The sequence below is a fragment of the Amblyraja radiata genome, chromosome 35 (genome assembly GCF_010909765.2).
Source record: "Amblyraja radiata isolate CabotCenter1 chromosome 35, sAmbRad1.1.pri, whole genome shotgun sequence".
Classification (NCBI taxonomy): Eukaryota; Metazoa; Chordata; class Chondrichthyes; order Rajiformes; family Rajidae; genus Amblyraja; species Amblyraja radiata.
Genome location: NC_045990.1, coordinates 8,346,699 through 8,490,877, shown reverse-complemented (window position 1 = coordinate 8,490,877; position 144,179 = coordinate 8,346,699). Strand labels below are relative to the sequence as shown.

General features: G+C 45.6%; 3 protein-coding genes and 1 long non-coding RNA gene across 6 annotated transcripts; 2 read left to right on the top strand and 2 right to left on the bottom strand.

The window, feature by feature from the left end:
- Positions 1-5,453: 5,453 nt before the first annotated feature.
- LOC116991974 (nuclear factor interleukin-3-regulated protein-like) lies at positions 5,454-9,916 on the bottom strand. 2 transcript variants are annotated; one of them, XM_033050990.1, is made up of 3 exons: positions 9,692-9,916; positions 5,721-6,885; positions 5,454-5,690 (listed from the first exon to the last, which is right to left on the bottom strand). In XM_033050990.1, the coding sequence occupies exons 2-3, from the start codon at positions 6,828-6,830 to the stop codon at positions 5,598-5,600; spliced, it is 1,203 nt and encodes a 400-aa protein (XP_032906881.1). In that variant the 5' UTR covers positions 6,831-6,885; positions 9,692-9,916; the 3' UTR covers positions 5,454-5,597. The 2 variants fall into 2 exon arrangements, with proteins under 2 accessions (XP_032906881.1, XP_032906880.1); XM_033050989.1 differs by having other exon boundaries at positions 5,454-6,885.
- A 53,330-nt stretch (positions 9,917-63,246) lies between these two features.
- Positions 63,247-111,218, bottom strand: cc2d1a (coiled-coil and C2 domain containing 1A). Of its 2 annotated transcripts, XM_033012251.1 has the most exons (29): positions 110,776-111,218; positions 107,003-107,132; positions 103,389-103,495; positions 101,492-101,584; positions 98,303-98,434; positions 96,874-97,213; positions 95,389-95,513; positions 94,257-94,329; positions 93,327-93,422; positions 92,204-92,334; positions 91,163-91,235; positions 89,442-89,563; positions 88,141-88,252; positions 87,055-87,227; positions 85,765-85,887; positions 85,249-85,307; positions 83,229-83,345; positions 81,706-81,779; positions 80,986-81,044; positions 79,966-80,017; positions 78,180-78,279; positions 76,476-76,566; positions 75,244-75,375; positions 74,753-74,805; positions 70,859-70,925; positions 69,994-70,120; positions 68,334-68,410; positions 67,286-67,333; positions 63,247-64,958 (listed from the first exon to the last, which is right to left on the bottom strand). In XM_033012251.1, exons 1-29 carry the CDS (start codon positions 110,833-110,835, stop codon positions 64,938-64,940), a joined length of 2,967 nt encoding a protein of 988 aa, XP_032868142.1. In that variant the 5' UTR covers positions 110,836-111,218; the 3' UTR covers positions 63,247-64,937. The 2 variants fall into 2 exon arrangements, with proteins under 2 accessions (XP_032868142.1, XP_032868143.1); XM_033012252.1 differs by lacking the exon at positions 107,003-107,132.
- Positions 111,219-111,742: 524 nt separating this feature from the next.
- LOC116991969 lies at positions 111,743-117,050 on the top strand. The gene is made up of 3 exons (XR_004416942.1): positions 111,743-111,809; positions 115,375-115,419; positions 116,846-117,050. It is a non-coding gene; the product is annotated as an uncharacterized LOC116991969 (long non-coding RNA).
- A 6,140-nt stretch (positions 117,051-123,190) lies between these two features.
- brme1 (break repair meiotic recombinase recruitment factor 1) lies at positions 123,191-134,607 on the top strand. Its single transcript, XM_033050834.1, has 5 exons — positions 123,191-125,743; positions 127,503-127,539; positions 128,127-128,256; positions 129,010-129,099; positions 133,442-134,607. The coding sequence occupies exons 1-5, from the start codon at positions 123,191-123,193 to the stop codon at positions 133,581-133,583; spliced, it is 2,952 nt and encodes a 983-aa protein (XP_032906725.1). The 3' UTR covers positions 133,584-134,607.
- The last annotated feature ends 9,572 nt before the right edge of the window (positions 134,608-144,179 follow it).

The following is a 144,179-nucleotide window of genomic DNA, read 5'->3' as shown; positions in this document are numbered from 1 at the left end:
GGTGACGTTTCAGGTCGAGACCCTTCCTCAGACTCTCGGTCTGGGACTGGGCCTGGTACCCGGACTGCTGGTGGCCGGTGGGAGAGGCGAGGATCGGCGGTGTATGTTTCTATAGTGCGTTTCAGTGAGTGGTGGCTATTACTAGTTTGATCAGAGCCTCTGTTGTTGGTGGTGCTTGAATCCACTTGCAATACAATCTGTTCTGATTCCACTGCTTTTTTGTTTAACAAAAATAATTTGAATCAATCATTTACATAAATGATATGTACAATACAAAATAATACATACAAACCCACCACCACAGTGCAAAGTAAAACGTTATTCATCTTAAATACCTGAAGAAGGGTTTCGGCCCGAAACGTTGCCTCTTTCCTTCGCTCCATAGATGCTGCTGAACCCGCTGAGTTTCTCCAGCACTTTTGTCTACCTTCGGTTCTCCAGCATCTGCAGTTCCTTCTTGAAAATCTAAATACCTAACTATTTCAGAATTCCTTATTAAAGATACTGGTTCCACTCCTTTAACAGCTGATATAATGTAGGGTGGACTAGTGTCAGTAGGGCATGAGTTAAATCCACATCAGCTCTGCTCAATCCGCCTCTGTTTAGTTTAAATTAGTTTAGTTTAGTTTATAGATACAGCACCAAGTCCGTGCCGACCAGCGATCCCTGCACGCTAACACTATCCCACAGACTCCAGGGACAATTTACAATTCACCACCCTTTGGCTAAAGAATTATTTTAGTGCCACCCCTCTGAGGAAGGATGTGCTGGTTCTGGAGAGGGTCCAGAGGAGGTTTACGTGAATGATCCCAGGAATGAGCGGGTTAATATATGAAGAGCGTTTGACTGCACTGGGCCTGTACTCGCTGGAGTTTAGAAGAATGAGGGGGGGACCTCATTGAAACACACAGAATAGTGAAAGGCTTGGATAGAGTGGATGTGGAGAGGATGTTTCCACTAGTGGGAGAGTCTAGAACCAGAGGCCACAGACTCTGAATAAAAGGACGTACCTTTAGGAAGGAGATGAGGAGGAATTTCTTTAGTCAGATGGTGGTGAATCTGTGGAATTCATCGCCACAGACTGCTGTGGAGTCCAAGTCAATGGATATTTTTAAGGTGGAGATTGACAGATTCTTGATTAGTACGGGTGTCAGGGGTTATGGGGAGAAGGCAGGAGAATGGGGTTGAGAGGGAGAGATAGATCAGCCATGATTGAATGGCGGAGTAGACCCTATGGGCCAAATTCTGCTCATATCTTATGACCTCCATCTCTGACAGAGTCTCTGAACTCTGTCCAACCTTAACAAACGCCCTGCACATCTCCTTTAAAGGTTGCCCCAGTTCTGAAGTGTGTTTTCAACGAAGTCATCAGTAGAATGCCCCAGGTAAATATTACAGTCCATGAAGCAAGGTTTTGTACATTTCGTAATGTTTGCTCAGCATAGAAGAAGAAAAGCAGTTTGTGCCGGAAGGAACTGCAGGTGCTGGTTTACACCGAAGATAGACACAAAATGCTGGAGTAACTCTGCGGGATAGACAGCATCTCTGGAGAGAAGCTCAGCTTTGGAAAGACTGTAGTCACTGCTGGCTGATGTGTGGGCTGTGGGCTCCCTCTTCTGGTGAAGTGAGGTACTGGCCATAGATACACTTGCTGTTGGTTGCATTGAGCTAATTCACCCTGTTCTCGCTTACTATCCAGTTATGTACAGAGAGATGTTGGGGTGCAAATCCCAGACCCATACAAGAAAGGGGGCAGGAGAATGGGCTGATCAAATGGCAGAGCAGACTAGATGGGCCGAATGGCCTAATTCTGCTCCTATATCATTGTGCATATCTCTGAAGATCTTTCCTGGTCCGAGAACACTGATGCAATTATTAAGAAAGCTCATCAGCGCCTCTACTTCCTGAGAAGATTACGGAGAGTCGGTATGTCAAGGAAGACTCTCTCTAACCTCTACAGGTGCACAGTAGAGAGCATGCTGACCGGTTGCATCGTGGCTTGGTTCGGCAACTTGAGCGCCCTGGAGCGGAAAGGCCTACAAAAGGTAGCAAACACTGCCCAGTCCATCATCGGCTCCGACCTCCCTTCCATCGAGGGGATCTATCACAGTCGCTGCCTCAAAAAGGCTGGCAGCATCATCAAGGACCCACACCATCCTGGCCACACACTCATCTCCCCGCTACCTTCAGGTAGAAGGTACAGGAGCCTGAAGACTGCAACAACCAGGTTCAGGAATAGCTACTTCCCCACAGCCATCAGGCTATTAAACTCAGCTCGGACAAAACTCTGAACATTAATAGCCCATAATCTGTTTATTTGCACTTTATCAGTTTATTTATTCATGTGTGTATATATTTATACAATGGTATATGGACACACTGATCTGTTCTGTATTCATGCCTACTATGTTCTGTTGTGCTGAAGCAAAGCAGGAATTTCATTGTCCTATCAGGGACACATGACAATAAACTCTCTTGAACTCTTAGTTGAGTTTTAGTTTAGAGATACAGCGTGGAAATGGGACCTTCGGCCCATCCAGTCCATGCCGGCCAACGATCACCTGCACACAATCTTTCCTACACACTAGGGACAACTTATAGAGGCCAGTTAACCTGCAAACCTGCATGAATTATGGAATGAATGATAAAAGTAAGAACCCCCTGAATGTGCCCACACAAGTAGATAAAGTGGACAAGAAATTGTTCGGTATCCATGTCTTCATCGGTCAGGACATTAGAGTCAGGATGTCATGATGCAGGTTTATAGGACCCGAGAAATAGACCTTATAGAATATGTGCAAATTGTGGAAAATTTAATTGGATTAAATGAATAACCCAATGATATGAACACTGAATCCCCCAATTTGAAGTATTATTATCATTGTTGGAAACATTAGTGATGCAGTGGTGCTGGTTTCCGATGGGCACGGTGACAGACTAACCACACATCTCTGTCCTCCATAGCGCTGGTACTAATCTACGACCCTCCATAGCCACCCCCTCCCTTTTCCCCACCTCTGTTCCCTATCTGGATGCACACCCATTTCTCTCACAATCCCGCCCATCATTCCCCTTCCCCCTGTTCTCTTCCACCTCTATTCCTTCCTCCAGCCTCACAATTCATCCCTCCTCCCAACTCATCTGACGGACTTTTAACTTTTCATCTCGAGCCTTTGTCCACCCATCTGTCCATCCCCCCCCCCCCCCCCACCCCCACCCCCGTATCCACCTATCGCTTGCCAGGCTTTGTCCCATCCCCACCTCTCTCCCAGCTTTTTCCCTCCTCCTATAATCTGTTTGAAGGAGGGTCTCGACCCGAAACGTCACCTATCCATGTTTTTCCGAATGTGCTGCCTATAACTCCAGCAGTTTGTATCTTGTGTCTAAGTGACTTATTCTACTCTCGGAGGTATTGGATTTTTCCAAATATAATGTTTTTGTCCTTGTAATTTTTCCTTGTGTGTTTCGATGTGAAAATGTAACTTTGTTCTGATTGCTGTTTAAAATGGCTTTAACCCTCACCTTGTTGAGCAGACCAGTGTTATATCATTGTTAACCCATGCTCTGCTAAACAGACTTTTATTTCACTTGCATCAAAGCTATGTAGATAAGAAGGGTCTTCAACTGGGTGGCACGGAGGCGCAGCGGTAGAGTTGCTGCCTTACAGCGCCTGAGACCCGGGTTCAATCCTGACTATGGGTGCTTGTCTGTACAGAGTTTGTATGTTCCCCCCCCCCCGTGACCTGAGTGGGTTTTCTCCGGGATCTCCGGATTCCTCCCACACTCCAAAGACGTACAGGTTTGTAGGTTAATTGGCTTTGGTAAAATTGTAAATTGTCCCTAGTGTGTGTAGATTAGTGTTAATGTGCGGAGATCGCTGGTCGGCACGGACTCGTTGGGCCGAAGGGCCTGTTTCCACGCTGTATCTCTTAATTAAACTAAACTAAACTAGATACAATAACACTGTTTCTCTTCCCACAGACGCCGCCCTGACCTACTGAGTGTCACCCAATGTTTTCTGGGTTTGACTTTGAATTTGAGAATCTGCAGTTTGTTTTTCGATTTTCTTGTCGTAATGGCATTACCTGTACAGTATTGAACCAGGCCCTTCAGCCCACCTTGTCCGTGCCGACCAAGTTGGCATTCTGACCTAGTCCCATTTGCCTGCATTTGGCCCATAATCCCTCTAAATCCTACCTATCCGTAGAAAACCTGCCCAAATATATCTTGGAAGTCGTAATTCAATCTGCTGTTATTTTTTCCTCTACCACTTGATCCAGATACAGACTACCCTCCGAGTGAAAAAGTTTCCCCCGAGGTCCCTCTGGGGAAAAGCCAGTGGACATTCACTTTATCCATGTTGTATGTGTATGTGACAAATAAACTTGACTTGACTTGACTGTCTATGTGGAGTTTGCACCTTCTCACTGAGACCGCGTGGGTTTTCTCCGGGTGCTCTGGTTTCCTTCCGCACTCCAAAGGCGTACAGGGTTGTAGGTTAATTGGCTTCGGTAAGTTGTTAAATTGTCCCTAGTACGTGGGAACATGTTACTGCATGGGGTGATCGCTGGTCGGTGTGGACTCGGTGGAACGAAGAACCTGTTTCCGCGATGTATCTCCAAAATCTAAAAATTCTAAAGTCTAATTTGGGTGGCACGGTGGTGCAGCGGCAGAACAGCGCCAAAGACGTGTGGAGTTTGCACGTTCTCCCTGGGACCACGTGGGTTTCCTCCGGGTGCTGGGGTTTCCTCCCACATCCCAAACACATAGAAACATAGAAAATAGATGCAGGAGTAGGCCATTCGGCCCTTCGAGCCTGCACCGCCATTCAATATGATCATGGCTGATCATCCAACTCAGTATCCTGTATCTGCCTTCTCTCCATACCCCCTGATCCCTTTAGCCACAAGGGCCACATCTAACTCCCTCTTAAATATAGCCAATGAACTGGCCTCAACTACCTTCTATGGCAGGGAATTCCACAGATTCACCACTCTCTGTGTGAAAAATGTTTTCCTCATCTCGGTCCTAAAAGGTTTCCCCCTTATCCTTAAACTGTGACCCCTAGTTCTGGACTTCCCCAACATCGGGAACAATCTTCCTGCATCTAGCCTGTCCAACCCCTTAAGAATTTTGTACGTTTCTATAAGATCCCCCCTCAATCTTCTAAATTCTAGCGAGTACAAGCCGAGTCTATCCAGTCTTTCTTCATATGAAAGTCCTGCCATCCCAGGAATCAGTCTGGTACGTGCGGGTTTGTAGGTTAATCGACCCTCTGTAAATTGCCCCCTAGTGTGTCGGGAGTGGATGAGAAAGTGGGATAACATGTAACTAGTGTGAACGGGTGATCGATGTGGATGGGCTGAAGGGCCTGTTTCCACGCTGTATCTCTAAACTAAACGTAACGAATGACTAAATGGTTCGAAAGAATTGATTACGACACCAATGAGTGATTCGAAAATAAAGTAAAAATATATTTATACACATTTGAAATCCAGTCACAATAAATATTTGCACAACCTCAGTTTTATGCGAATAATTTAACCAGTGAGCAGGGAGCCGAACACATTTACATGAGTTACAAATGTTGAAATGGATTAATTGAAACCAGTGCATCTTTGTTGGGAAAATATCTTCTTGAGTTGAGCGACTTCTGCGGAGAGTGAGGCAAGCTGGTTCCTGAGGACATTGTTTTCGGACCTGAATGAGGAGTCCACCTTTGGAGAGGTCTTTGTGTGGTCTGAGGGTGCATGGGGGATGTTGGCCTGTGCAGCTTCCTGAAGGTACCTGTTGTTGATGGGTGCTCTGCTCTCGTCTGATGGAAACCCACCATGGGGCTTCCAGGCAGGTGAGACCAAACTGGCGGCAGGGAGGTGAGGCGTGGAGGAGTTGGTGTAATAGCCTGGCCCTTGCTCCCGGCCCTGTTGCTCACAGACAGTTCTGTTGCCCACTGACGTCTGAAACATCTCCTCCACCCCGGCTCCCATCTTAAACCGCAGCTTATGGGGCAGACAGCGAACCAACTCCATCAGCTCCTGGGACCTGGTGGGCTTCTTGTTCTCTCCCCCTCTGCCCAGGTCGGCCTCTCCGTCGCTGTGGGAGGAGAGCGGGCCCTCCAGGTGGTACTCCCGGTTGGGGGAGAACTTGCCCTGGTCGCCCAGGTGGTCCTCGAAGAAGACTGGGCTTCCCACGTTGGAGCTTCCGGGGGTGGAGATGCCCGAGTCCTCGGATACAACGGCGGACTCCTGTTGCTCCACCCCAAGGCTGCTCGCCGACGGCTGGTCGTGTGCGGGGAAGACCTTGCAGCGTGTGACGTAACCCGCCTCGGGCGCGGGCACGAAGGGCGAGCGGATGTCGGTCATGCAGTAGAGGGGGGGTGCCGAGCTCTGGGTGACCATCATCTCCGTGGGGTCCTTGATGAGGCCAAACCTGAACTTGAGGGCCAGGAGTTCGGCCTTCAGCCTCCCGTTCTCCTCCAGCAGGCCGATCACTCTCTGTTCCAGGACCATGTCGTTGACTCGCCGTTTCTCCCTCGATCTCTTGGCTGCCTCGTTGTTCTTCTTGCGCTTGTCCCAGTAGCTGCTGTCCTTCTTCTCATCCGGGGTGAACTCACGCTTCCTGCGGTTGGCGGCGGCGATGGCGTCCGTGGGTTTGGCCGGCATGGTGCCCAGCAGGGACCTGGCCAGCAGGCTGTTGGTGGTGAGTAGGGACACTGCTTCCTCCGTGAAGGACATCCCTACCTCCAGTGGGCGAGGAGAGGGGGCACCATCCTCCCTCCGTCCTCCTCCTCTTCCCCCCTCCAGGCACGGCTTAGTGGCTGAAATGTCCATCCCAACTGGCCAAACCTCTTGCCTTCGCTACAGGGCTCAACCGGGAACAGACGACCTGTTGCAACAACAAATGGGAAAATCATTTATTACAACATTGATTGTGGATGTAGCCCAGTGCACCACACAGACCAGACTCCCCACCATTGATCAGTCTGAAGAAGGGTTTCGGCCCGAAACGTTACCTATCTCCTTCGCTCCATAGATGCTGCTGCACCCGCTGAGTTTCTCCAGCATTTTTGTGTACCCACCATTGACTCCATCTACACTTCACGCTGCCTCGGTAAAGCAGCCAACATAATCAAGGACTTGTCCCGCCCCAGTCATTCCTTCTGCTCCCCGCTCCCGTCTGGTAGAAGATACAGAAGCTTGAAAGTGGACTCCACCACAGCTTCGAAGGTAGACAAAAGTGCAGGAGAAACTCAGCGGGTGCAGCAGCATCTATGGAGCGAAGGAAATAGGCAACGTTTCGGGCAAAACAGCTTCTTCCCCTCTGTTATTAGGCTTCTTCCATAAGCTAGGGGCACTGTCTGATTCACCTCTACCCCATTGCAGACATTGGACTTTGTTTCTGGAACTGATGCGCTACAATGCTGAGAACTATATTCTGCACTCTGTGCCTTCCCCTTTGCTCTGCCTGTTGTACTTGAGTTCGACTTGTTTGTATAGATGTATAGTGTTATTTGGTTTGATTGGATAACATGCACATCAAAGATTTTCACAGTTCATCGGTACACAAGACAATAATAAAATCTGAAGAAGGGTCCCAACCCAAAACATAGGTGCAGGAGGAGGCCAGTTGGCCCTTCGAGCTAGCACCACCATTCATTGTGATCATCCACAATCAGTAACCCGTGCCTGCCTTCTCCCCATACCCCTTGATTCTGCTAGCCCCAAGAGCTCTATCTAACTCTATTTTACATTCATCCAGTGAATTGGCCTCCACTGCCCTCTGTGGCAGAGAATTCCACAAATTCACAACTCTGAGTGAAAAAGTTTTTTCTCATCTCAGTTTTAAATGACCTCCCCTTTATTCTTAGACTGTGGCCCCTGGTTCTGGACTCTCCCAACATTGGGAACATTTTTCCTGCATCTAGCTTGTCCAGTCCTTTTATAATTTGATAAGTTTCTATAAGATTGCCTCTCATCCTTCTAAATTGCAGTGAATACAAGCCCAGTCTTTACAATATTTCCTCACATGACAGTCCCACCATCCTGAGGATTAACCTTGTGAACCTACGCTGCACTGCCTCAATAGCAAGGATGTTCTTTCTCAAATTAGGAGACCAAAACGCACACAATAGTCCAGATGTGGTCTCACCAGGGCAGAAGAACCTCTTTCTCCTAAACTCAAATCCTCTCATTATGAAGGCCAACATGCCATTAGCTTTCTTCACTGCCTGCTGTACCTGCATGTTTACTTTCAGTGACTGGTGTACAAGGACACCCAGGTCTCGTTGCACTTCCCCGTTTCCAAATTGACACAATTGAGATAATAATCTCCCTCCTTGTTCTTGCTGCCAAAGAGGATAACCTCACATTTATCTACATTATATTGCATCTGCCATGCATCTGCACACTCACCCAACCTGTCCAAATCACCCTGCAACCTCCTAGCATCCTCTTCGCAGTTCACACTGCCACCCAGCTCTGTTTCATCTGCAAATTTGCTAGTGTTCCTTTTAATTCCATCATCTCAATCATTAATATATATTGTAAATAGTTGCAGTCCCAGCACCGAGCCTTGCGGTACCCCACTTGCCACTGCCTGCCATTCTGAAAGGGGCCCGTTTATTCCTACTCTTTGTTTCCTGTTACACTCAGCGAGACAGGCAGCATCTCTGGAGAGAAGGAATAGGTGACGTTCCGTGTCGAGACCCTTGTTCAGACCACAGAATATCGTTACAGCTACAGAGAAATTGCAAGTAAAAAAAGTGCAAGCACGGCATCAAGGTAGATTGGAAGATTGAGAATACATCCTCAGAAAATAAAAAGTTTTTTTTAGCAGGAAAAGCTGTTCTTAAATCTAATGATAGGTGCTTTCAAACTTCTGGGGGGAAAACTGCCTGATTTGCAGTGTTTCCAGCACTTCCTGTTTTTATAATTATTAAAAATGATAAATATACACCAGGCGCAACTAATGTCGCAGCGAATGAGACTAAAAGATAATTAACAAGGGTTAGCGTGAAAGATCGTCCAAGATTAAAATTAAGATGAAGAATTTAAAAATAAATTAAGATTAAAACTGTCTTAATGTATTTGTGTGAATTACTCTAACATTCTAATATTCACTCTAACAAATGTCCCATTACTGTATAATATCCATTAATCTACCTACCCTAATACAGTACAATATTTATATGTATGTACTATTATGTATATAACATCTGATTCTGATATTTATGTTATATTTCATTTCTGTGTCTGTTATATTTAATCTAATTTTGATTTTCATTTTGATTTTCACTCCGGATGATTGATGTAATTCCTATTTTAATTTACATTAAGAATCCCAGCAGATTCAAGTAGTTAGCTGTTGAACTACTAGGAGTGGTGTGTGTGAGCCGGTGGCAGCGCCGACTACACCGGGAGCGGGGTTCGAACCCGCGGCTACTTGTAACTGATGCTGACTGCGGCTTTTCTCCAGCCCTGACCGCCCCACCATATCCCAGCACTCAACCCGTGCTAGAACCCTCCACACGCCTTCAATCCAACTTAAAATCGCCTCCCCCCACCTAAAAATAACCCATTTAAAATCCCAAGCTTTCTCCGAGGTTAATTTCCACTTCGTTTCTCCCGGCTCCACGTTGAATCATTCTCCCAGCCCCTGATTTCAACGGCCGGACAGAGAAAAGAAAACTCACAAGAGCGCTCGCAGTCTTCCTCCACCGCTAATGGCTCTGCCCTCCCGCGAGGGAAGTATCTCCAATCTCCTCAGTTCCAAGTATAAGATGCCCCCTTCCTCGAAAGCAGATTTTGTTTGGTCAGCAGTTATCTAAACTGTTGCAATACTTTTCTTTTGCTCTCTGCCTGTTACCCAATCGTGAGAGGAACTCCTCCCACGATTGCTAGACCCGTCTCTCTCTCTCTCTCCCTCCCTCCCTCCCTGACTATTTCTCTGGTTCACTCCCACTCACTTCTCATTCTCAGCTCTTTCTGTTTACTACACTGCTCAGAAAGAGAACCTGTTCAAGCCACTCCTTCCACTCAATCTCGTTTAAAAAAACTAGTAAAAAAACACATTGGGACATTTTTATTCTCTCCCTGCACATTTATTTGGGGAATAGCCCAGCATGTTTTTAAGGCAGAGATAGATAGGCACACAAAAATGCTGGAGAAACTCAGCGGGTGCAGCAGCATCTATGGAGCGAAGGAAATAGGCAACGTTTCGTCCCGAACATTTTTGTCTACCTTCGATTTTCCAGCATCTGCAGTTCCTTCTTAAACATAGGTAGATTCATGATTAGTATGGGTGTCGGGGGTTATGGGGAGAAGGCAGGCGAATGGAGTTAGGAGGGAGAGATAGATCAGCCATGATTGAATGGTGGAGTAGACTTGATGGGCCGAATGGCCTAATTCTGCTCCTATCACTTCTTCTTTTGTGTGGCGCGCACAGCCTAAAGTTGTTGGACAACTTGTTCTATTTGATCTTCCGTTTGTCCACGTCGAGTTGATTGCATTAGTCGAAACAGGGCGGACCACGTGAAGGTTGCAATCTTCCACCCCGCTCCTATCACTTATGAACTTACAGTGCCCTCCATAATGTTTGGGACAAAGACCCATCATTTATTTATTTGCCTCTGTACTCCACAATTTGAGATTTGTAATAGAAAAAAAATCACATGTGCTTAAAGTGCACATTGTCAGATTTTATTGAAGGGTATTTTGATACATGTTGGTTTCACCATGTAGAAATTACAGCAGTGTTTATACATAGTCCCCCCCCCCCCATTTCAGGGCACCATAATGTTTGGGACACAAGGCTTCACAGGCATTTATAATTGCCCGGGTGTGTTTAAATACCTCCTTAATGCAGGTATAAAAGAGCTCTCAGCACATAGTCTTTCCTCCAGTCTTTCCATCACCTTTGGAAACTTTTATTGTTGTCGATCAACATGAGGACCAAAGTTGTGCCAATGAAAGTCATAGAAGCCATTATGAGACTGAGAAACAAGAATAAAACTGTTAGAGACATCAGCCAAACCTTGGGCTTACCAAAATCAACTGTCCCAAACATTATGGTGCCCTGTGGGACGGGTTTAGAGATTTAGGAGGATGGTGCCAGGACTCGAGGGCCTGAGCTACAGGGAGAGATTGGGCAGCCACGACTTTATTCCATTTGCAAAGATCTGAGGGGGAATTTCTTTCGTCAGAGGGTGGTGGATGTGTGGAATTCATTGCCTCGAAAGGCTGTGGAGGCCAAGTCAATGGATATTTGTAATGTGTAGATAGATAGATTCGTGATTACTACGGGTGTCAGGGGTTATGGGGAGAAAGCAAGAGGAAGGGGTAAAGAGGGAGAGATAGATAGATCAGCCATGAGTGAATGGCAGAGTAGACATGATGGGCCGAATGGCCTAATTCTGCTCCTATCACATAAACTTATGGAAGTATGTTCCCGATGTTGGGGGAGTCCAAAACCAGGGGCCACAGTTTAAGAATAAGGAGTAAGCCATTTAGAACGGAGACGAGGAAACACTTTTTCTCACAGAGAGTGGTGAGTCTGTGGAATTCTCTGCATCAGAGGGCGGTGGAGGCCGGTTCTCTGGATGCTTTCAAGAGAGAGCTGGATAGGGCTCTTAAAAATAGCGGAGTCAGGGGATATGGGGAGAAGGCAGGAGATGATCAGCCATGATCACATTGAATGGCGGTGCTGGCTCGAAGGGCCGAATGGCCTACTCCTGCACCTATTGTCTATTGTCTGTTGTGCTGTGAGATGAATAAACTGTAGTTGTTTCCTTGCTGTGTCTTTCAATCAGTCAATATAATAATAATAATAATAATAATAACTTTATTTATAAAGCACTTTAAACAACTACAGTTGCCACAAAGTGCTGTACATGAGAACTCATGAACAAAAAGCTATTACAAACAATTAAAAACCATTAAAATATTCCCTCAAACAATCGGGTTGTCCATAAAAATGTGGTGTTTGTTGCCCAGGGAAGGCCTGTACACATTTCTTTTTTAAATGTACTCAGTACTGACCCCTGGCACGCTCATCCGCACACTTCCCTTCTGTTGAAACACCAAACCTTTCAGTACGACTCAGAGTTTCCTGTAACTCTGCCGATGTTCTGTAAATGCTGCTACATCCCCTTTTAGTCCAGTTGACAAGTCGAGTGTGTTGCAATTTGCTGCACACCTCTCAGAAATCCAAACATAGAACGGTGACCACACTTCCCTCGCCACCTCATCAAAAAAAACTCCAGCAAACTAGTTCAATGAGATTTATCTTTAGCAAATCCAAATATGATTTCTATTATCAAGTCGTACTTATCCAACCGATGGTTAGCTTACCTTACAGTAGATTAGAGGTACAGCATGACTGGGTTTAAACCGAAGATTAACACAAACTGCTGGAGTAACACAGAGGGTCTCTCCAAGACAGACGTGAAGCTCACCGTTTGACCTGTTTTTACAAAATGTTAAATGATCAGCTCGACATAGATCACAAGACCTACACCAAACCCAAACCAATTAGGAGCAGACGAGGGCATTCGATCCAATTTGTGATCCCAGCTACAAAGACAGATGCGTACAGCAATTTGTTCTTCCCTCACACAATTAAAGCATGGAATAATCTCCACCCAACTATAGTTACCCAACCAGATGCAACTAAATTTAAAGTAGCACTTTCTTCCCAATAACCCTTTCTAGCTTAAGCCCTCCCTTCACCACCTCCAGTTTAAATTCCATTTGGAACATTTTTGGAGGACCAAGAAACCAAGAACCAAGGTTAGGTAGCCATCTCTGGAGAAAAAGGATGGGTGATGTTTCGAGTGGGGACCCTTCGTCAGATGGCCCTCCGACTTGGCCAACTAACTAGGCCCACCGAGTTCATGCCGACCATCGATCACCCGTTCCCACACTAGTTCTATGTTATCACATTTTCTCATCCGATCACTACTCACTAGGGGGCAATTTACAGAGGGCCAATTAACCTACAAACCCGCACGTCTTTAGGATGTGGGAGGAAACCGGAGCAACCGGAGGAAACCCACGCTGTCACAGGGAGAGCGTGCGAACTCCACATGGACTGCACCTGAGGTTAGAATTGAACGCGGGTCAATAGAGTTGTGATGGAGCAGCTCCACAGGTTGTGTCACGATGTTTGCCATTGGTCTCATGTCCTGCTCTCTCTCTCATTTCCTTTTTGAATTCTCCCTCTGTTATTTCTGTGCTCAACCTTGTGTTGATAATCTATTGTCTAATGTATCAAAGTATCTACAAGTGTACTACGCATCTACAAGTCAACTAACTATAATAATAATAATAATAATACATTTTATTTATGGGCGCCTTTCAAGAGTCTCAAGGACACCTTACAAAAATTTAGCAGGTAGAGGAAAAACATGTAAGGGGAATGAAATAAATAGTAGAGACATGACTAGTACACAAAGTAAAGACAGAATTCAATACAAAACACAATATGAGGCAATTAATGCACAGATGAAAAGGGAGGGGGACGTGGGGCTAAGGATAGGCAGAGGTGAAGAGATGGGTCTTGAGGCGGGACTGGAAGATGGTGAGGGACACGGAATTGCGGATCAGTTGGGGGAGGGAGTTCCAGAGCCTGGGAGCTGCCCTGGAGAAGGCTCTGTCCCCAAAACTGCGGAGGTTGGACTTGTGGATGGAGAGGAGACCGGCTGATGTGGATCTGAGGGACCGTGAGGGTTGATAGGGGGAGAGGAGGTCAGTGAGATATGGGGGGGCCAGATGGTGGAGGGCTTTGTAGGTGAGGATCAGGATTTTGTAGTTGATCCGGTGGGAGATGGGAAGCCAGTGAAGTTGTTTGAGGACTGGAGTGATGTGATGCCAGGATTTGGTGTGGGTGATGAGTCGGGCGGCTGCGTTCTGGACCAGTTGGAGTCGGTTGATGTAGGTGGAGCTGATGCCAAGGAGAAGTGAGTTGCAGTAGTCCAGTCGGGAGGAGATGAAGGCATGGATGAGTCTTTCAGCAGCGGGAGGTGTGAGAGAGGGTCTGAGTTTGGCGATGTTGCGTAGATGAAAGAAGGAGGTTTTAATGACATGGCGGATGTGAGGCTCAAGGGAGAGGGTGGAATCAAAGATCACGCCAAGGTTGCGGGCCTGGGGAGATGGGGAGACAGTGGTGCCGTCGATGGTGAGAGTGGGGTTATTGATTTTGCTGAGTGTAGCTTTGGAGCCTATGAGGAGGAATTCTGTCTTATCGCTGTTGAGTTTGAGGAAATTATGTTGCATCCAGGTTTTTATAGCTGACAAACAGGAGTTGATATGGGAGAGGGGGGGGGGGGGGGGGTTGTGGGGGGATTTGGTGCCGAGGTAGATCTGGGTGTCATCAGCGTAACAGTGGAAGTCCAGGTTGAAGTGGCGGAGTATCTGACCAAGGGGGAGGATATCTACATGTACTAAGCATCTACCAGTGTACCAAGTATCTACAAGTGTACCAAGTGTCTACAAGTGTACCATCTACGAGTGTACCAAGCATCTACAAGTGTACCATCCACCAGTGTACCATCTACCAGTGTACCATCTACCAGTGTACCAACCATCTACAAGTGTACCATCTACAAGTGTACCATCTGCAAGTGTACCATCTGCAAGTGTACCATCTACAAGTGTACCATCTACAAGTGTACCATCTACAAGTGTACCATCTACAAGTGTACCATCTACAAGTGTACCATCTACAAGTGTACCATCTGCAAGTGTACCATCTGCAAGTGTACCATCTACAAGTGTACCATCTACAAGTGTACCATCTACAAGTGTACAAAGCATCTACAAGCGTACAAGTGTACCATCTACAAGTGTACCATCTACAAGTGTACCATCTACAAGTGTACCATCTACAAGTGTACCATCTACAAGTGTACCATCTACAAGTGTACCATCTACAAGTGTACCATCTACAAGTGTACAAAGCATCTACAAGTGTACCATCTACAAGTGTACCATCTACCAGTGTACCATCTACCAGTGTACTAAGTATCTACAAGTGTTCTATCTACCAGTATACTATCTATAATTGTATTGAGCATGTACAAGTATACTAATTATCTACAAGTGTACCAAGTATCTCCAACTGTTCCACTGTCACCAAATATATCAAATATCACCAAGCATATCAAGCATTACCAAGCATGCTGGATATGCAACACACAAACACTGCCTCACACACAGATGATCACCAGTATTCCAGCTATGGAGACAGAGACAGTGGTCTCTGGCAATGGTCCTAATGTCCTCATGATCTTCCACTCTTGTCATCCTGGGTAAAATGTGTAGGAAAGAACTGCAGATGCTGGTTTAAATCGAAGATAGACACAAAGTGCTGGAGTAACTCAGCGGGACAGGCAGCATCTCTGGAGAGAAGGAATGGGTGACGTTTCGAATCGGGTCTCGACCTGAAACGTCACCCGTTCCTTCTCTCCAGAGATGCTGCCTGTCCCGCTGAGTTACTCCAGCATTTTGCATCTATCTTCAGTGTAAACCAGCATCTGCAGTTCCTCCCTACACACTAGCCATGATGGCCATGTCTGGCCATGATAGGTAACATGTACATTGATGTTACGATTTCTGGAACCAGTCCGCGGAGTATGGTGCATCTTGGTCATTAAAGCCTCATTATTGAATGTGTACAAGCTCGATTACATTATACTGGACCGATGATCTGAGAGTGGTGAATCCATTGACTCGACCAACTCTCTCTGCAATCTTGTTCCCAACCTTCAACAAACAAACGCAGATGAAACAATCATCTGTCATTCAGCCCAGAACAGCTTCAAAACAAGATAAATACAAGGTGAGGCCTCATTAGAGCCATGGAGTCATACAGCGTGCAAACAGGCCCTTTGGCCCAACTTGCCCACTCCGACCAACATGCACTAGCAACACTAGTCCCACCTGCCTTTGTTTAAAAGCTTTTATCATTGCATGCTATCCAGTCGGCAGAAAGACCATATATGATGAAATCCAAGCCAAATCCAAGTTGTTCCACCCTCTACACACTAGGGGCAATTTACAGAGGCTTTTTAAACCCGACAAACCTGATCGTCTTTGGGGTGTGGGAGGGAATAGGAACCTTGAGTTCTTGACTGCCACTCTCATTCTTTCCTTCTGAGCCTCCCATCCTCTCTCTGTCATAAGGCCACGTGATAGTAGCAGAATTAGGCCATTCGGCCCATTAAGTATATTCCGCCATTCAGTCATGGCTGATCTATCTCTCCCTCCTAACCCCATTCTCCTGCCTTCTCCCCATAACCCCTGACACCTGTATGAATCAAATATCTATCTCTGCCTTAAAAATATCCAATGACTTGGCCTCCACAGCCTTCTGTGGCAAAGAATTCCATTGATTCACCACCCTCTAACTTTTTCCCACTGAGAGTAGGGAAGATTCAAACAAGGGGACATGACTTGAGAATTAAGGGACTGAAGTTTAGGGGTAACATGAGGGGGAACTTCTTTACTCAGAGAGTGGTGGCTGTGTGGAATGAGCTTCCAGTGAAGGTGGTGGAGGCAGGTTCGTTTTTATCATTTAAAAATAAATTGGATAGTTATATGGATGGGAAAGGAATGGAGGGTTATGGTCTGAGCGCAGGTATATGGGACTAGGGGAGATTATGTGTTCGGCACGGACTAGAAGGGTCGAGATGGCCTGTTTCCGTGCTGTAATTGTTATATGGTTATGTGGTTATGGTTATAACTAAAGAAATTCCTCTTCATCTCCTTCCTAAAGGAGCGTCCTTTAATTCTGAGGCTGTGACCTCTAGTCCTAGACTCTCCCACTCGTGGAAACATCCTCTATCCAAGCCTTTCACTATTGTGTATGTTTCATAGAAACATAGAAACATAGAAAATAGGTGCAGGAGGAGGCCATTCGGCCCTTCGAGCCAGCACCGCCATTCGTTGTGATCATTACTGATCGTCCCCTATCAATAACTCGTGCCTGCCTTCTCCCCATATCCCTCGACTCCACTAGCCCATAGAGCCCTATCTAACTCTCAATGAGTTTCAATGAGGTTCCCCCTCATCCTTCTAAACTCCAGCGAGTACAGGCCCAGTGCTGACACACTTTCATCATAGGTTAACCCACTCATTCCTGGGATCATTCTTGTAAACCTCCTCTGGACACTCTCCAGAGCCAGCACATCCATCCTCAGATATGGGGCCCAAAATTGCTCACAATACTCCAAATGTGGCCTGACCAGCGCCTTATAGAGCCTCAACATCCCTGTTTTTTTTATTCTAGCCCTCTTGAAATAAATGCTAGCATTGCATTTGCCTTCCTTATTACTGCCCCTCATTAGATCATGCTCACTCTTGTTTTCAATCTAATGTGTTGTTTCTATTTCATTCTCCCTTTCACTTCCCTTTTCTGAGCATCGCTCTCTCTATCCTATCGTTTCCTCTCTCTCTCTCTCTCTCCCCCCCCCCCCCCCCCCTCTGTACCTTAGTATTTCCTCTCCTCCACTTCCCCTCCACATTCTCTCCTCTTCTCTTATCCTCTTTTCCATCTCTCTCATATCTCCCTCCTCCTTTCCCCCCTCTCTCTTTCTGTCCCTTCCACACAACCTCCTCTTTCCCCCTTGAAGAAGGGTTTCGGCCCAAAACGTTGCCTATTTCCTTCGCTCCATAGATGCTGCTGCACCCGCTGAGTTTCTCCAGCACTTTTTTTGTGTAGCTCCTCTTTCCCCCCTTCCTTATCTCTCTCCCTCTCTCTTCCTCTCTCTCTCTCTCCCTTTCTCTCCCTCTCTCTCCCTCCCTTTCTCTCCTTCTCTCCTTCTCTCTCTACCTCTCCCCCTCGCTCTCTCTCTCTTCCTCTCACTACCCCTCTCCCACTCTCTTCCTCTTCCTCTTTTCCTCTCCCTTTCTCTCTCTTTTCCCTCACCAGAAGCTGCTGTAGTCAACATGCTAGTGCAGGGATCTGAAGTTAGCTTTGGATGTGTTGAGGGGGGATGATTAGTGTACGGTGCCTGGACCCCTGGAACCCCGAAGAAGGTAAACTAACTGTGATGTATCAGTACCCGCAGAGCTGGGTAACACTGAGACATCAGCTCTGAGCATCCCTCACTGCCAAAAGCATCCTAGCCACCCTTTCACGCATGTTAATCTTACCAAAGCTGACCATAGCTTGCCAAGGAGAGACACAGAAAGCTGGAGTAACTCAGCGGGTCATCTGGAGAAAAGGAATAGGTGACGTTTCAGGTCAAGACCCTTCTTCAGACTCGACCCCATTCCTTCTCTCCAGAGATGTGTAGGATAGGATGTAGGATCAGTCTGAAGAAGGGTCTCGACCCAAAACATCACCCATTCCTTCTCTCCAGAGATGCTGCCTGTCCCGCTGAGTTACTCCAGTATTTACATCTATCGACGGTGTAAACCAGCACCTGCTGTTCCTCTCCACACAAAATGTGTAGGAAGGAACTGCAGATGCCGGTTTAAACCAAAGATAGACACAAAATGCTGGAGTAACTCGGCGGGGACAGGCAGCATCTCTGGAGAGAAGTTTCGGGTCGAGACCCTTCTTCAGACTGATGCTACGTCCTGCCCTACACGTAGCTTGCCCAGGTACAGATGTAGTTAACCGAAAATTAGCTGTTTCACTTAACAGGAAACACTTTTTGCAATAAAATACAGAGCAGTGTGGGGCCAGCACAGAGTTTGCACAATCCTCACCCCATGGACATTACTGATGTACAGGGTTATTATAGGGAGAAGCTCCGATATAATCATCACCCCCCCTGGAACAAAGGACATTACCCCTAAGCAGTGCACACCCACAACCTCACCACACCGCAAGCCAGTACACCAAACCCTGTAAAAAACAGCCCACACTAGTATAGCTCTCATATTCCCATTAGCCAGACCAGTACACCCCTTAGAACCTCACCATACCACACACCAGTACACCGAGGTCAGTCCCACCAGCCTACACCAGCACAGCCCACACAATCCCAACAGCCTAGACCAGGACACTCCTTACAAGCTCCCCAACCACACACCTGTACACCCTTCACAATCCCACCAGCCTACACCAGTACAAGTCTCAGTACCAACAGCCTACATCAGTACACCCTCTCAATCCTACAAGCCAGACCACTACACCAATCTCAGTACCAACAGCCTACACCAGTACAGCCGTCACATCGTGACCAGCCCAGATGGCCAGAGTGATGTCCGTGTTGTAAGGACATACAGACCTCTTTTTAAAAAACCTCAACATAGACTTTATTCAAGTAATAAATAGATACAATGCGTGAACCGTGAGAAAAATTCATCCGACAATTTCGGAGGCTATACAAATTATTCAATACAATTTTATACATTTTTCAAATTTCACAAAACTGTCCCCCACCCGTGCCCACTCATGTGGCCCCCTGGCATGGGATACCATCCCTTAATTTGAGGGGCATCTCCGCCATACCGTACCCCACATGTCCAGCAGCGGAAGAACCCTAGACTGCGGCCTTACCCCCACCGAGCCTTGGTGTCGGCTGCACTGAGCTTCAGTGAGTCCCTCAGCATTCAGGCCTCGGTCACTTACCCTGGTTGACCTCCGTGTCGGTGAGCAGTGATCCCGCGCACTCCTCTGCCTCCTATTTGTGCCGACACCTCTTTCATCCGTGGCGGGGATGGAGGTGGAGGTGGGGGGTTCCACCTGAAGCATGCTGAGCTGTCTCCGAGGATGCGCCGTCGCCATGGCAACTGCATCCCCCTTGACGACCGACACACATGTGTGCGTGGCAGCGGGCGTGTGTCAACCCCCCCCCCCCTGGATCGCCATGGCAACCCCTGCTGACGTCAAGGGGAGCCAGGAATAGCTCTGCGATTTGCAAATGTTATTGTGTCTGTGTGAGCGAAGGGCTCGTAAATCTGAACCAGAGTGGTTTGCAAATCGATGATGAGGGAGCAGGGCACCGTTTTGGCAGATCCACCCGAAACGTCACCCGTTCCTTCTCTCTGCAGATGCTGCCTGGCCCCGCTGAATGACTCCAGCATTTTGTGTCTATCTTCACTGTAAACCAGCATCTGCACTTCCTTCCGACACAGTTATAACTTTTAACTTGGGGGATTAACTCCAGAACCAGGGGCCACACAGTTTAAGAATAAGGAGTAAGCCATTTAGAACGGAGACGAGGAAACACTTCTTCTCACAGAGAGTTGTGAGTCTGTGGAATTCGCTGCCTCAGAGGGCGGTGGAGGCCGGTTCTCTGGATGCTTTCAAGAGAGAGCTAGATAGGGCTCCTAAAGATAGTGGAGTCAGGGGATATGGGGAGAAGGCAGGAACGGGGTACTGATTGTGGATGATCAGCCATGATCACATTGAATGGCTGAGCTGGCTCGAAGGGCCGAATGGCCTACTCCTGCACCTATTGTCTAGTTCTGGTATCATCACCGTATATTGTACACAAACAGAGAATTCAAATTCTAAGGCCCTCCTACTGAAGTCAGTCTGAAGAAGGGTCTCGACCCGAAACGTCATCTATTCCTTCTCTCCAGAAATGCTGCCTGTCCCGCTGAGTTACTCCAGCAATTTGCGCCTATCTTTGGCAGATCCGCTGGTCATTGTTAAACGACTCGTCGGCAGGTCAGCGGATAGCACAGAGGTCTACACGTTTAGTTTAGTTTAGAGATACAGAGCAGAAACAGGCCCTTCAGCCCACCGGGTCCGCGCCGACCAGCGATCCCCGCACACTAACACTATCCTACACACACACACCAGGAACAATTTACATTTACACCAAGCCATTTAACCCACGTTGTTGGGAGTGTGAGAGGAAACAGAAGATCTCGGAGAAAAAAATCACGGGGAGAAGGTATCCCGTGTCACGGGGAGTCAGGATCGAACCCGGGTCTCCGGCGCTGAAAGGCAGCAACTCTACCGCTGTGCCACCATGCCACCCAGGTGACATTTAAGTTGTCAACCTAAGGGAGGCTGAGTCACATCTATGTTGGTTATGTGTGTGTCTATAACTGGCACTGATCAGAGCTATAAATAGAGGAGCGACAGGGAATCCTCTGCTCCATTCCCGGGACTGGGATAGACATTCCAATTTGTCGTCTTATCAGCCTGACCCCTGTCCAGGCAGTGCCCATCCTTGCCCTCTGCATTCCACACACGTTCCCAACATCTACAGTTCCTTGTGCTTGACAACTAAACACTCTTGATTGTGCAAGAAGGAACTGCGGATGCGAACTGCGGATGGGCACAAAATGCTGGAGTAACTCAGTGGGACAGGCAGCATCTCTGGAGAGACGTTTCAGGTCAAGACCTGTCAGATGAAGGGTCTCGACCCGGAACATCACCCATTCCTTCTCTCCAGAGATACTGCTGAGTTTCCGCTGAGTTCCTCCGGGATTTTGTCTCCATCTTAGGCCTAAGGGGAAGTTGGATAAACAGGATATGGGAGGAAACCGGAGCACCCGGAGGAAACGCTAGCGGTCACAGACAGAGCGTGCAAACTCCACACACACAGACAACGGCAGAGGTCAGGATGGAACCCGGGTGCCTGGTGCTGTGAGGTAGCGGTTCTACCCGCCGCGCCACTGTGCCACTCCGCCAACCTGCAGGGAAAGGACTGGAGAGCAGAGAAGGAGGATGTACTGATGGAGGTGAGACGTTGGGACAGGTCAACAGGGAATTGGATAAACAGGAGGGAGAGAGGAGGACAGGGTGAGTGCGAGGTGAAGGAGGGTCGGTGGAGACGGGAAAGCAGCACGACACTGACCCCCTTGTCTCTGTGCTATGGATGTTTGCGTTTGAGTTTAACTTATTCTCACGTGTACAGTGAAAAGCTATAGTTGTGTGCCAACCAGCCAGCGGCAAGACAATACATGATTACAATTGTGTACAGGTGCACGATAAAGGGAATAACGTGAATTTTGTTTAGTGCAAGGTAAAGTCCAGTAACGTCTGATACAAGAGACAAGATACATTTATTTGTCACATGTATCAATTGGTACAGTGATATATGTGGTCGCCATGCAGCCATACAAATAATAAAGAGCGCAGAACACGATAATATTTAACACAGACATAGTCTTTAACACAGACATCCCCACACAGCGGGATCAAAGTTTCCCAATGTGAGGGAAGGCTCCAAAATGCAGTCATCCTCCTGTGGTCCACCCATGGTCAAGGGGCTCCCGAACCCCCTGCTGTCGCCGCTACGGGCGACCCAATGTTCAGGCCCGCTTGCCGGGGTGATGGAAGTCCGACGTCGGGACTGGAGGACATCCTCAGTGGCTTGTACATCCGAATTGGCCACCTCCTACCGGAGTCCGTGGCTCCCAAAGTCCACTGGGCGGAGATTCAACGCTGGCGGCCCTCGGCAAAGGTCCCCAGGACTCCGCGATGTTGAAATCAGCGCCGCCCGCGATGGAAGCTCCACGAACCACAGCTCCGATGTTGAAGCAACAGGCCCAACACTCTGGAGCTTCAACGGTGATCCAGGTAAGCAATCGCCCGCTCCGCGATGTATCCAGCGCTGCGCCTCCGCTGCTGAAGCTAAAAATTAACGTGGAAGATAGTAGTTTAGGATTTCAGTGGAAGAACTGGGTGCAAACTGGGATGAGAGTGGGGTGCACAGGAATGAAGGATGGGACAGGAGGGTGTGAATAGAAGTCAGAGAATTGAATGGTTATTAATCAGAAACACTCCCAGTCTGAAGAAGGGTCTTGACCCGAAACATCACCCATTCCTTCTCTCCAGAGATGCTGCCTGTCCCGCTGAGTTACTCCAGCATTTTGCATCTATATTCAGTGTAAACCAGCATCTGCAGTTCCTCCCTACACACTTACAATTTCTCTTTGAGCATAGAAGTTGGGAGGTTATGTTGCAGTTGTATAAGACGTCGGTGAGACCGCATTTAGAATATTGTGTTCAGTTCTGGGCACCATGTTATAGGAAAGATATCGTCAAGCTTGAAAGGGTTCTGAGAGGATTTCCAAGGATGTTGCCAGGACTGGAGGGTGTGAAAGGGAAAGGTTAAGTAGGCTGGGTCTCTATTCCATGGAGCGCAGGAGGATGAGATCAGTTAGATGCACAGAGTCTCTTGCCCAGAGTAGGGGAATCGAGGACAATAGTCAATAGGTGCAGGAGTAGGCTATTCGGCCCTTCGAGCCAGCACCGCCATGAGAACATGATAAATGGCAAAAACAGGAAAGCAGACTATTATCTAAATGGTGGCCGATTAGGAAAAGGGGAGATGCAACGAGACCTGGGTGTCATGGTACACCAGTCATTGAAAGTAGGCATGCAGGTGCAGCAGGCAGTGAAGAAAGCGAATGGTATGTTAGCTTTCATAGCAAAAGGATTTGAGTATAGGAGCAGGGAGGTTCTACTGCAGTTGTACAGGGTCTTGGTGAGACCACACCTGCAGTATTGCGTACAGTTTTGGTCTCCAAATCTGAGGAAGGACATCATTGCCATAGAGGGAGTGCAGAGAAGGTTCACCAGACTGATTCCTGGGATGTCAGGACTTTCATATGAAGAAAGACTGGATAGACTCGGCTTGTACTCGCTAGAATTTAGGAGATTGCGGGGGGATCTTATAGAAACTTATAAAATTCTTAAGGGGTTGGACAGGCTAGATGCAGGAAGATTGTTCCCGATGTTGGGGAAGTCCAGGACAAGGGGTCACAGCTTAAGGATAAGGGGGAAATCCTTTAAAACCGAGATGAGAAGAACATTTTTCACACAGAGAGTGGTGAGTCTCTGGATCTCTCTGCCACCGAGGGTAGTTGAGGCCAGTTCATTGGCTATATTTAAGAGGGAGTTGGATGTGGCCCTTGTGGCTAGGGGGATCAGGGGGTACGGAGAGAAGGCAGGTACGGGATACTGAGTTGGATGATCAGCCATGATCATATTGAATGGCGGTGCAGGCTCGAAGGGCCGAATGGCCTACTCCTGCACCTATTTTCTATGTATCTATGTAACATAGGTTCAAGGTGAAGGGGAAAAGATTTAATAGGAATCTGAGGGGTAACATTTTTGCACGAAGGCTGGTGGGTGTATGGAACGAGCTGCCAGAGGAGGTAGTTGAGGCTGGGACTATCCCAATGTTTAAGAAACAGTTAGACAGGTACATGGATAGGACAGGTTTGAGGGATATGGACCAAACGCAGGCAGGTGGGACTAGTGTAGCTGGGACATTGTTGGCCGGTGTGGGCAAGTTGGGCCAAGGGGCCTGTTTCCACACTGTATCTATGACTCTTTCTACAAGATACTGCCCGATCTGCTGAGGATTTGGTGCCTGGTTTCCTCAAAGGACTGTTGCTTTTCTCCTTCAGCTTCTCTTTTCTGACAATCTGTCCCCCTCAGAAGCAGGTTTCGCTCATACTTCTGGTTATTGGCTGCTGCAGGTTGAGACACTCTGCTGACGACTTCCTTATTCTGAGAACAAGACTGTGTGGGTTGGCGACTGTGGTTGGCTTGTGTATTTCTCAAGTGCATGCACCGACTCTCCTGCATGGTTCCTGCACCGATACATTGCAAGTGTGTGCACCAACTCTGCTGCATGGGCGCTGCACCGGCGTAATGCACGGTGGCTTACCCTGGACCAAAGGGGACGGGGGCTACATGCAACCCCTTTCGTTCAGTTTATTGTCACGTTTGCCGAGGTACAGTGAAAAGCTTTTGTTGTGTGCTAACCAGTCAGCGGAAAGACAATGCATGATTACAATCGAGCCATTTACAGTGTAACGATACATGATAAGGGAATAAAGGCCCTGTCTCAATTGGCGATTTTTTTCGGCGACTGTCGGCGTCAGATCAGTGTCGCCAAAAGACTTTGAACATTTCAAAATCCAGCGGCGACAAAAAAAAAATGTGGCGACACGTGAAAAAACGGCGCGCGTCAATGTGTCATCACGCTGTGTCACCGCCATGTCACGACGCATCACACCGTGAATTTTTCGGTGACCTGATACGTTAGTCAATGAGTGCCGGCAGTTGCCGAAAATATCGCCAAGTGGGACATAGAAACATAGAAAATAGATGTATCTCCAAAATCTAAAAATTCTAAAGTCTAATTTGGGTGGCACGGTGGTGCAGCGGCCAAAGACGTGTGGAGTTTGCACGTTCTCCCTGGGACCACGTGGGTTTCCTCCGGGTGCTGGGGCTTCCTCCCACATCCCAAACACATAGAAACATAGAAAATAGGTGCAGGAGTAGGCCATTCGGCCCTTCGAGCCTGCACCGCCATTCAATATGATCATGGCTGATCATCCAACTCAGTATCCTGTACCTGCCTTCTCTCCATACCCCCTGATCCCTTTAGCCACAAGGGCCACATCTAACTCCCTCTTAAATATAGCCAATGAACTGTGGCCTCAACTACCTTCTGTGGCAGAGAATTCCACAGATTCACCACTCTCTGTGTGAAAAACGTTTTTCTCATCTCGGTCCTAAAAGATTTCCCTTAACTTTCCCTTTCCTTTAAGGACAGGCCCTTAACTTTTAGTGCAAAGTAAAGTCAGTAAAGTCCAATCAAGGATAGTCAGAGGATCTCCAATGAGGTAGATAGTAGTTCAGCATTGCTCTCTGGTTGTGGTAGGATGGTTCAATTGCCTGATAACAGCTGGGAAGAAACTGTTGCTGAATCTGGAGGTGTACGTCTTCACACTTCTATCCCAACATTTAAGAAACAGTTAGACATGTACATGGATAGGACAGGTTAGGAGGGATATGGGCAGGTGGGACCAGTGTAGTTGGGACATTGTTGGCCGGTGTGGGCAAGTTGGGCAAAGGGCCTGTTTCCACACTGTATCACTCTATGACTCTCTGACTCTACACCAACGGCACCCGAGGTCTGGATCGAACTCTGGGTATCCGGTACCCGCTGCAGGCGTTATCGGGAGACGGACCTTGCCAACGCCCCTGCACGTGGCAACAGGGCAGAGGCTGGGAGCAGCTGCACAGGATGGGTGCTGACTGGCACCCTGGGGAGATGGTGATGAGGTGGGTGACAGGAAGCAAAGCTGCCAGCTGGCAGTGCTGTCCTGCCCCCTAACATTATTATCGGAGCAAGCAGCTGTCCCAGTGATAGGGATTTGCATACACTTCAACCCCAGACTGCAGCCGATCACATCTCATCTGATCTGCCCCAACCTAGGCCAGGTCCACACTCAAGGCCTCTCACCAGGGTTGGAGTTAACCTAGAACATACTTAACTCAGTACAGAAAAAACAAGAAACTGCAGATGCTGGTTTTTCAAAAAAAGATGCAAAGTGCTGGAGTAACTCAGTGGGTCAGGCTGCATCCCCAGAAAACATGGATAGGTGATACATTTATGTTCTAGGACCATTCATAAGTTCTATCTAACCGTGGCTGATCTATCTTTCCCTCTCAACCCCATTCTCCTGCCTTCGCCCCCTAACCACTGACTAACCCCAGACTCAATTTGATCAATTTTCCTCTGGGATAAAAAAAGTTCTGTCATATCATATCGTAACCCCATACTGATGAAAAATCTGTCAATCTCCAACTTAGATCTAGGTTGGGACCCTTCTTCGGACTGGAAACGCCACCTATCCACGTTCTCCAGAGATGCTGGCTGACCCGCTGAGTTACTCCGGCACTTTGTGTCCTTTTGCGTAAACCAGCACCTGCAGTTCCTTGTTTCTACATGTTCTGGCCTCAGCCTGGAATTAGTTACTCCAGCCAGCTCACTCATTTAAACCCTCTCACACCACAGGACCGCTGTACTGACCCAATCTTCTGTCTGAAGAAAGGTCCCAGCACGAAACATCACCTTATCCATGTTGTCCATATTTAGCCTGACCCGTGGAAGGCAGCGGAGCCATCTAGGCTACACCATTACATCGATGACCCCATGGACGTCCCTGGCCAGGACCTGCCCCAAAAGCAGTGGACAACCCTCAACCGCTTGAGGACAGGCGTCGGACGCTATGGAGTAGCGATGAAGAGGTGGGGCCTCGTGGACAGCGAGCGCCTCCTGTGAGTGTGGGGACCCAACACAGACAGTGGAGCACATCGTCACCAGTTGCCCCAAACACCGGTGAACGATGACACGTGGCCTGGCTCGCCTCAACGGAGCTACAGGTCTAAAGAAGAAGACAGAAGAAGAAGAAGCCTGATCCTCTGAGTTCCTCCAGCACTTTGTGTCCTTTAGTGTCAACCTGCACTTGCAGTTCCTTGTTCCTACAATCTCCTGTCCTGGCCTTTCGGCATGTTCTTTCTTTCTTGTGGCTTGTGTGGGATCCCTGGAACATTAGATGTTGCATCGGTTGTTAATATTAATTCTCAACATAAAAAATTATTGTGGTGGCACAGTGGTGCAGCTGGTAGTGCTGCTGCCTCACAGCGCCGGAGGCCCGGGTCCAATCCCGACCATGGCTATGGTCTGTGTGGAGTTTGCCCAGTGACCGTTTACTATCAGTCCAGTCCCAACCCTAAGGCAGCACGGTGGCGCAGCGGTAGAGTTGCTGCTTTACACCGTTTGCAGCGCCGCAGACCCAGGTTCGATCCCGACCACGGGTGCTGTCTGTACGGAGTTTGCACGTTCTCCCCGTGACTGCGTGGGTTTTCTTTGAGATCTTTGGTTTCCTCCAACACTCCAAAGACGTACAGGTTCGTTAGTTAATTGGCTTGGTGTGTGTAAATTGCCCCTAGTGTGTGTAGGATAGTGCTAGTGGAGGAGGAGCCATCTTGGTGAACGGCTGCTAGCCTGCAGCCGTCCGTTTTAAATTCGTTTTTTTTTTATAGTTTTCAGTGAGTCCTGTTTTTTGTTTGTAGGGGATATGGTCTTTTAATGTGGGGGGTAGGTGTAAACTTTATTTCTAGGTCCCTACCTGGTCGGTGTGGCAGCCTTTTCTCCGGGCTGCCCGTCGACCCGTCCTCGTGGCCTACCAGCGGGCTTGCAGCGCCGTTTCCTGGCGGGGACCGCCCAGCGCCTCGGCCTCGGCGGCGGCACAGCGTTGAAGCGCTGGAGTGGAGCGGAGTGGAGCGGGCGACGCCTTGCCTGGGTCGCCGCGCTGGAGCGACGCGCTGGACCGCCAAGAGCAACATCTCCGGGCTGCGGGTCTGCGGAGCGGAGAGGCGGCAGTGTGGAGAGGCGGCGCCGACTTTTTCATCGGGAGCCTGGGAGCTCCAAACCGGCGCGGCCTTGTCGGCTTCGGCAGCCGCGGGCTCCAACCAGGAAGCGGCCGTTCCAGGTGGCCCAGCCGCTGAGAGGACTCTCCCGATGCCGGGGCAAGACCACCCGGTGAGAACGGCCAGGGACATCGGGCCTCCGTAGAGGCAATTGCCTCTTTGGGGTGAACATGGGGTGGGGACTGGACATTGTGCCTTCCTCCACAGTGGTATCCATTGTGGAGGGATGATTTTTTTGTCTAATTTGTAGTCCTGTAGGCCTGTGTCCAAGATGGCTGCCGTGAAGAGTGAGTGGACGCTGGCGCGCTTTGGCTGCCGCTGCTCTCTCTTCACACTGTGTTTTTGATTTTCTGTTTTTGGATTGAATTCTGTTTTTAATTTGTGTCTCTGTGATGTCTTTATTACTTGTTACATTCCGATTATATGTTATTCCGATTACTATGTAAGGTGTCCTTGAGATGTCTGAAAGGCGACCATTAAATAAAATTTATTATTATTATTATTATTAGTGTGCGGGGATCGCTGGTCGGTGCAAACTCAGTGGGCCGAAGGGCCTTCTTCCGCGCTGTATCTCTAAACTAAACTAAAAATATGAAACCTGAAATGTTTCTTTTTGTTCGCAGCAGGTCGGGGGGTGACGCCTGTAAGGTGGTGAGTAGTCGCCCAAAGAGTCGTACCTTGTTCTGGTCGCCGCTGGATTTTCAACATGTTGAACATTTTCGTCAACCTGCTGCGACTATGACGGGTGCTGGCAAGTCTCCGAAAAAATCGCGTAAGTGGGACAGGCCCTTAACACTATCCTACGCACACAAGGGGCAATTTATATTGATACAAAGCCAATTAACTTACAAACCTGCATGCCTTTGCAGTGTGGGAGGAAGGCGAAGGTCTCAGAGAGAAGGTACAAACAGGTCACGGGGAGAAGGTACAAACTCCGTGCAGACAGCACCTGTAGTCAGGATCGAACCCGGGTCTCTGGCGCTGTAAGGCAACAACTCTACCACTGTACCAACGTGCCACCCTACAGTGAGATGTAAAACAGATGATACGACCAGACATCTCGATGCTGAATTCTTGTTGCCCGTTCGATATTGAAACATCAAGGAACTCCACATGCTGGAGTAACGCAGCGGGTCAGGCAGCATCTCTCGAGACGCTTCGTGCCGGGACCTTTGTTCAAGCTGATTGTAGAGGGGGGCGGGTGGAATAAAGGCCAGAGATTAAAACAGCAGATGTGAGACAAAAAGGATTGAAGAGTCGCAAATTGTGAAGCCAGAGGAAGGAATGTGGGCGGAGGAGGAGGGGAGGGGGAGAAATCGGTGCGAGATCGGGCATAGGGAGGGGGAAGGACAGCGGGGTGTGGGGGAGAAAGGGTTTTGCCCACCGAGTTACTCCAGCACTTTGTGACTTCACCAGCTAGAGTACGGTCCTGACTTCCCATCTACCTCATTGGAGACTCTTGAACTCTGGACGTTATTGGACTGTATCTTGTACTAAATGTGTTACCCTTTATCTGTTACCTGTGGATTGCATGATTGTTAACATGTTTAGGCTTCTATTTGACTCGAGTGGTTAGCATGCAAACAAAAAGGACTCACGGTACAAAAAGTATTCACATGACAACATGCCTCGCCAACAGTCTGTCTCATCCCTTCCTTCTTTATTGTTTTAATAGTATGTGTGAGTGGTCTTTAGTTTGTTTTATGTGGGGGGTAGGGTTGGGGGAAACTTTTTTTATCTCTTACATCGACGGAGATGCGATTTTTTTCCGTATCGCATCTCCGTCCGCACTGCGACCTAACATCGAGGAGCTGGCGGCCTCAGCAGGAGACCGACATCGGGAGCTCCAACCGCAGGAGCCTGCAGGACTGAACATCGCAGAGCTGGAGATCCCTGTCGGGGATCGACCTTGGAGCTGCAACCGTGGACTTTAACATCATGGAGTTCGCGGACCCTGGTTAGAGGCCGACTTTGGGAGCTCCAAGTGCAAGAGCCCCCCCCTGACATGGGGCTTCGATCGCCCCGACAGCGGATGGTTCGACTGCCCCGACCGCGGGAGATTAAAGAGTGAAGAAGGTTGTACTTTAGTGCCGTCCATCACAGTGAGGAATGTGGAGAATCTGCTGTGGTGGATGTTTCTGTTAACTTTTATGTAGTTGTGTGTCTTGTTGCTTTTTGTTTAGTATGGCTGTGTGGAAATCCGCATTTCACTATACGTTAATTGGTACACGTGACAATAAACTGACCTTCGAACCTTTGGACGATAAACTAAGCTAAAGTAAATTGTAATAGGAAGGAACTGCAGATGCTGGTTTGTCGCAAAGAGAGACACAAAGTGCTGGAGTAACTCAGCGAGTCAGGCAGCATCTCTGGAGAAAAAGGATGGATGGGTCGGGATTGCAGATCCCGACCGGAAACGTCACCTATCCTTTTACTGCAGAGATGCTGCCTGACCTGCTGAGTTACTCCAGCACAAACTAAACTAAACCTAGTTGCAAGACATTGATATCGGGATATGATCCCTGTCCCAGATAAACAATGAGACTTTCTTCAGAAGTATGTCCCTTACCAAACTCTCAGTTCAACTCCTTGCAGTCACATTGAAACCCCAGCTATTGCCCAATGCTGCACCCCTCTCTAACTCAATTTTTCACTCAGCCATTGTATTAATAACCAGCTGATTCATATATCGAGGACTTTGTTTGAGGTAGTGGGGTTGCTAAATGTTAAAACTCTAACTGATAGTCAACAACACCGTACTCAGAGCCTAAGCAAAACACAAAGTGCTGGAGGAACTCAGCGGGACAGGCAGCATCAGTGGAGGGAAATGGACAGGTGACGTTTCAGGTTGGGACCCTTCTTGGACTCGGGGGGGAGAAAGCTGGAAGCGAGAGCTGGGGAAGAGGGTGATAGGTGGATTCAGGTGAGGGGAGGGAGGTGGGTGGGCTACACTATCTTCATCCACCTGCTAATTACCCCTCCCCTCACCCCCCCCCCCCCCCCCCCCGCCCCAAGCACATAGGAGCATCACCGCTTGCAGGTTCCCCTCCAAGACACACATTGACCAGGCCTGTAAAGTTAACACCAACCTTCCATTGTTTCAGTTGATGAGGCTCTTTCAGTTGTGTGTTAACCAGTCAGCAGAAAGACAATACATGATTACAATCAATTTGTTTACAGTGCATAGATACATGATAAGGGCATAGCATTTAGTGCAAGGTAAAGCCAGCAAAGTCTGGTAAAGAATAGTCCGAGGGTCACCAATGAGGTGGATAGTAGTTCAGACCAAAGATCCTATAGCGAGCAAGATAGCCCACTCGACGAAAAAGACGTAGTACGGTCATGGGCAGATTCATGGGTAATTTTCGGCCCCATTTCCGTAACCGGCTTCCGTCTCCGCACCAAAGATCCCGTAGCGGAGCAAAGATACTAGTGCGGAGACGGAAGCCGGTTACGGAAACATCCTCGTAAAAATAAAAGTTCTTTGGGAAAAATCTTCTCCTCATTTTCAGAATTTTAATTTATTAACACAAACTGTTCCCCCGCAACGTTGATTACACTGCGAGTCGGGTCGGGTCGGGTTACTGAAATGGATGAAAAAAAGGCCCACGTTCCGCTCCGTTGCGTACTACACGTCAGCCCATTGCATTTAGCAGGAGTGGTCTATCTTGCTCCGCTATAGGATCTTTGTTCCGCACTGCTCTCTAGTTGTGGTAGGATGATTCTGTTGCCTGATAACAGCTGGGAAGAAACTGTCCCTGAATCTGGAGGTGTGCGTTTTCACACTTCTGTACCTTTTGCCTGATGGGAGAGGGGAGAAGAGGGAGTGGCCAGGGTGAGACTGGTCCTCGATGATGCTGCTGGCCTTGCCGGGACAGCGTGAGGTGTAGATGGAGTCAATGGAAGGGAGGTTGGTTTCATTGTTACTGGATGTAAATCCTGGATCTCCACACCCATCTCTGGAAGGGATACAGAGGATTGAGATGACACCCCATCATCACCCTCTCAAGGGCGATCAGGTTGGACAAAAATGATGGCCGTGTACGTGACGCCCAGATCCAAAACAAATAACTAACTTTTTTTAAAGTGCATAATTTTTACTTTAGTTTAGTTTAGAGATACAGCGCGGAAACAGGCCCTTCGGCCCACCGATTCCACGCCGACCAGCGATCCCCGCACACCTCCTACACACAACATGGTTATTTACAATTTTGCTGAAGTCAATTAACCTACAAACCTATACATCTTTGGAGTGTGGGATGAAACCGGAACACCTGGAGAAAACCCACACAGGTCACGGGGAGAACGTATAAACTCCGTACAGACAGCACCGGTAGTCAGGATCGAACCCGGGTCTCTGGCGCTGTGTGGCTGCAGCTCGCCCACACATTTTATCTTCAGGGTAGAAATAAATTCACGGAGGGAACTAAGAGCCTGACCATTCACATGTGGAGTATAAGGTAACCCCCCTCCATGCTGGTCTGGGTATCTGCATGGCAGGATCGCTCTGTAAGAATAAAATACAAAGTGCTGGAGGAACTCAGCGGGTCAGGCAGCACCAGTGGAGAACATGGACAGGCCATGTTTCGGGTTGGGCCCTTAAAACATTTTTTTTTTAAATTATTTATTTTTATTAGAAGCAAAAGAAAATGATCGACATAACAGTTAGACAATTTTCGTACTGCTTCAGTTTTCACATTTTATGAACTAATAACTAGATCGGAAAAAAAGAAAAAGAGAAAAAGGGAAAGAAAGAAGAAAAGAAAAAGAAAAGAAAACATTTCAGGAAAAACACGAAAAAGAAAAACAGGAAAACCCCAGAACTAACGAAGGAGTGAAAGAAGTGGAGATATATCCCACTGCCCTTCCAAACGCACGCTCACCCGACCCTAGCGTCGGTTTTGACTTTGTGTTCAACCATTATGTTGTTGAAGAAATTCAATAAAAGGAGACCATATTTTTGAAAATTGATCTGGTTTGTCAGTCAAACAAGCCTTATTTTTTCTAGATTTCTGTTGGGCCCTTCTTTAGACTGATTCAGGTAAGCTGGAAAATAGTTGGGGATGGGACAAAGCCTAGCAAGTCAAGACAAGACTCATGTCAAGAGTGTTTTATTGTCATATGTCCCAGATAGAACAATTACATTCTTATTGCAGCAGCACAACAGAATAACTGAAAGAGTGGGCTGGCAGAGCTGCTGACTTACAGCGCCAGGGACCCGGGTTCGATCCTGACTACAGGTGCTGTCTGTACGGAGTTTCTACGTTTTCCATAAAACCTGCGTGGGTTTTCTCCGGGATCTCTGGTTTCCTCCCACACTCCATAGACGTACAGGTTTGTAGGTCCCCAGCTCCATTTTCCAGAGTACCCCCCTCCCCCCCTCCCCTGGCTCCATCGGTCTGAAGAAGGGTCCCAACCTGAAACGTCACCTGTCCATTTCCCTCCACTGATGCTGCCTGACCCGCTGAGTTCCTCTAGTGTTTTGTGTTCTGCTTGGATTCTGAGTACGGTGTTGTTGACTCACTTAGAGCGTTAATATTTAGCATCCCCACTACCTCAAACAAAGTCTTCGATATATGAATCAGCCGGTTATTAATACAATAGCTGAGTGAATTGAGTTAGAAAGGGGTGCAACATTGGGCAATAGCTGGGGTTTCAATGTGACTACAAGGAAATTGTTATTTGAACTGAGAGTTTGGTAAGGGACATATTTTTGAAGAAAGTCTTATTGTTTTACTGGGACAGGGATCATACCAGACTGATTCCTGGGATGGCAGGACATTCATATGAAGAAAGACTGGATAGACTCGGCTTGTACACGCTGGAATTCAGAAGATTGAGGGGGGATCTTATAGAAACTTACAAAATTCTTAAGGGGTTGGACAGGCTAGATGCAGGAAGATTATTCCCGATGTTGGGGAAGTCCAGAACTAGAGGTCACAGTTTAAGGATAAGAGGGAAGTCTTTTAGGACCAAGATGAGAAAATCATTTTTTACACAGAGAGTGGTGAAAATAGGTGCAGGATCGAAGGGCCGAATGGCCTACTCCTGCACCTATTTTCTATGTTTCTATGTTTCTATATCCCGATCTTGCAACTAGATAATAAAAGATAGACACAAAATGTTGGAGTAACTCAGCGGGTCAGACAGGAAACATAGAAATTAGGTGCAGGAGTAGGCCATTCGGCCCTTCGAGCCTGCACCGCCATTCAATATGATCATGGCTGATCATCCAACTCAGTATCCCGTACCTGCCTTCTCTCCATACCCTCTGATCCCCTTAGCCACAAGGGCCACATCTAACTCCCTCTTAAATATAGCCAATGAACTGGCCTCGGCTACCCTCTGTGGCAGAGAGTTCCAGAGATTCACCACTCTCTGTGTGAAAAAAGTTCTTCTCATCTCGGTTTTAAAGGATTTCCCCCTTATCCTTAAGCTGTGACCCCTTGTCCTGGACTTCCCCAACATCGGGAACAATCTTCCTGCATCTAGCCTGTCCAACCCCTTAAGAATTTAATAAGTTTCTATAAGATCCCCTCTCAATCTCCTAAATTCTAGAGAGTATAAACCAAGTCTATCCAGTCTTTCTTCAGGAGACAAAGGATAGGTGACATTTCTGGTTAGGACCGTCCCGTCCCGAAATGTAATCTGTCCATTTTCTCCAGAGATGCTGCCTGACCGGCTGAATTACTCCAGCACTTTGTGCCTCTTTGCCATAAACCAGCATCTACAGTTCCTTCGTATTGCAGCTTAGCTTAGCTTAGCTTATTGTTGTTTACAGTGAATACTTTATTATATAGTTTATTGTTAGTTAAAGGGCCTGTCCCACGATGCGAGTTTACCCAAGAGCTCTCCCGAGTTTAAAAAAAATCAAACTCGTGGTAAGTACGTAGAACGTACGTAGCGGGTACGTTGGAGCTCGTGGATGGTTTACAGTGAATACGTTTTACTTGCATGCTAACCACTCGAGTCAAATAGAAGACTAAATCAAGCCATCCACAGTGCGGAGGTAACGGATAATGGGTACAACATTTAGTACAAGATACAGTCCGATAATGTCCAATTAAAGATAGTTCAAGGGTCTCCAATGAGGTTGATGGGAGGTCAGGACTGCTCTGGTTGATGAAGTCACAAAGTGCTGGAGTATCTCGGTGGGGTGGAAGTCAGGAATTAAAACCCTTTCTCCCCCACACCTCACCTTCCTCACCCTCCCTCGCTGTCCCCTACCTGGGCTCACACCTATTCCCCCCCCCCCCTCCCTCTTCACCCACATTCCTTCCTCTGGCTTCACAATTTGCAGCTCTTCGATTCTTTTGTCTCACACCTTCTGTTTTCATCTCTGGCCTTTGTTCCTCTCTCCCAGCTTTCTTCCACCCCCCCCCCCCCCCCCCCCCGATGCCCTCTACAATCAGCCTGAAGAAGGGTCCCGACCCGAAACGCCGCCTGTTCATGTTCTCCAGAGATGCTGTCTGACCCGCTGAGTTACTCCCGCGTCTGCAGTTCCTTGTTTCTGCACCTTGCTACTTGATGTCCATATCTCTAGGCTCCCTCTTGCCTGACTCTCAGATGGAAGAAGGGTCTCGACCCGAAACGTCACCCATTCCTTCTCTTCCAGAGATGCTGCCAATCCCGCTTGTGGATCGCGGGGGGGGGGGGGGGGGGGGGGGGGGGAGGGATGCAGTTGCTGGTGGGGGGGGTGAGGTAGTCTTGACCGAGACAGATGTTCCTGTGCGCCACTGCTCACAGACAAAGCACTCCTGGCCTTATAATGAGCAGTAACTTCATCATGGTCACCAAGCTTGTTTATCATTTACATGGAGAACTGTGTGCTGGTGGGTGGGTGTGCTGGTCCGTCTGGGTGCGTGAGGGAATGGAGGAATTAGAGGCGAGTGCGGAGGGAACTGAAGGCAGAGCGTAAACAGATATTGATGCAGAAGAGAAGGATGACCAAGATCTAGACCACGGCTAAAGCCGCACATGGGGGAAATGAAACAAGAGGGGCCAAGGGTGCTGGTGATGTGGCTACAGTTCCACTGCCTCACTCTACAGTGGTTGCCACACGCGGGCTGCCCCCCCGTGTCCTCGGTGCCCACTGAGAGTGCACCAGGGGTCCGCGCCGGTCGATTACCCAGCCGTCCCAACTTGAAACACGGACCAGGAAACTCTAAAGAGCCTGTTCCACTTGGGCATCATTTGCGCGTCATTTACGTGACATCATTTACGCGTCACGACACACGACGCGTGCATGCTGCGTGGTGACGTAGGCAGTGACGCGCGGCGCCCCAGGATTTTGGGAGGAGAGCTGAGCACCTGGAGAAAACCCACGTGGTCCCAGGAAGAAGATAGAAACATAGAAAATAGGTGCAGGAGTAGGCCATTCGGCCCTTCGAGCCTGCACCGCCATTCGATATGATCATGGCTGATCATCCAACTCAGTATCCTGTACCTGCCTTCTCTCCATACCCCCTGATCCCTTTAGCCACAAGGGCCACATCTAACTCCCTCTTAAATATAGCCAATGAACTGGCCTCAACTACCTTCTGTGGCAGAGAATTCCACAGATTCACCACTCTCTGTGTGAAAAACGTGCAAACTCCGTACAGACAGCACCTATAGTCTGGATCGAACCTGGGTCTCAGGCGCGGTGAGACAGCAGCTCTACCCGCTGCGCCACCGTGCCGCCCTCTGTCAATGCTGCCCACTCCATGTAGCCTGTGTGTGACAACTGTGTAAGCCAGCTTGTTAAAGTATTTAAACATTAATCGGCTACTGCCATGCTGTAGGCAATGTGGTTCGCTCCTGAGGCAGTGGGACTCTGGCTCTGTGTACACATTGTCCTGCACTCAGTGAACCCAATGCCCTCAGCCTGTGATATGCCTTGGACCCAATAACCTTCACAGGCAGGATTCAGACCTCCCTGCTCTCAAGCTACATGAACTCAGCCGAACCCAAGGCTAGGTTCACGTGAACTCCCAGCAAGGTCTCTGCCACGGCCCGCAATCATTGACCCCCCTGCTCGGTTCAATCAATAGCTAGACTGCACAGCGTTGGGGCACAGAATGCTGGTGTAACTAACAGGCAGCTTCTCTGGAGAGAAGAAATGGGAGACGCTTCCAGTCGAGACCCTTCTTCACACTGAGAGTCAGGGGAGATGGAGTCTGGAGATATCAGGTCATAACTGATAGGAGCAAAATTAGGCCATTCGGCCCATCAAGTCTCCTCCGCCATTCAATCATGGCTGATCTATCTCTCCCTCCTAACCCCATTCTCTTGCTTTCCCCCCATGACCTCTGATACCCGTACTAATCAAAAATCTATCTATCTCTGCCTTAAAAATATCCACTGACTTGGCCTCCACAGCCTTCTGTGGCAAAGAATTCCACAGATTCACCACCCTGTGAGTAAATTTCTCCTCATCTCCTTCCTAAAAGAATATCCTTTAATTCTGAGGCTATGACCTCTAGTCCTAGGTCCCCCCCATATTCTTTTAAACACCAGCGAGTACAGGCCCAGTGCCAACAAACGCTCATCATAGGTTAACCCACTCATTCCTGGGATCATTCTTGTAAACCTCCTCTGGACCCTCTCCAGAGCCAGCACATCCTTCCTCAGATACGGTGCCCAAAACTGCTCACGAGTGGACGGGTAAGGTGTGAAAATTATATCAAAGGAGACGATGTTAAGGACATGTAGATAGACACAAAAAGCTGGAGTAACTCAACCGAGAAGGAATGGGTGACGTTTCGGGTCGAGACCCTTCTTCAGATCTGAATCACCCTTCCTTCTCTCCAGAGATGCTGCCTGGCCCGCTGAGTTACAGTACTCCAGCTTTTTGTGTCTATCTTCAGTTTAAACCAGCATCTGCAGTTCCTTCCAACACATAAGGAAATATAGAATGGTTCATTGTTAGCTGAGGGCATGGACAAGGAGGCATTCAAACAGTAGAATTCATCAGGACAGTGAAACTAGTCGGAGAACTAGGGTGGGGGAGGAGCGGAGAGAGAGGGAAAGCAAGGGTTACTTGAAGTTAGAGAAATCAATATTCATACCACTGGGTTGTGAACTGCCCAAGCATAGAATTGGTCTACTTTGACCATGGGATATTTTTAACCACTCAATCAAATCCTTGCAGCAAGGAATCTCTAAAGGTTCATACACTCAAACACACTTATGCAGCTTTCAGCAGTTTATGTATTTTGCAAGGAATGGATCAATTGCTGTACCAGGCCGCGATGCAACCAGCCATGATAGTTTAGTTTAGTTTAGAGATACAGCGCAGAAACAGGCCCTTCGGCCCACCGAGTCCGCACCGACCAGCGATCCCTGCACACTAGCACTATCCTACACACTAGGGTCAATTTACAATTTTACTGAAGCCAATTAACCGACAAGCATGTATGTCTTTGGGGAGTGTGGGAGGAAACCGGAGCACCCAGAGATAACCCACGCAGGTCACAGGGAGAACATACAAACTCCGTACACAGACAGCACCTGTAGTCAGGATCGAACCCGGGTCTCTGCCTCTGTAAGGCTGCAACTCTACCGCTGCGCCACTGTGCTATGTTTTCTACAGTGCATCTGTAGACGTTTATAAGAGGATTCAGTGAAGTTAAGCACTAATTCTTTAGATATTATTCATTGCTCCTCTATGTTCATACACTTTAATGTAGTTTTGTAGATTACCAGGGTCAACTTCTGCCTCATATCTTTGAGGTTTACTTTGTTTGTCAACTATGTATTGTCAACTCGAGGGGTACCCGTGTATACTTGTTCATCAGTTCCTGGTGTACATGAGTGCATTATGAGTCACATGAGAGGGTGGCACGGTGGCACTGCTGTCTTATAGTCCTGTCCCACGGTACGAGTTCATTCCAAGAGCTCTCCCGAGTTTAAAAGAAAATCAAACTCGTGGTAAGCACGGAGAATGAGCGTAGCGGGTACGTCGGAGCTCGGGGACGTCTCTTAGCGCTAACGGCAGGTACTCGGGAAGACTCGCTAATGGCAGGTAAGCACGGGAAGACTCGTGAAGATTTTTCAACATGATGGAAAATGTCCACGAGAGCCCTGAGTACCGACGAGTGGCCATTACCGTAAATCTCTGGGTTTGAAACTCGGGAGAACTCTTGGAATGAACTCGTACCGTGGGACAGGGGGTTTACAGCGCCAGAGACCCGGGTTTTTCTCCAGGAACTCCAGTTTCCTCCCACACTCCGAAGGGGAAAGATTTAAAATGGGTTCTGAAAGAGTAATATATGGAACGAGCTGCCAGAGGAAGTAGCTGAAGCAGGTTTATAATGACATTTATAATGGTAGGTACATATGAATAGGAAAGTCTCGGGGAGATACAAGCCAAATGCTGGCTAATGGGACGTACTCAAGACACCTTGGATGGCGTGGATCTGTTGGGCTGAAGAGCCTGTTTGTGTGTCATAGAGTCATAGAATCATATAGCATGGAAACAGGCCCTTCGGCCCAACATGCCAACACCGACCAACATATACTAGTCCCACCTGCCTGTGTTTGGCCCGTATCCCTCCAAACCTGTCCTATCCATGTACCTGTCTAAATGTTTCTTAAATGTTGCCATAGTCCCAGCCTCAACTACCACCTTGTTCCATAAACCTACTGCCCTTTGTATGAAAAAGTTACCCCTCAGGTTCCTATTAATTCTTTCCCTCTTCACCTATGTCCTCTGGTTCTTGATTCCCCAACTCTGGGCAAGAGACTCACCCGATATATTGCTGTCATGATTTTGTACACCTCTATAAGATTTACCCCTCATCCTCCTGCGCTCCCAGCCTGCTCAACCTCTCCCTAGAGCTCAGACCCTCGAGTCCTGGCAACGTCCTCGTGAATCTTCTCTGCCCCTTTCCACGATGCTGAGTCTCCATGGTAACAGGGCACGTTGCCTGTAAAGGGACTTCCTTGGGAAAATCCATGTGGTCGCTGGAAAGACGTGCAAACTCCACACGGAGAGCTGCCGGAGTGAGGATCGAACCGGGGTCCCTGAAGTGTTGAGGCGGCTGCACTACCTGCTGCATCACGGAACGCGTACAGTAAAATAACCCCACTGACTGAAGTTAGACAAAAATGCTGGAGAAACTCAGTGGGTGAGGCAGCATCTATGGAGCGAAGGAATAGGTGACGTTTCAGGTCGAGACCCTTCTTCAGTGATTGAACTGAGAGCCACCCTGGATGTGCGAGACTGATTAATCCTTAAACTGAAACACTCATCCTATTTATATCAACACTCTCGCTCGCACTGCTCTTATCTGAATCCCTCACAACACATTGAAGAGCTTAAAATAGCTCACTGTATTTAAAATGCCACCGGGTCACTCAGCTATGTACAGTTACAGCAACTGCTTTTATTTATAGTCACGTCAATGACTTGTGTTTTCGGGCCATTTGCAAACACTCGCTGTCGCAGCTGCCAGACCCCCAGGATTATCGAGGACCCCTCCTCCAACACCTTCCAGATACACGGTGAATTCTTCAAAGAGATTAAGGAAGCAAATCAAGAGGTCATCATCGCTTTAAGGACATTTAAAATATGTGCGGGATAAATTTTATTTGACAACAGTGGCTGGGTTTGTGAGATGGAGGATGCAGAGGCTGAGGAGTGGTCTGATGGTGGTGAAACCACAGAGGGTGAATGTGCAGAGTATTTTACCCAGGGAAGGGGAATGAAGAATTAGTGGATATAGGTTTAAAGATAGAGGGGAAAGATTCAACATGAACTTGAGAGGCAACTTTGATATAGTATTATCTGATCCGGTTGGATAGCATGCATAGCTTTTCACTCAGTTCACAATAGACAATATGTGCAGGAGTAGGCCATTCGGCCCTTTGAGCCAGCACTGCCATTCAATGTGATCAAGGCTGATCATCCACAATTAGTACATGTGGCAATAATAAACAGATCTAAACCTAAACGCAAAGTGTTGGAGTAGTGTAGCGGGTCAGGTTGCATCTCAGGGGAACATTAATATGTGAAATGTCGGATCGGAAAGAAGGGTCTCAACCTGAAACGTTACTATCCTGAAGAAGGGTCTGAAGAGGGGTTTCGGCCCGAAACGTTGCCTATCTCCTTCGCTCCATAGATGCTGCTGCACCCGCTGAGTTTCTCCAGCATTTTTGTGTACCTCCGATTTTCCAGCATCTGCAGTTCCTTCTTAAACACGTTACTATCCATGTTCTCCAGAGATGCTGGCTAACCTGCTGAGTTACTCCAGCACTTTGTGTAGGTTTTTTTTGTAAACCGGCATCTGCAGTTCTTTGTATCTACATTGTGACTAACTGTGTCTGAAGAAGGGTCCCGACCCCAAACATCGTCTGTCCATTCCCTCCACAGATGATGCCTGAGTTCCTCCAGCACTTTGCGTTTTGCTCGAGATCCCAGCATCTGCAGTTCCTCGTGTCTCCACTGCCCATGGAGAGTTACTCTCTTTAATGAAGGGTGGTTTGTCGGTATCTCCGCCTCCGTTCCTTGTCTTTGTGAGAAGCAACACCAACAAAGACCTGTAGTCACCATGGCCAAGGGATGGCAGATGATTCATGAGTAGGAAGGAACTGCAGGTGCTGGTTTAAACCGAAGATAGACACAAAAAGCTGGAGTAACTCAGCGGGGCAGGCAGCATCTCTGGAGAGAAGGAATAGGTGGCGTTTCGGGTCGAGACCCTTCCTCAGTCTGAAGAACGTCACCCATTCCTTCTCTCCAGAGATGCTGCCTGTCCCGCTGAGTTACTCCAGCAGATGATTCATGGGTGGGTCCCTGACTTGGGACGAGCGGCTCGTTTCTCAAGAGTGATCTCAGAATTGGGAAGCTTCTCCAAGTTCTGGAGCGGTGGAATTGCTGCCTTCCAGTGCCAGAGATCCCAGTTCGATCCTGACCAGGAGTGCTCTCTGTATGGAGTTACTGGGAGTATGGGGTTGAACCATCCTACCACAACTAGGGAATGATTACGTTTATTGGCCAAGTATTCACATACAAGGAATCTGCCTTGGTGCTCCGTCCGCAAGTGACAACATGACATACAGGAGCAGTCCTGAACTACTATCTACCTCATTGGTGACCTTCAGACTATCTTTGATCGCTTTGCTGATCTTTACTGGCTTTACCTTGCACTAAAGTTAAACCCTAATACCCCTGTCCCACTTAGGAAACCTGATCGGAAACCTCTGGAGACTTTGCGCCCCACCCAAGGTTTCCGTGCGGTTCCCGGAGGTTTTTGTCAGTCTCCCTACCTGCTTCCACTACCTGCAACCTCCGGCAACCACCTGAAACCTCCGGCAACCACCTGCAACCTCCGGGAACCACACGGAAACCTTGGGTGGGGCGCAAAGTCTCCAGAGGTTTCCGTTCAGGTTTCCTAAGTGGGACAGGGGCATTATTCTCTATCATGTATCTACACACTGAAAATGGCTCGATTGTAATCATGTGTTGTCTTTCCGCTGACTGGTTAGCCCGCAACAAAAACTTTTCACCGAACACGTGACAATAAACTAAACTTGATAGATCATCCGTGATTGAATGGTGGAATAGACTCGATGGGCCGAATGGCCAAATTCTGCTTGAATAGCCTACGAATATGAACGGTGGTGGGAGTTTTGTCGTCAGTAGATGTTTTAGTTGCTCGTTGATTTGTAAATTCTTGTCGTACTAATTGTAATTTAGTTTACATGACATTGATAAATGACAAGGGGCAGAATGGAATATCTTTGAATGAAACTCCATTGCGTCAGATTTTATAAGCAGGTGTTCTGTTGTATTTATAGAGGTTGGTTTGTATGTAAATTATAATTACAATATTTAGTCTTTTAGAAACATAGAAAATAGGTGCAGGAGTAGGCCATTCGGCCCTTCGAGCCTGCACCGCCATTCAATATGATCATGGCTGATCATCCAACTCAGTATCCTGTACCTGCCTTCTCTCCATACCCCCTGATCCCTTTAGCCACAAGGGCCACATCTAACTCCCTCTTAAATATAGCCAATGAACTGGCCTCAACTACCTTCTGCGGGAGAGAATTCCACAGATTCACCACTCTCTGTGTGAAAAAAAGTTTTCCTCATCTCGGTCCTAAAAGATTTCCCCTTTATCCTTAAACTGTGACCCCTTGTTCTGGACTTCCCCAACATCGGGAACAATCTTCCTGCATCTAGCCTGTCCAACCCCTTAAGAATTTTGTACGTTTCTATAAGATCCCCCCTCAATCTTCTAAATTCTAGCGAGTACAAACCGAGTCTATCCAGTCTTTCTTCATATGAAATTCCTGACATCCCAGGAATCAGTCTGGTGAACCTTCTCTGTACAATGGCAAGAATGTCTTTCCTCAGATTTCCTCAGTTTTTTTGTTTAGATATGTAGCGCGGAAACAGGCCCTTCGGCCCACCGAGTCCGCACCGACCAGCGATCCCCGCACAATAACACTACCCTACACACACTAGCAAGCAAGCAAGCAGGTTTATTTATGTAGCACGTGTCAGCAACTAGGCAATTTAAAGTGCTTTACGCAAAGCAGTAAAGAGCAATCAAAAGCAATTAAAAAGAACACAAAATAGAAACAAGCTAAAATAGAATAAGTACAAAATACAAGAATAAAAGTTACTGTGCAGTGTAAGAAATGAATAATTATTTAATTTAATTCAAGGCAGCATCAAACAGTAAAGTCTTCAGCCCCGATTTAAAAGAATAGTTACATAGAAACATAGTAGGTCATTCGGCCCTTCGAGCCTGCACCGCCATTCAATATGATCATGGCTGATCATCCAACTCAGTATCCTGTACCTGCCTTCTCTCCATACCCCCTGATCCCCTTAGCCACTAGGGCCACATCTAACTCCCTCTTAAATATAGTTGGAGCAGACCTGCATCCCAGGGACAATATTGTGCCTTTGCATCTGGGATTTGGTTAATTTTACATAACAGATGCACTGCTTGCCTTTTAGCTCAAAGAAAGAGTCAAGTACAGCTTGTGGAGCAACTGCCCCATCACTCTAGGTATCCGGCTTTGATCCCAGCCTCCTAGCCCACCGTTTGCACCCGCTGCCCTGTGACATCAGGTGCTCCAGTTTCCTCCCACATCCCAAGGACTTGCGGGTCGCTAGGCTAAGTGGCCCTCAGTAAATCGCCCCTTGTGTGCAGATGATTGAAGGATGGTTGATGGGAGTGTGTGGGGGGGTAAAAGAGATTAGTGTAGGATCACTGTCTTTGGTGTGGGCTCCACCATTCAATCATGGCTGATCTAACTTTCCCTCATAACTCCTTCTCCTGCCTTCTCCCCATAACCCCTGACACCTGCACTAATCAAGATTCTACAGTATCTATCTCTGCCTTAAAAAATTACATTGACTTGGCCCACAGCCTTCTGTGGCAATGAATTCCACAGATTCACCACCCTCCGACTAAATAAATTCCTCCTCATCTCCTTTCTAAAGGTACATCCTTTTATTCGGAGGCTGTGGCCTCTGGTCCTAGATTCTCCCACTGGTGGAAACATCCTCTCCACATCCTCTCTATCCAGTCATTTTACTATTCGGTAAGTTTCAATAAAGTACCCCCTCATCCTTCTCGGGCTCCAGTGAGTACAGGCCCAGTACCGTCAAACGTTCTTCGTAGGTTAGTCCAATCATTCCTGGGATCGTTTCTTGTAAACCTCCTCTGGACCCTCTCCAATGCAAGCACATCATTCCTCACATATGGTGCCCAAGATTTCTCACAATACTCCAAATGCAGTCTGACCAGCGCCTTTATAGAGCCTCAGCATTACATGTGTAAGAAAGAACTGCAGATGCTGGTTTAAATCGAAGGAAGGCACAAATGCTGGAGTAACTCAACGGGTGAGGCAGCATCTCTAGAGAGTGAAGAAGGGTCTCGACCTGAAACATCGCCCATTCCTTCTCTCCAGAGATGCTGCCTCACCAGCTGAGTTACTCCAGCATTTGTGTCCAACTAAGCATTTCATCCCTGTTTTTGTATTCTACTCCTCTCGATATTAATGCTATTCCTCAGGGGTTCAACCAGAACACAACAAGATAGGACAGGTTTGGAGCGATATGGACCAAATGCAGGCAGGTGGTACTGGTGTAGCTGGGACATGTTGGCCGGTGTGGGCAAGTTGGGCCGAAGGGCCTGTTTCCACACTGTATCACCCTATGACTATGACTCCCTGGGAATGTAAGGGTTAAACGTACCTTGCAGAACCATCATAGTTTGACCCTCAACAGCTTACAACACCGCTTTATTTTACGTTGCATTCAACTTACAGCTTCATTTAACTAACCCAATCCCTCCACGATTAATTTCATTGTCCACCTCCCTCTCCCATTTATTCCCTCCTCCTCTCATCCCAAAAGCCTGTTCCCTGAACCCACTCCCCCACCCCACCTTGCAAGGACAACACTCTTTTAATCCTTGCACACTGTGGCAGTGGAGTGATTCGTGCTGGGTTCTGTGTTAAATCGGGAGGTTACATAACCTGTTACAGTTCGCTGTGACTAAGACCCCTTTATGTAAGATGTTGACTCTGTAACTAAGCCTTGAATTAATGTAACACGATCATGAGCTCTTTTTTTTTCTCTCTACGTGTTATGTAAGTGGTTATCAAGGGAGGGCAGGGCTGTGTTATACAACGCAACACAGTGACTTATGTAACTGCTGGATTTAGCTCTCATAATTGGGCTCAAGGGCTCAGATTCATTTTTGGCTATATTTTGACTCCATCCAAGAGCCAACAAGATACAGATAAACATTCAGGGGCACAATACAACATCTCTTCCAGATTCAGGGACAGTTTCTTCCCAGTTAGTTTAGTTCAGTTTAGAGATACAGCGCAGACAGGCCCTTCGGCCCATCTAGTCCGCACCGACCAGCGATCCCCGCGCACCAACTCTACCCTACACACACAGTTATATACCAAGCCAATTAACCTGCAAACCTGTACGTCTTTGGAGTGTGGGAGGAAACCGAAGATCTCAGAGAAAACCCACGCAGGTCACGAGCAGAACGTGCAAACTCTGTACAGACAGCACCCGCAGTCAGGATTGAACGCGGGTCTAAGGCGCTTCTAGGCAGCAACCCTACCGCTGCGCCACCGGGCAGCCCATGTTGTTATGAGGAAACTGAACTGTCCTCTCACCAACTCGAGAGCGGTCCTGACCCCTTTCTGAGCCAGCAGTGGGTTTACCAGGAACCGCCCTGCCTGAGCTCACTTGGGGGCTGGCATTTATAGGTCCTGGTCATTTCTCGCCTCCAGTTCATTCTCTCCCCCCCCCCCCCACCCCCAACCCAACCACCCAGCTCCCTACTTCCAGTCTGAGGAAGGGTCCCAACCCAAAACATCACCCATCCTTTTTCTCCAGAGATGCTGCCTGACCCGCTGAGCTACTCCAGCACTTTGTGTCTATCTGTAGTGTAAACCAGCATCTGTAGTTCCTTATTCCTACATTCTTCCATCTGCCTCATTGGAGACCTTCGGACTATCTTTAATTGGACTTCACTAGACTTTATCTTGAATTAAACATGATTATACTCTTTACCAGTTTGTGTAAACTGTGGACAGTTTGATTGCAATCATGTATAGTCTTTCTGCTGACTGGATAGCACATCAACATTTCCATGTACCTTGGTACACATGACAATAATAAGCTAAACTCATATCTACCTGCACATAATCCATATCCCTCCATTCCCTGGGTATCCATGTACCTATCCAAAAGCCTCTTAAACGACACAATGGTACCTGCTTCCACTACCACCCCTGGCAGCGCGTTCCAGGCACTTACCACCCTCTGTGTAAATAAAGCTGTCCCGAACATCCTACTTACACTTTTCCCCTCTCACCTTATTACAGTGGCCTAATTCTGCTCCAGTCACTTATGAACTTATGAAATTGAATATGGATCGACTGGGCTTATTTTATATTCACTGAAATTTAGAAGGGAGAGAGGGGATCTTATAGAAACATTTTTAATTCTTAAGGGATCGGACAGGCAAGATGCAGGAAATATGTTCCCGATGTTGGGGGAGTCCAGAATCAGGGGTCATAGATTAAGAATAAGGGGTAGGCCATTTAGGACTGAGATGAGGAAAAACCTGGAAGCCATGATCATATTGAATGGTAGTGCTGGATCAAAGGGCCGAATGGCCTACTCCTGCACCTATTTTCTATGTTTCTATAACTTTATAGACTGAAGAAGGGTTTCGAACCGAAACGTTGCCTATTTCCTTTGCTCCATAGATGCTGCTGCAACCGCTGAGTTTCTCCAGCATTTTTGTCCACCTTCGATTTTCCAGCATCTGCAGTTCCTTCTATACTGCTCTATACATTTTATATACTGCTATCAGGTCTCCACGTTACCCCGTTGTGTAAGAATTAGGAACCGTACAAGGTGCAGAATGGGAGCAGCCACTTGCTTTTTAAAAAATGTTTTCAAAGCAGTCAACTCGGCAGTGAAAGACTTCCTGTTGTTCCTCCTGTGATGAACAGGTTTGAGGGGAGGGATGGCCTCCTCCTTCTGCCGTTATCCCTGTGGACATGCAAGTGAAGGACATACAAAGGTGCTGGAAGAAGAGAACACGCAATGAGGCCTGTCGAGTCTGAAGAAGGGTAGAAGCACAGAGTCTCTTGCCCAGAGAAGGTGAGTCGGGAACCAGAGGACAAAGGTTGAAGGTGAAGAAGGAAAAGATTTCATAGGAATCTGAGAGGTAACTTTTTCACACAAAGGGTGGTGGGTGTGTGGAACAAACTGCCAGAGGAGGTAGTTGAGGCTGGGACTATCCCAACGATTATGAAACAGTTAAGGACCTGTCCCACTTAGGCAACTCTTCAGGCGACTGCCAGAGAACAATTTCAATGGAATTCACCTACGACAGCACCTACAACATCAAAAATTGTCACCACTGTCGCTGAAAAACTTTCAACGTGGTGAAAATTTCGCGGCAGTCGCCTGTCATCGCCCCCCCCAAAAAATTGCCTAAGTGGGACAGGCCCATGAATGGATAGGACAGGTTTGGAGGGACATGGGCTAAAGGCAGGCAGGTGGGACTAGTGGAGCTGGGACATGTTGCCCAGTATGGGCAGTTTCCATGCTGTGTCGCTTATATGGCTCTATGACTCTAAGAGGTCTCGACCCAAATTTTTTTTGGCCCAATTTTTGCGCCTTCCACCACAGTGATGAATGCGGTGGTGGATGTTAGTTTAAAATTTTTATTGTATATTGTGTGTTTTTTTTTAATTTTACAATTCATTTCACTGCACTTTATGTGCAAGTGCCGAATAAAACTTGACTTGACGACTTGAAACGTCACCTATTCCTTCTCTCCAGAGATGCTGCCTGTCCCGCTGAGTTACGCCAGCATTTTGTGTCCATCTTCGGTGTAAACCAGCATCTGCTGATCCTTCCTGCACTCTCCATCAGGCCAGCCTCTGAGAAGAGCCGGATTCGTTTCCTCCTGGAATTTCCTTGTGTAGCCTGCACTTCTCAGGAGAACGCTGTGTTCTGTACACTTTTAACGACACTTCTGCTGATCCCGATGATTGTAAATACCAGCCTGATTTAATTACATTTAATTGCACCTTGTCAAACACACCAGAAGTGTTTATTGCATCATTTTCCAGAGCTGTTAGCCCAGTATTTCAGGAGGGGGAGAATATTTGCAGCACATTATCACAGATCAGCCACAGCTTAGAAGGAAGAGTCACGGGGTTATGGGGAGAAGGCAGGAGAATGGGGTTAAGAGAGAAAGATAGATCAACCATGATTGAATGGCGGAGTAGACTCGATGGGCCTCATGGCCTAATTCTGCTCCTATCACTTATGAACGTATGAAGGAGGACATTCGGCCCATCGAGTACTTACTTACTCTGTGGGATCAGTCTAGCAGGTCCTCCAGCCCACAATGTGGAACCTGAACAATGACAAGTCAAACTAATCTCCTCTGCCTGCATGTGTCCATGTCCCTCCATTCCCTGCATATCCATGTGCCAAAAGCTTCTTAAATGGCTTTGGTAAAATTGTAAATTGTCCCCAGTGTGTGTGTGTGTGTGTGTAGGGTAGTGTTAGTGTGCGGGGATCACTGGTCAGCGCAGACACAGAGGGCCGAAGGGCCTGTTTCCACGCTGTATCTCTAAACTAAACTAAACTAAACTCAGTCTAAAGAAGGGTCTCGACCCGAAACGTCGCCTATTCCTTCTCTCCATAGATACTGCCTCACCCACTAAGTTACTCCAGCATTTTGTGTCTACCTTAAACTAAACTAACCATACCTTCAGCAACTATGAACCTCTCTGGACCTTGATCTTTGTTATTAGTGGCACGGCAGACTTGAATTTTACAGGGTCAATGAGGGGTGATCCCCAGGGTCAGATTAACAATCTCCAGGGTCAGAGTAACAATCCCCAGGGTCAGAGTAACAGTCTGCCGGGTCAGAATAACAATCCCCACAGTCAGAGTAACAATCCCCAGGGTCAGGGTAACAATCCACAGGGTTACTATACACAGTACCCAGGGTCAGAGTAACAGTCTTCAGGGTCAGAGTAACAATCCCCAGGGTCAGAGTAACAATCCCCAGGGTTACTATACACAGTACCCAGGGTCAGAGTAACAGTCTTCAGGGTCAGAGTAACAATCCCCAGGGTCAGAGTAACAATCCCCAGGGTCAGAGTAACAATCCCCAGGGTTACTATACACAGTACCGGGGTCAGAGTAACAATCCCCAGGGTCAGAGTAACAATCCCCAGGGTCAGAGTAACAATCCCCAGGGTCAGAGTAACAATCCCCAGGGTCAGAGTAACAATCCCCAGGGTCAGAGTAACAATCCCCAGGGTCAGAGTAACAATCCCCAGGGTCAGAGTAACAATCCCCAGGGTCAGAGCAACAATCCCCAGGGTCAGAGCAACAATCCCCAGGTCAGAGCAACAATCCGGGTCAGGGCGAGCAACAATCCCAGGGTCAGAGGCAACAATCCCCAGGCGCAACATCCCCAGGTCAAGCAACAATCCCCAGGGTCAGAGTAACAATCCCCAGGGTCAGAGTACAATCCCCAGGGTCGAGTTACAATCCCCAGGGTCATAGTAACAGTCCCGGGTCAGTGTAACAATCCCAGGGTCAGAGCAACATCCCCGGTCAGAGTAACACCCCAGTCGATACAGTCCCAGGGTCAAGTAACAGTCCCCAGGGCAGAGTAACAGTCCCGGTCAGAGTAACAATCCCAGGGTACTATACGCAATCCCGGGGTGAGTGTAACAATTCGATTGCCAACTCCTTTAAACATTGGCACTATTCACCAAAGCCGCGCCCTCCTGTATTTGACATTTCCACCGTGTGGAACGTCCACCCCTATCTGAGCCTCTCATTGTTTTATATACTTCTACCAACCTCTGTCGTTGCAGAGGAAACAATACAAGTTTGTCCAAAACACAAACAGCTAAAGATAGACACAAAAAGCTGGAGTAACTCAGCGGGACAGGCAGCATCTCTGGAGAGAAGGAATGGGTGACGTTTCGGGTCGAGAGATGCTGCCTGTCCCGCTGAGTTAAGGGCCTGTCCCACTACACGAGTTCACCCAAGAGCTCTCCCGAGTTTAAAAAAAAAATCAAACTCGTGGTAAGTATGTAGAATGTACGTAGCGGGTACGTCGGAGCTCGGGACGTCTCTTAACGGCTTGTAACGCTAACGGCAGGTACTCAGGAAACGCGGTAATCTCTTGAAGACTCGTGAAGATTTTACAACATGTTGAAAAATGTCCACGTGAGCCCCGAGTACCTACGAGCAGCTATTGCCGTAATTCTCCGAGTTCGAATCAGGTGAAACTCGGGAGAACTCTTGAATTAGCTCGTACAGTGGGACTGGCCCTTTACTCCAGCTTTTTGTATCTACCTTCGGTTTAAACCAGCACCTGCAGTTCCTTCCTACATAAGCAGCTACCTGTGAAACAGGCACATGCACAGCAATTGAATTGAATTGAATTGAATTGAATCTAACGTTTACAAAAACAACACTTCAACAATGACAAAGATACGCACACGCCCTACAAAAACCTTTCCAAGAACTATTAGTCAATCGGTGTTGGCGGCATGCCTGTGTCAGTGCTCGGAATAGGCTCCTTTTCACCAGGTAAGGTGCGGCATTTTCCCAGTAGAAACAATAGACAATACGTGCAGGAGTAGGCTATTTGGCCCTTCGAGCCAGCACCGCCATTCAATGTGATCATGGCTGATCATCCCCAATCATTACCCCGTTCCTGCCTTCTCCCCATATCCCCTGACTCCGCTATTTTTAAGAGCCCTGTCTAGCTCTCTCTTGAAAGCATCCAGAGAACCTGCCTCCACCGCCTTCTGAGGTAGAGAATTCCACAGACTCACAACTCTCTGTGAGAAAAAGTGTTTCCTCGTCTCCGTTCTAAATGGCTTACCCCTTATTCTTAAAACAAAGAATTGCAGATGCCGGTTAACACAGAGAGGGACACAGAGTGCCGGAGTAACTCAGCGGGTCGGACAGCATTCCTGGAGAAGATGGGCAGGTGACGTATCGTGTTCGGGAAACTTCTGAAAGCTAAGGCCATTCCTGTAAAGAAAGTCACTGGCCTCGTGCTGTGGCAACATCAATGGAACTGATCCGTGTGGATGTGTTTAGCAATCAGTCTTGGTACCATGGCCTGGCAGCTGTGGGTTTGGGACCCGCTGCCCAACACGCTGAGCTGGTATTCCCATGCACTCCTGGGGGAACGTTGCGCCCTGTGGTCTCATCTATATTGAGGATGCATAGCAAGAGGATTTGAGTCATAGAATGATACAGTGTGGAAACAGGCCCTTCAGCCCAACTTGTCCACACTGGCCAACAATGCCCCAGCTACACTAGTCCCACCTGCCTGCACTTGGTCCATATCCTTCCAAACTTGTTCTATCACTGCAGCGCCTCGCCCGTGGCCCCGTCGGTCAGCTGTACAACCTTCGGACCGTGGCTTACCGCCGACACCACCACCCCTCCTTCTCAAGGCCGATCATCAGTTCATGAGTTGGATGGAGTGCTGGCCAGCTGGGCTTTGTGTGCAGTCCAGCACCAACTCATCATTCACCCAGCCACGGCCGAGTCGGTCAACAAATTGCCGTCGGGAATTTGTCCCGTATTTTGACCTTTTGGCCCTCATATAGGAGTGAGAAAGTTGGCAAACCTAGTTGAGAGAGAGATTTGTTATCACTCCACCTCATGAAACATGCCATGCACACAGGCTGTGTGCCTTTTCTGTCTGTTATATCAGGTCTATGCACCATGGTGGAAACTTGGATTGCATTAGGTGTCCTTGAGACTCTTGAAAGGCGCCCATAAATAAAATTTATTATTATTATTATTCTCTAGAACGTCAGGTTTAGTCAGACCTGTGGAACTATATCAAATGATGAGAGGCATAGATGGGTGACATCTTTCCAGGGTTGGAAATGGAAATGAATGAGAGGAGCAATGTTAAGGAATATATGTTTAAGAAGGCTGCAGAGCTGGAAAATCGCAGTAGATGAAATTACGGTTTCTTTAGTAACCGTGTCAGTTTCGTGTGAACTAAATTAAGGCGCATGTTGCAATCAAAGCGCTTGAACAATTGGTTGGGAAGAAAGCCAAACTGTAATAACGACGACTTTGTTATGAAATGCGGGAAAACTCAGCAGGGAGGCCAGCATCTATGGACGAAGGAAATAGTGCAACGTTTCTGGGCAGAAACTCCGTTAGATTGCTGCATCACCCGTTGAAGTTTCTCCAGCACTGGTGGTCTACCAATGTTTAAAGGAGATGTGCAGGCAGTAGTTTTTTTAATTGGAATGTTTTCTCTGAAACTGCAGAGGCTAGAGGGGAGACCTGTGAAATGATGTAAAATTATGAGAGGCTTAGATAGGCAGAACCTTTTTTCCCAGGTCTGAAATGTCAAAGATGTGAGGGCAAAGCTTTAAGGTGAGAGGGGGCAGAGTTTTAAAGGAGTTGTTCGGGGCAAGTTTTTTTTACAGAGGGTGGTGGGAGCCTGGAACGTGCATGCAACCAGGGGTGGTGGTGGTGGAGGCAGATGCAATAGTGATCCACACTGACCATCGATCACCCGTTCACCTTTGGTGGGGTTAGGTCACAAATCAGCTGCAATCTCTCCCGAAAGGTGGAACAGCCTTGAAGGGTTGAATGACCTCCAGTCATCCTGAACAGACTATGTAGTCTGTCCATTAACACAGTTAATGATGAATTTATGTGTTATCTTCAGAAGCCTTCCTAATCTCTCCTCAGTCCAGGATCAAAGTATTTCTGCATGCCAATGATGAAAGATCAGGCACCTTTCCCAACCCCTTATCAATATGATGTAATATTTATGGCATTCGTTGTAGCAATAACAAGTGCCTACACCACCCTGGCCACGTTCCCATCTCGCTGCTGCCATCAGGAAGAAGGTACAGGAGCCTGAGAAACGTCAAGACAACTTCAAGAACAGCTTATTCCCAAAAACGATCAGGCTCTTGAACACGGCACAACACTAAAAGCCCTGTCCCACGGTACGAGTTCATTCCAAGAGCTCTCCCGAGTTTGCCCTGATTCGAACTCGGAGATTTACGGTAATGGCCGCTCGTCGGTACTCGGGGCTCTCGTGGACATTTTTCAACATGTTGAAAAATCTTCACGAGTCTTCCCGAGCTTACCTGCCGTTAGCGAGTCTTCCCGAGTACCTGCCGTTAGCGTTACGAGCCGCTAAGAGACGTCCCCGAGCTCCGATGTACCCGCTACGTTCATTCTCCGTGCTTACCACGAGTTTGATTTTTTTAAAACTCGGGAGAGCTCTTGGAATGAACTCGTACCGTGGGACAGGGCTATAACGACATGGCAACGCATCAGTAGAGTTGCTACCTTACAGCGCCAGAGACCCGGGTTCCATCCTGACTATGGACGCTGTCTGTATGGAGTTTGCACGTTCTCCCCGTGACCTGCGTGGGTTTTCTCCGGGTGCTCCAGTTTCCTCCCACACTCCAAAGACCTACGGGTTTGTAGGTTAATTGGCTTTGGTAAAATTGTAAACTGTCCATTGTGTGGGTAGGATAGTGATTGTGTGCGAGGATCGCTGGTCGGCGCAGACTACGTGGGCCAAAGGCCGTGTTTCCGTGCTGTATCTCTAAAACTAAACTAAACTAACCTCAATGTGTCGGAAAGAACAGCAGATGCTGGTTTAAATTGAAATAGACACAAAATACTGTGGTAACTCATTGGGAAAGGCAGCATCTCTGGAGAGAGGGAATTGGTGATGTTTCGGGTCGAGACCCTTCGGCAGACTGATCTATAAACTAACCTCAACTTCAGCAACTATGAACCTCTCTGGACCTTGATCTTTGTTATTAGTGGCACGACAGACTTGCGTTTTACATCGAACTGTACAGCACAGGAAGAGGCCATTCAGCCCACAATAACCATGCTGAACCTGATGACAGGTTAAACTTATCTCCTCTGCCTGCGTGCGATCCACATCCTTCCACTCCCTGCAAATCCATGTGCACCTCTTAGACACCACTACGATATTTAAGTCATTATCACAACTTTTATACAGTTCTGTAGTCTGATTATTTGGTATTAATGATTATTAATTTATTGCATTACTGATTATTCTACATTTATCCGCGTGTCAGTAATAATATCATTGTTCCATTGCCGAGTAAATGTAACTAGAAGGGTATCGACCCAAAACGTCACCCATTCCTTCTCTCCAGAGATGCTGCCTGGCCCGCTGAGTTAAGGGCCTGTCCCACTTGGCTGTCTTATGTGCGTAATTTACGAGGCATCATTTACGTGACACGCACGTGATGCGCATTACGCCCGTACGGTGCGCGGTGACATGGGCAGTGACACGCGGCCACACGCAGCGTCGCAGGATTTTGTGACGTGCCATCTGCGTGACGTGCAAATGACGGCCAAGTGGGACAGGCCCTTTATTTTGTGTCTATCTGCTGGGAGTGGGGGAGGAGAATCGGTTGATAGGAGGGCGGGCGGGTGGGAGGTTGGGGGATGGGGAGGGGTGTGGGGTGGGTATTCGCCCTGTCCTCGTAGTCCAAGGTGGGGAGAGTCCAGTGGACTGGGTTGGTTGCGGTTCCCTTTGTTAACTTTTTTTAATATTTCCAAAATAAATTTTATTCAAATTTTTTTTTTTAAATCACACAAAACAAAAACTGTGCCAAATCTGTTCATACATTGTATACATTCACTAGTGTAATGTCTAGGAAGGAACTGCAGGTGCTGGTTTAAACCGAAGATAGACACAAAATGCTGGAGTAACTCAGCGGGACAGGCAGCATCTCAGGAGAGGAGGAATGGGTGACGTTTCGGGTTGAGACCCTTCTTCAGACTGGTGTCATGCTCAGTATAATACTCAGTAGTGTCCGCATGTAACTTTAAACCTCCCTTGCTACTCATGTGGCCCCCTGGGGTGATTTCCTTTCCCTTGTTTGGGGGGTGGCCCCATCAGACTCTGCCCCCCCAAGTCCAGCAGCGGAAGGTCCCTAGACTGTGGTCCTCCCCCACCGAGCCTTGGCGTTGGCTGCACCGAGCTTCAGCGAGTCCCTCAGCACGTACTCCTGCAGTCTGCAACGGGCCAGTCGGCAACATTCCCCGACGGACATCCCGCTCCGCTGGGACACCAACAAGTTTTGGGCAGAGTAAAGAGCGATTAGCTCCAGTGATCCCTGAGGGATGGGAGGAAGGAGTGTTTCTGGGAATTCAGTGTCACTGATGACATGACATGCTTGGTTAAAGGTGCGTTACATAATCAGCTTGCCAAACAAGGCAGCTAACATGTGACAGCAAATGTTGTTTTGATGGAAAGATAATTATGCTTGAACGAATACTGCTCTTAAAGAGACAGTCCACAACTCACTGCCCCCACAATGTCTTAAAGAGACAGTCCACAACTCACTGCCCCCACAATGTCTTAAAGAGACAGTCCACAACTCACTGCCCCCACAATGTCTTAAAGAGACAGTCCACAGCTAACCGTCCTCCACAAGGTTTTAAAGAGACAGTCCATAACCCTCTGTCCCCCAAAATACCGACTCCACGATGTTAAGGTGGGGGGGGGGAGGCATTGCGACCCATCAGGTGAGTCCCTAGACAAGAGGAAGAAGCCTCCAAGTACTTGACTGATCAGAAGCTAGTTTTAAAGCTAAGCTCACTGAAACCAGCCGAACGCAGTCAGGCCTCTCGGGCGATGAGGAGGGAAAGATCACCCGATGCTCCAGCGTTTACTCATGCCTGCCTCTGGTCATAGGGTGATACAGTGTGGAAACAGGCCCATCGGCCCAACTTGCTCACACCAGCCAACAATGTCCCAGCCACACCAGTTCCACTTGCCTGCGCTTGGTCCATATCCCTCCAAACCTGCCCAATCCATGTACATGTCTGTCTCTTAAACGATGGGATAGTCCCAGCTTCTACTACCTCCTCTGGCAGTTGTTCCATACACCCAACATCCTTCGTGTGAAATAGTTACCCCTCAGATTCCTATTAAATCTTTCCCCTTCACCTTTAACCTATGTCCTCTGGTCCTCGATTCCCCTACTCTGGGCAAGAGACTGTGCATCTACCCGATCTATTCCTCTCATGATTTTGTTCACCTCTATAAGATCTTCCCTCATTCTCCCAGCGCTCCATGGAATAGAGACCCAGTCGACTCAACCTCTCCCTCTGCTCACACCCATGTTACCACCCAGAGCCATTCTCATCTGCCCTTGGTCATCAGGTCTGTGGCCGGAAAGCAGATCCTGCAGGAGCGTTGATACAAATGGGGCTGATGTAACTAATCAGAGCATCCCCAAGTGTTTTACAGTCAATAGATGTTTCTGTGACACAACATAGATCATTGCACAGCGCAAAAACAGGCCCTTCGGCCCACAATCTCTGTGCCAAACACGATGCAAAGATCACCTCTTATCCACCTGCACATGATCCACATCCCTCCAGATGAGTTTAGTTTGGTTTAGTGGGGGGCACGGCAGCGCCACAGACCCGGGTTCCTTCCTGACTACGGGTGCTGTCTGTAGTGTGTCTGTGTGTGTGTGTCTGTAGTGTGTGTGTGTGTGTGTGTGTGTGTCTGTTGTGTGTGTGTGTGTGTGTGTCTGTAGTGTGTGTGTGTGTGTGTGTGTGTCTGTTGTGTGTGTGTGTGTGTGTGTCTGTTGTGTGTGTGTGTGTGTGTGTCTGTTGTGTGTGTGTGTGTCTGTAGTGTGTGTGTGTGTGTGTGTGTGTGTGTGTGTCTGTAGTGTGTGTGTGTGTGTGTGTGTGTCTGTAGTGTGTGTGTGTGTGTGTGTGTCTGTAGTGTGTGTGTGTGTGTGTGTGTGTGTGTGTGTCTGTTGTGTGTGTGTGTGTGTCTGTAGTGTGTGTGTGTGTGTGTGTGTGTGTGTGTGTCTGTTGTGTGTGTGTGTGTGTGTCTGTAGTGTGTGTGTGTGTGTGTGTCTGTAGTGTGTGTTTCCATCCTGACTACGGGTGCTGTCTGTAGTGTGTGTGTGTGTGTGTGTGTGTGTGTGTGTGTGTGTGTGTTTCCATCCTGACTACGGGTGCTGTCTGTAGTGTGTGTGTGTGTGTGTGTGTGTGCGCGTGTGTGCGTGTGTGTGTGTGTGTGTGTGTCATTGACCTGCACTGACCCGTTTCCATGCTCCACCTCTGAGAAGTTAGAAACAAGGAACTGCAAATGCTACTTTACAAAAAAAGACACTTGTTAAAAGACCATCGGCCTTCTTACGTTCCTTTAAGAGACTGATGCTTACTGAACCTCTGCTGTGTTTTCTGGTGAAAGTGATTCACAGGGCTGTTGGGGAGGGGGTTCACATGGATAGGTGACGGTTTCGGGTCAGGACCCTCACTCAAATGAATAGGCAAAGTTTCAGGTTGGGACAGGGTCCCGACCCCAAAGGTCACCCCTCCTTTCCTCCCCTTTCCCAGTTCTCTGACCTGCCTGACTGTCCCTGATTACATTTTATCTGTTTGCTTTGATATTGGCTTCTCTTAGCCAACAATGACCCAATGCCACATTTTACTTGATCTCCATCCCCTTTGATATCTCGTTCTCACACCTTGCACTTCCTTATCTCTGTATCGCCCGCTCCCACTACTCTCAGTCTGAAGAAGGGTCTCGACCAGAAACGTCACCCATCCCTTCTCTCCAGAGATGCCGCCTGGCCCGCTGAGTTACTCCAGCATTTGGTGTCTTTTTTCACTGTTAGTTACGCAGCTCAACATCACCATCTGCTGCTCAGTAGTGACATTACATCACATCATACACACGCAGGCACACACACACAAACAAACAAGTTCAAGTTCAAGTGAGTTTATTGTCATGTGTCCCTGTATAGGACAATGAAATTCTTGCTTTGCTTAAGCACACAGAAAAATAGTAGGCATTTACTACAAAACAGATAAATGTGTCCATATACCATGATATAAATATATACACACATGAATAAATAAACTGATAGTGCAAATAACAGAAAGTGGTTGGTAATAATCAGAGTTTTGTCCGAGCCAGGTTTAATAGCCTGATGGCTGAGGGGAAGTAACTATTCCTGAACCTGGTTGTTGCAGTCTTCAGGCTCCTGTACCTTCTACCTGAAGGTAGCAGGGAGATGAGTGTGTGGCCAGGATGGTGTGGGTCTTTGATGATACTGCCAGCCTTTTTGAGGCAGCGACTGCGATAAATCCCCTCGATGGAAGGAAGGTCAGAGCCGATGATGGACTGGGCAGTGTTTACTACTTTTTGTAGTCTTTTCCTTTCCAGGGCGCTCAAATTGCCGAACCAAGCCACGATGCAACCGGTCAGCATGCTCTCGACTGTGCACCTGTAGAAGTTAGAGAGAGTCTTCCTTGACAATCCGACTCTCCGTAATCTTCTCAGGAAGTAGAGGCGCTGATGTGCTTTTTTGATGATTGCATTAGTGTTCTCGGACCAGGAAAGATCTTCAGAGATGTGCACGCCCAGGAATTTGAAGCTCTTGACCCTTTCAACCATCGACCCGTTGATATAAATGGGGCTGTGGGTCCCCCTCCTACTCCTTCCAAAGTCCACAATCAGTTCCTTGGTTTTGCTGGTGTTGAGGGCCAGGTTATTGCGCTGGCACCATATGGACAGTTGCTCGATCTCTCTTCTGTACTCTGACTCATCCCCATCAGTGATACGCCCCACAATAGTGGTGTCGTCAGCGAACTTGATGATGGAGTTCGCACTGTGGTTCGCTACGCAGTCATGGGTATAGAATGAGTACAGCAGGGGGCTGAGCACGCAGCCTTGAGGTGCTCCCGTGCTGATTGTTATTGAGGCTGACACATTTCCACCAATACGAACAGACTGTGGTCTGTGGACGAGGAAGTCGAGGATCCAGTTGCAGAGGGATGCGCAGAGACCCAGTTCTGCGAGTTTGGTAACCAGTTTGGAGGGGATGATTGTGTTAAATGCCGAGCTGTAATCAATGAATAACAGCCTGACATATGAGTTTTTGTTGTCCAAGTGGTCCAGTGCGGAGTGGAGGGCCAGCGAGATCGCATCCACACGCACACACACACACACACACACAGCGTAACAATGTGTAGCAGAACACAGAGTGCTGGAGGAACTAATTCTGGGCTACAGGGATAGGTTGAGCAGACTGGGACTCTATTCCTTGGAGTGCAGGAGGATGAGGGCTGATCGAGTACAAAACATGCCCCATCTACACTAGTCCCACCTGCCTACATTTAGCCCATATCCCTCTAAATCTGTCCTACCCATGTACCTGTCTAAATGTTTCTTAAACTTTGTGATAGTCCCTGCCTCAACTACCTCCTCTGCTTGTTCCATACACCGACCACCCTTTGTGTGAAAAAGTTACCCCTCAGATTTCTATTAAATCTTTTCCCCTTCACCTTCATTCTGAAGAAGGGTCTCGTCCTGAAACATTATCCATCCATTCCCTCCACAGATGCAGCCTGCACCAGAGTGCTTCCAGCAGTTTGTGCTTTTCTCAAGATTGCAGCATCTGCAGTTCCTTTTGTCCACCGGTCTAAAATGTTTGTTCATTCCTACCATTCGCTCTATCCGATACCATTTGTGCGAAAATGAGAACATTGAGTGGAGGTGTGAGCTGCAAGAGATGACACTGGTCCTCAAGTTAGAAGTTACTGACAAAGAGTAAACCTATCAAAAATAACCAAGGACAACCGGTTACCAAATCTTCACGTACCTCTTTATTGTGAATAATCATTTCCACTTTATACATTACTTTCCAAATTGTAAAACATTCAGGACAGTTAGCAGGCACTTCACCGAATTCCAATGCCCATCCCATACCAACCCAATGCCCATCCCATCCAAAACCATTCCCCCTTCCAATGCCAGCACCATAGTTTCAGTCAGAGATAAAAGTGAGAGTATTCCACTAGGAATGTTCGACAAGGGTGCAACGTCGTAAATTGGCCCCCTTGCGTTACACCCGCAAGGATCAGTGCCGACACAAACAAACACACACACACAGGCACACACACACACGGACACAGACAGACAGACACAGACACACACGGACACAAACACGGACACGGACACAGACACACACAGGCGCACACACACACACAAATAGAATAGTTCTCCCGTCCCCAAGTTATGATTGTTCAGGATCGTTACCAATTCAGATATAATATTAGTGTAAAGTATTCCTTAAATACTAGCACGGTTGAAGAGCTGGAAGCAGCACCCTGCTCAGGAGTTAACTCTGCACATCCGATGCAGACTGGCACGCAAATCTTTGGGTCTTTCACAGATGAATGTTAGTGTATTTGTTTTAATCTAGGAAGTGCAGGTGAGAGCCGTCGACTGGAATGGAAAGCAGCACAGGCAGCTCGGGTCCCTGCCTTTCCCCAATTGCCAGCCGAGGTTGTCCCCAGAACGTCCCGCATGTTCTCGACCCTCCAGTGGGCAATGCTTCTGTACCACAGACTTAGTTTAATTTAGAGATACAGTGCTAAAGCAAGCACTTCGGCCCAACGAGTCCGCACCGACCAGCAGTCCCGCACACTAACAATATCCCACACACACACACACTAGGGACAATTTACAATGTTACCAAGCCAATTAACCTACAAACCTGTACGTCTTTGGAGTGCGCGAGGAAAGTTGAGATCCCGGTGAAAACCCACGCAGGTCACAAGACAGCATCGGTAGTCAGGATCGAACCCGGGTGTCTGGTGCTGGTCAGAACAGCTGCAGAAGCAGGGATCAGTGTGTAGGCAGTTCACATGCAGAGTGCTGTGGTTTTATTGACAGACTGCACTCACTATCTGAATGGATGAACCTTCTCTCATTAGCAAGCTGCTCTGCGGGGCTCTTATTAGCGCAGGCACTCCCTGTAAAAAGGATCACCTCCCAAAGAGAACCATAGAAATGCCTCACCCTGGATCAAAGCTATAATACACCCCAACACCCATTTATTTAGATCATATAATCAGTGCAGGAAGATATCGATAAGTTAAGACGACAAAAATAAAGGCACAACATTATTACTGATAGGCTAGGGGGACACACACAGAGTTAAATAGGATTTAGACACAAAATGCTGGAGTAACTCAGCGGGACAGGCAGTATCTCTGGAGAGAAGGAATGGGTGACGTTTCGGGTCGAGACCCTTCTTCAGACTGATGTCAGGGGAGGGGGTGGGACAGAGACAGAATATAGGAGTAGACAGTAAAGCCCCTGTCCCACTTTCCCGAGTTACTCACAAATTCTCCCGCGTTTGCCCCTTGATTTAAACTCGGAGATGCCAGCTGTAGGTACTCGAGGCTATTTATTTTTTACTCGTGGACATTTTTCAACATGCGGAAAAAACGTCCCGACTTACCTGATGCCCTGAGTACCTACGGCTGGCATTACAAGCCGCTACAACATATCCACGGACTCGCTACGGACATTCCCCGAGTTTGAATCAAGGGGAAAACTCGGGAGAATTCGTGAGTAACTCGGGGAAAGTGGGACAGGGGTTTTAGACTAGTGGGAGAACTGGGAAGGGGAAGGGGATGGAGAGAGAAAACAAGAGGCTATCTGAAGTTAAGAGAAGTCACCAATCCATGATCTCCAGAGATGCTGCATGTCCCGCAGAGTTACTCCTGCACTTTGTGTTCGATCTGTCGTATAATTTGTCTTGGCCTTCAGACTCTGGTTGTTTTACAGGTACTGAGCCACTATCCTGGAGGAAGAGCTGGATGAAAGCCGAGGACCCTTCGCTGAGTCTACTTATACCAAGGCCGACCAGTGGGTTTTTTTGGACTCCATACAATGCATTAGCAGACAGGGGCTGCAATGTACCAGCGCACACTTCTTGAGTTAAGGTGCGACTGCAAGAAATAGTTCCTTTCTTATTGGTCTGTCTTAAAGCTTAGAGCTGCACTACCTCAAAGAATCAACTCCACTGTGGGATCCAATGCAGTGGACAAGGCACCTGTGGGAGCTGCGGAAACAAGCCCCACATGTAGGCTGCAACTTCAGCAGGGAAGGGAAGGGAAGGAAAGCAGAATAGCAAATCAAAAAAATCACTTTATTCAAAAGCAGGCTAAAGATCTGAACATCCCAAAAGAACCCTGCTGTCTAATTGTCTAAATATTGGCCAGGAAGCGAGCGGGCAAGATCATCTCTGACCCCTCTCACCCTGGCCACAAACTCTTTGAATCACTTCCCTGTGGAAGGCGACTCTGGACTGTCAAAGCTGCCACAGCCAGACATAAAATGAGTTTTTATCCACGAGTAGTTGCTCTACTCAACAGCCAAAAATCTGTAGCCTCCCTTTGATCTGGTATTTTGTTGGTTCACATGCTTGATCAATGGTGTTTTATCATTAATGTTTTATTATTATTAATGTTTAGTGTTTTCCGAGTCATTCGTAACTGTCACTGTATGTCACGTTGTGGGCGGAGCACCAAGGCAAATTCCTTGTATGTGAATACTTGGCCAATAAACTTACTTACTTACTTATATGTTGAACATCACAATATTAGAGACAGACAGAAATCCATGACCTTCTGCCAGCTACTGAAAATTACCCTTCATCCCCAGGCAGAGTCCTGGATAAACACAGGCCCAAAGTCAGTGCCATTCATTTGGCAGGGCTTCCATTTTAATTTAGTTTAGTTTAGAGATACAGCGCGGAAACAGGCACTTCATCCCACCGAGCCCGCGCCGACCAGCGATCCCCACACATTAACACCATCCTACACACACTAGGAACAATTTACAACCTTACTGAAGCCAATTAAGCTACAAAACTGTAGGTCTTTGGAGTGTGGGGGGAAACCGGAGCACCCGGAGAAAACCCACGCAGGTCACGGGGAGAACGTACAAACTCCGTACAGACAAGCACCCACAGTCAGGATCAAACCCGGATCTCTGGCGCTGTAAGGCAGCAACTCTACCGCTGTGCTGCACATTTGCTAAGACCATCACATTTCAGTTATGAAAAGCCTTCATAATAAGTAATGTTCCAACAAGGTTTTGTAAATGGCAGCCAGCTACAAGAGGCAGAGACAGCGTGTTTGCTTCAACATTGCACGGAGGGACTGCAGTGAGCCAGGGCTACGCTCTTAATTAGGAAAGAGCTCAAAGGCAAATGACAGACCGTGCCTTACTTTAATCTCCCCACTAATTAGTCCTGAAACTGTGGGAAATCTGTTCCTGGGTCCAAGGACAGTCCCGGTTGCTTGCAATATCACCGAGTCAACTACAGATGGAAACCCATTGACAGTTCTACTTTATAGTATTATTGCAGCCTCAGCACTAAACCGGCAGGATCAATAACTTAAAGACATTAACCCCTGATGGGATCCAGGATGTCCCGACTTTCCTCTGGCAATGCAGCTCAGTGAGCACGCAGCATTACAGGCGCATTCTCACCGCACAAAACTCCGTTCAGTGACTGCAAAGACAACTAGGAAATATGTTCAAATCAGTAACACATCAGCAGCTGGCCAGGAACTCAAGCCCACCCGTTAATGGCAGGGGGGGGGGAACGATTATTGGGAAAGAAAGACTCGATTAGAACGCATGGTCCCGATTCCCTCAGGATAAGATGCAATTTGAATCAGGCTGGATCATCACAATAGTTCCCTGGAGAGTTGGAGGTGGTGCAGATAATGTCTGTGGGGCCAGTAATCCGTTCACGTGGAGATTGTCTCGAGCATCAGAAAGTGACAAGGTACTGCATCAGTGACCATCTCCTGCTGTTAGACAGGGGGGAGGTCAGGCACTGCAAGGGCATTGGGGGGGGGGGGGGGGGGGGGGGGGGGCAGAGACTCTGACAACAAAAGGGTGCATCGTGAGCCAATTTGCGATCTCCTGCATCCATTGACAGATCATCCAGGTATCTTCTGTACAGGGACATCCCATGTGTAGACATTTTGGTAAGTCTCTAAGTTGTAGTTGCCAGTGTACATGTTCTTCAGCTGGTGTTTAAGAAGGAACTGTAGATGCTGGAAAATCGAAGGTAGACAAAAGTGCCGGAGAAACTCAGCGGGTGCGGCAGCATCTATGGAGCGAAGGAAATGTTCTTCAGCCGCATGTCCAGTGTGCAGGGGAAAGAGGCCCTCCTGTAAGCTCCAGCCCCAGGAGGCAGCGTTACCAGGTGCCGACAGTCCATAGGTCTTCTGACGAGATAACGCCGGCTAAGCTTAGAGACGCGTAGTGTGATGTAGCAGCTTCAAATGATGGTTCGGTGTGGAAGGCCACGGTGGGGGAGCGGGGGGGGGGGACGTGGCACCGGTCCAAGTACGGTGAACATTACCGTCTAAATCTCTGCAGCTACGTGAGAGCGAGGGAGGGAGCGATAGGAGCAACAAGGGGGGGAGAGGGAAGCAGTGAGCATGCGACAGGGATGGAGAAAGAGGGAATGAGCAATAGGGGTGACAAGGAGATAGAGTGACGGATCGCGTGCAACATTGAAAGAGAGGGCAAAAAGGTGGGGAGAGAGATTGAGAGGGATAGCATACAACATGGAGAGGGGGAGAGGGAGCAGGCAACAGGGAACAAGAGAGAAAGTGGGAAGAAAGAAAGACAAGGCCGGAGAGAGGGAGTGAGCAATCGCACACGACAGGGAGGGAGCGGGCAAGAGAGGAGAGAGGGAGTGAGGGACAGGGAGGGAGAGAGAGTGGAAGTGAGGGAGAATGTGCAGCATTGAGTGAGAGAGAAGTGGGCAACAGGGAAGGAGATGAGGAAGTGGGCAATAAAGCACACCAGGGAGAGCGTAGTGGTTAGCACGTGCGAGAGAGCATGCGTGTATACGGGTGAATGATCAAGAGTGAGGGAAAGAGAGCAAAGCATTGAGGGACAGAGAGGGAAATAGAGCATCAGGTGATTGCAGGGGAGAGCAGAGAGTACAGGATTGAAAAAGGGAAGGGGAAAAAGTGAAAGTTAGTTATTATTTTATTAAAATTCCAGCCATAGTCCTCGAGTGGCCAAAATCATCGAGAAGCATTAACAGCAAAACAAAATATGATGTGCCGGAAGGAAACACAGATGCTGGTTGATAGACACAAAATGCTGGAGTAACTCAGCAGCTCTGGCAGCACCTCTGGCGAGACGGAGTGGGTGACTTTTCGGGTCGAGGGTCTCGAGCCGACATGTCACCCATTCCTTCTATCCAGAGATGCTGCCTGCTCCGCTGAGTTAATCCAGATTTTGTCAAGTCAGTCAAGAGAGTTTATTGTCATGTGTCCCAGATAGGACAATGAAATTCTTGCTTTGCTTCAGCTCAACAGAACATAGTAGGCATAAATACAGAACAGATTAGTGTGTCCATATAGCATTATATAAATATATCCACACATCAATAAATAAACAGATAAAGTGCAAATAAACAGATAATGGTCTATTAGTGTTCAGAGATTTGTTTCAGTTGAGTTTAATAGCCTGATGGCTGTGGGGAAGCAGCTATTTCTGAACCTGGACGTTGCAGTCTTCAGACTCCTGTCTAAACCAAAATCCTGTCTAAAACAAAATCAGACATCGGTCATATCTCTCCATTTGGAGAGCTGGGTATGTTGACCACCGATGCACCAGCGGTGGACTCCTCATATAGCCCATGGGAGCGAACAGAGACACCTGTAAAATATTACAGGGCACCAGCAAAGTAAAAAGTGGCAGAGGAGCAACAACATTCCATTGACTGCACACATTCACAGCTTTCAAGCACAAGGACTAACTCAGAAGCAAGAGATCAAACCACAACCCAACAGAGTCAAAGAGTCTTACAACATGGAAACAAGCCCTTATACAAGGACTCAGCAACCTTATCCTGCATAGGGGCCAGGAACCACGTCTGTGAGCGGATGGCGGGCCACATCTATCGCCATAGTGTGACATTTGGTGTTGTCTTTCGCATTGCCCGGTGCCTCAGGTCAGCTGATCAGCTGCTCCTTGAGGTACCACGGTCTAAGCGGAAGCTCAGAGGGGATAGAGCCTTTTCTGTTGCTGCTCCGGCACTTTGGAACACCTTGCCATTACACATCAGACTGGCCCCCTCACTGTCCATCTTCAAATCCTCCCTAAAAACTCATTTTTATTCTCTGGCTTTCGACACTGGCTGAGACATTGCTCCTGTTCTTAGTGCTTTTAATGGCTTTTAATTTTTACTGTTTTTAGTCATTCGTTTTATGGTTTTTAATGGTTTGTAATAGCTTTTTGTCCATGAGTTCTCATGTACAGCACTTTGTGGCAACTGCGGTTGTTTAAAGCGCTTTATAAATAAAGTTTATTATTATTATATTATTAGTTTTCACGTGTTTTTCAATTAGTTTTCTGCAGTTCCCAGGTCCCCCGCGTGCCCTGGGACTGGCTGTAGTTCCCAGGTCAACTCGTGTCCCCGGGACGAGCTGCAGTTCCCAGGTCTCGAAAACCAATTGAATAAAAAATGGGCCCGCGGGCCGGATGATTTTGGGTTGAGGGCCGGATGATTTTGGGTTGAGGGCCGGATCCGGCCCCTGGGCCGTAGGTTGCCGACCCCTGCCTTATACCTTCATTTTAGATTGCTTTACGTTTGGTGGCAGACAGGTAAGACACAAGACTTATGCATACAGGACATATGGTTACCATGCTATATGTAACGGTTCCAAATAACTATCGGATCTCACCTCGTCATTCACCAGCTTCCTTTTAACCAATGCTTCCTTCGCCAAATCCTGCCCAGAAAGGAGAACAAAACCACTTAGTGTAGAGAATGCAAACCTACAATATAATACCGTCGTATACTCTGTACAAAGTTGTAGTTGAGCAAGTTCACCTCGGCAGGAATTATCTGGCCAACTGTAACTGCGACCAAGTTCAAGGGGGAATAAGTAACTTTCAATCTATTTTGGTTTAGTTTAGAGATACAGCATGGAAACAGGCCCTTCGGCCCACTGAGTCCACGCCGCCCAGCGATCCCCGCATATCAACACTATCCTACACCCACTAGGGAGATTGCAACCTTCACATGGTCCACCCTGTTTTGGCGAGTGCAATCAACCCGGCGTGCACAATCAAGTAAGATCAAATAGAACAAGTTTTCCTACAACTTTAGGCTGTGCACACCGTACACAAGAAGTAGACGACCCACTAGGCACAGGTGTTTTAGATTCAAATTCAGATTCAGATTCAATTTTAATTGTCATTGTCAGTGTACAATACAGAGACAACGAAATGCATTTAGCATCTCCCTGGAAGAGCGACATAGCAAATGATTTGAATAAATAATAATAAGTGATAATAAGTGTCCGGGGGGTGGGGGGGTGATTGGCAGTCACCAAGGTACGTTGTTGAGTAGAGTGACAGCCGCCGGGAAGAAGCTGTTCCTGGACCTGCTGGTTCGGCAACATTTACCAAGCCAATTTACCTGTATACCTGTACGTTTTTGGAGTGTGGGAGGAAACCGAAAATCTCGGAGAAAACCCACGCGGTCACGGGGAGAACGTACAAACTCCATACAGACAGCACCCGTAGTCAGGATGGAACCCGGGTCTCTGCCACTGTAAGGCAGCAACTCTACCGCTGCACCACCGTGCCGTCCCTCCAATCAATGACACTTTATTGTCACATGTACCCGGGTGCAGTGAAAGGCTTTGTTTTGCGTCCAACCCGGCAAAATCATACAGCAGACCTCACCGAGGCGGTACACAAGAGTCAGATGTTCTCATCACTTACCCGGTTGCCTTCGTTACCAAGTCGCTTTGCTGCGTCGGTGTAGTGGTGCACGTACCTCTCCAACTGGGACACATACTCTGCAAAGCAAAACCATCACAAGTGATGTGCTCCAAATAGATCCTAATGTTTGCATTTAAAAGAAGAAGGGTCTCGACCCAAAACATCGCCCATTCCTTCTCTCCAGAGATGCTGCCTGTCCCGCTGAGTTAACCATATAGCCATATAACAATTACAGCACAGAAACAGGCCATCTCGGCCCTACAAGTCCATGCCGAACAACTTTTTTCCCTTAGTCCCACCTGCCTGCACTCATACCATAACCCTCCATTCCCTTCTCATCCATATGCCTATCCAATTTATTTTTAAATGATACCAACGAACCTGCCGCCACCACTTCCACTGGAAGCTCATTCCACACCGCTACCACTCTCTGAGTAAAGAAGTTCCCCCTCATGTTACCCCTAAACTTCTGTCCCTTAATTCTGAAGTCATGTCCTCTTGTTTGAATCTTCCCTATTCTCAAAGGGAAAAGCTTGATCACATCAACTCTGTCTATCCCTCTCATCATTTTAAAGACCTCTATCAAGTCCCCCCTTAACCTTCTGCGCTCCAGAGAATAAAGACCTAACTTATTCAACCTATCTCTGTAACTTAGTTGTTGAAACCCAGGCAACATTCTAGTAAATCTCCTCTGTACTCTCTCTATTTTGTTGACATCCTTCCTATAATTGGGCGACCAAAATTGTACCCCATACTCCAGATTTGGCCTCACCAATGCCTTGTACAATTTTAACATTACATCCCAGCTACTCCAGCTTTTTGTGTCTTCCTTCGATTTAAACCAGCATCTGCAGTTCCTTTCAACATGAATATTGCATTTGTCTAGTAAAGTTCAGTTTAGTTTAGAGATACGGTGGCACAGCGGTGGAGTTGCTGCCTACAGCGCCAGAGACCCGGGTTCGAACCCGACTGGGGCTGCTGCCTGACAGGCCCTTTGGCCCACCAGGTCTGTGCTGGCCAGCGATCCTCATCTACTAGCAGTATCCTACACACTACAGACAATTTACAATTTTTACTGAGGCCTACGATCCTGTATGTCTTTGGAGTGTGGGTGGAAACCAGAGCAGCCGGAGAAAACCCTTGTGGTCACGGGGCGAACGTGCAAACTCTGAACAGGCAGCAGCCGCAGTCAGGTTGGAACCCGGGTCTCTCCGGCGCTAGAAGGCAGCGACTCTACCGCTGCGCCACCGTGCCACCCCAGAAAATCAAAATCAGGATTTCCTTCAGGTCTAATAAGAAAGAAAAAAAAAGATTGGTGGGGGAATGGAACACATTGCCAGGGGTGGTGTTGGAGACAGATACGATAGCGGTGTTTAAGAAGCTTTTAGATAGGCACATGGCAGTGCATGTAGAGGGATATGGATCATGGGATCAGTTTAACCTAACATCATATTCAACACAAACATTGAGGCCCGAAAAGCTCGTTCCTGTGCTGTTTTAACTCAGGGGGAGATAGGCTTACATGAATACGATGGCAAATCAGTCCACTTTTTGAACCTATACCTGCTGTTCAGTCATGATAACAGCAAACACACCTCTGTTGAACATAGAAACAAATGAAAGAGATTTTGAATCCCTGGAGCAGGGCCTGGTGGGTTACCTTTCAACACTTTGCCATCTCTGTGATCCAGCTGTGATTTCTGCCACTGGATCCGCTGTTTATAGTCCTGATGCTGATTCAGGAGCTCTTCTGGAGGTGCTTTGTGCTCCTGTTTGCACTGGAGGATCTGGAGAAATGATCGGGGAAATATTAAATCTACTCCCAGGCTTGCTGGAAAGAGAAAAAAAAAATCTGCAAGCAGTGAATACAATTAGTTCAGTTTAGAGATACAGGGTTAGGGTTTGAGTTTAGGGCTGAAGACTGCGAAGACCAAGGTCATGAATAGCTACTTCCCCACTGCCATCAGGCTATTAAACTCGGCTCGGACAAAACTCAGAACATTAATATCCCATTATCTGTTTATTTGCACTTCATCAGTTTATTTAATCATGTATGTATATATATATATATAATGGTATATGGACACACTGATCTGTTCTGTAGTTATGCCTGCTATGTTCTGTTGGGATGAAGCAAAGCAAGAATTTCATTGTCCTATCAGGAACATACGACAATAAACTCTCTTGAATCTTGAGGGTTAGACAGAGTCTTTGACTCTGGATTCTGCAGTCTCTTGTATCACAATTCCTTCATCTTAAACCTTTGAGATGTGTTGGAAGGAACTGCAGATGCTGGTTTAAACTGAAGATAGAAGAAAGGTCTCGATCCGATTCGGCACCCATTCCTTTCCTCCAGAGATGCTGTCTGTAACGCTGAGTTACTCCAGCTTTTTGTGTCTCATCTTGGGGTTTAAACCTTCGAGACGCTTCCCTACAGCACTGTGGGAGCACTTTCACCCAATGTACCGCAGCGGCCCGGTATAGTTACACCCGGTTACATCCTGTTCCTCTCAAATTCCACTCACCTTCCTTTCTATCCGCTCTTTCTCAAACTTCAGTATGTTGAAGCTTTGTAGAGCGTAGGCAGGTTTGCTGGAAAAGACAAGACAGTTCAATTAGTTTAAAAACCCCCCACAAATATTGGTCAATGACAACACAGTTGCCCATGATCAGCTTAGATTACTTTGGATAATCAAAGCAGAAAGGCAGCAAGTCAAAACCTCAAAGCAAAGGCATTTGCCAAGAATGCTTTCACTAATCACAGGGTACTGCAAGTCTAAGCATTAGAACAAAGGAGCTGGCAAAGCGTGTTTGGAATACAAGAGGCTGACCCAGAGCGTATGACGTAGAGGATGCAGAATGACTGAAAGCATTTGCACGTGGGTAGGTACATAGACAGGAGAGGTTTAGAGGGATATCGGCCAAATGGGGCTGGGTATCGGTCAGCATGGACGAGTTGGGCCAAAGGGCACGTTTCCGTGCTGTATGACCTCTAGGCGCAGGTCGACGAGGGGTGACGTTATAGAGGCCCACTAAATCATGAGAGGAATAGACCGGATAGACGCACTCTTGCCCAGAGCAGAGGAATCAAGAACCAGAGGATATAGGTTTAAGGTGAGCGGGGAAAGATTTAATAGGATCCTGAGGGGTAACTTTTTCATGTAAAGACTGGTGGGTGTATGGAACGAGCTGCCGGAGGAGGTAGTTCAGGTAGTATTGCAACGTTTAAGAAACATTTCTCAAATCTCATGAAGAGGCAATTCAAGACAAAGATAAGTGGATGATGTATACATATAGCATTATACCTGAAACCCGTTTTATGAAACGCAATTAGCCTACAAACTTTGGAATGGGGGAGGAAACCGGAGCACCGGGAGAAAACCCACACGGTCACGGGGAGAACGTACAAACTCCGTGCATGTAGCACCCGTAGTCAGGATCAAACCCAGGTCTCTGGTGCTGTAAGGCTGCAACTCTACCGCACTGCCACCATGTGAGAGTAATTAAACAATTGTAAAGAGAACCGTAAGCAAAAAACAGTGCTGGATGTCCACAGCAAGTCAGGCCGCATCTGTGGAGGGAAATGGACAGTTGACATTTCAGTCCCGGCCTGAGGTGTTGTCTGTCCATTTCCAAAATAAAACGAGTAAGTTCTGAAAATCCCTTGGTGAGAAAACAAAGATATAATTTTTTTTTAAATGATGTCTCAAGAACATGACCTCAAAGTTCAGGGAGTGATAACATTTTTCTCTGGCATGTTTTCTCTGGATGCTTTCAAGAGAGCTAAATAGGGCTCTTAAAAATAGCGGAGTCAGGGGATATGGGGAGCAGGCAGGAACGGGGTACTGATTGGGGATGATCAGCCATGATCACATTGAATGGCGGTGCTGGCTCAAAGGGCCGAATGGCCTACTCCTGAACCTATTGTCTATTGTTTAACACCAGAGCCAGGAAGCTGTAGATGTGGGATTATAATCTCTGGTGGCCAATCTGAAGAAGGGTCTCGACCCAAAACGTCACTCGTTCCTTCTCTCCTGAGGTGCTGCCTGTCCCACTGAGTTACTCCAGCTTTGTGTCTATCTTCAGTCATTGAGAGCTGACTTTGGGAGTCAGTCTTAGTCAACAGTCTCAGTCATTGGGAGCTCCAAAGACTCTCAACTCTCAGAAAGAAATATGGTTTAACCGTCTTAAATGTGCAATCCTTTTTAAAAAAATTAAAAACCAGTGAGCCCAAGTTGTAGATTTTCCCATCCTCTCCACGGACACCCAATCCTATGGACAAAATCTCCCTGAAACCCATAATTTAAATTACTGCCCAAGTCATCAGCCACAGCTATACATCTGCATGAAAAATATGTTTTTATTAAATACAAATGTACAAAGATTGTTCCAATAATTTGATTCTATTTAAATATCTAGTGTCAAATCAACATTTACTGAAAAGGCACAAAATGATTTGTTTTCATGGAAAGTGGCACCAGCCCCAGTGTGTGGCACAGATGCCTTCAGATGGGTGTGGAGGGAAGGCCATCATTAACAGATGCTGGTGATTCATCATTAACACTTAACATGCAGCAATCCACAAATCTATCGCCACATTTATTGAAACACAGGAAATCGCAGATGCTGGAATCTTGAGTAAAACAGAAAGTGCTGGAGTAACTCAGGTCAGGCAACATCTTTGGAGGACTGCCAGGTGACGATTCGGGTGGGGAACTTTGTTCAGACTGATTGGAGGGTGGGAGCTTGAAAAGAGGTGGGGACAGGACAAAGTCTGGCAAGTGTAAGGTGGTACGTGTGGGAAGGGTAAAGGGCCTGTCCCACTTTCACGATCTTCTTCACAACCTTTTTTGACTCGTGGACATTTTTCATCAGGCTAGAAAAACGCTCCAACCTACTTGATGCCACGAGTACCTACGACTAGCATCACGACCTGCTACGATCTCCTCGTGACGACCATGCTGCGAGTATGAGTCAAGGGCAAACTCGGCAGAGGTGGTGAATTAGGTGGTGAAAGTGGGACAGGCCCTGAAAGGATGAACTAACTGTACCACTGGATAAAATCTAGGGGGTTTGTGAAAGGTATGTTGAGGGGGAGGATGGTGGAGAACAAACTGAAACGCTACAGTAAAAGGTGACTTGCACTTCCTCGACTTCTAAACACGTTGCAAAATTAATACGGGATTTTTCTGCCTTCCTATTTCATTCTGACAGAGTGCAGACTTGAAGAGTTATGCTATCCTCTCAGGTGAAGGGTGGGCTCACTGTACAATCCAAGATTTTGCACACTAGCTTCAGATTTGCAGCACTGGCCGAGATCAACAAATGGAGTACGGCTCACTTTGACCTGAAAGGACTATCAGTGATTTTTGAAGGGTTTGCCATTCCCAGGGAGCTGGCTTTCTTGGGGTTTTGTACTTCCGTTAGTCACTGGCTCCCGGCCACAGAATGAAACTTAAAAGAAGTCTCAACTGAAACCAAAAACAGAAACAAAACAAAAATGTTCTGCGGATGTCTCGGAGACAGCTTTCTCTCGGGCTTTTATTTCGTTAACATAAAGAGCAAATTGAAGATCTGAAATGGAAATTAAAAATTAAAACATGAACATCAAAAGGCCCACTTGTAGAATGAGGCAGTCTGCCAAATAATGGCTGGGAATCCTCCAGAGCAGATAAGGTCAGAGTCACTGTAAGTACTCATACAAGGGCAGGGAGCCCCCTCAGTGGAAAAATCCTGGAAGCAATTCCATATTGCAATTCAATTTGACTCACCATTTTTCACTGGGACTGGTGTCCACCATTATATTCTGTTTCCATAGGAACAGGAATAAATAATTCAGTAACTTGGACTTGCTCCGTCTGATCATTGCTGATCTGCACCCTTTTCATCTACCTGCCTTAGTTTTAAAATGGTGTGGGAAATTCAAGAGACTAATCCCATCCCCCCCCCCTCTTTTGGAAGGGTGATTACCACAGGATAATTATTATCACAGGGGCGGCACGTTGGTGCAGCGGTAGAGTTGCTGCCTTGCAGCGCCAGAGACCCGGGTTCAATCCAGCCTACAGGTGTCGTCTGTATGGAGTTTGTACATTCTCATCGTGACCTGCGTGCGTTTTTTCCAGTTTCCTCCCACACTCCAAAGACGTACAGGTTTGTAGGTTACTTGGCTTTGTTAAAATTGTGAATTGCCCCTAGTGTGTGTAGGATAGTGTTAGTGTGCGGGGATGTACAGGTCTAAAGTAAATGTATGATCTTACAATATGCAAGCAAGGCATGATAGCTCAGACCCAAGAAACCGGTGGATCCACGGATAAATGATTCCCCAATCTTCAGCTATCCCTTCCCTCAACACAAGAATACCCAGCTCCAGGCTGGTGACATACATGAGCCCACGTGTACTGACGAAGCTCTGCACCTACCTTCCACCCGTCTGTGGAGTATCCCGCCTCTCCTTCGACTTTGGAACGGCCATCTGCAAGGAAGCAAAATGTGTTTGTTAGTTATTTACATCTTTCCCCATGTACCTACTGCTGTAGCATGACGGAAAATCCCCAAACAATGCCTTGCTGGTGGGAGACGGAGAGGGAGACAATCTCTTTGATTCACCACTTGTGGCTTGCTTATTTGCCCGACTTATTGGTGACCCCGACGATCCAAAATCTTCATTTTGGATTTAAACCATGCACTCATCTAACGATCAACCTCAACAGCCTGAGGTTGCTGGCAATCCAGCCCAGCAGAATGCTGTCTCCCTGAAGCTGCCCATTGTCTGGATATCGCAACCCCAAATATTCGCCCACCAACACATACACCAAGGTGCGGTGAGATTCCGTTTGTGCACACAATTCACTAAATTATCACTGTACACAAGCGCAAAGTGTATAGGAAGGTCAGGCAGATGCGGCCTTACCACTGACAAGCTCTGGGGGTCGATGACAAGCCACTTCTCCGTCACTCTCTCGAGCTGCTGGGAGCTCAGCGGTTCACGGATGTTTACAATCACCTCCAGCCGACCTCCAGTGGTCTTCCTGCCATCCAGAACCTAGGCAGACGTTTTTAAACAAAGGAAAAGTTATTACATGCCACAAGAATGAAAATCGCAGTTGGTCTTGCATCCCCCTCCCAGCCCGAATGGAAGGAAACCAAGGAGGCTTGGAATCAAAGCCAATTTACAATGGTTCCATAGTTTAAACCCAAACATGGCGATGGAAGTTTCCGCTGAACCTCAGGATCCTCCACCAATCCAATACAGTGCAAGCATGAAAGGACACAAAGTGCTGGAGTAACTCAGCGGGTCAAGCAGCACCTGTGGAGAACATGGATAGAAGACGTTTCGAGTGGGGACCCTACTTCAGACTCGTTAGTGCATGCATGGATTGGTTTTAGACAGCTAGTGAATCTCAGTAGGTACACAAAAATGCTGGAGAAACTCAGCGGGTGCAGCAGCATCTATGGAGCGTAGGAAATAGGCAACGTTTCTGGCCGAACCCCTTCTTCAGACTCAGACTGGAATCTCAGTGCTCCAGCCACAGCCCCAAACCAAGGGAATGATTCAAAATGGCACTGAAGATAGACAAAAAGCTGGAGTAACTCAGCGGGTCAGGCAGCATCTCTGGAGCAAAGGAATAGGTGATGTTTCCTTTTCCCCCCCAGAGATGCTGCCTGACCCACTGAGTTACTCCAGCTTTTTGTGTCCATGTTCAGTGTAAACCAGCATCTGCATCCAGACTGGCATCTTCCCTTTGACAGCAACAACGGAATACATAGAAAGAGAAGGTAGAAACAAGGAACTGCAGATGCTGGTTAATACGTAAAAGAACACAAAGTGCTGGAGTAACGCAGCAGTAATTGGGGCCCAATTATGCCACTAGGGGGAGTAGAGTGAATTGTGGCATTCAAAGCAGGACAACCATTTGACAGGGCGATTAGTTGGAGACAGAGCCAGAATAGATTTGATGGGCTGAATAGCCTCTTAGGCTGCGATTGGAGGAGATAGCAGAGTTTGAATTAATTTAGTGGCATTCTGTTTATTTACTCAGTTACAAAATCATTCCAGGACATTTCTTTTGAATTCTAGTTTTCAAGTCACAAGATGATCATTTGTAATTGATACATGAAAGGAATAATCAGTGTGAGACTCACCTCCAGGATTTCCCGAATCTCACACTGCGATTCAAGTTTGTCCAGCTTAAGCTGGGTAGTTCCCACAACACGATCGTTCTTGAAAAGTCCCCTGATAAGGTGAAAACGTACAATTATTTAAAGGATTAAAGAACAATTAAGCTTGAACATGAACTTGCATTTGAGCCTTTCATGTTCCGGTGCTCCGCAAAAGTCACCACAGGCAGGCGCCATCTTATAATAGCATTGTTATTTTGCACCAAGCCTCAACTCTTGAACAACCTGTTTTGAAGGGGCCTGGGTTTTTGTTTTGAGTTGGGGTTAGGGATGGTGAGCAAGAGTGAATCAATTTACCTTCATGGCCTGGAGATGAGCAGCAGGGTGGCGTAGCAGGTAGAGTTGCAGCCTTACAGTGCCAGAGACCCGCATTGGATTCAGACCACGGGTGCTGTCTGTACGGAGTTTGCATGATGTGCGTGGGTTTTCTCCAGGAGGTCCGGTTTCCACCCACACTCCAAAGACGTACAGGTTTGTAGGTTAATTGATTTGCTATAATTGTAAATTGTCCCTAGTGCGTGTAGGATAGTGTTGGTGTGCGGGGATCGCTGGTCGGCATGGACTTGTGCCTGTTTCCATGCTGTATATCTACACTAAACTGCCTTGGATAGTGGCCCACAATCTAGTCATCTTACCAATATACAGTAGCATTCTATAGGGAAGTGGAACCAAAGGGGTGGGTGAAGATACTGGTAGCAAGTGATAAATGCTGCTCCAGAGATCTGTAGCAGTTTTTCCACTGCTGTTCCCAACAGTACAGGTGAGCACACCCACACGCCCTTGTATCCCAGCACTGTGCACAGCGGACAGTGAGAGGCTAGAGAGAGAGAGGGAGAACAAGGGGCACTTCGCCCACTGCAACATGGCTGCCGAAGCTACACTGTCCAAGAGCACAGGTGGACAACATCCTCAGCTACGTGGAGTTTGAACGGACAGAGAATTAGTTACATCATACTCTGATAATCCTCTATCCATCGATTCAGAAATCCCAGCATAGAAACAAAGAATTGCAGATGCTGGTTTACACACAAAAAAGACACAAAGTGCTGGAGTAACTCAGCAGGTCAGGCAGCATTCCTAGAGAACATGGATAGGCGATGTTTCAAGTTGAGACCTCTATTCAGACTGGACTGAAGGGTTTCGACACAAAACGTTACCTATCCATGTTCTCCACAAATGCTGCCTGACCTGCTGAGTTACTCCAGCACTTTGTGTCTGATTCGGAAATCCTAAGGGCTCGGCATGTGGATCACCAAGGGATATTGTCTGTGTTTCCATCCCGCTTCCCATGCTCATTCCCCAGCCTTCTACCGCCCATCCCTCACACCTATTCGATTGAAAAGTCTACAACACCCAATAGCCCAGAACATTTGCTAGTCCACCAACAGCTCCAAACATGCCAGATGAGATGAGATCAATAATCAATCATTGCAAAGGTTTGGCTCCCTTGTGGTTGACTTTAGAAAATCACCAGATCAGCCTAACTCTCTGCAGTCTTTGGGGTGTCAAGAGTCCTACAGCACAGGAACATGACCTTTGGTCCAACCTGCCACGCCAACCAAGATGCCCCATCCAAGTGCCAAGTTCATTAACATCTTGTAGAATCTAAATCGGCATTGACCCAACCATCTAGTCACTGAAATAGTGCATTGAAGTGCAAATTCATACCCTTTATGAAGTATCTCAAATTTAATTCCTTTGGTCTGTACCACCCGCTTGAATGCTCGATGTTCTCGGTTGATGTTCAATTTAAACTTCTCTTGGAATTCTAGAAGGCAAACAAAAGTGCAATTATAGCAGGTTACACAATGAACCAGCGTTCAAGTAAGTATGTAAGTAAGTAAGTTTTATTTATATAGCACATTTTAAGTCAACTTGCATTGACACCAAAGTGCTTTACATAAATTAAATAATAGGTTTCCATACAAACCATAGAAAAAGGTTAAAAATAAAGAAAGAAAGAAAATGGACCCAACACATTATAGAGTTCAACACAAACATCCCCCCACAACAGAATCAAAAATTTCCACTGTGCGGAAAGGCAACAGAAAGTTAAGTCCTCTTCCCCTAAAACACCCGAGGTCGGGGCCAATTTGTGGCCTTGCAGCCAGTCCGATGATTTTCAGGGCCCTCTTGCCGTGAAGATGGAACTCTGGCGTCGGGTGAAACAATTCCTCAAGCGGCTTGGAAAGTCTGGAGCGGCTGCCTCCTCCCCGGAGACTGGAGACCGGGGCACTCGTAGACTTCAGGCCGCGCCGGTTGGAGCTCCAACCCCGGCGAACTCGATCCCTGGCTCCGCGGCGCTCCAAATCCAGCGCCGCCCGCGGCCGGACGCCCGCAGTTCAAAGAGAAACGAGTTAATTGTCGAGAGCTTCCATGGCTCCCACCAACCCAACGCAAGCTCCAGTGGGACAGCAGAGCAGTCAGTGAGTTGTCTACCCGACATCCCACCGAGACCCTGATCACTGGCCTTTACTGCTGCTCAATGGTGACCACTGTCAAACATAGACCAGTACAGCAGGGCTGTGGCAAACTAGATACGAAGATCTAACCTTGAGCAATGTCCGTACCCCTCCATATCCTTGTGTTTATCCAAACGTCTCTTCAATGCCACTATTGTGCCTTCCTCCATCACCACCCCTGGCAGCGCATCACAGACTCCCACCAACCTACCCTATACATTTTTATACTCTGCCCCTCTCACCTTCAATCTATGCTCTCAGTATTTGTTTTTTCTCTCCTGGGAAAAAGGTTCTCACTGTCTATGCTTCTCTTAATACTTCTACTAGGTCTCCCGCAATCTCTGGCTTTCTATAGAAAACACTCCAAGTTTCTTCAACCTCTCCCTGTAGCTAATACCCTCTATTCCAGCATTTTGTGCCTATAATCAATATTGTGCATTTCATCGCAGAAAAAGGTAACGGCAGATGATAGCTTTCAAAAGAAGACACAAGTGCTGGGGTAACTCAGTGGGTCAGGCAGCATCTTTGGAGCAACATGGATAGGAGGCCTTTCAGGTTGGGAACCCAAAACATGACCTATCCACATTGCTACCTGACCCGCTGAGTTACTCCAGCATTGTCTTTTCATGTGCATTCCCTTGCTTAGCTGCACTTCCCAGTTACATCACCGCTCATCTCTCTCTTCAGTGAATTACATTTTCCGTGTCCAAAAGAGTAAACAAAAAAAATTCCTCACACGCGATTCGTGCAATAATGCAAAGCGATTATTTGCATCAGGGCTTTGGTTAGTGTCGGCCTGTAAAATAAGTGCTTCTCTAAGAATGCACCATTGCCTCAGTACAGCCGTGTAAGCCTTGATGACGCGACGTTTCAGACATGGGGTGAACGATGGCACCTTGGAAGTTCAGACGTGGCTGTGAGCCACCATTGACGGTGCAAACGTACCAGCTGACACCCAAGCCAACAACAGTGGCAGCCGCAGCCTCACATACCTGGACAGTTAGTGTTCTTCACAACATTGGTTTTGTCTTTCTGGGCTTCTTCCTGTTGAAAGGGACAAAGTGATCACCATGGCGGCAGCGTCTATGAACCCGCTGAGTTCCTCCAGCATTTTTGTCTACCCTCGATTTTCCAGCATCTGCAGTTCCTTCTTAAACACCATGGCGGCAGCAGTTCACAGCATCTTAAAAGCACGGTGGACTATAGAGATGCAGCGTGGAAACAGGCCCGGTGGCCCACCGAGGGCACACAGACAAGCGAACACCCCATACACTAATTTTATTCTACACACCAGAAACAATTTACAATTTTGACCAAGGCCAATAAACCTACAAACCTGTACGTTGTGTGAATGTGGGAGGAAACCGGAGCACCCGGAGAAAACCAACAGGGTCACAGGGAGAACGTACAAACTCCTTACAGACAGCACCTGTAATCAGGATCGAACCCGGGTCTCTGGCGCTGTAAGGCAGCAACTCTACCACTGCGTCACCATACCCTCCTGTGTATGTATGTATTAATTTATATAGGATATATGTTTTTGCGTGTGGGGCAAAAGTGCTGCTCTTGAGGGAATAGAGGGATGTGGTTCATGTGTTGGCAGAGGAGATTTGGGCAACTGAACATCACATACGGCCGGAGGGGCTGTAGCAGTGCTGTGCCATTCTATGTGTAGGAAGGAACTGCTGGTGTACAGTGAAGACACAAAATGCTGGAGTAACTCAGCGGGTCAGGCAGCATCTCTGGAGAAAAGGAATAGATGATGTTTGGGGGCAAGAGACCCTTCTTCAGACTGGTTGTAGACGAGGAAAATAATTGGAAGGGAGGTGCGGGCGGGACAACGCCTGGCAAGTGATAGGTGGATACAGGTGAGGAGAGGGGGAGTCTGAAGAAGGGACTCAACGGGAAACATCACCTATTCTTGTTCTCCAGAGATGATGCCTGACCCACTGAGTTACTCCTGCATTTTGTGTCTATCTTCTATGCTATGTTCTGAGCATGGTTGTGCTTACCGTGTTTGGGAAGGCAAACTCAAACTTGACAAAGGCATCTAGGTCATTTGATGCAACTCCTGTGGGGAAAAGAAAGCAGTCATTTTGTATCACGCTGCCCTCACTGAAGAAGGGTCTCGACTCGAATCGTTGCCCATTCCTTCTCTCTAGAGATGCTGCCTGACCCGCTGAGTTAATCCAGCTTTTTATGTCTATCTGCCCCTCACTGAAACAAAGTTATGTAGTGAAATAGCCACTGATCTGTCATGGCGTTTGGCACCTGCCTGTATCTAGCTCATAGGTGATAGGAGTAGAATTAGGCCATTCGGCCCATCAAGTCTACTCCACCATTCAATCATGGCTGACCTATCTCTCCCTCTTAACCCCACTCTCCTACCTCCTCCCCATAACCTCTGACATCCGTCCTAATCAAGAATGTATCTATCTATCTCTGCCTTCAAAATATCCACTGACGGCCTCCACAGCCTGTGGCAAAGAATTCCACAGATTCATCCCCCTCTGACTAAAGAAATTTCTCCTCGTCTCCCTCCTAAATGAACGTCCTTTAATTCTGGCTGTGACCTCTGGTCTTAGACTCTCCCTGAACACCCTCGAGGGACAAGAGCTAAAGCAAGCACCAGCTGCTCTGGCTTAGTCATGCTGCTCGCTCAAGTGGTCAATGTTACCCTTCCTTCTGGACAAGTTAGAGTTGGTAAACTGTGACTAGGTCAACGGTGTTACCTGGAGGAGGAGGCAGGTTGATTCCTTTAACGATAAAAAGTACCAGGTCACTGTTTGAGAGGTCAGGAAATATCCTGAAACAAAGTTAAAAACAGACGTCAAAACATATTTCTGCATCATCGGAGCCAAAGAATTTCAAACTCTGGCAAATCTGACTCCAACTATACTATGTTTTCACAGATAAGGAGACAAAACCATACCTATTCCTCCAGAGGTGGTCCCACCATCACACCCGGTATTTGTGTCAAAATAATCCCTATTACTGGACTCCATTAAATGAAAATGAGAGCCAATATGCCATTTGTTGTATATTTTCAGATTGTAAATACACCGCTTTCCTGGATTGTTTCTGGAAATTGTTCATGGAATATTTGGGGGGGGGGGGGGGGGAGATGCTGGCAAGGACATTTTTTGCCAATTCCTAGATGAAGTGGATTTCCAAATTATACCAGGAAGGATTCAAGGATCAAGCACTGGAGTCCCAAGCTGGACGTACAAAGCATCTTTGCCAGCAGTGGCGGACTGGCCAGGGTGTCAGCTTGCCCGATGGCAAGTGTGCCTCTAATGAAGTGGGCCCCCTATATCAAGTGGTCCGGTGATGAAGTGGGCCCCCTTTGTCTCCTGGCAACCAATTATTTTTAGACCCAGTCCGCCACTGCTTGCCAGCATCCTTAACACATCAAGAGATGATTCAAGGCACTCAAGTAATATTTTGATTGCAGCATTGTGGGCATCCTACAACGTCTTACGACTAAGATTGGCATTTTAATATTACTCAGACGTAATCGTTCAAAAATAATTTGAACAATTTTCAACAGTAGAAGCCAATGAGTCAGGCCAATTACGCCGAAACCTTACCAGAGGCTGCCTGACCCGCCGAATTCCTCCAGCACTTTGCATTTTAATGTATGGTTAGGTTGTTAACATTTGGAGTCGGAGTCACAGAGTGATACAGTATGGAAACAGGCCCTTTGGCCCAACTTACACACTCCGGCCAACGTGCCCCAGCTGTGCTAGTCCCACCTGCCTGCGTTTGGTCCATATCCCTCCAAACCTGTCCTATCCATGTACCTGTCTAACCGTTTCTTAAATTAAATCTTAAATTTCTGGTTATATATTGGCTTTGTTCCAGATTTAATGAAATGAATTGAAGCACCACCAAACTGTTTGTGTGGGATTTATGCTCATGGTTAAGCCATATGATTAAGATTTGCATTTCAAAAGATCATAAGATTATAAGTGATAGGTGTAGAATTAGCCCATTCAGCCCATCAAGTCTATTCCATCATTCAATCACGGCTGATCTATCTCTCCCTCCTAACCCCATTCTCCTGCCTTCTCCACATAACCCCTGACCTGTATTAATCAAGAATCTAGCCATTTCTGCCTTCAAAATATCAATTGACTTTGCAATATTATTCAAAGTTGTTCAAAATTAATTTAAACAATGTTTAACAGTAGGAGCGAATGAATCCATCCGATTGCTCTGAAACCTTCAGCACATCTCTCAAGCTGCTACTCACTTGACAACCTGGAAGGTCCTCTCCTCCTGGTGGTACCTGGGCGGTGGGCAGCCCTGGGCATGTGCCTGCTTCAGGATCTCTATATTCTTTTTGCAATCATCTGCCATTTTCTCAAACCTTTAAAACACAAACAAGCAGAGGAATGAATTGATGAGAGAATAATCCCTTCCTTGGCAATCTTCCATACAAATGTACTGTTTATTATGGTAGGCACAAAATGCTGGAGTAACTCAGCGGAACAGGCAGCATCTCTTGATAGAAGGAATAGGTGAAGTTTCAGGTCGAGATCTCAGTCTCAGTCTGAAGAAAGGTCTCGACCCAAAACGTCATCCATTCCTTCAATCAAGAGATGCCACCTGATCCGCTCAGTTACTCCAGCATTTTGTGTCTATCTGTAAACCAGCATCTGCAGTTCCTTCCTACACATACTGTTTATGGTCGAATAATAATAATAAACTTTATTTAATGGCGCCTTTCAAGACACTCAAGGTCACCTTACATCACATAATATCAGTAATAAACATACAATAAGCAACAAAGGCAACAAAAGAAGAGAAGGCGGGTACAGGATACTGAGTTGGATGATCAGCCATGATCATATTGAATGGTGGTGCAGGCTCGAAGGGCCAAATGGCCTACACCTGCACCTATTTTCTATGTTTCAAAGCATAGCACGAGTTTAAATTGATATAAAATAAGGTGCAGTTGTTGCTGTTAAAATGAGTAAGCTAGTTTAAAAAGATGGGTTTTAAGAGCAGTTTTGAATTCATTTGAATGGTTATGAAGACGGGGTGGAAGATTGCAACCTTCACGTGGTCCACCCTGTTTCGACGAATGCAATCAACCTGGCGCGCACAATCAAATAAGATCAAATAGAACAAGTTGTCCTACAACTTTAGGCTGTGCACGCCATACGCAAGAAGAAGAAGTTATGAAGATCATCCATCCATCTTCATAAATGAATGTCACGGCTGCTTAAATTGTTAAATCAAATAAACGTTCTAGATGCTGGAAATCTGATCTAAAAGCAGGACATCCTGGAAATGCTCAGCATGTTGGGCAGCATTTTTAGAAACAGAAACAGACTTAAGATTCAGGGCAAAGACGTTTCCATCAGAACCGACTCGCAGGGATCTCTGACCTGAAAGATTAATCGTGTTTCTCTTTTCTCAAATCATAAGACCCATGAAATGTGTAGGAAGGAACGGCAGATGCTGTTTACACCGAAGATAGACACAAAATGTTGGAGTAACTCAGTGGGGCAGGCAGCATCTCTGGAGAGAAGGAATAGGATGCTTTCAAGAGAGAGCTAAATAGCGGAGTCAGGAGATATGGGGAGAAGGCAGGAATGGGGTACTGATTGTGGATGATCAGCCATGTTCACATTGAATGGTGGTGCTGGCTCGAAGGGCCGAATGGCCTACTCCTGCACCTACTGTCTATTGTGACCTTTTGGGTCGAGGCATTTCTTCAGAGGGATCACCCATTCCTTCTCTCCAGAGATACTGCCTGTCCCACTGAGTTACTCCAGCATTTTGTGTCAATTAGATCATGAAAGGCCTGTTTCTATGCTGTACGACTATGAGCAACATCTAACAAAATGGAGATCCAATGGGGGTCAACAATTTGCACTCCACTGGACAAAAAAGGTAAAATTCGGCAAATCAGCTGCAATACAACGCTGACAAAACTATACAAACCACAAGAGTTGAACCCAACGGAATTACAATTACCCTTGAGACTTTGACGGGGCCAGATTAGCAGAGTTTGAAGACAGTTGTATGTTACTCCATCATTTCATCTTTTTTCTTTACTTACTCACTTTCCAGTGAACCCCCTAGTTTAAACGGAGTCTCAGTAAATCGGATGCCAGTCCATCAAAATTCCCAAACAACCGGATAAGTAGGGGTGGGATTATTGGAGATTTACTGCGTCTCGTCTTGGCGATACCTTCAGAGTTACTTCAGAAAAATCAACTGCTTAATCACAGATGGTAAAGGGTGAAAGTACAGACACTCACTTGGTGGTCTCAGACACGTTGCCAAGGTGTGTGTATTGCTTGGAGTACATCATGCACTTCTGTAGGCAGGCACAGAAATATAACATCAACAGTAGACACCATGGTGGAGAAACATTTTCCAAAACATATATCTCATCTTCAGAGAAGTTTAATTTGCACAAGTTTATGTTAGTATATTTGACTAAAAAAAAAAGTACTTTCTTCACTTGTCTAAACTAAAGTCGGCCTTTGAATGAGTCTGTGGTTCCCACCCGACTACATAAGAACCCCCAAAACCAGAGTGGATAGATTATCATCTGTTTATGAGCGAGGATCATAATAAGATTATTATTATCATAATAAGACTCTAATGCTTTGAGGAAAATGACACAGAGAGTGCTGGAGTAACTCAGCGGGTCAACCAGCATCCCTGGAGAACATGGATAGGTGACATTTTGGGTCAGGACCATTCTTCAGGCTGACTTGATACTTTGCACTAGTGTCTTCCCCAATGTTTTTGTTGAGTCGTTGTTTTACCTCATACTGCTCTCTCAGGACTTCCATCAGGTGACCGTATTGTTCAGCAGTTTTCTGGGGTACATTCACCCCTCTTTGCCGCACCAACACAAAGTCTTCCTCATTTTCCGGGGGTGCAGGTACCTAGAAATTTAAGGGGTGGCGAAGTGTTCAGCACTGCTCATTTGTTAATTCACTCAACCAGATGAGTTATCCACCCACTCTCAATGTTAACAGGCTTGAGCCAAACCATATCTATGTCACAGTTTAAGGATAAGGGGGAAATCTTTTAGGACCGAGATGAGAAAAACATTTTTCACACAGAGAGTGGTGAATCTGTGGAATTCTCTGCCACAGAAGGTAGTTGAGGCCAGTTCATTGGCTATATTTAAGAGGGAGTTAGATGTGGCCCTTGTGGCTAAAGGGATCAGGGGGTATGGAGAGAAGGCAGGTACAGGATACTGAGTTGGATGATCAGCCATGATCATATTGAATGGTGGTGCAGGCTCGAAGGGCCGAATGGCCTACTCCTGCACCTATTTGCTATGTTTCTATGTTTCTATGGTCATCAAAAAGCTAACTGCTGGAGGACTCAGCGGATCAGACAGTATCTGTGGAAAGAAATAATGGTGGTTTCTGGTTGGGATCCTTCTTCAGTTCCGAAACCTTGCATGTCCTTTTCCCTATTCAGGTGCTGCATAACTAGCTGAGTTCCCCCAACATTTTGTTTTACGCTTTAGATTCCAGCATCTGCAGCCCCGTGCGTCTCCTCTGGGTTACCTGCTGTACACCACATCTGGAAGCAGGCATGGACTTGGCCAGATTACTAGCCTGTCCACTAATCCCGGCTGCCAGTAAACTGACAACAGCACAAACTCGTGGAACAGATCAACTCAAACCGTGCGCCCAAGTCGTGAACAAAAATAAAATGCAGCGACATTTCCTGCCATCTTTTTGGGTGACAATTACAAAGATTCTTTCAGATGGGCATGTAACGATAATATTTAGCAAAACACTGGTGCTGCTGGTAGAGCTGGTGCCACACAGCTCTGGAGACCCAGGATCCATCCTGACCTCGGCTGCTGTCTGTGTGGAGTTTGCACATTCTCCCTTGACCGCATGGGTTTTCTCTCACATCCCAAAGACATGCAGGTTTGTAGGTTAAATGGCCCTCTGCAAATTGCTCATAATGTGTAGGGAGTGAATGCAAAAGTGGGATAACATAGAACTAGTGTGACGGGGTGATCAATGATCAGCATGGACATCGCAATAGCCTGTTTCTGTGCTGTATTCATCAAACAATCAATTTACCTTGGTAATATCTACAGGCAGCCCTCCTTTAGCAGCTTCAATCATAGGGTCCAAGCCTTTAGCCTGTCGAAGATACAACTTTGCTCCTTCAATGTCGTTCTTCTGCTTCTTCTGCAGCGCTGCCTGCATGAACTGCTTTTTCCTGTTCTGCAAGAACTGCAACTGCTGCTGAGCTGCCGGGTGAAAAGCACACAAGGATGGGTTTAGACATTTTTGCAATGTGGCAAGCACGATGTCAGTCGGCACTGAGCCAAGCGTGCAAGGGCGTGCGCCGTTCAACACTCTCGGATGTAACGCCAGGTTAGAGGGAGGGACAGAGTAGGAGTGGCAAGGGATCTTGCCAGAGGCAGGAAATAGAAAACAAAATAGTCTAGTTCCATTGAACAACTAACAATCTGCTGGATAAAGCCAACAGATCGAGCAGCATCTGTGGGGATGGGGGGGGGGAGGAATGGAATCGTCGACGTTTCAGGTCGAGACCCAGCATCAGGAATGAGAGGGGAGAGGGGAGAGGGAAGTAGCTGCTCTAGAAGGTGGCACAATGGCGCAGCTGTAGAGTTGCTGTGGAGCTGCATTACAGCGCCGGAGACTCTGGTTTGATCCCCACTATGGGTGCTGTCTGCAGGGAATTAGTACCTTCTTTCTGTGACCACGTGGGTGTTCTCCAGGTGATCGGATGCCCTCCCACATTGCAAAGACATGCAGGTTAATTAGCTCATGTAAATTTCCCCTCGTGTGTCAGATGAGAAAGTGGGACAACATAGAACTAGTGTAATGGGCGGCCGATGCTCGGCGTGGGCTTGGTGGGCCAGTCGCCTCGCTCTATGTATGTCATGTTGTTACATGTGGGCGGAGCACCAAGGCAAATTCCTTGTATGTGTTGGCCAATAAACTAACTTACTTACTTATCTCAATCGACAATGACAAAGGAGCATTGATCCAGATAATAGACCCTTGCTTACAATAACTTTAGTGCCACAGAAGAGCTTGCAATGAATGAAAACCCCAGAACCAGAATTGACTGCACCTGGAATATTTCACAGTGCGAGGCAGCTCTCCAAAGTTCAATTTCAATTTTAACCTTACCTTTGCCTGACATTTGCTTTGGTGCTGGGCTTTCTGAGCCGTTGGGGGCAGCTGGCAATGTCCTTGGTGTGGATGCCCGGGAGAGTGCTTGCTGAGAAGGCCTTTGTGCTGGCTTTAAAAAAGAGCACAAAGGGGAAAAATGCATTACCACTCACATTCCAATGTTTAGCTAACAGAATACTACTAAGGTGATAACTGTATACCTATGGTTGTAGCCTCTTCATGTCCCACCTTAGCTCAATGTTTCCTCATTCATTTCCCATTTACCTCTGTAACACAGCCAATGCCTTCAATACTTGGAACGTTCCCAGTTTCTTTAGGGTGGTGAATCTGTGGAATTCATTGCCACAGAAATGTTGTGGGGGGGCCACGTCGATGGATGTTTTTTAAGGCAGTCATATAGTTTCTGGATTAGTACGGGTGTCAGGGGTTATGGGGAGAAAGCAAGAGAATGGGGAGAGATAGATCAGCAATGATAAGAAGGGTGGAATAGCCTCGAGCCAAATGGCCTAATTCTGCTCCTATCACATGATCTTTACCCTGGTTAACAAATGTTATTTACATGAAATACTTCCTGGCCTTGTGTACCTCTGTGCTGCACCTGCATGGTCTAGGGATCCTCTGCCTCTTCCTGGGCAGAGGCCCAGCCAGTCCCCTCCTCTAACAACCTGACTGAATCTATTCTCACAAGGGACAAAGGGTATTCAAGAGAGGGTTACATTTCGCTCTTTGGACAAGTGGAATCGAGGGATATGGGGAGAAAGCAGGAACGGGGCACTGATTTTGGATGATCAGCCATGATCATATTGAATGGCAATGCTGGCTCGAAGGGCTGAATGGCCTACTCGTGCACCTATTTTCTATGTTTCTCCGTAAGGGTAGATCAGGCTTGACTGTACTGAATGGCAGAGCAGCCTTGAGAGGCTGAATGCAAAGGCCGCAGCTACACCCAACTCTTAGCGGGACAGGTAGATCAGCCATCATTGCAGTTCTGCTCTAGCCCCATGCTGTGCCCCTTTGGTGGTTTCAGACGGACATAATTTCAGGAATCTTTAGCAACTTTGTGGTATAATGAATGGCCCAGTGAAACCAGCACACTTAACCCAGCAGGGCCAGATGCTGAAACATCAGGGTTCACAAACATGATTAGTGTTTTACTGCGGGTACTATTTTCTTTCCATGTCAGTTTCACAGTAGATGACTTCCATGCTGGCTGAAAACATGTTTAGCAACTGGTTTGAAGGCCAGGAAGATTGAAGTGAAGATGTTTCAATGCGGGATGGTCACCTTTGAAAGCCTACCTCATCCTCATGGTCACCATCTTCATTCACCTCCTGGTTGGCCAGCTTCATTGCATTCTCCAACACTCCCACAATGGTCTGATTGTGAGAGCCGCTCTCTGATCCGTGAAGTGGTGGGAAACCTGGAGGTACAGAATCAGAATGCCAGTTATTGTCATACAGGTTCTAACAAAATTACGTTCCTGCAGTCATAACAGCAAAAAAAAAACAACAAAAAAACACACAATTGACACAATTCCACACAAACATCCATCACATTGAATCTCCAAACACCTCCTCACTGTGATGGAAGGCAAAAGTCTTATCTCTTCCCTGTTCTCTGTTCTTTATTCTTCTCCCGCAGTCAAACTGCTGCATCGAGCTGATCGAGGCTCTTGGTGTTAGAGCCCCCGGCAGGCGATGGTAAGTCCCGCGGTCGTTTAAGCCACGCGGGGCGATGTAAGGCCCCGCTCCGGGTCGATTTAAACCCCTGGATTCAGGCAGAAGAGGTTTGCCGTTGCGGGAGCTCCGAAAAGCGGTCTCCCACCAGGGACCTGCGAGCTCCCGATGTTACCGGCCACAGGGCCTGCAGCCGCAGCCTCCGGAGAGCTGTGACCCGAATTTGGAGCTCGAAGTCGGCCCGCTCTGCAATGGTGAGTCCGCAGGCTCTGCGACTGGAGCCCCAGGTCGATTCCAGTTGTAGGCCGCCGGCTCCACGATGTTAGGCCCCAACGACAACAGAGACTCGACAGGGAAATAGTCGGGTCCCCGTACAGGAGCATGACAGAAACATATAACACAATATCTAACCGCCTTCTGAGTTAACATGCTATCTAACCTTTAAACCCACATGTCTTTGGAATGTGGGAGGAAACCGGAGCACCCAGAGAAAATCCACAGTCACAGGGAGAACACAAAACTCTGGACAGACAGCACCCATAGTCAGAATCGAATCCGGGTCCCTGGCACTGCAAGGCAGCAACTCTACCGCTGTTTAGCAAGATCTACCCAAACCAGGGATGGGGAACCTTTTCATGTCGGAATGCCGCATTAAGTTAGCTATAATCTAACAAGGCCGCATCCAAGAAACTTCAATTAGATATACTTCAAAATGTAAATTATTTTGTTAAAATAGCCCTCATGACTTACTAATGTTTTAATTGTGGCCGTCAGTCGGGGAGGATTATTTTGTTGAATCTTCTTTTACTCTTTGGCATTTTAAATACGTTCATTTTAAGATTAAAATAAAAATAATAAAAGACGGACAAAAACATATTAATAAAAATAAAAGGATTTGTTCTAGAAAATTTGGATTCATTCAAAAGACCGCACTTAATGGCCTAGAAGGCCGCAGGTTCCCCACCCGACCCAAGCCATGGCAGCTACAACACACTTTTGTTTCCTTGTTGATAAATCTCCATCTTTAGAATAAAAGGGTTTTAAAAATGGGTTTCTTTTATGTTTCTGGTTGATTTTAACCCTCTGCACACCACTGATCTGTTCAACAATGAACGAGTAAGAAATCAAGTGTAGAAAGGAACTGCAGATGCTGGTTTATACCAAAGATTGTGACTATCTTTGGTATAAACCAGCATCTGCAGTTCCTTTCTACACTGAATTTCTTACTCGTCCATTGTTGAACAGGAGTAACTCAGCGGGTCAGGCAGCATCCTGGAGAAAAGGGATGGGTCACGTTTTAGCTTGGGACACTTCTTCAAACCACTTCAAAAGTTGTTCTTTACCTGGTGGCACTGGAAGTTCACTGAGGTTAACATTTCTTCCTGCTTTGTGACCTTTAATGGAATCCTGATATTGCTGAAGAAGATTAGAAAACATTGGTAAAGAAAGGCAGGGAATTGTTAAACCGAGTATCTGCTCCTTCACCCGCAACACGTTTGAACAGATGGAGAGAAATAGCAGCAAAGCAGGAAGATGAGTTCACACAAGATAAGCAAGGAGAGGGAAGGGGTGTACACATGCAGTGCCGACACTGTCAGCAGACCAATTCACACATTGCATTTCTACCTAAAACCAACAATTAGGTAAAAAAATGACCCGCTGACACACTCGCCCAAACTCAAAAACTACTTCAACGATGGGTCGTTTGAACAACTACTGAACAAAGAGATCAACCTAATCATTAGAGTCACACTGCATGGAAACAAGCCCTTCAGCCCAACTCGTCCATGCCGACCAAGATGCCCCATCTAAGCTCGTTTCATTTGCCTGCATTTGGTCCAGATCCATATAAACCTCCCCTATCCATGTACGTGTATAAGTGTCTTTTATTGTACTTGTCTCAACTAACTCCTCTGGCAGCTCATTCCATATAACTACCTCCTTGGTGTGGAAAAAGTTGCCCTTCAGGTTCCAATTAAATCTTTTCCCTCTCACATTAACACTAAGTCTGGTTCTTGGTTCCCCTACTCTGGGTAAAAGACTCTGTGCATTCACCCCATCATAATTGTAAAACATCTCCATATGATTACCCCTCAGTTTCCTGCGCTCCAAGGAGTAAAGTCCTAGCCTGCTCAATCTCTCCCTCGAGTCTCGGTAAAATCTTCTCTGCACCACAGGCTACAATTAAAGAGGAACAGTAGTTAACTTTGAAGGGTTGACCAAAGTGAGCTATTCTGGAAGCTTATGTTTAAGAAGGAACTGCAGATGCTGGAGAATCGAAGGTAGACAAAAATGCCGGAGAAACCCAGCGGGTGAGGCAGCATCTATGGAGCGAAGGAAATGTTTCGGGTCAAGACCCTTCTTCTGGAAGCTTGCTTACTTACTTTAACGATGCGTTCATGCATTCTTGCTTTCCGGTCATTGCCTGCACTCTTTGCCTGTGCAGCGGCTGATTTGTACTTGTCCATTCTCTGTTGAAGGGCCTCCATGATATTTTTCGGGGGAGGGGGAAGTTCTGTGGGTAAGAAAATTAACAGCTTTGATTAACAGAAGGACTGTTAAGGGCCTGTCCCACTTACGCAATTTTTTCGGCGACTTGCCGGCACCCGTCGTAGTCGCAGCAGGTCACCGAAAAATGTCAAAATGTTGAAAATCCAGCAGCGATCAGAAAAAGGTACGACCATACATGTCGCCTGTATGGTCGCGAGTAGTCGCCCAAAGAGTTGTACCTTTTTCTGGTTGCCACTGGATTTTCAACATGGTGAAAATTTTTGCCGACCTGCAGCGACTATGACGTGTGATGGCAGTCGCCAAAAAAAATCGCGTAAGTGGGACAGGCCCTTTTTAATCTCTCCTGATTCAAGGTAGAACTTCAAGCCCCATTTAGTCAGGACACGACCAGTGCAACAGCACCATACTGAATGCATGCAACACCTGCCAAATATGTACAAGAAGGGTCCCGACCCAAAAGTCACCCATCCATGTTCTCCAGAGATACTGCCTGACCTGCTGAGTTACCCCAGCACTTTTCTGTGTACTTTCACTGCTCTGTGGCAATGCAGGCCGCGGAGAATAGAAGTGCAGGATTGCATTGGGATTACCAGCGGTGAGATGGTGCCAACAACCTGTGTTGCAAACATACCGCAGATACCAGATACAATCGGTGAAATATGGTGGGGGGGGGGGGGGGGGGGATAGAATGCCAAGTTTATAACAACAGGTCCAATGGTTGCCAGGGTTTGCAGTTAGGGTGGATGGTGCTCGAGTTAGATCTCAGGCAGATCAATAGTAAAGCTGAGACTGCGGCCAGGATTGGGCATTCAAAGTTTCCCCGTTCCCATTTAACGATCCCTACAGCAAAGCAATTCTGGAATTGGACCAGTCAGATTGCCGGAGCAAGAAAAAAGTGAACTCTGCAGAAGGGCAGTATGGGAGAGAAGTGGGTGAAAAACAGCAGGGTTACTTCGTACCAACAGAGGGAAATCCCCTAATGCATTCAAGACCCACCTGATGCAGTCACTGACTGTGCTGGAGGCGCTGCCGGAGCCGAGAGAGCAGGCAACCGAGAGGGAGGAGGGATCGATTCCTTGTCCTTTGGTGCATCTAGGAATATAAAGGTGCAGATTAGATAAGAGTCTGAAGACCCGCAACGTCACCGATCCATTTTCTAGAGAGATGCTGCCTGAACCACTGAGTTACTCCAACACATTCTACAAAGATAACATACACTTCAATAATGTGTGTGAGCGTACATGTATATATGTGTGAGCGTGTATATGTGTGTCTGCGTCTAACATACACTTCAATAGTGTGTGTGTGCGTACATGTATATATGTGTGAGCGTGTATATGTGTGTCTGCGTATAACATACACTTCAATAATGTGTGTATATGTGCATGTGTATATACGCACACACACACACACACACACACAGGTTATTGAAGTGTATCACAGATTCACACATTTACATTCCCTCACTCTCACATACATACGCTCACAATCCATTCACAATTCATGCCTACTATGTTCTGTGTGCTGAAGCAAAGCAAGAATTTCATTGTCCTATCAGGGACACATGACAATAAACTCTCTTGAATATTGGTACATTTACACCCACTAACAAACTAAAGAGTACACTCGCATACATTATATTGTTTAGTGTACTATGTTTACATATTCTGTTGTGCTGCTGCATGTAAGAATGTCATTGTTCTATCTGGGACATATGACAATAAAACACTCTTGCCTCTAGAATGATAGCATCTAAACTAATTCTACATTGCGAAACCACTTCCTAAAAATCACAACATTCGGATAGGGCTCTAGTTTAAACAGGTAAGAATTGTCTCTGGTGACACTTTGTAAGAAATGAACTACATGTATGGAAGCACGGAATTACACCAAAGCATAGAGAGATACTAATATACAAATGCATACCAAAATGGGGTGGCAGCTGATTGAAATCCACTGTCCCTCCTCCATCCAGTGTCGCAAGAAAAGGATCAAATTTCTGGTTTGATGAGAAAAAACAAGATGCTGTTAAGGATGCCAGTAGATGTACATTTTCTCCAAAGCTTCCAATACACGTGGAAGTCACGGGGCTTGCTGGAGTAATCACAGCATTATGTCTCTCCCCAAATGCTGTGCAAAATTGCAAAAAGGGGAGGAAATTCATTTTTCTCAGGTCTGTTTTGCATTCGATGACATTATGACTGATCTGCATCCAGCTTCAGTCACCTCAACACCCTAATTTCACAAAAATCTCAACACCCCAATTTCACAAAAACTAACAATCTTTGATTGCAAGTACAGCTTCTGATAATTTCATTGATTAGGATGAGAGAGTTTAATGGGGACTGGATGGGTGGGGGAGAGGGAATGGAGTTTATATTTCAGGTACACAGTGCCAGAATTCTCAGATGTTGATAAAATCATCCTATTATTTCCCCATTCCTTTCACCAGATATGCAGCAATGATTCTGTGCTTGGGTCAAGTTATGGAAGCAACAGAAACTGGCCAAATGCATTTTGGGTCAGATCTATACTAACAATAAGCAGAAACGGTGTTAAAACAAGAATTGACTTTTGGCAGCACAGTAGGGTTGCTGCCTTACAGCGTAGGTTTCGACCCCGACTACAGGTGCTGTCTGTACAGAGTTTGTATGTTTTCCCAATGACAGTGTGGGTTTTCTCCGGGTGCTCTGGTTTCCTCCCACACTCCAAAGACATGTAAGAAATTGTAAATGATTCCCAGTGTCAGATGGTGCAAGAGTTGATCGCTGGTCTGTGCGGACTCGATGGGCAAAGGGCCTGTTTCAGCGCTGTATCTCTAAAATCTTACGTCATTCTTCTGCAGAGAGGGAACCTGGGCCTAGGCTGTCGGACTCAAGTTTCTTCGCTATTGAAGTGTACTATATTATTTTAACATGACTTGCAACTTAATGCAAAGCTGAACATCAACATAGACAAGAGGAATGTGATAATGTTTTAGTAGATTGGGAAATATATAATGTGCTCACATCCTGTGCTTTGAAACATGGAAGTTAATGGGATTTATCATTAACCTCACCTTGCTTATTTGGTAGTATTTTGTTGCAAGCTCCGTGTCCCCGCTGCGCTTGGCGTGCAGTGCGGCCAGCTTGTATTCTCGTTGCCTGCTCATTGCACTCTCCTTCATGCTGGAATTCACTGATACTGAACAACATTGAAAGAACGAAGCTTAGAGATTTCAATACCACAGAGATGTCATGTCTGTTGTTCCTTAGAAACATTAATACCTCTTTCATTCCAAGAGCAGTACCCTGTGGCAATAACACCAACCTGAAAGGCAGACTGCGCCAATGCTGTAAGTGCATGAGAATTGTGGCTTCAGGAGGAGCATGATTTATATTATTCAATCAAAACATTTACATTGACATCTATTCACAAGAAAATCTTCTCTTGGAAACGCAAACCTGTTTTTTTTTTAATTCCGAATTGATATGATGGTATCTTGATGGCCATAACAACAAATACCACGGGACTAGTCTGCAGAAAATTTCAAATTTAAACAGCTTCTATAGAATGTGTGTTCTATAGGTGTATGTGACAATAAATGAACTTATGAATTTATAGATGTGCTGCTCCTAAAACACCTAAAGATTTGCTCAATCTCCACAACTTCAATTCCATCCACTAAAACAAAGACAGACAACATGACTACTTACTAACAGTTGTACGTTCTGTTGATGGTCAGTGAATTTCAGCCCAAATTTGCTAACACATAGATTTAAAATAATTTGGACCTAACTGAGCTTGGTTGGCAAACTGAAAAAATAAATTAGATGACTAGAAACAGCATCAAATCGTCCCCCCCCCCCCCCAAATAGTCTCCTAACATTCAGAGAGCAAAGAATAACAGCTTCGCCACATGTCAGGCTTCCAATTAAGGTAACAATAAAGCCCAAAGATGATGCTTCAAGATTAGTATGTATGTGAGGGGTTATGGGGAGAAGGCAGGAGAATGGGAGTGAAAGGGAAAGATAGATCAGCCTGGGTTGAATGGCGGAGTCGACGCGATGGGCCAAATGGCCAAATTCTGCTCCTATCACTTATTGCATCAACATTGAGAGAACTTTCAGGTCAAGGCCCTTCTTCGCACAGTACCTCCTCTACGGTTTAAACCAGCATCTGCTGTTCCTTCCTACATCAGTCTGAAGAAGGGTCTCGACCCGAAATGTCACCTGTTCCTTTGCTCCATAGCTGCTGCCTCACCCGCTGAGTTTCTCCAGCATTATTGTCTAACTTCGATTTTTCCAGCATCTGCAGTTACATTAACATTACACGTGGAATAGATCGGGTAGATGCACAGTCTCATGCCCAGAGTAGAAAAATCAATAACTAGGTTTAAGGTGGAGGGGAAAAGATTTAATAGGAATTTGAGGGGTCATTTCTTCACACAAAGGGTGGTGGGTGCAGCTGGGACATGTTGCAAGCTGGGCCGAAGGGCCTGTTTCGTAGCTGTATGACTACGACAATAGAAAGCATTGGACAGGTTGGAGAATTCCAATCCTACCTGCTCTGTTATTAGACACAGCGATGGTTGTTTCTATTTTTGCGGGTACCGGCAGTGCCCGTGGGCTTTGCTCTGCGGCCGATGGAGCAATAACATGGGGTACGGACATCTTTGGCTTGGGTAGCAGAGGAGGTGCTGCAGGCTTCGGCGGTAGCACAGGGTGCTCTGTGGGCACAGAAAGGTCGATCAACAAAGACCGATCCCCTGTTGAGGGTGTTGCTGTCTCCGAGGCGGGTGGCGTGGCTGTGTTATTATTTCTCCCGGAAGCCACGGCGGGTGGGATGTCTTCTTCATCAATCTGCTTCCCTTTCTTCACAGATGTAAACATCGATTGTAGAGTCTTAAAGAAAAAAAAGAATAAATCATTAATAGGACTAAAAAATATATATTTTTCTCATTTGACTGTACTCCACAATCCAGGTGTCCTTGACCATTAAAAGAGCTCAAAGGGCTTCCAGTGGTCAGAAAGTAACAGCTCCAGCCCAACATAAGGACATAAGACAACCTAGGCCTGAAACTCACACCAGCAACAAGATCCGAAACTCAACGTTCAGTTGGCATTGCCCCACGGAAACAGACAAGATCCAACAATTCTAATCGTACAGGAGCACCAAAGTCAGTCACACAGCAGCAAAACAGGCCCTTCGGCCCAACTTGCCCATGCTGACCACCATGTCCAATCTACACTGCTCCCACCTACCTGCTTTTGGCCCATATCCCTCTAAACCTATCCTATCCATGTACCTGTCAAAATGTTTCTTAAATGTCGCAATAGTACCTGCCTGAACTACCGCCTTCGGCAGCTCGTTCCATACACCCACCACTCTTTGTGTAAAAAGGTTACCCCTCTTCTCCACCTCCCTATTAAATCTTCCCTCCCACAGCATAAACCTATTCCTTCCGGTTCTCGATAACCCTACTCTGGTCAAAAGACTGTGCATTTACCCGATCTATTTCTCTCATGATTTTGTACACCTCTATCAGATCACACCTCATTATCCTCCACTGCGCTCCAAGGAATAGAGTCAACCTCTGCTCAAACTCTCCCTACAGCTCAGGCCCCAGAGTCCTGGCAGCACCTCTGGAGAGAAGGGATGGGTGACGTTTCGGGTCGAGACCCTTCTTCAGACACCCTAAATGTGGCGACTTTGCATACTTTGTCCATGGTATGCAAAACAAAACATTACACTGTACCTTAGTGGCAATAAAGAATCATCATCATCATCAAATCTTCTCCACACCCTTTCCAGCATGACATCTTACCATGGTGAACAAAACTGAACGCAATACTCTATGTGGCATCACCAATGTCTTGTTTCACTGCAACATGACTTCCCAATTTCTATACTCAATACTCTGACTAATGAAGGCCAACGTGCCAAAAGCTTTTTTGATCACCATATCTACATAACTAGCGGATATTTTTAACCTTAAGGCCACGTTCGTATCTTCGCAGTTTGGAGCTCTCGCCAGATTGTTTCGCATTGTCTATCGCACATTTGTACATGTCAATCCTCTCCACCAGGGCGCCTTCCAGGCTGCCTACAGATGATGTACTGAGCTGTAATTAAACATAGGCACACTCAATTAGTTCATGATCTTAAGAGTGCAACGCTATCTACAACAAATCACGCTGTGAAAGCCCTGTCCCACGGTACGAGTTCATTCCAAGAGCTCTCCAGAGTCTAAAAAAAAATCAAACTCGGGGTAAGCACGGGGAATGAACGTAGTGGGTACGTCGGAGCTCGGGGACGTCTCTTAGCAGCTCGTAACGCCAACGGCAGGTACTCGGGAAGACTCGCTAACGGCAGGTAAGCACGGGAAGACTCGTGAAGATTTTTCGACATGTTGAAAAATGTCCACGAGAGCCCCGAGTACCGACGAGTGGCCATTACCGTAAACCTCCGAGTTCGAATCAGGGCAAACTCGGGAGAGGTCTTGGAATGAACTCGTACCATGGGACAGGGCTTTGATTATGCACTCTTTTTAGTTTAGTTTAGAGATGCAGTGCAGAAACAGACCCTTTGACCCACTAAGTCCAAGCCGACCAGCAATCACCATACACTAGCCCTATCCTACACATTTGGGGACAATTTATATTTTTCACCAAAGTTATTTAACTTAAAAACGTGTGTAAGAAAGAACAGCAGATGCTGGTAAAATCGAAGGGAGACTCAAAATGCTGGAGTAACTCAGCTGATGAGGCAGCATCTCTGGAGAGAAGGAATGGGTGGCGTTTCGGGTCGAGACACTAGACATCACCCATTCCTTCTCTCTTGAGATGCTGCCTCACCCGCTGAGTCACTCCAGCATTTTGTGTCTACCAACATACAAAGGTGGATGTCTTTGGAGTGCAGGTGGAAACCGGAACACCCGGGGGAAACCCACACGGTCACAGAGGGAACTTACAAGCTCTGTCCAGACAAGTGTCCATAATCAGAATCGAACCCGGGTCCCTGGCGCTGCAAGGCAGCAACTCTACCACTGCACCACCTTACTACGCACAAGTACTAAACCAAGAAAATACTTCTGATTGCTAGAGCGTTGCTAGGACAACAGATTGATAAAAGAACACAAGAAACGGGACAGTAACTGATTTGGCCGCTTGAGCAGTAACTACACCTCTGGTGAGGCAGAACATTTCCAAAGATGTCCAATCCTCAGATTTAATTATTCTTTTCTGTTTTGAATGGACAATCGTTACTTTGAGATTATACCCCCGCACTACCCCATCCACCCACAGGACTCTGCAAGAGCTTTTTCATGTACATATTGATTTAATATAACATTCTGTAGACCAAGTTCTATTAAGAATTAAACTCTGGTGCGTTATGGGAGTCCAGTCCAGAATGCTGATAAGGCAAAGATCCCAGTTGCTGGAAACACTCCCAAGGTCAGGAAAAAAAGGCTCAGTTAACATTTTTAGGTCTGAAGATAGATGTTAGACCCAGAAGAACAAATCTGACTACTCAATATTAATCTAGGTAGACACCTTAGATTAAATTCTACGACCACATACAGCACAAAGATTTCTCCTCAACATGACCAAGTGGCTTTAAAGACATTTGTCTTCTTTATCCCCACATAATTAATTTCCCTTTTTATATTCAATTATTCATCCAATTTCTTCTTAATTGTGCATTCTGCTTCCCATGAATCAGCAATGCAAAATTAATGTATTTTAGCGTTTCTGTTTAAGCTACTTCTTCTGCTCCTAACTCCTCAAGTTCTGCTGGTTCCCCAAATAAGAGCTACTCAAAGACAAGCCATTAAATGAGAGATCCTAAACTAGAGAAGCCCACAGGCCTCCCAGGGAACTGTGGGGAAGCCAGGCTGCGAGGCCAGTCTGGGCCGAAGGAGCCTCAGCGGCAGCAGTGGTGGTGGGACCCTCTGCTATGGCAGCGGGAGCCTCGGCGGAAGCTTGAGCCTCGACGGCAATGAGATCCTCAGCGGTGGGGGCAACTGAGCATCAGAGGCGGCAGCGGGAACCTCGTGGCGGTGGAGCGTGGGGGAGGAGGGGAAGACAATGGGGGGGGGGGGACCGCTGTGAAAAATAATGGAGGGCCCCGCATGGGGGGGGGTCGCCATGAGGGACGGTGGGAGAACAAAGGGGACCCGGGGTGGGGTACGGGGAACATGGTAGTGTTAGAATCCTCTGCCTAGGGAATAAGTTTGTGTTTGTTCCTTCGTTCCGGTTTAGGCGCTGTGCACATGGCAGCCAGCCAACAATCACTTGTCCTTTTTACTTTCACTTTTAATTTCAAGTTTTCGTGTACCTTGTTGTGACTGTTGGCAGACCCATTTCCCTCCGGGGATGAATAAAGTTTATCGTATCGTATATTAGTCTTCCCTTAAAACTTAAGAGTCAGAGAGCATTGAAAAAGGCAAAACGAGAAATCGGACAAAAAGTATAGAAGTGTGAAAACGCACACCTCCAGATTCACGGACAGTTTCTTCCCAGCTGTTATCAAGCAACTGAACCATCCTATCACATCTAGTGAGCGGTCCTGAACTACTAGTCACCTGATTGGTGACCCTCGTACCATCTCTGATCAGACCTTGGCTTTACCTTGCACTAAGCGCCATTCCAATTATCATGTATCTGCTCGAATGTAATCATGTATTCTCTTCCGCTGACTGAATAGCACGCGTTTCATTGAACTAAGTGACATTTATCTAAACTGAACTGAGACAGCATAGAAACAGGCTCACTCTGTCCCTGCTGACTTTCATGGCAGTAATAATGCAGAGATTAAACTTGGGGCTGGCAACACTCATTGCCAAATCAAAACACAAAGTGTTGGAGGAATGCAATGGTCGGGCAGCATCGGCGGAAGGAAAGGAACAGATGACATTTTGGGATGAGATCCTTCTTCAGACCAATTGATCTGTTCATGTCCCTCCGCAGGTGCTGCCTGACTGGCTGAGTTCCTCCAACACTTTATGTTTTAAGATTACAGCATCTAGTTTATCGTGCCTTCATTGCTAAATGAACCACGCTTTAAAGGAAATTAAAAGTCTGCATTCCAAATGTAACTTAAAATGGCAACTGCAAGAAATGCAAACTTAATATATTTATTTCATTTTAAAACATGAATGTAAATTAAATTTAATCTACCTGTGAAGTTCTGTCAGGCGTAGGTTTTGTTTCTGCAGGTTGAGTGACATTCATACTTGGTTCATCATCTTCAAGGACTTCATTCAATTCTGCCTGGAAAAGTAGTAACTTAAAATAGTCTTCAATTACGCAGAATTATCTAAATTCAAACGCGTGACTGGAGCTCATGAAACTGCCAGCTCTTGGCTGTCTCTGCAGCAGTAATGCCCAGGACAGCAAATCTCAGCTATTTAAACAAAATCCAAGAAAGAGAACATTAAAAGAAATGGAAGATAGACCCAAAAATCTGGAGTACTATCAGCTGTATTTTGTACTCTCTCATGTATCTGGTCTTCCTATTTCAGAAAAGATATACTTGTAGCTAGATGCAAAATCCTAGAGTAACTCAGCAGAACAGGCAGCATTTCTGGAGAAGGAATGGGTGATATTTCGGATCGAGACCCTTCTTCAGACGGATCTCAACCTGAAAAGTCTCCCATTCCTTCTCTCCAGAGATGCTGCCTGTCCCATTAAGTTACTCCAGCGTTTTGTGTCTATCTTCGGTTTAAACCAGCAACTGCAGTTCCTTCCCACACATTAAAAGAAAGGCTGTGAAAAGCATAATGATAGACAGGATGCATACTAACAGCATGGTGTAACAAAGGCAGAGTGAGGAGTAGCAAAGATTCAACGATGGATTTGACATGTCTACGCAGCAGGTAGCAGCTGTCATGCCTCCCTATTGTACTCAAATGCCACTTCAGAATGTAGCGCTAATTGGGATTATTTAAATCCATTCTCCCTAAACATTTGTGCTGCGAAAAAACCCAATATTCTTCAATACAAAGATATATAACATGCGTCAAACAGTTATAGTAAAAGGTAGATACAAAATGCCGGAATTGGTATTTTTTATACTGATATAAACCAGCATCTGCAGCACCTTTCTACATAGTACAAGGAGGGTTGGCAGCATTGTACATGAATATTTTAACACCTGTAGTCAAACAAACACTTATATTCAAACTGATAAATTATTAATCAGACACCTAGTTTTCTAAATCACCGAGGTATTTCTGTTATTAGCCCAACTAACAGGGATATAAAAGGCTCTTAAATTTCGATCGGAGAATGTTGAGCAAGACAATGGTAGTCACACCAGCACGACCGCAGGCTTTTTCTGCACGTACACATGAATCAGATATAAGATGTGCCTTATTTAAACACAAAATGCAAGAATGCCTTTGCTGTGATGTGCAGGTTTTAGAACAGAACATTATAGCACAGGAACAGGTCCTTCAGCCCACAATGTGCGCGCCGAATCAATAACAATCCTGTCGGAAATCAAGTATAACTAGCTCAATAGCCTATTTGGTTTCAAAAGGAAAAAAAGATTCCCAGGTTGAATATTTAACGATCCAAGTATTATTGCAGGTAACATTGCCGCTATTCTGCTGAGACCTGAAGTTTCAATCATAGATCTGTCCTTTATTTTAATTTAGACTTTACTTTACAGATACAGTGCGAAAATAGGTCCTTCAGCCCACCAAGTCCGCGTCGACCATCAATCACCCCTCACACTAGCACTGTTGTACATATGAGGGATAAATTACAATTTTTATCAAAGCCAATTAATCTACAAACCCGTACATCTTTGGAATGCGAGTGGAAACTGAAGAACCCGGAGAAAACCTACACGGTCACGAGGAGAACGTGGAAACTCCGTACAGACAGCACCTGTAGCCAGAATCGAACCCGGGTCTCTGGCGTTATTAAGCAGCAACTCTATTGTTGCGCCAATGTACTGCCCTTTTTCTTTTTTTTTTAATGGTGTAGGGCCACAGAAAACAATAAAAACCAGAACTGGGCTTCAGCTCAGGCAAAACAAATCAAATATATAATGAGAAAATATCTTTACCATCAAGTCTGCGTCATCATCGTCCACATCATCGTCACTGTCTTCTTCATCGAGATCCTTCATGCACAGAGCAGCCATTCTCTCAATCGCTTCCATTGGGAGTGGAGCTACAAAAGCAAGAGACTATCTAAATAAACACAGGCCCAGTCTATCTAGTCTCTCCTCACACAATAGACCCTCTAATCCAGGAATCAATCTAACAATTGTTCACTCTGCACCTTTCTTTCCTAAATATGTCTTTCAAAAGATAATAAGGCCAGACCGGCACACAATATTCCAGACACATTCAGCAAGAATGTTGCTGTAAATTTATACTCTTGTACTTAATTGCTCTTACAGATGTTCACATACTCTGTTTTCTCTAATGATGTGTTGCACCTGCATGTTAATTTGCAGTAAAAAGTAACCTGTTTTACGTTGCTGCTTCATTCAGTGAACAAACATTTTGTGCAGCGTGCAGATTTCAAATTAATATCGCCGGCACGTCACAAGCACAAGAAACAGAAACAGAGGGAGAGAGGCAAATGATAGACACAAAATGCTGGAGTAACTCAGCGGGACAGGCAGCATCTCTGGATAGATGGAAGTGGTAATGTTCCGGATCGAGACCCTTCTTCAGACTGGGTCTCTTCAGAAAAGAAGCAGAGTCTGTTTGAAGAAGGGTCCCAACCTGAAACATCACCTATCCATTTTCTCCAGAGATGCTGTCTGACCCACTGAGTCACTCCAGCATTTTGTGTCTATCTTAAACAGAAGCAGAGGATGGCCATTCAGCCCCCTGCCCCTACTTCAGCACTTAATTATAACACGGCTGATCTTTTAACTCTGTCACTTTCAGGCACTAACCACATATTCCCAAATATCAAAAAATAAAATCAGTCAATTATTTTCCACTGTGTATTCTCATTGAACAGATGTTCACGATTCTAGGTGGAAAACTACAAAGGCTCACTGCTCTCTGGGGAAATACAACTCTCCACAGCCCTGAATGGATGAGTACTTATTTTTACAATGTGACCACTTGTCTAAAGAAATCGCATCAGGGCAAATGTTAACTTTGCACCTACTGTATCAAAAACGTTATGGTCCATATGATCACTTCTTAGTTTGCTAAATTCTAATTAAGCACAGATCCAGCTCATCTAGTCTCGCCACATGAGAGAAACCCTCTGACCCAGCAATTAATTTGACAATTGTTCATTGCACACTCTCTATTCGTTTTTGGATAGTAAGACCAGAGCTGTACACAATATTCGAGGCACACTCAGTATGATTTAGTATGTTGTTGTAAGATGAATCTATTATTTTTTCTCAAATGCTCTTACACCAAATAATAACATGTGCTGTGCTTTCTAATTCATTGTCATAAGTGCATATTAATTTACAGTAATACACATACAAAGACACCAAAGTCTCATTAACACTAACACATTTCAGTCTCTCACTACTTAACAGATTACTGCATTGTTTCTAACAAAAAGGACAGCTTCATGTTTTGCTTCATTATATTCCATTTGACATGTCCTTGCTTTCTCGCACTTAACCTATCTATAACCCAGAGGTTTCTGCACTCTCTTCATAATGCACACTGCTACCCAACTTTTTATCATCTACAAACCTGCTTATATTTTTTACAAGGAAGATAGACAAAAAGCTGAAATAACTCAGTGGGTCAGGCAGCATCTCTGGAAAAAAGGAATCGGTGACATTTCAGGTCGAAACTCTTCTTCAGACTGACAGTTAGGGAAAAGGGAAAAGGGAAATGAGAGATATACATGTTTAAGAACTGCAGACGCTGGAAAAATCGAAGGTAGACAAAAATGCTGGAGAAACTCAGCAGGTGAGGCAGCACCTACGGAGCTATATATAAATATGGAACTGAGAGATATAGATGGTGATTATAGAGATATAGAATAAATGAATGAAAGATATGCAAAGCAATGACAATGTTTACACGATTCCCTCATCCAAATCACTGACAGATTGTGAACAGTTGGGGCCCCAGCATCTTCTCATGGTACCCCACTAATCCCAGCCTCCTAACCCAAAGGTGACCTATATATGCTGACTTTTCATCAACCCATTCGAAGTACGATAGTATCTTGCTCTAGAGATGCTGATTTCACTCTAAATCTGTTCAATAACCGTGTGTGCCATCTCATCAACAAGCTTCTGAAAGTACAAGCTAACTACAACCATCGATCCTCCCCTTTACCTATTCTGCCAGGTACAAATTCAGAACATTCCAACATATTTGTCAAACATGATTGCCTAAATCCATGTTAACTCTGTCTGAAACCTTAGTCTGGAGAAGGGTCGACCCAAAACATCACCCATTCCTTCTCTCCATACCCGGTCCATTGCAAGCCTGATCCAAAAGTGCCAGATACCTGACACAAGTAGGAGGAATTGTTTACTCCTTGCCCTTAATCACCTCAGCCCTCAATCAGAAAAGATGCAAAAGAAAAATAACCTTTAAAATGTCTGAAGAAGGGTCTCGACCCGAAACGCCACCCATTCCATCACTCCATAGATGCTGCCTCACCTGCTGAGTTTCTCCAGCATTTTTGTCTACCTTAAAAATGACGTAATGCTATTCCTTGCAATGAAGGCCAGAAGCTATGTTTGCGTAATGGATTTCATATTAAACAGAAGATCCGTTTAATCTTCTTCTGCGGATAAAGAAAGATTTTGAAGCCACCTTTCGTGTCTTATGTAAAAATCTCTAAATTACTGATATATTTTTAAAATCTGGTCAGCTTATGAGTCAAATAATTTGTTCACAGGTTACTTCCAAAAACAAATCTGATGTTTTATTTCTGAATTTTTTAATATTGGCTATGTTAACTGGGGGATAAACATTGTTTTGTACCAGTACGAACTACAGTACTCCTCTTTGTATTAAATCCATAGGATCTTTTCTAGGCACCAGACAGCTTCTGACAAATAGAATTACTGGCAGTGCAGCTGAATCACGCTGGGGTCTCAGCATGGATCTGTGTATTAATATTTCTATTGTGGGTCTTAGTGTAATAATTATACGCTTTTCTAATTAGGTCAAGGCCTGTTGAATAGGATGGAAAGTCATTCAAATGAAAGTAATGGGAGTTTGCAGTAATAGAAACATAGAAAATAGGTGCAGGAGTAGGCCATTCAGCCCTTCGAGCCTGCACCGCCATTCAATATGATCATGGCTGATCATCCAAATCAATATCCCATACCTGCCTTCTCTCCATACCCCCTGATCCCTTTAACCACAAGGGCCACATCTAACTCCCTCCTAAATCCAGCCAATGAACTGGCCACAACTACCTTCTGTGGCAGAGAATTCCACAGATTCACCACTCTCTGTGTAAAAAATGTTTTACTCATCTCGGTCCTAAAAAACTTCCCTCTTATCCTTAAACTGTGACCCCTTGTTCTGGACTTCCCCAACATCGGGAATAATCTTCCTGCATCTAGGCTGCCCAACCCCTTACATATACACAGCTTAGAGTTGTTTTAAACAACTGGCCGAGATAACATCCAATAGGGCAAGAAAGTAAGAAACTTGCTCTGCCTTTATGCTAATTATATTTATGAGGGCGGGAAAAGTGGTAAATCGCGTATCATACCTTTTCCTTTTGTGTTTCCTCTACCAGCTGGCTTCTGTCCAGTAATCATTGCCAGTTCTGCTTCCAAGTCAGCTTCATTTTCATTCACATCCATCATACCGTCTGGCCCGTAGTCGACCAGTATACCAAGCTGTGAAAACACACTTATTATAAACGTGATGTTCTGTAAACACAGAGGTACAGCATTTCCAAATGAAACTGCATGAAAATCACTCTTATAACTGGGCTTACTTTCTGTCTCAGTTTGCATTGTTCAGGATCTCACTGGAGACAAACCCATAAACACAAAAAAAGACACAAAATGCTGGACTAACTCAGCAGTCACCTGTTCTTGTTCCCCAGAGATGCTGCCTGACCCGCTGAGCTACTCCAGCACTTTGTGTCTATCTCTGGTATAAACCAGCATCTGCAATTCCTTGCTTCTACATTGTCATTAACACGTAGCATTAGGCATTATCTTTACTTGATGACAAATGTGGAAAACCCTTTCACTCACAAAATAAAAACTGCATCAGACAACTCCAACAGTAATAACTATCATTGTTCAAAATATAGTGCAGTTATGAACCAGATTAAATGTACATAGTTACAAATATACATGAGGCAGCACAGTGATAGAGTTGCTGCCTTACAGCGCCAGAGAACCAGGTTTGATCTCGACTACAAGTGTTGTTTGCATGGAGCTTGCAAGCTCTCCCTCAGATTCAGATTCAACTTTAATTGTCATTGTCAGTGTACAGTACAGAGACAACGAAATGCAGTTAGCATCTCCCTGGAAGAGCGACATAGTCCCTGTGACTGTGTGGGTTTTCTCCAGGTGCCCCAGTTTCCTTCCACACTCCAAATATGTACAGGTTTGTAGGTTAATTGGTTTCAAAAAAAATTTGTAAATTGTTCCTAGTGTGGAGGATAGTCTAGATGATCACTGGTCGGCGTAAACTCGGTGGGCCAAAGGGCCGGATTCCACACTATCTCTACAATTCAGTCTGAAGAAGGGTTTCGGCCCGAAACGTTGCCTATTTCCTTCGCTCCATAGATGCTGCTGCACCCGCTGAGTTTCTCCAGCACTTTTGTCTATCTTAGATTTTCCAGTAACTGCAGTTCCTTCTTAAACACTATCTCTACAATTAACTACTTAGATTATTAATTTTATAAAAGCGGCTTCTTATTCTGTTTCCAGGATACCCGATACGTGGGTGAAGTAACACTACCTTCACTAATAGAGATCACTGTTCACCAGTCATCACTGATGACTTGACCTGTTCACTGATCATCAGTGGTAGAGTTGCTGCCTTACAGCGCCGAAGAACCGGCTTCAATCCTGACTATTGGTGCAGTCTCTACGGAGTTTGTACGTTCTCCCCGTGACCTGCGTGGGTTTTCTCCAAGATCTTAGACTTCCTCCCACACACCAAAGACATAAAGGATTGTAGGTTAATTGGATTGGTCTATCACAGTCGCTGCCTCAAAAAGGCTGGCAGCATCATCAAGGACCCACACCATCCTGGCCACACTCATCTCCCCGTTACTTTCAGGTAGAAGGTACAGGAGCCTGAAGACTGCAACGACCAGGTTCATGAATAACTACTTCCCCACAGCCATCAGGTTATTAAACTTGGCTCGGACAAAACTCTGAACATTAATAGCCCATTATCTGTTATTTGCACTTTATCAGTATATTTATTCATGCGTGTATATATTTATATAATGGTATATGGACACACTGATCTGTTCTGTAGTCATGCCTACTATGTTCTGTTGTACTGAAGCAAAGCTAGAATTTCATTGTCCTATCAGGGACACATGACAATAAACTCTCTTGAATCTTGAATGTAAATTGTCCATAGTGTGTGTCAGATAGTGTGAGTGTGCGGGGATTGCTGGTTGGCGTGGACTCGGTGGGCCAAAGGGCTTGTTTCCACGCTGTATCTCTAAACTAAACATAAATCAATGCCACAATTACTTCACATCCATGTGCAGTCATTTTCAATTGCTTTCCACTGGTGCAATACATCACGCTCTTTGCCACTCAGTCACTGTCAGCATTGCATGGCTAGGTTCAGCGTTCAGCTGTGCTGGTTAATGTTTTTTTTTATTTTTGTGAGTGAAAGGCCTTTCAACATTTTCACTCGTGGAGCTATACTGCTTAAATAAACGCTAACTAGTTGTACACAATGTTTCTTATTACAATCCATTTCTACTGCCAACATAATTCAATTGGGTATGACTAGAAATGTTCACACAACAGCATTATTGTTATATTCATGCCCTTGTATAAACACTGGAAATAAACTGACCTCAGCTGGAACATGCAGGAAATGATCGGTGCTAAATAGTTTTGGTATTAACCATAGGAAAAGTGACATCTTAAAACAAACATTTTTCTAGTCGAATTTTATCTAATAATGTCTGCATCAAAATAAATCTCCTGGTCAAATTGACACTACTAAAGCACACAATCTTCTTCTCATGGTTCCAGAAATTACTTGGCATAGCATATTGATCAGTTGTCTAAAGCTACACTGTTAACAAGTTGCCTAATTCTTCCCACGTCATGGATCACATCTTTTGAGTTTGTAGAATGTTCACATTTGTTCCGTTTTTCTGGCCTAGTATTACAAACTGTTACAAAGGTTCAAAGGTTCAAAGGTTATTTATTAGTCACATACACCTAGGTGTAGTGAAATGCTTCTTGCCAGTTGTGCATAAGTTATAGGAGCAGAATTAGGCCATTGGGCCCATCAGGTCTACTCCGCCATTCAATCATGTGGAGGGTTGGACAGACAATGATTCGAGGGCTCGACCCTTCTTCAGACTGATGGCAGGTGGAAGTTAGTCATAAAGTTAATTAAATCAACGAGTTCTTCATAGGTGCTGGAGTCAGTCATCGATGTAGATCAGTCCAAAAAAGAAAAGACACACAAAATGCTGGAGTAACTCAGCGGAACAGGAAGAATCTCTGGAGAGAAGGAATGGGTGACAATTCAGGTCAAGACCCTTCGTCAGACTGAGAGTCAGGTGAGAGGGAAACTAGAGATATGGAAGAATTAGGTGCAAAAATGACAGATCAAAGCAGACAATGTTCAAGAAAATGTAGAATGGTTCATTGTTGGCTATGGGGAAGTTTGAAAAAGGGTCCCTCCCTGAAAAATCACATGTCCATTTCCCTCCCCCTCCATAGATACTGCCTGACCTGCTGAGTTCTCCAGCACTTTGTGTTTTGCGCAAGATTCCAACATCTGTAGTCACTTGTAGCTCCTCCTGATACATCAGCCATGATTGATAAACATTTGTTTCCCCTATCAGATATATAAAAGTATTCAAACTAATTCTAATGTAAAGTTTATACATGTAGGGCAGATCAGGCTTCCGAGGTTAATTAACTCTTAAATAAACACTTGTCCTACCACTCTGTGGCAGTGTTGTCATAACACTAAGAGGGTGGATTTCAATTATCCAATACTGCAATATTTTAGATGTTGTTTTTTTTTTAATGTAGCCTTAAGCTGTGGCTATTATTATCAAAATGAGATAGATAGATAGATACGTTATTAATCCCCTTTTCAGGGAAATTCAGATTCAAATTCAATTAGTAATTCTCAGATCTCAATAATGAAGTAACTGCTTGTGTTTTATGAGTTAACATGTGAAACTCATTTGATTGTGAAACTTTCAATCTGCCCGGAGGTAGCACCGGACACCCCCCACCCCTCACCTGAACCCCTCCCCCGTGGCTTTGACCAGAGATCCCCCATTCGCAGCCCCGGCCTCACCTGTCTGGCCTTGGCCGCTCCTTGGCCCTTGGGCTCCGGAGCTCTCTTGCGCCTGTTCATCGGCCGCAGCCCGGCTCTCACAGCCTCATATCCGAGGGGAGAACTACACGTCCGAAACCTCCGATCCCCACCCCAACCTAGGCGGGGCCGCCGAGAGGGGAACACATCTCGATGAGAATGGGAATATTCCGAGAGCTCAGGCCGGAGTGTGAGGGGAGATCACGTCTACCTCAGCGCCAACTCTCCGGGCTTCCGCCTTCTCACCTCGCCACCTCTTTGCTCTTTGCTCGCCACCACCGCCGCCGGCGGACAACAAGCGCAAGCTGACGGCTCTGCCCACACAGCCGCAAACAAACGCCCAAACAGCCGTAAACAAATGCCCACACTGTCGTGAACGAACCCGGAGCCGCGCTGGACGCAGGGTTTCCTGTTCGTTCGTTCGGTGCTAGAGGAAAATGGCGGCTGCTCTGCCTGCCGGGAGTTGTAGTTCACCCTGACGTCGTTTGCAATAGGGGCACCCTGCGCTGTGCCTGCCGGGAGTTGTAGTTCGTCGTGACGTCGTTTGCAATAGGGGCACCCTGTGCTGTGCCTGCCGGGAGTTGTAGTTCACCCTGACGTCGTTTGCAATAGGGGCACCCTGCGCTGTGCCTGCCGGGAGTTGTAGTTCGGCGTGACATCGTTTGCAATAGGGGCACCGTGCGCTGTGCCTGCCGGGTGTTGTAGTTCACCCTGACGTCGTTTGCAATAGGGGCAACCCTGCGCTGTGCCTGCCGGGAGTTGTAGTTCGACGTGACGTCGTTAGCTGTGTGCCTGCCTGGAGTACAGGTTCACCCGGTCACTAAGCGACGGAGCAACATGCGCTGTGCCTGCCGGGAGATGTAGTTCGCTGGCCATCGTTACAGTCAGAGTGGACCATAATGGAACTACACTACCCAAGGTGCCGCGCAGGCGCATATTGCACTGGCGAATCGGGCGGGAAGGAGTTGTGAGCTTCGTGTGGGAACGCGGAGTTTATTAACACGAAAAATATCCAGGTAGTTAGATCATTTGAGTATATATTTATATCGGAAACTTGCGAAAAGAGCGTGTTAATGAGAAGGATTAAATGATTTTGTTCTTCCCCCGCACAATTAAAGCATGGAATAATCTCCACCCTACTATAGTTACCCAACCAGATGCAACTAAATTTAAAGTAGCTCTTTCTTCCCAATAACCCTTTCTGGCTTAAGCCCTCTCTCCACCACCTCCAGTTTAAATTCCATTTGGAATATTTTGGAGGACCAAGAAACCAAGAAGAAGAACATTGGCCTTTGTCAGTCAGGGCAGGGTATTGAGTATAGAGGTTAGGATGTTATGCTACAGTTGTACAAGACATTGGTGAGGCGTTATTCAGAGTATTGTGGTCAGGTTTGGTCATTCTGCTACAGGAAGGATGGTGCTTAGCTGGAAAGGGTACAGCGATGTTTCATTAATGGTCAAGTTGCCAGAACTCGAAGGCCAGAGTTACAGGGAGAGGTCCAGCAGGCTTGGACTGGAGCGCAGGCCGATCCTTCATTACATGTCCTCGCCTTCCATAGTCCAGGTAACTTGTTTCGCATATAAATATATTAAATTTGTGCTCGCTGGTCTCATCGTAAAACTACAATGAAAAAGCACCAGGGGAGGCAGCGATCACATCTGCCTCAGGTTCTTATAGAAATGTATACGATCATGAGAGGAATAGATCGTGTAAATGCACAGTATTTTTCCCACGGAAGGGCAACCAAAAATCAGATCGTATAGTTTTAAGGTGAGAGGGGAAAGGTTTACAAGGGAGCTGAGGTCATTAGTCATATGGTTAAATGGAAGGAGCTGCCAGAGGGGGTAATTGAGGCAGGTACTATAATAACATTTAATAAACACTTGGACAGATACATGGGTAGGAAGGGTTTAGTGGGATATGGACCAAATGCAGGCAAATAGGTTTAGCTTAGATGGGCATCCTGTTCGACATGGACAGGTTGGGTCAAAAAGTCTGTTTCCATGCCATATGACTATCTATAAAGCTGGATGACGAGTTTTTTGGGCTGAATTTGGCCGTATGGGTGAGGCAGGTGGCCCAGAGCTCGGGAAGCTGCATGCTTGAATGCTGCCTAGGGTGGTACTCCTCCAACAGAGTGCTACACCTTTGACATTCTCAAACCAGTCTTTAAAGCATTTTCCCTCCCAGACTGACAAATTGAGATCTCCAGAACACAGTTCCTCCAAAATTATCGAGCCACAGGAAACTGCAAATGCAGGAATCTTGAGCAAAACACAGAGTGCTGGATAAACTCAGCAGGACGGGCGCTTGTTAGTTACCCTTCTCCTCCCTCCCTCATGCACTAACCGCTGACCATGTGATTATTGATCAGCAGATACCCATGAAATGGATGATATTCCATTTAGCTGTCAAATGCTTATAAATAAAGTAAGGTATCAGTTGAAATTTTGAATAGATGTTTAAGTCAGTGAGAATAGCAGATAATGCTATGTATATTGGACTTTTGCAAAGGGTCTCCCACCTGCTGTAACCTTATTGCCTGGCCTGACAGATCAGTGTAATAAAATATAATAAAAAGGGACTGCAGATGCTGGTTTATACTAAAGATGGACACAAAATGCTGGAGTATCTCAGTGGGTCAGGCAGCATTTCTGAAGAAAATGGACAGGTGACATTTTGGGTTTGGAGCCTGCTTCAGTGATTATGGAAAGGAGGGAGGAGGGGGGAGTGGATGAGGGTAACTGGAAGCAAGTAAAGACCAGGACATATAAGAGCTGGCAACAGATGACCTCGGGCAGGGTGTTTCCCTAGAAGGCCGAATGTTGGCTAGGGACGATGTGATCCCAAAAGGAATACAAGTTGCAAACTTTGGAACTGGTTAGCTGACATATAGTGGAGGGAGGAGGAGGAGGAGGAGGAGTGCAATGAGCGGAGGATAAAATCAAAGGAATGGGGGAGGCCAGTGTATGTAGAAATTACCTAACATTAGACAATTCAACATTCATACCGCTGTGTTGTAAGCTACCCAAGCAAAATATGAAGTGTTCCAATTTGCGTGTGGCCTCACTCTGTCAGCGGAGGAGGCCAAAGTCAGAAAGGCCAGTATGGGAATCGGAAGGGGAGTTAAAATGGTTAGAAACCAGGAGATCCAATTGGCCTTGGCGGACTGAACGCAAATGTTCTGCAAATTTGTCGCCAAGTCGACGCTTGGTCTTACCATCAGTTTAATGTTGAGCCAGCCACTGTTCTGAAGGTGAAAGTAGGAGTTTACTGCCTTCTTGAACCCCTTCAGTTCTATAACATGTATTAAACACAAATTTACTGTAAATATATGAAGAGGTACTGTTTGAACAGTTCACATGGATACCCTCATGGATGGGTGATTTGTTGCTATAGCGATAAGCTCCCGATGAAATGCCACAAGATAGACTGCAGGCACTGGAATACGGAACATTTTAGAGTAAATTGCCCAAACCATTTACCCAGAGTTGGGGAATCAAGAACCAGATGACATAGATTTAAGGTGAGAGGGGATCAATTTAATAGGAGGTTTCACAGAGAGTGGTGGGTATATGGAACAAGCTGCCAGAGGAGGTAGTTGAGGCAAGTATAATAACAATATTTAAAAGACATTGCAGATAAACAAGTGTGGATGGCATCTTGGTCGGTGTGTGCAAGTTGGATCAATGGACCAGTTTTCGTACTGAATGACTCAAAAAAAAAAAATCTTTAATCCGAAGAAGGCTCCCGACTTAAAATGTCACCCATCATTTTCTCCAGAAATGCTGGCTGACCCGTTGAGTTACTCCAGCACTTGTGTCTATCTTTGACCAGAACCAGCATCTGCAGTTCCTTTCTATGCTCATCTGATGCTGGTAAACAAAATGTTACTGAGATACTTCAGGAATTTGTTTCAAACTTTGCTGCTGAGAATGCCGCAGATTTGTAATTTGATTAAGACCCTCATTACAAACAGTGTAATTAAACCAGTGCTCATTTGGTGAAGTAATTACTTTCTGCTGTTCTTTGGATTTAAAAGTATCCTTTGCTGTTAAAGTGGAAATGTTCTTGTTTCTTTTAAGATGTCCAAGCTGTGTGTTTGAGTACAAGATATTTATGTGGTCTGTACTAGCTGAGCACACTGCCATTAGACATGGATGTCACACATATGGGAGAGAAATAAATCATCGTAACTGTTATTACTGCTTAATATGGGATAATTATTTTAGCATTTAATGCAGGAAATGCTGAAATTACAACTCTTAAGATCCTGCATGTAATAACTTTAAAATTCCCTCAATGCTATTAATAATTGAATTGAATGGTTAACATTCAGTTTCCACACTTGGATTAATTTAGCAGCAAATAAATTCAGTAATTTTATTGCAAAATAAGTATATGTAGTCACATAGGTCTAATGCAGGTTTCTATTTAAAATTGTTACTTGAGCACTGTTTTAGCTTTTTATAGCCTTACTGATAGATATTCTCTCTTTATTTCACTCTTCAGACTTATTTTTATTTGTACACCATAACTTGATGTGATATGTGTCACTTTTAGTTTTTGTTGCTTTGCAGAAAATATCTTGGGTATGAGTAAAAGAAAGATGTCAATTCCTGCAAGTAAGTGTAAGCTTGTCTCTCATCATTTTCCACCAGTCTTGCCGAGATACTTTCTCAGATTTGCTTTTTCCCTGAAACTGAAGTGATTTGCAAGTCATTATTTTAAGTTAACAACAATAATTAGTTTTATATTGCAGTTGGATGGTTAGAGGCTAAAAGATTCTGCTCTAAAAATGCTGGAGTCGGTTGTGTGATTCTTGCAATAGTGTTAAGCTTCCCCCTTATTTCATATCTTTAATCAAGAAATATACAATGTAGGCTTTGAACTTTCCCCTAAGCCGTAAATATGCTATCTCCAACACGATTACACTTTCACAAGTACTTGTCAAAATCAGGCCCCTTATTCTGGCACGTTACCAAGATCATACAGCTGCTTTACAACTTTCATTGCACCTGCAATGCTTTCAGCACTTAATCTGGAGAAGCTGCAAATATTTTTCTCTTATTTCCCTTCTTTCTATTGTTTTTATGTTCGAATGTTCACACATGCCATTATCTTTTGTAATTTATTTAATTGTCACTAACTATTTATTAGTCAGTAGAATCCGAGCCGGCTAGGACCAGAGTCAAACTATTCTGAGACTGAATAGAGAACAAAAAGCAGATGCATATTTAAGCGGGGCAATTGTCTTCAAACAGGCCTTTTCTTGATTTATGTGACACAACATGGATGTTACATAGAAAAACGGCGGCATTGTAAACAAAATATACCCATTCATGACACTTAAACTGGTGACTTTTTATGAGTGGGATTTTCGATCACCCCGACGCGGGGGCTTCGACCACTGGCTGCGGGGGCTTCGATTGCTCCGACTGCGGATGGTTCGACTGCCCCGACCACGGGAGAATAAAGAGGAAAAAGATTGGACGTTTTTGCCTTCCATCACAGTGGGGATGATCAGCCATGATCACATTGAATGACAGTGCTGGCTCGAAGGGCCGAATGGCCTACTCCTGCACCTATTGTCTATTGTGCTCCAAGCATCTTCATATACACTAGAATAGATTTAAGGAGAACCCTTTCCACTCACTTGAGGAATCTGGAGGTCGTCTGTGAATCAGGGTTGCCTTTTTTGTAACTGTAACATAAATATTCTGAGAAGTGCAAGAGTTCATGAAGCTCGGACATTTATAAATAAAATGTGGCACAGCACAACGAGAGTGTAACATTTTTATAATATACTATTCCAAAGTTCTGGAATAATTGTTAATGTTATAATGTTTTTATTCCAATAAAAGTTTCCTGATTCACTTTTGTTTATACTTTTGCAGCATTCTGCTTTACCTTTATTTAGTGGCTGCTTTTAAATTAATTCATATTTTGAGAATGTAATTTAGAGAATTCTTAAGAGTCTTAAATATACTGTATTCTATCCCAAAGCGCGGTGAATATTTAAGAGTCCCTGTTTCTTAACTCCTTTGCCAGTTGAATAAAGAGAAAATGGAAGATTGTTACCTGTTGCAGGAACACTGAGAAAGAAATGTTTCCAAGCTGGGAAGGACCAGAATACAGACACGATGGAAATAGAATGCAACACTGCGACTCAAAGACAAGGCACAGAGGGAATTGCCATGGAACCTGGAGAGGATGAAGAACCAGTAACCATAAACCACAATCTGGAATGTAAAAAACAAAGGTGAAATATTGTCCTCCCTTAACATCTTAAAATCAATATAATGTGCGAACATGGTACAATCTAAAAGCAATGAATTCGGGAGGACTATTCATTGTGACTTCATATGTTATTATGGATAAATTGTCACCCATCTTCAACCTTTTCCTGCCCATGATCCTTGAGCAAGTTGCTGCTTAAATCTGTGCCTATCCTTTCTTCATATCAGTTCGCAAAAGCTACTCCACCTTAAAATAAATCACACGCTGGTATTTTCCGCATCGCAGGATGAAATCCAGGATCTAGAATATCAGTTTCCTGAGAGGCAACTTAAAAAGTGATAGAGAAACAAGAAACTGCAGATGCTAGCATCTTGAGTAAAAAAACAAAATGCCAGAGGAACTCAGCAGATCAGGTAGCATCTGTGAGAGGAAAATGGACAGTAGATATTTCGGGTCAGGAATCTTCTACAAACTTGTCATCAGTCCGAAGAAGAATCTGCCTGGCCTGCCGAGTTCCTTCACTTTGTTTTTTACCCAAAGTGATGGACGACCATCACTCTGTTGTCATAGCCCAGACATTCAAACATTCCAACACTGAGTTTCTTCCCAGCTGTTATCAGGCAACTGAATCATCCTACCACAACCAGAGAGCAGTGCTGAACTACTATCTACCTCATTGGTGACCCTCAGACTATCCTTAATCGGACTTTGCTGGCTTTATCTTGCACTAAATGTTATTCCCTTATCGTGCATCTATTCACTGCAAATGGCTCGATTACGTATCGTGTGTTGTCTTTCTGCTGACTGATAGCACGCAACAAAAACATTTCACTGTACCTCCTTCTTCTTGCGTATGGCGTGCACAGCCTAAAGTTGTAGGACAACTTGTTCTATTTGATCTTATTTGATTGTGCACGCCAGGTTGATTGCATTCGTCGAAACAGGGCGGACCACATGAAGGTTCTTCCACCACTGTACCTCCTCTGAAGAAGGGTCTCAACCCGAAATGTCGCCAATTTCTTCTCTCCATAGATGCTGCCTCACCCGCTGAGTTTCTCCAGCATTTTGTGTCTACTGACAAGAAACTGAACTGATAGCACCACACTGAATGAGACACAATAAGCAGAGGATGGATGGAGCAGAATAAGGCCATTCAGCCCATCAAGTCTACTCTGCCATTCAGTCATGGCTTCAGTCTCTATCTTTCCCCATTCTCTTGCCTTCGCCCCTTAGCTCCTGACACCTGGTGTTACCCTGAGCAATTCTGCCCCTGGTGTGGAATAAATTAATATTTCATAACCTCTGGCTATGCTCGCTGTAAACAACAGAAGAAGCACATCATGTCCCGAAATACCCACCCAACTTTCTGTCAAGCATGTTAGTTAGCCACCTCGGAATCCAGAGTGGAAGAGATCTAGCTACTTCTGAGACAATCCCTTGGGGTCAAGAATATCTTCCTCCCATTCAGGTCCATTGGGTTATTTTGATCTCCGAATTGCTGCATTTAGTATAGCGAATAGTATTTGTGATGCAATTTTCAAACGTTTAATTGATCATGGGGGGGAGGTCAATTTTTGAAGCTCCAATTATTTTGTGCGGTCATTGGAGACTATCTCGCAACTTTTCCAGATGGTTGCTAGTTTCTCCATTAATACATCTTGATGGGAATTGGGTGAAATGTTGTGGGAATATGAAAAACATTAATGCATCACCAGCATTTTTATTTAGCTCTGAGGTGGTTAATCCTTTATTTTCTCTTAGGTAGAAAAAGATTGATAAAAGACTGTTTAAGAAGGAACTGCAGATGCTGGAAAATCGAAGGTATACAAAAAAGCTGGAGAAACTCAGCGGGTGCAGCAGCATCTATGGAGCGAAGGAAATAGGCAACGTTTCGGGCCGAAACGTTGCCTATTTCCTTCGCTCCATAGATGCTGCTACACCCGCTGAGTTTCTCCAGCTTTTTTGTGTACCATCCCCAATCAGTACCCCGTACCTGTCTTCTCCCCATATCCCCTATCTTTAAGAGCCCTATCTAGCTCTCTCTTGAAAGCATCCAGAGAACCTGCCTCCACCTGAGGCAGGGAATTCCACAGACACAAGTTTGGTTTAGACCGAAGACAGACACAAAATGCCGGGGTAACTCAGCGGGACAGGCCACATCTCTGGAGAGAAGGAGTGGGTGACGTTTCTGGTCGGGACCCTGCTTCAGGTTTAGTTTTGTTTATTGTCACGTGTGCCGAGGTACAGGGAAAAGCTTTCGTTGCGCGCTAACCAGTCAGCGGAAAGACAACACATGATTAGATCGGGACGAAACTTTGCCCTTTTCCTTCGCTCCATAGATGCTGCTGCACCCGCTGAGTTTCTCCAGCTTTTTTGTGTACCTTTGATAAAAGACTGCATTAGTTCTCAAAATTGCTCCTTGTGTCATGCACTTTAATTAGATTCACTTAATTGCTATGTTCTCGTTACTTTAGAATGGATGTATCAGCGGTAGAGGAAAATGGCAGAGTGAATGGATCTCAGGAAGGAGAACAGTTATCAATTTCACTTTCCCAGGTTTGTTGGCATACCTTACATATTATATGTTTTAAATATGCATTGCCTTCATTAGAACTTTGGAATCAGTGTCCTATATGCATCTGCTTTATTGGTTGCTTGTTTCAAAGCTACTCCATGGAAACTGGCCTTCCGGCCCACCGAGTCAACACCGACCATTGATCGCTTCACACGATCACACTTCTTTCATCCACTGCATGCACACTAGGGGCAATTCACAGAGGCCAATTAGCCGACAATATGCATTACATTGGGATGTGGGTGGAAACTGGAGCACCCGGAGGAAACCCACCTGGTCACAGGAGAACATGCAAATTCCATTCAGACAGCACCCAAGATCGGGATCGAGCCTGGGTTTCAGGTGCTGTAAGGCTACAACTACAGCTGTGCCTACTGCTCCTTTAGCACTGCCAAGCAAACACAGATTCGTACTTCACTTTAATAGAAGTTGGATTATGCTTGCTTCTGTATAGCATTACACCATAGTCAGTAGTGGAATTAACCCACAACATTGAGACATTTTTATCAGTGTATTTACTGGCACATTGGAAGAGAATTGGTTCACGTACGAGAAAGTAAAAACACACTTCTCTCTTGCACTTGAGATATAAAACATCAGAACATCCCTTGTTGACCTTGATTTAGGACTGCGAGCGCACGCCGGGGGCTCTAACATCTTTAACATCTAGAACCCGGTGCGCGACCTTGCATCACCCGGCGTGGCCTTAATGGCCGCGGGACAATTCACCATCGCCCGCCGGGGGCTTTGACTTTGACTCTGACATCGGGGGGGAGAGTGCAGTGGAGAGAGAAGTTTTTTTGGCCTTCCATCACAGCAATGTGATGGATGTTTATGTAAATTATGTTGTGTCTTGGGTCTATTTGTTTGTAATGTATGGCTGCAGAAACGACATTTCGTTTGGACCTCAAGGGGTCCAAATGACAATAAATTGAATTGTATTGTATTGTGTATTGTATTGTATTTACTAATTAGACACCAAAAAACATAAGTTTCACCATTAGCTCAATTTTTCCATGGCAATCCCTTAGAGATGGAGTTATATAGTCTGATTTCCTCAGATTTAGACATTGCAGAAGTATAAATGTGGTGAAAGTTTATATTTCCTTTTAGTATCCTTCACACAAAACTGTACACGGTTTGTAAATTGGAGCCAAAGGGCAGAATATTGTAGGAGAATTTCCTGTGAGAAATAGCTGAGCATTCACGCCATCAGTCCCCTCTTGGTCGCTTCAAGAAGATATTCTCTTATTCTTTACTCTAATGATCGTAGACCCAAACTGCTCAACCTTTCTTCATGCATCATCTCCTTCACCCCAGGAATTAATGAGCTGTACTATCCCTTCACATTCTCTAATGCAAGCACATCCTTCCTTGGATTATAAGGGATGTAAGATGCTAGATGTAGTTCACCAGCACACTGTAGAATTGAATTAAAATCAATTGAATTTGTAACCCATATCCTTTGCAAGAAAGGCCAATATTCTATTAGCATAACTTGTTATACCTAGGATAGATACAAAGTGCTGTAGTCACTCAGCAGGTCAGGCAACAACTCTGGAGAAGAAGGTTGGGTGATGTTTCACGTCGGGACCCGTCTGACTGGCCAGTGTGATGAAGGGTCCTGACGTGAAACATCACCCAACCTCTTTCTCCAGAGATGCTGCCTGACCCACTGAGTTACTCTGCATTTTGTGTGTCTATCCTCAGTATGCACCAGCATCTGCAATTCCTTTCTACACACGTTATACCTACTTGTGTTTCTTGTACTGGACCCTCAGATCTCTCCATTATTACAACATGTTGTAGCTACACACCATGTAAATATTCATTCTTTCATTCTTCTTTCCAAAGTAGATAATATCCTATTTTCACAGAATATACTCCATCTGCCAACTCTTGCTCATTTACTCAGATCTGCATCCCTCTGCAAACTCCATACATTCTTTTCACACTTTGCTCACCCACCTACCACTGTATCATCAGCAAGTTTGGCTGCTGGGCATTTTGTCCCTTCATCCAAATCATCACTGCAGATTATAAATAGTTGAGACGCCTGCACAAATCATTGTATTTACTGAAGCTGTGTACATCTTGCAAAATAAATATTCTTTTCACAAATAAATGTCATTTCAGTTTTATTTTATTCAGTTTGTAATTTACTCCATAGAATTCAGCTGGAAGATATGTGCCCGTCTTTCCAAAGCCAAAAAATCGACTTGCACGCAGTGATTCATTGAAGAATGTTCTGCAGAAGACAAGCAAAGAGGTATTTTGCTGCACTTGTTTCATGGGATGGCATTATAATACTAGTTGTATCATATCTGCTTTTATATATAGATATATGTCAATGAACTGACCAGTAGGCCATGCCAGAGTTTGTATTTCATTGATCTCAATTATTGGAAATATTCTGAAGATTTAATTTTGCCTACTAGTGTAGTCTCACGCCTGCATTTGGCCCATATCCCTCCAAACCTGTCCTATCCATGTACCTGTCAAATTGCTTCTTAAACGTTGTGATAGTCCCTGCCTCAACTACCTCTTCCAGCAGCTCGTTTCGTACACCCACCACCCCTTTGTGTCACAGAATGATAATTGGAATACTATTTTTCAGGTCATTAACTGAACCATTATCTCTGTTTCTCCACAGCCCGACGCAGAATATTTCCAGATGTTTGTGTTTTATTCCTTTCTTCAGCCTGATCTTTAAAAGTTGCATTGTATACCTTTCACTGACTTGGCTGAGATCAGAAAAGTTAACATAGATGAAGAACTGAATCCGAATTGTATCATGATAATACCCCATGCGGTACTCTTACCAGCTGGCCCATTGATTTGAGTCTCTGCAGCCTTCCAAAGACTTCAGTTGGCCTGTGATGCATTTCCTTTCTGAAACTCAGAATGATGGTACCTGTCTATTCAATGGAAGAGATCTCATCAGACTGTACTCTTGGAAGGTTTTCTGAAAATTTTAGGTTCATTTATTGTATCCCTTTGTGTAAAATAACAAAATAAACCACAAAGCAAAATCATATGTAGGACAATAACATGAAACAAACATAGGCACAGAATGCTGGAGGGCGACATGGTGGCGCAGCGGTAGAGTTGCTGCCTTACTCGCTGCTTGCAGCGCTGGACACCCGGGTTGGATCCTGACTATGGGTGCTGCCTGTACGGAGTATCTTCGGTATCCACCCACACTCTAAAGCCGTACATTGGCTTTGAATAAATATAAATTGTCCCTAGTTGCGTAAGATAGTGTTAATGTGCGGGGATCGCTGGTCAGCGCAGACCCGGTGGGCCGAAGGGCCTGTTTCCGCACTTTATCACTAAACTAAACTCAGCGGGTCAGGCAGCATCTCTGGAGAAAATAAATAGGTGACGTTTCAGGTCAAGACCCTTTTTTAAGACTGAAGAAGGGTACTGACCCCAAATGTCACGTATTCCTTTTCTCCAGAGATACTGTCTGACCCACTAAGATACTCCAGCTTTTGTGTCTATCTTTGGTGTAAACCAGCACCTGCAGTTCCTTCCTAAACATAAAACAAATATTGATGTATTCCAGCTATAGAATGTAAATGAATGCATTAGACGTGTCCTTATTTAATTTTTCTTCATTATTTAAGAGCTCAAACATCAGTAAAACGGAAGGAGATGACAGATCTCATGGTGTGGTCCTCGAGGGTTCAGGATTCAGTCTGGCTACTACCAAACACCAAGAGCAGGCATCGCAACAGCCTTCAGAACAGTTTGCCTCTGACGCAAGTCATCTCGATTCTAAAGTGTCAGGGAACATGCAGCAGGAGATTTTTACAGATGACAACTGCATTCAACAAGGAAGCAACAACTGTGTATCACATTCAACAATGCAAGTGGGAACAGACTTTGTAGATCATTCCATTGAAGGGATAATGTGCTACTCCAATCCTATAAATTCTGATGTTACTGAAGGAAGAAATAACAGTAGCAAACTGGGCAGCCATCAATATGAAATGGATGCACTTTGCAGCACTCCAATCCCAGTAGCTCATAGCACAGCATTTGAGCCACTAACTCAAACAGAGTGCAAAACACAGAACTTAAGCACCTCTATCTCCAAGGGAGAGCCTAACAATGAACTGTTGCACCATTTTAACCAGGAAACAATTGATAAAGTGCCAGTCACCCATGAGGAAGTAGCATCCCAAAATAAACAATCAAAGTGGGCTCTCGTAATCAGTAAGAATGCTGACAAAAATGTTGAAAGCCGTGTGCTTGCCCCTGAAGAATTAAAGGACTTTACTTGTATAGAGGAGACTCGTCATGTAGTATGTGAAGTCTCAGAGGTTAACAAACAAGAACAAGAACTGCTTGTGCAAATGAATCTGACTGGTGACCTAAAGGGGACAAAATGTTCACAGCCTGTTGGCCTTTCACTTGATACTAATGCTGAAAATCAGCTGGAGAGCTACAGCATTAATTCTCAGCCTAACGTAATGGACAAGTGTCAAATTAATTCTCAGCCTGATGTAAGGGATAAATGTCGGAATGTAAATGCGAAAATGCCAGAGTTGCCCAACTCAGTGAGAAATCGTCTCTTGATGAACTTTGAATCTCAAAATGGCTCTAACAGCAACTGGTCTGACATGAATGTTCCAGCCCCCTCTTTGATCGACCGTCTAATTCTCCACAGAGACTCAGGTGGTCAAGATGTTAAACTTCAAGAACAGCTGAGCCAATGCTTTTCAGAAATTAAAAGGACCGAGAGTGTGTCTGAGATACATCCCAGTGATCAAGCAGAAACGGACATAGCCAGAAGCCATGAACATCAGGAGATCACCCAGAAATCTTATGAAACCATTCATGGTTGTGGAGATAATATAGAGGGGTGTAATTCCATAAATTGCCACAGTGCTGATGAAGAAACAAAACTGCTAATCCAGGAAGCATTAAGTGAAAACCATGACAGTGATGCTATATCAACTAACACTGGAGACCAGAAGTGTGATTCATTTAGACAAGGCAGACCAGGAGAACGATGTGTTGGATCTAATGAGTCAACCCTTTTTGGAACTCAGTTGGCCAACTCAGCACTCATTTGTTCGGAAGCCGATGTGTCCAAAAGCCCTGTGGCTTTTAAGGTGTGTGTGGAAAACAGCAATGGTTCTGTGCGGGATGTAGATTTGGAAAGAGGATCACAAATCTCAGAGAAAACACTGCAAAATACAAAAATCAACCTTTCGCAAACACCTGACCATCCTGTCAACAATGAAGAAGTTATTCCTGATATTGAAGTAAATAGTTATCAGATACATTTTAGTGATAAATGTAATGGAAAAGGAACAGAGGATGCAGGAGACCGGATAATCAATAACATGTCATTGGCCACTACCAAAGAAGTCATTTGTAATAAATTGTCATCGCAGGCTAACCACGGCTTCCAGATTGGATGCCACATGAGTGCCATCGAAGATTCAGGTGCGGTAGATTTAAACAGAAAGGAAATTCAGCAGGGTGTCAGCAGTGAAACAAAGAATGAGGGCGTTACAGCATCTTCACAGATATCTGGCGATGGAATAGACGATGATGCTGATGGTTGTCATCAAGAAGAAAAGAAACAGAATCAAGATGGAGGAAGCATGGAATGTGGGGGTGTGAACAGAGATGATAATGCAGAAGAGCACAGAGTCCAGACTTCAAATGACCATCTTAAGGAGGAAGATGTAGATAAGTCTGATATGTTTAATCAGACGTTTTTTTCTGTGGAAGAGATGGATTTGCAAGTGAGTTGTGACCTGGCAGCTGGAGACAAGAATACGCTACCTAGAAGTGGTCAAAATCTAACAGCCATTTCAGTAGCTTCCTCGCAACATCAAGCTGAGGATTTCACAGTAAGGCATGATGGAGACCTTTCAATGACGTTACCAACTTCAAGTGTTGAATCAGCAGCTGCTGCTTCTGTTCATAAGAAAGCCAACACAGAAAGTAATGATAATGGTGAAGAATGTAAGGGCTACAGTTTGTCGATGGCACATGAGAGATCCTCCACTATGGCTCAGGAGAGGGTTAATTCTCAACATGTGACAGCATCTTGGACTGTGAAACAAAAGGATGAAAGTGAGCAAAATGCACACCACAGTACCAATTGTGAGGTGAATGATTTTATTAACAATTATTAATAATTTTACTATATTATACACCTTCAGCCATAATCCCTCAAAGTCCTCTGTGAAAAAGTATGAAATTTTTCTGACCCAAACCACATGCAAAAATACAGCTATTGATTGGATCCATCTCCATATCTTCAAATCAATGAAGCTTAATATATGGAGGCATATATAATCATATAATCAGCATTAACAACCAAAGACACATTAACTCATTAGCATGATTTTTTTAACTATGTACATTGCTTATGATAAAACCCTGACTTAAACGCAATAATTCATCTGGTTCCTAATCTAAGATATTGTAAATATGTTCATGAATATTTTGTTCTTCATTATTTAGTTTAGTTTAGAGATAAGGCATGGGAATAGGCCCTTCGTCCACCAAGTCCGCACCAACCAGTGATCACTCCGTACACTAACACTATCCTACACACACTAGGGACAATTTTACAAAAGCCAATTAATGTACAAACCTGTACGTCGTTGAAGTGGGAGAAAACTGGAGTACCCGAAGAAAACCCACGCAGGTCACAGGAAGAACATACAAACACCATGCAGACAGCACCCATAATCAGGATCGAACCCGGGTCTCTGGTGCTGTGAGGCAGCAACTCCACCGCTGCCTGTTTGATCTGAGGAAGGAATGAACAGATGAAGATTTTGGGTCAGGAGCCTTCTTCAGATGAGGAACCCAAGGTCTGAAGAAGGGTCTTGACCTGAAACATCACCTATCCATGTTCTTCAGGGATTCTGCCTGACCTGCTGAGTTAATCCTGACCTGCTGAACTCAAGGTGCTCCGAAAGACAAGGTGCTTCTCGCAACAAAACTAAACCAAAATAAATGAAATGATTTATTAATTTGCAAATAACAACCAAAGAAAATATTTCTGAGTGCATTTACATTGTTATAGGACTAATTCCTTCATCACTATTTAATGCATGAATTGCCTCTAACTGTGTAAATCCCCGACACCTCCTTTTGATGCGGTGTGGGGTGGAGCAGTTACCTCACCAGCTTCAGTGACCTAGGTGTGGAGTTTTAACGATCTTGAGAAGTGCGACTTTCCAGCAGGTGCTCGTTCCCTCCACTACCCAGAGATGGTTGGTGGCTTAATTAATCACTGTGAATCCTTCCTGGTGTGTGGGTGAGTGGTAGAATCTGGCGGAGTTTGAAGGGAATGGGAGAATAAAAGTAGAATCAGTATAAATGGGTGGATGATGCTCAGTGCTGCACCTGACTCTGTTTTGCTGCATCAGAGTTTAGTTTATTATTGTCATGTGTACCGAGGTACAGTGAAAAGCTTTTGTTTGCATGCTAAGCAGTGAAAGATAAGACAGGGCATGACTACCATCAGTGCGAAGATAAAGAATAAAGCCATTAGTGCAAAGATATAGCACTCAAGTCCGATTAAGATAGTTCGAGAGGTAGATAGGAGGTCAGTCCTGCACTTTAGCTGTGGAGAGTACTGTCACAGGTACACAAAAATGCTGGAGAAACTCAGCGGGTGCAGCAGCATCTATGGAGTGAAGGAGATAGGCAACGTTTTGGGGGCCGAAACCCTTCTTCACGTTTCCTATACGGGACTGGACTGTTTGTGAATCTGCCTGTTAGGGAAGGGACTGTTCGTAAATCTGGAGGCATGCATTTTCAAATTTCTGTATCTCTTACTCAGTCAATAGATGCAGCTCCTTTTTGTACAGGTTCTTTGATATTTCACTAACATTTTTCATTTTGTTTCAGACTCTTTCCAAATCCATTCCAGGCATGGTTCATCCAGGTAATGCTTATGTTTGGATTAAAGTCTATGTTTATTCATTGTTTTTTATGCAATGTTTCACAATTTTCTTTCAAGTCTTTGATTGTACATATCCAAAAACCTAAACCTACCTGTACATAAGACTTGTTCAAGAAGGAACTGCAGATGCTGGAAAATCGAAGGTAGACAAAAATGCTGGAGAAAGTCAGCGGGTGCGGCAGCATCTATGGAGCGAAGGAAATAGGCAACGTTTCGGGATGAAAGGTTGCCTATTTCCTTCGCTCCATAGATGCTGCCGCATCCGCTGAGTTTCTCCAGCGTTTATGTCTACCCTGTACATAAGACTTTATAGGTGTAAATGTTTAAACATCTGATGCAGAAACTTCATTGTATCTGGATATGTTGGAACTCAATCAGAGAGATAACTAACACATATTTTGATTATTTGCTCATGTTACATAATTTAGTGAAGTGTTAACAGAGTGGCTGCCTTGGCCCTGGATATATGGAATATAAACTTTCAGTCAGGCAATCTCTAGAATTGTAAATGTACAGAAAGCTATTGTAATTACTAATTAAAAGAATTAACTCTCATATCTGCTTCATAGATGATAAAGGTTATGGATTGGAACTCGTTAAACCAGTGACGGATAACAAGGATATGAAGGATGATTTACTGCTCATTGCCCCTCAGGATAATGCTAATTTCTCATCAGAGTTGGAAGACCTCCATTTAAGGTATTAGTAAAACACTAACCATGATTTTTAATTAAAAAGCACAACTTGAGCTTGTTAGTACATTGCTATCGCGTTCCCTTGTGTCAGATTTGAATTTCATACAAATTCTATAGTTCTGCTTACAGGGAAGACTCGATCTAATTCCTACAAGGTTAGTTTAGATTGTAGAATATAGGGCAGTGCAGTTAGGAACAGACCCTTCGGCCCATGATGTGTGTACCGACCATTATGCCAAATTAAACCAATACCAACTGTTACAAGTTATCTATATCCCTCCATTCCCTGAATTTTCATCTGCCTGACTAAAGGCCACGTAATTGTCACTATCGTGTCTGCTTACACCATTGTGCCCCAACCACTGCCACCTGGTAGCATCTTCCAGGCATCTACCACTCTCCATGTGGGGAAAGAAAACCTCTCGCACGTCTCCATCCAAATTTTCCTTTCTCATCTTAAAGCTATCTCCTGTAGTATTTGACATTTCTCCCTTGGGAGAACGTGCAAACTCCACACACAGACAGCACCCGAGGTCAGGATCGACCCAGGTCTCTGGCGCTGTGAGGATGTGGCTCTTATTATCCCCGATGTAGTTCTGCCATTTCTCGTTCTCCCAATTTTTGTCTGCCAACCAGGAAATAAGGCAAGAGGTCAGGAGTTGAAAATTGCCCCTAATAGTTCTTGTCAGATTCAGTATTAGTGACCTTAGTGAGTGTTGCTGCAATCTAAATGTGTCTGCTCTTGATGTGCTTGCAGTGAGGCAGATTGGCAGTCCCTTTCTTTTGCAGAAGAGGAAGATGCCACACATGTCGTCTGTGGGCTCATTAATGAGCTTTCCAAAATTAAGTGAGTAATGTTTATGCACTTGAAAGCATTCCAACAGTGGTACGTAATTCAACATTTTATACAACTGCTTAGAATTCTGTGTAAATGGTGCAGATGAAACAACCAGTATAAATATGACCACAGTTATTTTAACAGTGAATCGTGTTCTGTTAACACTTTATATTGCTATAGGAAAAATGTTGTTAAGCTGGAAAGAGTGCTGAGAAGATTTACGAGCACGTTGTCAGGACTCGAAGGCTTGAGCTCTAGGAAGAGATTGGGCATGCTAGGACTGTATTCCATGGAGCGTAGGAGGATGAGGAGTGATTTTATAATGGTATAAGGATCATGAGGGCAATAGATAAGGTAGATGTGCAGTCTTTTACCCAGAGTAGGGGAATCAAGAATCAGAGGATATGGGTTTAAGGTGAGAGAGGAAAGAATTAATGGGAATCGAGGGGCAACTTTTTCACACTGAGGGTGGTGGGTATATAGAATGAATTGCCGGAGGAGGTAGTTGAGGCAGATACTATAACCACATTGAAAAGACATTTGGACAGGTGCATGGAGAGGAAAGGTTTTGAGAGAGATGAGGCAAATGCAGCCAGGTAGGATTAGTGTAGAAGGGCAGTTGGCATGGGCGGGTTGAGCCGAGGGTTTGTTTCCATACTGTATGACTCTGTGAGGTAGTTCTATTGTAACACGTGTTATGAATCCAGGAACACTGTTTGTATCAAGCAGTCCAAATATTGATCACAACATAATTTTGATCGAGAAATAGCGAACCACTTAAAAGTTACTTTGGAAATTGACAATCAGAAAAAAAAGCTATCAGGTTTCAACAGTTCAGGGGGGGGAATTATTCCCTGCGGTAATCAGTCTCTTAACTACACAGTTGCTACTTTAACCGCGGGTGGCCATTGAAATGAACAGGCAAACACTTCAATTGACACTTATGCAATGATATTCTGTTGAACAATGTACAACCTTTGGTATTTTTACCTTGCAGTAACCCAAAGAAAACTTACTGCTATTGAAATGACCTTTATGTTTTTTTAAATCCTGCAGGAAAAATAACTTTATTTTTCCCATTCCGAACCGGTGTCTCAGCACTTCAACTCCCCCTCCCATTTCGAATCCGACCTCTCTGTCCTGGGCCTCCTCCATGGCAAGAGTGAGCACCACCAGAGATTGGAGGAGCAGCACCTCATATTCCGCTTGGGCAGTCTGCACCCTAGCGGCATAAACATCGAATTCTCCAATTTCTGGTAGCCAATTTCTGGTAGCTGCCTGTCCCGCTGAGTTTCTCCAGCACTTTTGTCTACTTTCGATTTTCCAGCATCTGCAGTTCCTTCTTAAACAAAATAACTTTGTTATTGTGACTTTCTAACTCCTGATCCCTTTTCCCTCATTGACAACATTATCTTTCTAACACGATTTTCTATAATACTCTGGAGAGAAGGTATGAAGAAGGTTCTTGAAACATCACCCATTCCTCCTCTCCAGAGATGCTGCCTGTCCCGCTGAGTTCCTTGGTAATGCATCAATCATGTGTTAGCAGATCTACCTATGAGGACAGTTGCTGCTGACTCCTCCATGCAAGGCATATATAATTCTGTGTAGGAAGGAACTGCAGATGCTGGTTTATACCTAAGATAGACACAAATAGCTGGAGTAACTCAGCGGGACAGCCAGCATCTCTGGAGAGAAGGTATGAAGAAGATTCTTGAAACGTCACCCATTCCTCCTCTCCAGAGATGCTGCCTGTCCCGTTGAGTTACTCCAGCTTTCTGTGTCTATCTTAGGTATAAATCTATGATCAGTTATAAAGGTGTGTGAGATCTTGAGGGGAATAGATGGGGTAGATGCACAGTCTTTCATCTAGAGTAGGGGAATCAAAATCAGAGGACATAGGTTTTAGGTTAGAGGGGAAAGATTTAATGGGAAGTGGTGGGTATATAGAATGAACCAAAGGAGGTATGTTTGTGCTCGGATCCATATTTTACACACAAATATAAATCACTGGAGACCTAAGGGAATGCTGTGCGATTACTTTTAAGGAAATATGTATGTTATCTGGAGTATTTGGGCTGCCAGTTCACATACAGGCTCAGTGTCGGGGGAAACTGTGCACGGGCCAAGCAATTCCATGGGTGAGGGAATCCGACCTCCTTACTCAATGCTTGCTCTTGTACGCATTCAAGTAGCCAGCCAAAAGCAGCACTAGATGTGGCCAATTTTGTTACAGTAATCTCACAGTATGAGTAATGCCAGGAAGAGATTATGCCGGGGAGGAAAGTAAAAAGGTAGGAGGTAATTAGCTCGTAAAATAAATTTTTATTTGAAGAAGAGGAATTAACGAGAACAAGAGTCTGAGGACATTTTTTCCATTCGCAATTCCCCTATTAAAAGAACAAATTATCAGTTTCACCTTCCATTTCTGTGACTCTTTACTTGTCAACGCCCCGTACACCCTAATTATGTTCAATAGAGGTAATCGCCAGCATGGCCGTCATTCAGGCACGAGGTTACAAGTTGCATCTGGACTTTTATATGTGTTTCTGCAGCGTTGGAAACCCCATAGCAGTGAAAGGGCAACTGGTAGAACATTCCCACCACTGCAGCAGAGGAGATAACACTCAAGTCTGGAATAACACTCTGGATCACACTCAATAAAATCTGGAATTAAAACAAAGCTGTTTGCAGTAACTACCGGCAACACAGCATGGTTTGAGAACAGCTCCATACAAGACTGTAAGAAATCGCAGAGTTGTTTAACCTGCCCTGGACAGTCACATAAACCAAGAAACAGATGCTGCAACACAAAAAAATGACACAAAGTGCTGGAATAATTCAGCGGGTCAGGCAGCATCCCTGGCGAACATGGATAGGTGACGTTTTGAATCGGGACTCTACTTCATATGTCCAAAGAAGGGTCCTGACTCGAAACATCGCATGTCTATATTATCCAGAGTTACTGCCTGACCCGCTGAGTTACTCCAGCACTTTGTGTCTTTACTTCAGGCCAAGGCATGTTTGCGTTTCTGAAGGGGTATTGCATTTAACTTCAGATCATCGAGTCCAAATGAAACATGAATTCCTTCATAAAGTACAGCCTGTATGGATGTTTCTTCATTGATTATTCTGCAGCATGATGAGGCGAAGTGCTTAATGTTCTTCCATAAAAAGCCTAGTGGTTTATTATTCCTTGGAATTAAAGCTAATGTCTCCTCCACACAAGCACCGCAGAATGCAGGATTACCATCTGGATAGGAAACTAACAGTAAAGTGCAGTGGCCATAATGTAAATAAATAAAGCACAAGTGACCTGCTAACATGTCCTTGGTGGTTTTTGTTGAGCAAGGACCAAAAGAACTTGCAGTTCTTGTTCAGCAGAACTTTAGGTATTTTACCAAACATACATTCTTTGAAAAAGATTAGGTGACACTGACGACAAACAGCATAGTGATAGAGTTGCTGCCTTACAGCGTCAGAGACCCAGATTCGAACGTGACCACTGGTGCTGTCTGTGCAGATTTTGTACGTTCTCCCTGTGACCTTGTGGGTTTTCTCCGGGTGCTCCGGTTTCCTCCCACATTCCAAAGACGTGCAGGTTTAGTTGGCTTTTGTAAGTTGTTCCTAGTGTGTAAAACAGAACTAGTCTATAGGTGACTCGCTGGTCGGCACGGTCTTGGTGGGCCGAAGGACCTGTTTCCACGCTATATCTCTAAACTAAACCATCACACTGCCAGACACAAGGAAATGCAGATGCTGGTTTATAAAATAAGACACAAACAAGGATCCTGATCCAAAATGTCATCCAACCATGTTCTCCAGAGATGCTGCCTGACATGCTGAGTTACTCCAGAACTTTGTATCTTTTATAACATTATTTGCCTTATTAGTTGCAGTCATATAGAACATTGAACAGTATAGCACAGGAGCAGGCCCTTCGGCCCACAATGTCCGTGCTGAAGGTGGGTGTTGTAATCCGCAGTCTCTGTTTGAATGCTGTGAGCATTGCACACGAAGCCAGCCTGGGAAGTTTGATGTGTAGAAAAGAACTGCAGATGTCAGTTTATAACGAAGATAGACACAAAGTCCTGGAGTAACTCAACGGATTACGCAGCATCTCTGGAGAAAAAGGATGGGTGATGCTTCGGGTCAGGAACCCCACTCAGACTGAAAGCGGTGGGAGGGGGGGGGGGGGGGGTTGGGGGGGATGTACTGGAGAGAGGTAAGGGACTGAACAAGGCAGGGCTGGCCAGATTATTTAGCTGGAAAGTTAAATCATTGACCATATTATCTTATAAACTACATATATGTACAATATTGTAACTGTTTCTTGATAATTTCTTTGCAGTCGTATCATTATGATCACTCACCGGGAGCTAGAAAGCATGAAAAGGCACAAAACCAGGAAAGCAAGAACTACCGGCAGACACCCACACTTCCCAAAAGGAGCGGCAAATGTACCGTATTTACTGAAGAGAAAAGATCTGTGAAAAAAGTTGGGGCTTGCTGGTGTTCACAATAGTCACTGACGTACTTGCAGCATAGAAACAGGCCAGTTGCCTCAACATGTCCACTTGTAGTTTATGCTGCACTAAAAGCTCTCTGTCTCATTTAAATCTCGAGGTATCTTTCTGTTCCTTTCTCCCAAGTGTTTATCAAGCTTCCCTCTAAATGCATCTGGACCACTTCAATACTAATTGCCCACAAGGTCCACTCACTTCAATACTATTTGTGCTCACAAGTTCCAAATTGCAGACACCCCCTGGTAAGTACGTTTCCTTGAAATCCTCCTTTGACGTTGTTCCAAGGACTATTTTATAGATCTTGCACGAGAGAAAACATCTATATTTACCCTTTCGCAAAAGTTTCATTATATAATCACCCCTCAGTTCTCCTGTTTCTATTGAAAAGAGCCTGTATAATCAATCTTTCCTGATTATCTGAAATACGATACCATCTTAACTAATCTTTGTCGCACCACCAAAACTTGTAACTCCATTTAATATAAACAGCATTCCAAGTTTCATGAAGCATTGTTCTGTAAAGACCCAACGTTAGTTGTTTACATTCCAGTTTCTTCTCCAGAAATAAGCTGCAGAGATTCATTAGTCTGCATTGACTGTTAGCATTTATTTGTGTATTTATAATCCCAGATCCCTCTTCCTGCACCTCATTATTTTCCAAGGATTGCATGGGCTCCTTATTCGTGTAGCCATAATATATATCGCATACTTGCCTTATTTTGAAATTCAGTTGCACACTTATTCTTCAGGCTTATTAATACTCTCCTGTGTTGATCCAGTCCTCTGTCTGACTCACATCCTTCAATTTGGTTCTGGTCACAAATGTTGAAATTCCTGCTTCTGAACTTTTACTTATGTAGATGATGAACAAGAGAGGGCCAAGCATCAATTCTATTAGATCCCTGGTTCCCACCTTGTGAAATGTAGTTATCTTCAATATGCAGCAAGCAACTGCAAATGCTGGTTCAAACCGAAGATAGACACAAAAAGCTGGAGTAACTCAGAGGGGCAGGCAGCATCTCTGGAGAAAAGGAATGGGTGACGTTTCAGGTCGAGACCCTTCTTCAGACTGAGAGTCTTTATCTCTCGTTTCCCTCTCTCCTCACTCTCAGTCTGAAGAAAGGTCTCGACCCGAAACGTCACCGATTCCTTTTCTCCTGTGATGCTGCCTGGCCCACTGAGTTACTCCAGCTTTTTATGTCTATCGTTAGCTACCTTCAACTCTGATTCTGTTTTCCCTTTCATAGACAATTTTAAAAGCGATTGTCAAATAAGGAGAGTTTTAATTGGACAGGAAGGGATAAAGAAAAATAGATTGTGACTTTTAAAAAAAAATCAAAAGTTCACCATCACCAGTCTGAAATAAGTAGTCCTCAGAAAGGTTGTGGTAAATAGTATAGAGGGTGTGAAAACCCAGCCAGTAACATCTCAGACTGTCAGGAAACCATCTTGTTGTCTTGTGAGAAATATTTCATCACATCACTGTGGGTGGCAGAAATCTACACCCAATGTCTTTCTCTTTCATATTGTTTGACTGTAGTATTAATTGAAAAATGTGCGTACCTTATGCTGTTTCATGAGAACGTGTGGGTGAAAGTCCTTTGCTTTGTGTTTCTATTCAAGTCACTCGACATACCAACTATGGAAAGTTATCCTGGGGCATAATTTGTCTTGTTTTGCAGCGGTTAGAATGTTCTTTCGGTGAATGATCTTTAGGTAGGGAGCAATGCTACTGCCCCATTTTGATGTAGTTCTTATTATATTGAAATTTTCAGAAAATGTGGATGAAATAAAAGTTTGTTTCTTAATAAGGGTCGGCAATCAACTGATCTCTCAATGAAGGATAGTATATATGTAATCATTTGTACATGTCATACATCATGGAAACAGGCCCTTCGGCCCAACTCAACCAAGATGCCCCATCTAAGCAATTCCTGCATCCCTCTAAACCATACCTGTCCATGCACCTGTCCGAATGACCTTTAATTGTTGTTACTGTACCTACCTCAACTGCATGTGCTTTCTGTGTGAAAAGGTTGCCCCTCAGGTTCATATTAAAACTTTCCCCTCGCACTTTAAACCTATGCCTTCTAGTTCTTGATTTCTATGCCCTCTAGTTCTTGATTCCTCCACCCTGGAAAACGAACTCTGCAGCCACCCTATCTATTCCCTTCGTGATTTTATACATCTCTTGCATATCACCCCACAGCCTCCTGCACTCTGAGGAATAAAGTCCTAGCCAGCCCAACCTCTCCCTAAAGCTCATGCCCACTATTCTTGGCAACAACCTCATAACGTTCTGCACTCTTTCCAGCTTACTGATATCCCTCCTATAGCAGGATGATCTAAACTGCTTTTGTAATATATACAACATACGTTGTGAAGCTTCATCTCCCTTAACTCACCACAGGTATGAAGGTTAGAGGTACAGCATGGAAGCATGCCCTTCGGAACACCGAGTCTGCGCTGTCCAGCGCTGCCGATACATTTACACTCTCCTACACGCACTAAGGACAATTTACAATTATACCAAGGCATGAAAGTAGGATAACAGAATTAGTGTGATTGATAGTTAATATGGACTCAGTGGGCCGAAGGGTCTGTTTCTATGCTGTATCTCTAAAATAAACTAAGCAACCTATCTGGAGGATATGGACAGACGACGTTTCAAGTTGGAAGCCTTTGTCATCGAGCCAGTCTGCAGAGCATCATTTTTCTACCTTCATTATTTTTGTGAATAATAAGCAGAAGTTTTAAAAGATAAAAATATTACACACCTCAGTGGGTCAGGCAGCATCTATGCAGAACATGAATAGCTGACATTTCAGATCGAGACCCTTCTTCAGACTATTTATAGACCTTGCTCTAGATATACACCGACCAAATAAGCATCGGGCGTTATTGGGTAAACAGAGTAAGACACAAATAGAAAACTAGGCTTTGTTTTACTGCAATGATGTTTGTATTTTTAAAATAACCATCACAGGAAAAACCTTAAAAAATACTTATTTTATTTAAAACAATATAAATTAGTACAACTTTGAAATAAAGTGATTATATATCAATTGCTTATTTTAATGATCTATTAAACTTACTAATTTTCATTATTTTTGTGACTAATGAGCAGGGTTTAAAATATAAAAATATGACACACTTATAATATGTACAGTACCACACACACCACCCCCAACCACCAAGTTTCTCAGAACTGTATCCAGAAAATGAATCTGTCAATTGTAGTTTCTGAAGCAGTTCTAGGAATCGGCCACACAAGAACCGAATATGGAGAGGTTTCAGCTACACTTGGGGGCTTTTGGCTGGAATTTGAAAAGCCTTGCAAATGAGACACTGAACAACAAAAAAAAGTTAACAGCACACAAGAATGACTGCTGGGGCAATGGAAAAATAAATGAGCAGGGATTGTTTGGAGAAGGTCCAAAAACACAAACATGAAGTGGGGGTAATTAGAGATTTAAACTGCAGGACTCAGTCACACCAATTATTATTTTTCACAGCGGCAGAATATAACTACCATTTACATTTGACACCTCACTCTCTGGCTAACAAAACTAGGATGGGTAAGTTTGCGTTAAAAGTCAAACTCATTCAATATTAATTATTAAAATAATGTATAAAATTGATGAAGTGACCACTAAAGGTGCATTCTATTAGGTTGTGAGCACAGCAATCCCTGAGGAATGTTTCAATTTAGAACCAGCGCTGAACGTGTCAGCAGCACACAGCTCAAGATGTGTGTTTCTCAAGCAGATGTTATACACGTGGAAACAAAGAACTGCAGATTACAAAAAACGTTGGTGGGGAGATGGGTAGAAAGGAACTGTAGATGCTGGTTTAATCTGAAGATAGACACAAAATGCTGGAGTAGCAGCAGGACAGGCAGCATCTCAATAGACAATATGTGCAAGAGTAGGCCATTCGGCCCTTCGAGCTTCCACCGCCATTCAATGTGATCATAGCTGATCATCCCCAATCAGTACCTCGTTCCTGCCTTCTCCCCATATCCCCTGACTCTGCTATCTTTAAGAGCGCTATCTAGCTCTCTCTTGAAAGTATCCAGAGAACCGACCTCCACTGCCCTCTGAGGCAGAGAATTCCACAGACTCACAACAACTCTCTGTGAGAAAAAGTGTTTCCTCGTCTCCGTTCTAAATGGCTTACCCCTTATTCTTAAAGGGGTAAATCATTTATATTTCATCTCTGGAGAGAAGGAATGGGTGACGTGTCGGGTCAAGACCCTTCTTCAGACTAGAGTCAAGGAAAAGGAAACAAGAGATATAGACGGTGATGCAGAGAGATATAGAACAAATGAATGAAAGATATGCAAAAAAGTGACGATGATACAGGAAACAGACCATTGTTAGCTGTCTGCTGGGTAGGAAGGAGAGACTGGTAAGACTTGGGTGGGGGAGGGATGGAGAGGGAATGCAGAGGTTACTTGAAGTTAGAGAAATCAAATTCATACCACTAGGTTGACAGCTGCCCAACCGAAATATGAGATGCTGTTCCAATATGCGTTTAACCTCACTCTGACAATGGAGGGGTACTGCAGATGCTGGTTTATACCGAAGATAGGATGAGGAGAAGATGTTTCCACTAGTGGGAGAGTCTAGGACTAGAGGTCAACGCCTTAGAATTAATGGACGATTATTTTAGGAAGAAGATGAGGAGAAATTTCGTCAGTCAAAGGGTGGTGAATCTGTGGAATTCTTTGCCACAGAAAGCTGTTGAGCCCAAATCAGTGGATATTTTTAAGGCAGAGATAGATAGATTTTTGATTAGTACAGGTATCAGAGGTTATGGGGAGAAGGCAGGAGAATGGGGTTAGGAGAGATAGATCAGCCATGATTGAATGGTGGAGTAGAATAGATGGGTCGAATGGCCTGATTCTACTATCATTTATGACCTTATGGGTCTCGACCCGAAACGTCGCCTATTCCTTCCCTCCATCGATGCTGCCTCACCCGCTGAGTTTCTCCAGCATTTTGTCTACCTTATAAAGTGCTGGAGTAACTCAGCGGGTCAGGCAGCATCTCTGGAGAAAAGGAAGGGTCACATGTCCTTATGCTGTCTAACCTGCTGAGTTACTCCAGCACTTTGTGTGGTTTAAAACACACTGACACAGCAGTAATAAAGTGGCTCCTGGCAGCTCTTTCTCTCACTCTTGCATGCAATCAACACATGCTGGAAGATTACAACCAAATGTCACAATGTGTGGTCTTGCACAGGGATGCTCACATCTTGTAAACACAATGCATATTCATTTACTTTCCAATGAACCTTTAAGGATGCAATGGGGTTCCTTAGTCAAACAAAGTAAAAACCGCCCCGTTTCTCAACCAAAAGATTGCAATGAATGATTTTAGCTAAACATTACAAAACTAAAGGTTTTGTATCTATCACAAGGTTTAAGAACATTTAGACAGGTAAATGGATAGGATAAGTTTAAAGGGATATGGGCCAAACGCAGTCAGGTGGGGCTAGTATAGATGGGGCACGTCCATCGGCATGGGCATGGTGGGCCGAAGGGCCTGTTTACACCCTGTATGACTCTATTTACTTTATTCGGCCTCCCAAGCATGTGTGTATATATTTATATAATGGTATATGGACACACTGATCTGTTTTGTAGTAAATGCCTACTATGTTCTGTGTGTTGAAGCAAAGCAAGAATTTCATTGTCCTATACAGGGACACATGACACTAAACTCACTTGAACTTGACTCACGTTAGTAAGACAATCTTCTTGCGAGTGGCGTGCACAGCCTAAAGTTGTAGGACAACTTGTTCTATTTGATCTTATTTGATTGTGCACGCCGGGTTGATTGCATTCGTCGAAACAGGGTGGACCACGTGAAGGTTGCAATCTCCCACCCCAGTAAGACAATAACTACTTGCTAGGAAAGTTGTGCGTGGATAACACAGACTGCAGATGCCGGTATATAGAGCAGCGAGGGAGAATGTTGGAAGAACTCAGCAGGTTAATACGCCTTAAGTTCATGTTTCGGGTTCGAGCGCCTACATTAGGGCTGAGAGGGAAGAGGGCGCATTGCCAGTAGGTGGCAGTATCAGGGATGGGATTAAGGCCAAAGGCTGGTTGATGGGTGAATGATGGAAGCAGGTGGGCGGGGAACAGGAGAGGTGAAGAAAGTGGGGGGGAGGGGAAAATCAGGTGGACAGGTGAATGTAGGTGCGTAGAAACTAATAAAAGTTGTTTTGCCCACCAAATGGATCACATGCAGGCAGAAGAGATTAGTTTAACTTGGCATCATGTTCAGCATGGACAATGTGGGCCGAAGGGCCTGTACTAGTGCTGTTCTGTATCACATGGGTCTTTCGTTAATTTCAATCGTGAATGGATGTTGGTTGGCACTATTAAATTGGAAAAAAAAACATTAATTCCTCAGTGCATTAACAGTTCAGTCACTTTTTTTTAGCAGGTACTTCCCACCTGAACAAGTAGGAATAGTTGTTCAGGTAGGACATAGTTATAGCATTGCTTTAACTATTTGAGCAGCTACTGACCAAGGGAAGGGCAGGAAATATATGTAGAGAGACATGGAACTGCAGATGCTGGTTTACAAAAAAAGTACACAAAGTGCTGGAGTAACTCGGCAGGTCAGGCAGCATCTCTGGAGAACATGGATGGGTAACGTTTCAGGTCAGGAACTCTTTCTGGAAACATTTGTCAGTTTTGCATATTTTTTTAGAGACTCATTACCCTCTTTTATAAAAGGCTGTATACATTAGAATATTAAGCTGAAGAAAGACACAAAAAGCTGGAGTAACTCAACGAGTCAGGCAGCATCTGTGAAGAAAAGGAATAGGTGATGTTTCAGTGTGGGAAGGAACTGCAGATGCTGGTTTACACCTAAGATAAGACACAAAATGCTGGAGTAACTCAGCGGGACAGGCAGCATCACTGGAGAGAAGGAGTGGGTGACGTTTCAAGTCTTCAGACCCGTTACTGGACTAGGATCTAGAGGCCTGGCGATAGGTCTGGATATGTGTTCAAATCACACCGTTGTCATTCGGGGATTTAATGATGAGGGATCGGACTGCAGATGCTGGTTTACACTGAGGATAGACACAAAATGCTGGAGTAACTCAGCGGGTCAGGCAGCAGAGGAACGCAGACTGAAGAAGGCTCTCGACCCGTAACGTCACCCATTCCTTTTCTCCAGAAATGCTGCCTGACTCGCTGAGTTACTCCAGCTTTTCGTGTCTATGTTAAGCAACGTCGAAATGGTTCAGGATTCTTTCCCTGGTCTGCCCTATATTTGTGAGTCCATATCCGAAAGTGAGGCAGACTCTCAACATGATTTGAAAATGTAACAAAGCCCCGAAATGTATGGACATAAAGTGCTGGAGTAACTCAGCGGATCAGGCAGCATCTCTGGAGAACATGGATGGGTGACATTTCAGATCAAGACCCTTCTTCAGACTATTTATACAGCTGACTCTAGACCAAATAAGCATCAGAGTTATTGGGTAAACAGAGGAAGACACAAATAGAAAACTATGCTTTGTTTTACTGCAATGATGTTTGCACTTTAAAATAACCATCACAGGAAAAACCTTAAAAAATAATTATTTTATTTAGATCAATATAAATAAGTACAACTTTGAAATAAAGTGATTACAATATCAATTGCTAATTTTAATGAACTATTAAACTTACTAATTTTCAAACCAAAGTCACCTTGACTGATATGTGTAAGAAGGAACTGCAGATGCTGGTTTAAACCAAAGATAGACACAAAATGCTGGAGTAACTCAGCGGGACAGGCAGCATCTCTGGAGGGAAGGAATGGGTGACGTTTCCTATTCCTTCTCTCTGCCTGTCCCGCTGAGTTACTCCAGCTTTTTGCGTTAATCTTGACTGATCGGTCAGTTTGGCATCAGCCAGTACAACATTGCAAATTTTAATTAACAATTAAAACACTGATTTTCAAACTAAAGTGATCTTGACTGACACACCGGTGTGACAGAGGTACATTTGCTAAACTTGTGGGCTGTTATTAAGTATTACAAGAAACTCCACAGAGCATAGAAGCAAAATATCAAAGTATCAAACGTTTGCTACATATATTTTGCTACATTAACGATGATGATTAACGTCGGTGTGGGCAAGTTGGGCCGAAGGGCCTGTTTCCACACTGTATCACTCTACAACTCAGTGGGTCAGGCAGCATCTCTGGAGAAAAGGGATGGGTGACTTTCCTCTGAGGACGGGTCTCGACCCAAAATGCCACATTGCAGCGTGGTTTACTAACAAGTCTCAGATGTCCATGCTTCGGTGTGTTTTCCTGTAGGTAGATCGATAGTTACCTTGAAGATGACAGAAGCGTTTGGTGTGTGCTTTGTCCCCAGTGGCATTACACAGCGGACAGGTGTATCCACGTAGAATTGGACAAACAACCTTACCGCTTGCGTCTTTGAGGACATGGGAAGTGTAGGTCTTTCTCGACTCTCCGTTTCGTCTACAGAATGTACATACACTGAACTGTTGGCCCATCTTACTGGCAGTGAAATCACAGTCTGACATGTCTCCCCTGAGGAGCAGGCCATTCTCCCCAAAATGTACAACTAAAAGTTCTCGGGATGCCTCCTTACCTCCAGAGCTTCCTGTCGATGGAAAGAGGTCTTCCAGCAAGTTATGTCTTTCTACCTCTCTATGTTTTAATGCCAGGACATTGGATTCACAATCCCATACACCAGCTTGTCTTTCTGCACTTCGGTGGGGAGGTGGAGGATTGTGAATCAATGGGATGTGCTGTGATTCCCCCAATACATTGAACAGGCGATGCTCCTTCATGCCTTTGCGATACATTCTTCCTACAGCATCGGTGTCTGCTGTCAAACATTGGCCAGCCCTCGGTTCCATCAAACCCTGGCTCCTCATAGCTTCTGCTGTGTGTTGTATCTCGGTAACGCTGTCCTTCCAGACAGGTTGGCTCGAGTCACCAGCTGCCCCCCAGCTCTGCACATCGGCCAGCCCAGTGTCCAGTGTTCTCCACACCGTCTCCATTCTCGATTCTGCCGGTGAGTGCCGGGATTCAATCATACTCTGCACCAGCGAACTCAACTCTAGGTAGTCTGTCCACATGTTGAACATGGTGCCTGGCTGCTAGTAGGTGCTGGGGACTGGGGAAACCACCTTTAAAAGGGCTACTCCTGCATTGTTACCGACTGAATGATAAGATTGGTTGAAGATTGTTATCAGTCTATGGTGTGCTGTCGGGGAGTGATCCTCAAAGCTGTTTATGGCCTCATTAGATGTGAAGATCACAGAAAATATAGAGACTGTGTCATAGAGTCCCAGTCATGCAGAGTGGACAGAGGCCCTTCGGCCCATCTTGCCCGCTTCTTTAGTCAGAGGGTGGTGAATCTGTGGAGTTCATTGCCTCAGACGACTGCGGGGGCCTAGTCAATTGATATTTTTTAAGATGGAGATTGATATGTTCTTGATTAGTAAGGATGTCAAGTGTTATGAGCAGAAGTCAGGAGAATGGGGTTGAGAGGGAAAGATAGATCAGCCATGATTGAATGGTGGAGTAGACTCGATGGGCCGAATGGCCTAATTCTGCTCCTATGGCAAACATGTCCCATCTACACTAGTCCCACCTTCCCGTGTTTGGCCCATATCCCTCTAAACCTGTCCTATTCATGTACCTGTCTAACTGTTTCTTGAATGTTGGGATAGTCCCAGCTTCAACTAGCTCCTCTGGCAGCTTGTTCCATACACCCACCACCCTTTGTGTGAAAAAGTTACCCCTCAGATTCCTTTTAACTCTTTCCCCTTCACCTTAAACCTAGTCCTCCCCATGTCCTGTCATGTTTTCACTTTTAAAAATTTTAATCATATTATTAATAAATCACCAACTGTGGATCTGTGACGATATTTTTGTGGGCATGGTGTGAACAACACTAAATACATGAATTAATGTAACTAGTGTACAAGACAAGGAGAGGAAAGATTTAAAGTGATATGGGGCAAAAGCAGATAATGGGACAAGCTTAGATGAGGCATCTTGAGTGGGCATGAAGGAGTTGGGCCGAAGGGCCTGTTTCAGAGCCGTATGATTCTAGGACACTAAGATGTTGCTGAGGCTACACATTGAGAATATTGTGTTCAGTTTTGCTCACCCTGCTATAAGAAAGATGTCATTAACCTAGCAGGAATGCAAAGAAGATTCACGAGGATGTCTCCTGGATTCGAGGGTCTGAGTTGTAGGGGGAGACTGGGCAAGCTAGGACTTTTTTTTTTAATACAAAATGCTTTTATTCAGAACAAACAAAAATACAGATTAGTAACACGATCAAAGAATGTCTATAGTGGCATTTTCAAGTTCAAGTGAGTTTATTGTCATGTGTCCCTGTATAGGACAATGAAATTCTTACTTTGCTTAAGCACACAGAAAATAGTAGGCATTTACTACAAAACAGATAAGTGTGTCCATATACCATGATATAAATATATACACACATGAATAAATAAACTGATAAAGTGCAAATAGCAGAAAGTGGTTATTAATAATCAGA

Excerpts from the sequence above, each read along its gene's own strand:
- cc2d1a (XM_033012251.1), bottom strand. The coding sequence starts at position 110,835 with ATGAACAGGCGCAAGAGAGCTCCGGAGCCCAAGGGCCAAGGAGCGGCC. Across the intron at positions 107,133-110,775 it reads GAGCGGCCAAGGCCAGACAG|CTTGGTATACTGGTCGACTA; the intron begins GTGAGGCCGGGG and ends GTGTTTTCACAG. Across the intron at positions 64,959-67,285 it reads GGAAGCTGGTGAATGACGAG|CTGCAGAGATTTAGACGGTA; the intron begins GTGAGATCCGAT and ends GCTCTCACGTAG.
- brme1 (XM_033050834.1), top strand. The coding sequence starts at position 123,191 with ATGAATGCATTAGACGTGTCCTTATTTAATTTTTCTTCATTATTTAAG. Across the intron at positions 125,744-127,502 it reads ACCACAGTACCAATTGTGAG|ACTCTTTCCAAATCCATTCC; the intron begins GTGAATGATTTT and ends ATTTTGTTTCAG. Across the intron at positions 127,540-128,126 it reads TCCAGGCATGGTTCATCCAG|ATGATAAAGGTTATGGATTG; the intron begins GTAATGCTTATG and ends TCTGCTTCATAG.
- LOC116991974 (XM_033050989.1), bottom strand. The coding sequence starts at position 6,830 with ATGGACATTTCAGCCACTAAGCCGTGCCTGGAGGGGGGAAGAGGAGGA.